The sequence below is a fragment of the Monocercomonoides exilis genome (assembly GCF_001643675.1).
Source record: "Monocercomonoides exilis strain PA203 chromosome Unknown scaffold3-2548433, whole genome shotgun sequence".
NCBI classification, from domain to species: domain Eukaryota; phylum Preaxostyla; order Oxymonadida; family Polymastigidae; genus Monocercomonoides; species Monocercomonoides exilis.
Genome location: NW_027150548.1, coordinates 2,215,665 through 2,332,500, shown reverse-complemented (window position 1 = coordinate 2,332,500; position 116,836 = coordinate 2,215,665). Strand labels below are relative to the sequence as shown.

At 35.7% G+C, this 116,836-nt stretch overlaps 20 protein-coding genes across 20 annotated transcripts in view; 10 read left to right on the top strand and 10 right to left on the bottom strand.

Moving 5' to 3' along the window:
* MONOS_9946 (uncharacterized protein) overlaps nucleotides 1-3,246 on the top strand; it is an 8,571-nt gene extending 5,325 nt beyond the window's left edge. The window contains exons 4-5 of the mRNA XM_067880490.1: nucleotides 1-1,656; nucleotides 2,139-3,246. The exon at nucleotides 1-1,656 is cut by the window's left edge and continues 3,170 nt beyond it. Coding sequence (XP_067735493.1) covers nucleotides 1-1,656; nucleotides 2,139-2,760 — 2,278 coding nt within the window. The 3' untranslated portion in view covers nucleotides 2,761-3,246. The remainder of the gene's footprint in view (nucleotides 1,657-2,138) is intronic.
* A 169-nt stretch (nucleotides 3,247-3,415) lies between these two features.
* On the bottom strand, nucleotides 3,416-5,217 carry MONOS_9947 (Iron/manganese Superoxide dismutase; the record flags this gene model as incomplete). The annotated part of the gene is made up of 5 exons (XM_067880491.1): nucleotides 3,416-3,778; nucleotides 3,909-4,004; nucleotides 4,240-4,265; nucleotides 4,443-4,811; nucleotides 4,890-5,217. The coding sequence occupies 5 exons, from the start codon at nucleotides 5,215-5,217 to the stop codon at nucleotides 3,653-3,655; spliced, it is 945 nt and encodes a 314-aa protein (XP_067735492.1). The 3' UTR covers nucleotides 3,416-3,652.
* A 317-nt stretch (nucleotides 5,218-5,534) lies between these two features.
* MONOS_9948 (Protein disulfide-isomerase) lies at nucleotides 5,535-8,738 on the top strand (the record flags this gene model as incomplete). The annotated part of the gene is made up of 10 exons (XM_067880492.1): nucleotides 5,535-5,539; nucleotides 5,675-5,833; nucleotides 5,891-5,918; nucleotides 5,991-6,130; nucleotides 6,187-6,229; nucleotides 6,490-6,660; nucleotides 6,714-7,077; nucleotides 7,137-7,368; nucleotides 7,479-7,975; nucleotides 8,071-8,738. 10 exons carry the CDS (start codon nucleotides 5,535-5,537, stop codon nucleotides 8,736-8,738), a joined length of 2,307 nt encoding a protein of 768 aa, XP_067735491.1.
* Nucleotides 8,739-14,550: 5,812 nt separating this feature from the next.
* On the bottom strand, nucleotides 14,551-14,991 carry MONOS_9949 (uncharacterized protein; the record flags this gene model as incomplete). Its single annotated transcript, XM_067880493.1, has 1 exon — nucleotides 14,551-14,991. One exon carries the CDS (start codon nucleotides 14,989-14,991, stop codon nucleotides 14,551-14,553), a length of 441 nt encoding a protein of 146 aa, XP_067735490.1.
* A 3,521-nt stretch (nucleotides 14,992-18,512) lies between these two features.
* On the top strand, nucleotides 18,513-18,929 carry MONOS_16994 (uncharacterized protein; the record flags this gene model as incomplete). The annotated part of the gene is made up of 2 exons (XM_067869873.1): nucleotides 18,513-18,637; nucleotides 18,701-18,929. The coding sequence occupies 2 exons, from the start codon at nucleotides 18,513-18,515 to the stop codon at nucleotides 18,927-18,929; spliced, it is 354 nt and encodes a 117-aa protein (XP_067735489.1).
* A 5,915-nt stretch (nucleotides 18,930-24,844) lies between these two features.
* Nucleotides 24,845-25,316, top strand: MONOS_9950 (uncharacterized protein; the record flags this gene model as incomplete). Its single annotated transcript, XM_067880495.1, has 2 exons — nucleotides 24,845-24,952; nucleotides 25,080-25,316. 2 exons carry the CDS (start codon nucleotides 24,845-24,847, stop codon nucleotides 25,314-25,316), a joined length of 345 nt encoding a protein of 114 aa, XP_067735488.1.
* A 2,631-nt stretch (nucleotides 25,317-27,947) lies between these two features.
* Nucleotides 27,948-28,722, bottom strand: MONOS_9951 (uncharacterized protein; the record flags this gene model as incomplete). The annotated part of the gene is made up of 4 exons (XM_067880496.1): nucleotides 27,948-28,034; nucleotides 28,093-28,200; nucleotides 28,470-28,488; nucleotides 28,643-28,722. 4 exons carry the CDS (start codon nucleotides 28,720-28,722, stop codon nucleotides 27,948-27,950), a joined length of 294 nt encoding a protein of 97 aa, XP_067735487.1.
* Nucleotides 28,723-31,012: 2,290 nt separating this feature from the next.
* MONOS_9952 (uncharacterized protein) lies at nucleotides 31,013-31,337 on the bottom strand (the record flags this gene model as incomplete). Its single annotated transcript, XM_067880497.1, has 2 exons — nucleotides 31,013-31,281; nucleotides 31,334-31,337. The coding sequence occupies 2 exons, from the start codon at nucleotides 31,335-31,337 to the stop codon at nucleotides 31,013-31,015; spliced, it is 273 nt and encodes a 90-aa protein (XP_067735486.1).
* Nucleotides 31,338-38,109: 6,772 nt separating this feature from the next.
* MONOS_9953 (uncharacterized protein) lies at nucleotides 38,110-39,837 on the top strand (the record flags this gene model as incomplete). The annotated part of the gene is made up of 1 exon (XM_067880498.1): nucleotides 38,110-39,837. The coding sequence occupies one exon, from the start codon at nucleotides 38,110-38,112 to the stop codon at nucleotides 39,835-39,837; it is 1,728 nt and encodes a 575-aa protein (XP_067735485.1).
* Nucleotides 39,838-50,150: 10,313 nt separating this feature from the next.
* On the bottom strand, nucleotides 50,151-50,621 carry MONOS_7966 (uncharacterized protein; the record flags this gene model as incomplete). The annotated part of the gene is made up of 1 exon (XM_067878333.1): nucleotides 50,151-50,621. The coding sequence occupies one exon, from the start codon at nucleotides 50,619-50,621 to the stop codon at nucleotides 50,151-50,153; it is 471 nt and encodes a 156-aa protein (XP_067735484.1).
* A 3,805-nt stretch (nucleotides 50,622-54,426) lies between these two features.
* MONOS_7967 (uncharacterized protein) lies at nucleotides 54,427-54,891 on the top strand (the record flags this gene model as incomplete). Its single annotated transcript, XM_067878334.1, has 1 exon — nucleotides 54,427-54,891. One exon carries the CDS (start codon nucleotides 54,427-54,429, stop codon nucleotides 54,889-54,891), a length of 465 nt encoding a protein of 154 aa, XP_067735483.1.
* A 6,112-nt stretch (nucleotides 54,892-61,003) lies between these two features.
* MONOS_7968 (uncharacterized protein) lies at nucleotides 61,004-63,171 on the top strand. Its single transcript, XM_067878335.1, has 2 exons — nucleotides 61,004-62,676; nucleotides 62,730-63,171. The coding sequence occupies exon 1, from the start codon at nucleotides 61,052-61,054 to the stop codon at nucleotides 62,585-62,587; it is 1,536 nt and encodes a 511-aa protein (XP_067735482.1). The 5' UTR covers nucleotides 61,004-61,051; the 3' UTR covers nucleotides 62,588-62,676; nucleotides 62,730-63,171.
* A 12,114-nt stretch (nucleotides 63,172-75,285) lies between these two features.
* MONOS_7969 (uncharacterized protein) lies at nucleotides 75,286-77,937 on the bottom strand (the record flags this gene model as incomplete). Its single annotated transcript, XM_067878336.1, has 5 exons — nucleotides 75,286-75,735; nucleotides 75,946-76,406; nucleotides 76,466-76,601; nucleotides 76,772-77,161; nucleotides 77,838-77,937. 5 exons carry the CDS (start codon nucleotides 77,935-77,937, stop codon nucleotides 75,347-75,349), a joined length of 1,476 nt encoding a protein of 491 aa, XP_067735481.1. The 3' UTR covers nucleotides 75,286-75,346.
* Nucleotides 77,938-82,905: 4,968 nt separating this feature from the next.
* Nucleotides 82,906-83,514, bottom strand: MONOS_7970 (uncharacterized protein; the record flags this gene model as incomplete). The annotated part of the gene is made up of 1 exon (XM_067878338.1): nucleotides 82,906-83,514. The coding sequence occupies one exon, from the start codon at nucleotides 83,512-83,514 to the stop codon at nucleotides 82,906-82,908; it is 609 nt and encodes a 202-aa protein (XP_067735480.1).
* A 3,831-nt stretch (nucleotides 83,515-87,345) lies between these two features.
* Nucleotides 87,346-87,693, bottom strand: MONOS_7971 (uncharacterized protein; the record flags this gene model as incomplete). The annotated part of the gene is made up of 1 exon (XM_067878339.1): nucleotides 87,346-87,693. The coding sequence occupies one exon, from the start codon at nucleotides 87,691-87,693 to the stop codon at nucleotides 87,346-87,348; it is 348 nt and encodes a 115-aa protein (XP_067735479.1).
* A 2,034-nt stretch (nucleotides 87,694-89,727) lies between these two features.
* On the bottom strand, nucleotides 89,728-93,555 carry MONOS_7972 (putative RNA recognition motif-containing protein). Its single transcript, XM_067878340.1, has 10 exons — nucleotides 93,492-93,555; nucleotides 93,344-93,433; nucleotides 93,190-93,268; nucleotides 93,076-93,134; nucleotides 92,683-93,014; nucleotides 92,230-92,588; nucleotides 92,074-92,136; nucleotides 91,248-91,901; nucleotides 90,307-91,147; nucleotides 89,728-90,094 (listed from the first exon to the last, which is right to left on the bottom strand). Exons 1-10 carry the CDS (start codon nucleotides 93,507-93,509, stop codon nucleotides 89,932-89,934), a joined length of 2,658 nt encoding a protein of 885 aa, XP_067735478.1. The 5' UTR covers nucleotides 93,510-93,555; the 3' UTR covers nucleotides 89,728-89,931.
* Nucleotides 93,556-93,614: 59 nt separating this feature from the next.
* MONOS_7973 (putative deubiquitinase DESI2) lies at nucleotides 93,615-95,875 on the top strand. The gene is made up of 5 exons (XM_067878341.1): nucleotides 93,615-93,696; nucleotides 93,772-93,808; nucleotides 93,855-94,093; nucleotides 94,173-94,230; nucleotides 94,285-95,875. The coding sequence occupies exons 1-5, from the start codon at nucleotides 93,622-93,624 to the stop codon at nucleotides 95,349-95,351; spliced, it is 1,476 nt and encodes a 491-aa protein (XP_067735477.1). The 5' UTR covers nucleotides 93,615-93,621; the 3' UTR covers nucleotides 95,352-95,875.
* A 108-nt stretch (nucleotides 95,876-95,983) lies between these two features.
* MONOS_7974 (putative Kinesin motor domain) lies at nucleotides 95,984-98,875 on the top strand. The gene is made up of 4 exons (XM_067878342.1): nucleotides 95,984-96,037; nucleotides 96,115-96,779; nucleotides 97,058-98,386; nucleotides 98,523-98,875. Exons 1-4 carry the CDS (start codon nucleotides 96,034-96,036, stop codon nucleotides 98,703-98,705), a joined length of 2,181 nt encoding a protein of 726 aa, XP_067735476.1. The 5' UTR covers nucleotides 95,984-96,033; the 3' UTR covers nucleotides 98,706-98,875.
* Nucleotides 98,876-99,735: 860 nt separating this feature from the next.
* On the top strand, nucleotides 99,736-108,078 carry MONOS_7975 (putative Primary ciliary dyskinesia protein 1). Its single transcript, XM_067878343.1, has 12 exons — nucleotides 99,736-99,961; nucleotides 100,046-100,302; nucleotides 100,406-100,507; nucleotides 100,563-100,654; nucleotides 100,720-101,216; nucleotides 101,437-101,634; nucleotides 101,779-102,428; nucleotides 102,673-102,846; nucleotides 103,232-103,481; nucleotides 103,714-104,184; nucleotides 104,353-107,082; nucleotides 107,256-108,078. Exons 1-12 carry the CDS (start codon nucleotides 99,958-99,960, stop codon nucleotides 107,783-107,785), a joined length of 5,955 nt encoding a protein of 1,984 aa, XP_067735475.1. The 5' UTR covers nucleotides 99,736-99,957; the 3' UTR covers nucleotides 107,786-108,078.
* A 2,404-nt stretch (nucleotides 108,079-110,482) lies between these two features.
* Nucleotides 110,483-111,315, bottom strand: MONOS_7976 (uncharacterized protein; the record flags this gene model as incomplete). The annotated part of the gene is made up of 2 exons (XM_067878344.1): nucleotides 110,483-110,750; nucleotides 111,197-111,315. 2 exons carry the CDS (start codon nucleotides 111,313-111,315, stop codon nucleotides 110,483-110,485), a joined length of 387 nt encoding a protein of 128 aa, XP_067735474.1.
* Nucleotides 111,316-116,836: the final 5,521 nt, after the last annotated feature.

The window sequence follows — 116,836 nt, the reverse complement described above, 5'->3', positions numbered from 1 at the left end:
TTCCTCCTCCTCTTCTTCTTCAACAGAGTCTTTCTCTTCTTCTCCTTTTTCTTCTCGAATTATTAGTTCTTCTTCTTATTCCACTTCTTCTTCTTCCTCTTCCTCTTCTCACCCCTTCCATTCTTTATCTCCTTCTCCTTCTCTTCCTTTTTCTTCTTCTTCTTCTTCTTCTTCTCTTTCTTCTTCTTCTTCTCTTTCTGCCGAAGAAGAACTCGAACTTGCACACAACCCTTTCCATCGAGAAAGAATAAGACAGTCTCAACTATCTCTTAATCCTATCAATTCTTCTCTTTCTTCTTCTTCTTCTCTTTCTTCTTCTTCTCTTTCTCCTTCTTCTCTTTCTCCTTCTTCTCCTTCTTCTTTCTCCAATATGAAAGGAATAAGCATAAACTCATTTGTTCCTGCTCAAATTGTGAAGGTTGGAGAGAATGTGAGGATGAATAGAGAAAGAAGGCAGATGATGTGCTTGAGAGAGGAAGAAGGAGGAGAAGGAGAAGAAGGAGAAGAAGGAAGAGGAGAAGGAGAAGGAGATAGAGAAGGGCTAAGAGGAAGAAGAGGAGAAATAACAGGATTTTCAGATAGTGAGATGGATTATGCAGAAGAAGGGGATGCAATGAGAGGAGGGAACGAATATGAGGAGGAGGACGGAGAAATCGGAGAAATCGGAGAAATCGGAGAAAATGGATACAACATGAAGCAATTTGACAGGCATGTCAAACGACATATTCAGAACAGCTGGCAGTATGAAGAAGGAGAAGGAGAAGGTGTTGAAGGAGAAGGGGGTTATGAAGAAGAAATGAACGAGAATGAGAACGAGAACGAAATGAGAGGAGGAAGAGGAAGAGAAGGAGGAGGAAGAAGAAGATTTGGAAGGATGAGGGGAATGAATATGTACTTTGGAGGAGGAGGAGGGGGAGAAGGGGGAGAAGGAGAAGAAGTAGAGATGAATGAGATGGAAGCAGAAAAGCAGATGAGGATGCAGATGATGATGGATATGGATATGAATATGGGGATGGGGATGGGGATGGGAATGAGCATGGGAATGGCAATGGGAATGGAAGAAGATGAAGAAGGAAGAGGAGGAGGAGGAAGAGGAGGAGAAATGGAAGGAATGGGAGAAGAAGACGAAGAAGACGAAATGATGCAGGCGCCTTTCTTCCTCCCCATTGGTGAAACAACTTCTTCCTTCTTCGGCCCTTCTTCTTCTTCTTCCTCTTCCTCTTCCTCCTCTTCTTCTTCTATCGACTCTCTTTCTTCTCTCAGCTCTTTCTCTGCTTTCCAGGCATTATCCTCTCTGAATCGTATGCGTTTTGTTCAGAATGCGAAGGAGTACAATCACATGAGCAGATTAACATCTTCTTCTGCTTTGGATTCTCCTGTTCTATTCACTGCTGGGGAGATGGGTATTGGGATGAGCACTAACTTGAATCCTATTTCTTTTCCCTCTTCTCGTTCTTCTTCTTCTCATTCTTCTTCTTCTTCTTCTCGTTCTCCTTCTTTTAAATCATCATCATCATCTTCTTCTTCTTCTTCTCCATCTTCTTCTTCTTCTTCTTCTTCTTCTTCTTCTTCTCATTCTCATCTTTCTCATCGTCCAACTTTGTGTTTCTTCCACGCAAAGGGAAAATGCAAATATGGAGATTCTTGTTGGGACATGTATGCGAATATCACAAGATTGAGTGAAGAACAAATGAATTTATTTCTTTTCTTTTCTTTTCTTTTCTTTTCTTTTCTTTTCTTTTCTTTTCTTTTCTTTTCTTTTTTTTATTTATTTGTGTCTGTATACGCATGTGCATATGCATGTGTGAGTATTTGGATATTGAGATTCTATTTGATTTTGTTTGTTTTATGTGAAAATGTTTATTGTTTATTGTTTGTTTCTATTATTAAACATTTATTTATTTATTTATTCTGTCTATCTATTATTTATATTTCCTTTCTTTCTCTCTTCTCCCTTCTCTTTCCTTCTCTCTCTCTCTCTCTCTCTCTCTCTCTCTCTCTCTCTCTCTCTCTCTCTCTCTCTCTTTCTTTTCTTTCTTTCTTTCTTTCTTTCTTTCTTTCTCTCTTTCTCTTTCTCTTTCTCTCTCTCTCTCTCTTTCTTTCTTTTTTCTCTCTCCTCTCTCTCTCCCACCCCTCAGCCACGGCCAGCCCTGCCCCCACTGTGGTGCCAAAGTGATCCATCCCTCCATCCCCCTCTCCTCCACCGTCTCCTTCCACCGCCCCAACTGCCCTTATGTCCGCATGTCTTCGCCTCCACACAGGAATGCAGCCACAGACAAGCTTATTGATGACACATTTCTGTCTGGAGATGGGCTGAGAGGGAACAAGAAGCAGCCGCCTATCATTGGGATTAGCATTACAACGAAGAGTGAGGGGAAGATGAGGGAGGTGGGGAGAGAAGGAGGAGGAGGAGAAAGAGGGAAGAAGAAGAATACGAGGCATGGGAGTGGGCAGAAAGGAGATGAAGTACAGATGGGGAAGGGGGAGAAGGGGGAAAAAGGGGAAAAAGGGGAAAGAGGAGAGAAAATTAGCTCAGCTGCTTTAAGCTCAGCTTCAAATTCTTCTTCTTCTTCAATTTCTGCTTCTTCTAATGAACATTCTATTTCATCATCATCATCTTCTTCTTCTCAAAGGAAAGAGAAAGAAAAAGAAAAAGAAAAAGAAAAAGAAAAAGAAAAAGAGCATCAATCAAATGCAGCTAATTCTGATAGAAAAACTCCTTCGAAGAAAGCAAAAGTGAAGTCAAAGAAGAACAAATAAGATGGAGGAAAAAAAAAAAAATAGAATGAAAACGGAATAAAATGAACAAAAATGAACAAAAATGAAATGAAATAGAGCAAAAACAGAACAAAACATCACAATTTTATACCAACAGGAAAAGAAGCAGTGAAATTGAGAAGGCAGAAGAAAAACAGTATGTTTCATCCTTTGTGAATGAGAAAGAGAAAATTTTCTCATTCAAAACAAGCATTTGCATATGCTTGTGCGTTTCTATTGAATTCTTTCGTTTTCTTTCAGTTTCTCTTTCTCTCTCTCTCATTCTCTTTTTCTCTCTCCTTCGCATTCACTTCAGAAGAGCCTTTCCATTTGAATAAAGAAAAAGAGAAATGAAAGGTTTGAGAAGCTGAAATGGAAAGAATATGAAAAGCTGTTTATTTTTTAAAATATCTTCATTTTTTTATTCACTTCATCTGATGAGACAGCTATGAAACGCATAAAAAAGGAATAATTCACTTCGAAAAGAAAGAAGATTTTGGTTATTTTTTTGTTTTAATGGGGAATAAAAATTGTAATTTATGAAAATAAGAAATAAGATTGGAATTTTCTTTTGGATAGAAAATTTGATAATCACTCAATGGATCCTTTTTGTTTCAAGACAAATTCCTTATCAGTTGCATTTAAAAAAAAAAAATAATTTTTGCTTTTTGTTTTGATGATTTTTGTCAAAAAGAAGAATGAATAACATAAGATGTTTTGAATGGAATTGACAGTGAAAGAAACACATCGCAGAAATCTTTGCGATAAAAAGACAAAGATAGAGTATATTCATATTTATTTAATGTTATCAAAAAATAAAATAATACAAAAGAGATATCGAGAAAGAGAAAGAGAGAAACAATTCAGAGAGAGAAAGAATAAAGCAATTATCTGATTAATGATTCTGTGTCTGTGGAAGAGAAGAAGGTGCAGATTGAGCAGGAGCTGAAGAAGAAGAGTAAATTCTGAGGAAACTCTGCCATGTCTCTTCAGAAACTGCCTCTTTCAGGCGATTGTCAATCTGAATGGGATGATATAAAATTGGATTGTGATGAAAAATAAATAGAAAGTGAATTGGTTTTTTAATAATAATATTTTTTTTAATTATATTTTTTCAAATAATAATAATAATAATAACAACAAAATCATACAGCCATCCAGTTAGCATCCTTTGGAATGTATGTTTGTATGTAATTGTGCTGCCCTCCATTCAAATCTTGATTGAGCAGCGATTGACTCACTTTGATCTGAGAAAGAAGAATTGGAAAGGGAAAATAGAGGATTTTGAGAGAGAATAGGAAGTGGAATGATATTAAGAAGAAGAAGAAGAAAAGAAAGAAAGATAATTATGGTGATGATGATGATGAAATTAAGAAGAATAAGATATTTGATAAAATGGTATGAAATGCACAGTTAATAACATTTAAACATTAGAAAAAATGAATTCATGAATATTTCAGAATGAAATAAAAGTGAACATACAACTAACAGAGGTGCATATGTGAAAACTGCCATTGCCAATCATTCAATTTGCGAAAAAATATCGTTTTTGAAAGAGAAATAGATAAATCGTCAGAAAAAAATGTGAAAAAATGGAAATGAACAACAAATTGGAAATAATCCAACACGTAAAGAATTTCAAAATATCATTGAATAATCTGAAAGCAATGAAAATGAATGCATACTTCGAGAAAATTCGTTCTTTGGAATGTATCCAATCACGATTTTTTCTTTTGCCTTGTCAAACACAGCCGCTACCCACCCATCCTCGTCGTCTCGCTTTTCTTCTGCTGCTTCTGCCATCGCCTTTGAAAAATCTCTTCCTGTTGGAAATTGCTTGGCCATCATGTATTGAGTGAATGGCTGAGGAGATGTGCCTGTTGCAGTGTTGGTAAAGAACAATTCATGAAGAATAATTGACGACCATGAATCTTCAATTCTTCCATATAAATCGTCTACGTTTTTTGATTTACCAGGAATCACGATATTCGAATTCGTGCCTTGCTCTGTTTCTTCAAGTTCTTTTCTGCTTGCATTATAACGAATTACAGAATCTTCAATTAAGATGAAAATAACGAAAGAATATGTTAATTTTTTGGATGAAAAAATTAAAATACGAAAATTAAACAAACTCTCATAAGAATTGAAAATTTTTTGCAATTCTAACAGTGGAAGTGATGTGAGCCGTTGGTTTGATAATTTTTGCATATATGAATCAAGTTGTGACGTATAAACCAGTGGAGCTTGAAGAACATAAAACGAATCATAAAATGGGACTTGTGCGCATAACGGAGATAGCCTTGGAATTCTTGATGATATGCAAGGCATTCTTTTTTGAGGGCACATCCTTTGAGAACAGAATGAAGGAAGAGAAAATGATGGACATGAACAGCCGAGACCTGTGAACCCAAGAGCGTTCACAGAGATTAAAGCAGCAACCAAAAAAGGATATATAAACATTGAAAACACAGGTTTACAACTGAAAAGGAAATGGGATAATTCTTTCAAGAAATCGTATCATATGTGGATTTACAGTCACGAACATGATTCTTCCTCCTCAAAATGTCCCAATAATTTGAATGTACATATTCATTTATTGTGAGAAATTGAAATTAAATCGAACAACAAATCCATTTGGATGAAAGCATTCATATTTTTATTTTTGATCGGGTTTTTCCATAAACTTTTTATCTCAAAGAACAAACACAAAAGGTGTAAATCTCACTTAACTCTGGTTTTTTGTGTGTGATTGTTTATTGAATTTTATGGACATATTTATGAAGTGAATCATTCAAGCTTGTGAAGATATTTAATTTACTTTATTCCGAAAACATTTGTTAATTAAATATCTTTGTGTATTACATATGAAGGCGCTTAATGCCAGATTGACGTTATTTAGTGCTATCGCTATAATCAGTTTTTTAATATTCATAAAAATCGGAATGGATCAAATGCCTGAATATGATGCAAATGGAAATCCTGTTGAATTTGAGCAAAAAACTGAAATGGTTGAGCGCATAACATCAGAAAATATTGATTCTTTTAAACAGAAGTCAAAAACACACTTTATATTATTGTTTGCTCCTTTTTTTTAAAATTATTTTTCGATTATAATTCGTGGAAATGTTCTTAGCTATATTTCAGGTTGTCGTCATTGTAAGGTTCGTTTACATGCTTTTATCAAGCATTTTCTAATATTTTTGTTTTAACCATTTATTTATAAAATTTTCAAGGCATTCTTTCCTATATATGAGCAATTTGCTATAAAATTTTCTGAAACGATGAATTCAATAACGTTTGGGCAAATTAATTGCGACTCAAACCCAAGGTTATGCTCTGCGTATAGAGTTAAATTATATCCCACGCTTTTACTGTTTGTTTCTTTTTCATTCAATTTTGATACAATTTTTCATCATTTTTTTCTTACAGTGAAATTGAAAATGAACGGAAAGAATATGACGGAAAGAGAACAGTTAACGATTTGATTGAATTCGCAACGCAAAACCTTATTCAACAAAAATGAATAATTTCGATGAGCATAGAAATTTTGATCATATGCCTTTCTTTTTTTATGTCACAAAATATCTCATCTATTGTTCAAGATGACGATAATTCAAAACAAATTTCGCAAGTGCTCAATGATGACAATGAATTATCTGAAGATTTAGAGGTTATTAGAATCGTGCATATTTGTTTAACATTTCAAAATTTTTTGAATATAAATTTTTACAGATCAATTCAAAAATATGTTTCACTTCGGAGAATGAAAAAAAAGAAGATCAAGAGCTTGACATCAGTATTGAAAGCGAAAGGAAATTATCCACTCCAACAAAAGAATCTTTCATAGATGGTAGCATATCAAATGAAATTAAAGTATTTGACAATTGCTCTGAAAGTAATCCGGTTTAAAATTGTTTTAACTGTTTCACATTTTAACTGTATATTCTATGATACAGAATGAAGTACCGATAGATCTACAACTTGGAGGAAAACCCTTGTTTTACACAACAAAAAAGCATTCCGATTCTTATCCTTCTCTTCCTCTGAAAGAAGACATAGAAAATGAAGAAACTAATGTTGATGAAAACGATTTCGATATAAACATTTCCCTTCGACCTTCTTCAGCTTCAGAAGTATTTCATAAATCGCTTGAATCGAAAAGAAACGAACAAAAAGATGTTGGAAAATCGATTTCAGATAAAAACAGTCCACCAGAACAGCCAATGGAAATACCAATAACACGTAAACATGAAAACTCAATATTTCAGGCCCGTAAAACTAAAGTTGCACCGAAAGTTAAGACATTTTCAAAGAGGCAATGTATAAGTTCATATTAATAATTTTAGCTCATTCTTATTTTGTTGAATGATAATTGCCAGCATTGTTCACTCGGAGTGACCTGGCATTAGAGCGATGTAAGATCTGCGGAAGAAGCTTTGCGACAGACAGATTGGAGATCCACCAGGCAATATGTGAACTTCATCCACCAAAAGAAGTGCAGAACAAAGAGAATGCTACAGATAAAGATAAGCAAAGAGACAAGGACGTTGAAAGGGCTAAAGACAAAGAAGGTGATCCCGCTCCAATTGCTACAGCTTATGATACAAAAAGGTACAATGCCATTTTTTATTCATGTTTATTTGTTTTTTTCAATTTTGAATTTATTTTTCACAAACTTTTTTTTTCTTTTTTTTTTGAATTGCTATTGATAACAATTTCAGAAGATCATCTCTAATTTCATCGCAGCTATCTGTTGCAAATGCATCGTATTCTCAAATTGCTCGGCGTTCTCAGATGCAAAGCAACAGCCCAAAGATGCGTCACTTTCCAGGAGCACATTCATCAGCCAATCACTTCACCAATCCACCGCAACATTCACAGTCATCCTCGCTTTCTGCCCCAAATCTGCAATTGCCATCATCTGCATCGCAGAGTGGACCTTCTTCTTCTTCTTCTTCTTCCACTTCCATAGCCACTTCTGCTTTTCTCTCCTCACCTTTGAACCATACACACAACTCTCAGTCTTCTGCCGCAGGAACGAAATTGCAGACACAGAAAAAGGAAAAGGCGTTTTCAGTAAAGCCAAACACTTCAGCAATATCTTCTTCAACTTCTTCAATGCAACTCAAGCACGATTCATCTCTTCATCGGAATACACAGCAAAACACGTTTCAGCCATCGCAGCGCAATCAAAAACAACAAAAAAATACAAAACAAAGTTTGTGGAATCTTTTTTCATCTTTTTGTTAACAGAAATATTTTATTATTATTATTATTGTGTATTTGATGTATTTTATTCAAATCTTTTTTAAGTAATCAAAGGACTTCCATTATTTGTTCAAAACTTTGGCCGGGAGATTTGCTTAGGAGAAGCTTTATACGACTCTCTCACAACGACAGTGGGCGATTTGGCATTTATTGTGGAAGAGCAGATGGGGAAGAGCATCAAAAGCGACAGTCTGCTGAAGAATGGCATCATTCCCATTCATCCTGCCCAGCACTCGTTCCTCTTGGCGGATGTGTTCCGCAAGGACGATGACAGAGCACTTGTGGAGCTGGACTCTGATTGGACTCCCGCAGCCAACACCTGCTCGCCAGCAATGCAGCTATCACCCTTTTTATCTTCCGCACCACTGATTGGAGTATCTGCTGCATCCAGAATTGAAATTCCTGAGGAAAGAAAGAATAGCATTTCAGACTCATTGCATTCCCTTTCAACTTCACAGGCTTTTGCACAAATGAATCCAGCACCACAAACTTGTTCTCAGAATGTTTTGGACACTTGCGCATCACTTCATAACGTTTTGGGCACGGAAAAATGTTCTGATGCTGCAGAGAAGGAAACATCTTCGTCGACTGTTTGGAAGAGTTCAGCTTCGTCTGAATTGCTTTTAGAGAAAAGCAAGACACGCAGGAATTCTGCTTTGGGAATTGAAGATTTAGATAATCGAACATCATCCATTTTAGATAACGAAACTTAAAATTTCTTCCAAATATTTTTTCCAGTTACTCATTTTGTTATGAACTTTATTGCCTAATTTTGAGCATTGATACGTTATCGTAAAAAAGATATATTTTGATGCAATGGCTGTGTATTTTTTGAAAAAAGAAATATTTTAATAATCAGATAATTTTGGTGTAAATCCTATCCTTTAAAAACAACGCTTAAAAAGAATATTTTGAAATGATGTTTTGAGATAGGGCTTGCTGATAAAATTAATACAATTTCTTAAGCATTATTCCCGTAACCAAGAAATGATATTAAAAATATTTTTTGCTAATAAATAATAATTATAATAATACTGTGAAGCTCGGTTATAATCACCTCAGTTGTGATTAAGACCGCAAATAATCACAATTTTTCGTGCATCAACAAATTTTGCATTTTTTTATATGTAATTTCATCGGTTATAATCACACAAAAATCGTGAATAATCACAATTTTGAAAATTTATAAGTATTTTTCTGTCTACAGATATCGCATAAAATACCGGACATCGCACAAAATACCGGACAAGATCGATTTCACGACAACTACAGGAGGAATAATTCCGACAATTTTCCTTAAAATATACCCCATCAATGCAAACTCATTTGATACACGAGACTTTCAAAATAACTTCCATGTTTATGCTCAGAAAAAATATATATCGAAATTTCGGAGAAATAGGATTTTGAGTTTCTCCGAGATTTTAATTATCATTTTTTTCTGAGCACAAATGAAGTTATTTTGAAAGTCTCGTGTATCAAATGAGTTTGCATTGATGGGGTATATTTTAAGGAAAAGTGTCAGAATTATTTTTCTTGCGGTTTTTGAGAAATCGATCTTGTCCGGTATTTTGTTCGATGTCCGGTATTTTATGCGATATCTGTATTTTGAAATTTTTGAAAAAATGAAAGTTGTTTTTTTCTGCTTTATAATGAACAAAAATTTTCATTAAAACATTATAATTTAAAAAATCGATTCAAATGTGTGGATTTAAATAAATATTGAAAAAATTTTATTTGTCTTCAGAAAAATTTTTTCAGAAAAACTTTTCAATGAAAAAGATGGTTCGGGTATAATCAAGTTCTGTTATAATCACAAAAAATTGTGCAAAATAGATTGTGATTACTATCGTTCAAAAACCCGGGAATTTTTCAAAAACACGGACATCTATCGTGTTGAAAGATCATTCATTCGTTCTTGACATTTTTCTTTCATACACGTTCAACAGTTAAATGATGTTGGAACTGTTGATAATTCATATGTTAATGAAAGAATTGTTCATTCTTTTAGAAAGAAACATGAGTTTTTCAAAAGTCATTTCATAAAACTTGTTTTATCAATATTTATTCTTACGAATAATTCACAACGAATGAAATCATTTGTTTCTATTTTAATTTGCTTTTCCCAACAAAATCCATTAATTGGAAAAATATTCCAATATTCGATAGCGTTTGATGAAATGAGGAAACAAATGGAATTCGAATAAAAGAATCAAACCTTTTTATTTTCAAAAAAGATAAAACGCAATTTCTCTGGATTTATCGAATATCAAGCAACTAATTTCACGATGAAAAGCGTTGTTATAATAAGATCATGCTTCAAATAGTCTTCGCATTTTCATCATCACTTGCATCGTCATTGTACTCAATCCTCAAACTTATTTTTTTCTTAAATTTCTTTTCGCTTTTATTTCTATTTTCTTTTCTTGAAATATTCATCATTGCAATCTCATCCTTTTCTTCATTTCTCATCAGTTTCAAATATTCATTTCTAGTTCGTTTCTTTTTCTTCTTCATCAAAATTGACTCTTCACTGATTGCTGAAGTTTTTTTTCTTTCTTCATCTTTTCCATTCTTAATTGTTTTGCCTTTTTCAATATCAGTTTTCATGTTCTCAAAAGTTTTTTCTTCATATTTCTTTTTCTTTGGAAAAAATGATTCTATACAATTGTTCTTTGTTTTTTTCAACACATAATGATTTGTTTCTTTCTGGTTCACCTCATATTCTCACCAATACCGGAGCAGCTTTGACCAGCCATACACCTGTTTGTTTGAATGCAAGTTTAATATTTGAAGGAGTTGAAGATGCAGATATAGCTTCTGGGAGAATGTCAAAAACAGCGAAGCGAAATGCGGAAGAGGAACGATCAGATGAAGTTTTGAAGTTTTTGTTGTACGTTTTTTTTGAACCTAGCAAAAATCGAGTTATCGCACGGTTGAAGCAGATGAGTCAAATTTGGTGGAAATTTTTTGATGATGATGTTTTTTTTCTTGCAAACATTTCAACGGCTTCACTGAAGTGTGATGAATGATTATCCGTTAGAAATAACGACGATTTTTTTCCTCATTTTTCATTTTTTCTTCAATTTGAATTAGCCAGTTTTCGCACATTATTTTTTCGAATATTTTCGTTGTTATCCAGCCAGATGAAGCAAATATATTGTTGATATTGAATGAAGAAAGTGTGAGAAATTCTGAAGGTGTTTTTTTTGCTGGCCAAAGAAGTTATGAAGGTAAACAAGAGCCATCCGCACACACACAAAGGCATAAAGTTGTGTTTGAAGTTTTTTTTGGTAACGGGGTAGAATGGGGTTTCTGATTTTGCAAACAAACCACTTGTTTGCAAGAATTGTCTCCAAAATGGAGTGAAGTTTCGTTGAAATTAAATATTCCTGATTCACTAATATCTTTGTCATTTACAATCTGATAAAGTTCTTCGAACCCTTTTTGCATGGCACTTGATGATTGTGCAGATATTTTTGCTGAGTCCAAAGGTTTGGAAAGCGCTGATTTCAAAACACTGCTTCTTTGAATCGTGCAATATGATGCAGTATAACCTGGAATTTTTATCTCTTTTTCGTCATGCAATGATTGCTCAAGATGCTCCATAATCTTGAAATACTTCGAAAAATTAATTTCCTTGATAAATAATTACAAAAACCATTTTGTGCACGTCCTTCACACTAATTGTTTCTCATTTTGAAAGAAGAACAATAACTTGATTCTCAATTTTTTCTATTAAATCTTGTGTTATTATTGGTGATCTTCCGTTCGCTCCCGCAGGTCTTTTTTGCTTCTCTGCAGCTATTCCTCTGTACCATTAACCGTTAGAAATTGTGCCAGAATCGACAGCGACTTTCTTTGTAATCAAATGATCTTTTCGAAGTTCAAATATTTTTTGTGAAATTGATTTCAGTCGCCTTATTTCAGATGTGACTTATTCTTGTTTCTACTGAGTAAATGATAAATTTTTAGACACTGCAATTAATATGGTTTTGTTATTTGATAATGATTGAAAACATGCAAAAATTAATTTTGCATTTTTGTTTGTGAAAAAAGGAATGAAATAGTGTAGAATTCATTGAACAATTAAAGTTATTCACAGAATTGCTTGTTTTTTTTTTTTTTTTTTTTTCCTTATTGAGAAATGAGCATAGCATTAATGTGATTCTCTCAACAATGAAAATTGAATTTAAATGATAATGATTTATGTTTGGATCGAAAATAGATGTCGATACGTGAAGAAAATATTTATATAAATGAAAATGTTTTTGGAAGAGATAATCATTTTTCACTTTTTTCTTGAAATCCGGGTTTTTGAACGATGGTAATATTTTTTTAAAGGTATTTATCACGATATTAGAATTAAATTCATTATCTTATCTAAACATGAACTCATTCAAAAAAAATGTTAAGTTGCTTCAAACATAAATATATGCAAATGTACATTAAACAAAATACATCATATTCCATTTAAACTCTTCTCAAACATCTCCTCTCCCCAATCCCATCCATCTCTTCCATCCCTTCCCTCACACTCACTCAATCCATTCACCTCAACCACCTCTTCGTCTTCTTCCACTTCCACTTCCACTTTCACCAACACCAATACAATCCCCTCCTTCTCCCTTCACTCATCTCTTTCCATCCACTCATCCATCTTTATCCACACCCACAACCCCATCGATGGTGCCATTCTCCCAAACCTCAACAGCCCATCCACTTCTCTCTCTGCCTTCAACACATCTTTCCTTCACCAAACACGATCTTCATCAAATGCCCCTGTTGAACACATTGGAAATGAAACTCAAAGAGCGAAACCTGGAAGATTGACTTCATTTGATGAGAACAGCCATAAATTTGAGTGGTGCGAATGGAATGATTCAAACAGTGGGAATGAATATGGAGGTGCACTTTATGTTGTTTGTGTAAATGCAAATCTCGCAATCACCTTGTGCTCATTTTTCAACTGTTCGAGTGGTGATGTTGGAGGAGCGTTATACTGTTGTAATTTATCAATAATTAATATGACCAAATCCAATTTCTCAAATTGTCAGGCAAGACATGGAGGAGGTGTTTCCATGTGGTATCCTCAATCCAATTCTGTTTATTCATTCTCAGAAAACAAAGTTGAAAGTTGTTCAATAACAAATTGGTGTGGAACTGGTTGGTATTTTGCTCTAGATTATAATCAGTTAAATTTTCAATTTTTGTTTTCTAAATGTAAGTGTATCTCAAATTCTGGTGGAGATTCTGCTGGTTCTTTAACATTTTATAATCCTCCAGGAAACAAACCGAGTCAATTTTTGATCAATGAGTGCCAATTTATTAACAACGAATTGACTGCCTCCTCCACACGCGGAGGAGCTGGGCTGTGCTGCATGTACACCTTCACTTGGATGAATGAAATTAGATTCATCACATTCTGTTTCTTCGATGGCAATTCCGCAACAAATGGCAGAGGAAACGATGTGTTCTTCAGCGGAAGCAGCATCACCCAATCTCCATTTAATCAGTGCGGATCAACAACCCCAACACAAAGGGTGTGGAATAACAATACAGCTGACAATGCAGTGTATAATGGCTGGCTCCCTCTCATCGCCCAGAATAAAATCGTTGCCAGCAATGGAACCAATACAGATGCCTGTGGCAGACCCCAACAGACCCCATGTGCCACCATCGAGTATGCCCTCACTGGCTTCATTTCCCTCCTCCAAGACGCCTCTCTCACCCTCCTCACCTCAGCATTTGTCCCAACTCAAACACTCACATCCAGCGCTGCTGACACAAAAACAACAGGAAATGATGAATTTTTTCAGGTTCTCATATAAATTCTTTCATTTTCCATATCATAGAAAAATTCATAAGCTATCATAGCTTTTTCAATTGGAGTATATATCATCATTATTTTTTTCAGAAATCCATACCATCAACAAGACAAAAATATTTCTTCGTCATTACCTCATCTAATTTTTCTTCTCCATCAACTACAAATTAAGCTCATGAAAAAAGATTCATTGCTGTCGTATCTTCAAAATACATTTCTTCAAGCATATCAACAATCTCTTCAAAAATATCTGTTTCTTTTATCACTCCAATTTCTCCTTTTTTGAGCGCTGCAGACGCACTTATTTCATAGAATTATCCTTCGATTATTGATTTTCCTAAAACAACCGCTTTCTCTCTTTGTTTCATCTTCTGCGATTTGTTGAAGGAGCATGACGTTGTGAAATCTGCCGAAGGCCATTTTGGAACCCATCCATTTCATAAAAGGATTTCTCCAATTCTTTTTCTTTTTCACCTGTGTATCCTTCATTCACTGAAAGAAGGGGGAAAGCATCCTCCTTTTTTATTTCACGCTGCTAATAGACTATTCTTGTTTAATTAAGTATCTTTTCTATTTTTATTAACTTCAGCTGACATTATGCGTTGTAATAAGTAATTCTTTGTGTCTTTCCAAATAGCAACAATAGATGAGATCTGGCCCTGAATTTGATGGAAGTTGAACGAAATGCAAAAATAGTATCATTTTTGTTGCTTGTTGAAAAAGATGTTGAAGAAAAAAAGAAGGATCACAATTGTTGAAATGAAGATCGATGCCGTACAAATGTGTGCATGAATAAGGAAGAATGATGTTGAAGTTGAAGAAGGAGAAGGAGAAGAAGAGAAAGAAGCAAAATTTGAATGAATAAGATTTTGTGTGTTTTTGGCTATGCGGTTCATAACAGGCGTGCTTGTCGCTGAATAAGCAAGTGAATTGTGAGAAGGCGAATCTTGTGTTTGTAAATCGAGAAATGAGAAAGATGGTTGATTGAATGAAGGAGTATTATCAGAAGAAGATGGAGAAGAAGAAGAAGAAGAAGAAGAAGAAGAAGAAGAAGAAGAAGAAGAAGAAGAAGAAGAAGAAGAAGAAGAAGCAATATGTGACTGAATAAGATTTTGCATGTTTTTGGCTATATGGTTCATAACAGGCACGCTTGTCGCTGAATAAACAGGTGAATTGTGAGAAGGCGAATTTTGTGTTTGCAAACCGAAAAATGAGGAAGGTAATTGATCGAATGAAGAAGGATTATCGGAAGACGACGACGAAGAAGAAGACGAAGAAGAAGATGCAGTTGAGAAATGCGAAATCAGTTGAACAACATTTATGATGTTGAGAATAATTTGTATGAAATTGTTGATTGGCCAAAACGGATCGCTTGCTGTATAAATTTCAGATTTGTTTGAAAAACTCAATCACAATATTTGTGACGAACAGATTGGATAAATCAATCTTGCTGTATTTCTTCAAAATCAATTCACTTTCTTTTTGCAATTTCCCCTCCTTTCCCCTCAAAAACAGAAAATGTTGATTTTTCTCAATTTCCTTTCCTTTCCATTCCCCTCTTCCATTCAATCCCAAAAATCATCAAAAAATATCAATCCCTCCTTTTCTTCACCTTTCCCTGTCTCTTCCAAAAAACATTCTTCTCCTCTCATAAAAGTTACCCCCTCTTCCAATCGAATATTTCACAATTGCCCTCTTCTGTCCCGCTTTTGCCCTCTTTTCTTTCTCTTCAAAATCCATTTCTCCAATCAACAATAAGCCCTCTTTCATCATCTCCAACCACTTCTCTATATATTTTCTACATTTTCTTCTATAAATCTCTGCCTATTCCTTCCCCAACTTTTTGTCTCAGAATTTCTTTCATTCAAAAACCCCTCTCGAAATATTAACATTCCAAAAAACACTCAACTCCCACCCCCTGCCACAAAAAATATTCTTCCATCTCTTCTCTGCCCCATATCCCTCATGTGCCTGGTGTTGATGAAATAAACGAGATATAACACTTTGAATGGTTGAGAATATTATTAAAGGAGATGATCATGCCAAAAACAGAAAAAACCACCACTGAACATCCACCACAATGCGTACGGGCTGAGAAGACCCTCCAGTGAGATGTACGATGTATTTTGTGGAGACGCGTTCCGTGCTGCAATTTGACCATTCTGAGACTGAAATGGTGAGATTGATTTATTTTTGGAATGATGATGGCTGTGGAAATGAGTGTGCTTGGCAAAAAACAGTCGAAGCGCAGTTTGGTCTTTATTTATTTTTCTATATATGAATATTTATCTGTTGACTGTTTTTGTGTTGTTTTCAGGGCAGGAGGTGGAAAAGAATGAAAATGAATGAAAGCGGAATATCGCGTTGTGCAGGGTGACCATCGAGTTGGGAGAGCGAATTCATATGAAAAGTGTGCATGATGAAGGGATTGGGAAGGGAATTGGAGATGATATTTTCAGATGATAAATAAGATATTTTTCAATGATGAAAATGGAATTTGAGCAGAATACATGAATTTCACATTTTTCAGAAGGAAGGGAAATCAATGCATTTGATGGAAAAACAACTGACGGAAAGGACGATTAGCGAATCAGATGATGAAACACTTGAAAAAGGAAGGAATAATGAATTTTTATTGAAGGGAAACAGTTGCCAACGGAATAAAATATAGTTATTGACTTGAGCATTGGTTCTGAAGGTTTGCTGATATATTTTTTGAAGTGATTATTATTTTGTTTTAAGAATGTTGAAAGTATGAGGGATAAGGTGGCTTTGAATAAGGAAAGCAGGAAAGGAAAAATAAAGACAGACAGATGAAATGCGAGATAAATCGAAGATGCCTGGCATTAACCTTTGGCGAAGAATTATTTTTGAGGAAAGAAGATTTTTTGTGAAAGAAGGGGAAGCGAAAAAGGAAGAGACGGAATGAAAAAGGAATTGAGGTGTTCTTTGTATTTTTAGTTTGAGAGAGAGAAAGAGGATTGAGCTGAAAGTGAAAAAGGATTCAGATGTTTCTCCTCTGCAGAAGAAGAAGAAATCCAGAAGAAGAGAATTTCAATGAAATTCTACGTTGATATTTATTGACTCCAATCTTCTCAATTTTCAACAATTAATCGTCTCATTCAATCCATTCATCATTACCATCATCATCTTCTTCTTTAAACACATCAACAACATTTCACACAGCTTCTTCTTCATTATCATCATTCGCATCATCTGATCGAATTTCTTCATGATCTGTTTCATCGTCAGAGATCATGAACGAAATGAAGAAACGGAGAAATTTTGCAGATGAAGGAAATAATCAGAAATAAGAATAAGAAGGCGAAAGAAGAGGAGAAAGAGAAAGAGAAGGAAGAGCATGTTTTACTGGAGGATTTTGAAAGGAAATAGAATTGAGAAGATTGAAAATATTTTTGAATGAAAAGAAGAATTATAGGAAGAAGAGGAGAGAAGAAATAGCAACTTACACAAAGAAAAGTGAATGGATAAATAGAGGATAAATTTGAATGAAGAAATAGCAAATAGGGGTAAATGACTAAATACAGAAGAAATCAAAAGATTTGAATAAATGAGTCAAAGAAGGAATGAGAGAAGAGGAGAAAATACAGAGAAAAAAAATTAGAGAAGGAAACAAGAAATGCATTTCATTGGAGAATTTGGAAAGAAAAGCTAGAATCGGTCATTTTTTTTCAGCGTTTTCACTGTATCGTTGTTCCACGCTCTTTTCGATAGGGTTGTTGATCCACAATTCTCAAATGGAGATTGAATGATGGCATTGCCACTGAAGAACACATCGTTTCCTCTTCCGTTTTTGGCAGTGTTGCCATCGAAGAAACAGAAAGTGATGAATTTATTTCCACTCATCCAGGAATAAGTGACATCCAAATAGATGGCAGCGCCCCCATAAGAAGAAGAAGCAGTCAGATTGTTATTGATGAACTTACAATCATTTATTAAAAATTGGTTTGGTTTGTTAGCTGGTGGATCATTAAATGTGAGAGAGCCGGTTGAATCACCACCAGAATTTGAGATGCACTTGCATTTTGTGAACAGGAATTGAGCATTTGATGGCATATCATATACATGAAAATACCAACCAGTTCCGCACCAGTTTGTTATTGAACAGCTTTCCGCTCGGTTTTCTGAGAATGTCCAAACAGAATTTGATTGTGGATTCCATGAAGTGACTGCTCCTCCATGAGCAGCCGAACAACTTGTGAAATTGGACTGCATGATGGTTAACTTCAACGAACTATTACAAAACAATGCTCCGCCATCCCAATTGCATGAGCAATTGTTGAATGAACACGATATGATTGCAAGATTAGCATTTGCGCAATCCACATAAAGCGCTCCTCCTCGATCTGGCCCTCCAGTTGTGTTTTCCCATTCGCACCATTCAAAGCGATGACTGTTCTCATCAAATGAAGTCAGTCTTCCTGGTCTCTTTCTGTTGGTTTCATTTCCAATATGAACTACAGCAGCATTTGATGAAGAGCGTGTTTGGTGAAGGAAAGATGTGTTGAAGGCAGAGAGAGAAGTGGCAGGGCTGTTGAGGTTGGGGAGAATGGCACCATCGATGGGGTTGTGGGTGTGGAGGAAGATGGTTGAGTGGATGGAGAGGGATGAATGAAGAGAGAAGGAGGGGATTGAATTGATGTTGGTGGAGGTAGAAGTGGAAGAAGAGGAAGAAGTGGTTGAGAGGAAAGGATGGAGTGAGTGGGAGGGAAGGGATGGAAGAGATCGAGGGGATTGGGGAGAGGAGATGTTGGAGAAGAGGGTGTTTGAGAGATGGAGATTGAGGTGGATTTGGAGGTGGGGATGGGATTGGTGATGGTTATGGAGAGGGGAAGGGGAAGGGGAAGAGGAAATAGAAGGGGAAAGGGAAGGGGAAGAAAAAGAAGAGGATGAGGATGAGGATGAGAAAGATGAAGGAGATGGGGAAAGGGAAGGAGAAGGAGAAGGGGAAGGGGAAGAGAGGGAAGAAGGAGAAAAAAGGAAGGGCTGGACGAGGGAGATGAAGGAGGAGAAGGAGGAGTGGGAGATGGAGAAGGAGGCAGGGGTTGAGGAGTAGGAATGTGGGAGGAGATTGTTTGGGGTGGAGAAGAGGGGGAAGGAGAGGATGGCTGGTTGGTGGGTGGTGAGGGAGAAGTTTGTGAGGGCGAGGGAGGCATGGGCAGAGAGGAAGAGGGGGCAGTGGTGGTGGTGGTTGTTGTTGAGTGAAGGTGGGTGGATGGTGCAAGCGGAGGAGCAGATGGAGGCAGCGGAGTGGTGTTGGGCAGTGAGGAGTGGACAACCACTGAGAGGGATGATGTTGAGATGGGTCACACACAAGGAGGTGTTGATGAGGGCAAGGCTTGTCTGAGCACCACAGATGTGATTTCCCGATGCATGTTCCACCTTGTCTGGGCGAGCGCCTCTGATGATGCTGTTTGCGATGTCTTCTCCATGAACGAGATTTATGGTGAGGAATGCAGCGAGTATTTGCACCAATGTTTCCAAGCTTTTAGTTTTCTGATTCCTTTATAAACAGTCTGGTCAAAAGTGAATAAGAACATATTGTTGATTATCTGAATGAAATGAAATTCTGAATGGAGCTGAAAGAAGAGGAAATCTTGTGAATAATTGATGATTATCTGAAATTGTCTTCTTTTGTGTAAATGGACAACTATTTGTATTTATTGTTTGCTTTTGTTTCTTTCATATTCACACAACATTTTATTTTCGATGTTAAATAGATTTTTTTGAGTCAAAGGGTTTTCGGATAAAATATTTTGTTTGATGAATTGTTTGATATTTTATTTTCACAAATAATACTCAAAGGCATTCTCCATTGACTTGAGAAATGTTAAAAATAAATGCACTGGGGAACAATTATGTGAAGAATAATCACTCTCAAGGTTATCATTCATTTCAATCAACTTTCCAATTTCTGATTAAATGATCGATCATGGAAGATATATGAGTGCAACCAATCAAAATGAACTGAATTATTATTTTTCTTTTTGTCATTCAAAAATCAAAATAAAATTATCTGACATAAGAAAAACACAACTTTTTTTATTGAAACCAATTTTTAACAAATTGTCCAAAAATGAGAAAAATCAGACATTTTGTTTTTATGACTACCATTCTATCAATTATTAACAAATAATAATTATTTCTTTTTTTGAAACATCTCTTTTTTCCACTTTTCCAATTTTCAATATCATATTTAACGATTGGAAAACCTCTAATTCATTCAAATGAAAAAGCTAATATGTTTCGAAAAACATTGAATATTCAAGAAATGGGAGATTTCTTTTGATAAAAATACACATTTTGTTTTTTGTGTTATTTATAGACTTGTTTCAAATTCAGAAATGTTTCAATTCACAATTTATTGTTCAACGAAAAAATCATTGTTAGAATAAAAAGATGAAAATTGTGAACAATTAATTCCATCAGAAAATGTATCATTTTGTTAATCACCCACTCATTCTCAATTAAAAAAATTTAATAAAGATTCTTCGTTTGAAAGCGATTGATGACAAATAGAATCGATCAAAAACTGTTCAAAGTGAAACATTGATTTTCTTTTGTTTTTCGAGTTTATTTATCATGAACATTTCAATCAAAAAAAGTTATTTTCTCAGATTATGCAAAATTATCCATTTTATCATAATTGTTCACAATCGCATTGAGTTGTGTATTTCTTTTTGTGATAATATCCGATTGTGATTATATTCGATGGTGTTTCACAAAGAAAAAAATGGAAAGATGAATATATTTATAATTAGAATAAGTGCTCGATTTTCAATTGTCAGAACAAATATGATTGAAAAGAAATATCATTTTGACTATTTTCCCCACATTTTTGAGAGACATGCATTTTGAAAGTTTTGATCATAAAATCGATTGTTCAAAGAAAATTCTCACATTCAACTTATTTGATTCGATTGAGAATATCTGATCATGCTATTCAATTCCACGAGAAGAAGATGAAAAATGCACACAATGTTTGTTCCAAGAAAAATAAAATAATGTAAGATAATGATTTCATCACACAAGGGAATAACATGCAATCACTGAATCAATATTGTTTCAAGAATAAAAATAGAAAAATGGTGTTGAGGATATTTTTTTGAACGAACTCATCCTTCAATGTGCAACAAGATCTTTTCCACAAAAAAATGAAAAATTTAACCTATTATATTTTGTCTTGTTGTTGTTTCTCTCAATGAGTCAGAAAAGCATTTGTTGTGATGAAGTGCAATAAAATGTTTTATTTTTTTTATTATTTTGAAAATCCTGGGTAATTATTGTTGAAATGAAATTTTTTTGTGTTGTTCATTATTTCAAAGTTTCAAGTTGTTGATTGATGAATTTTCATCGAAATGTTTCAAGCTTTGAAATTGTTCATCTTTCAAACATCTTTTATCAATGTGGACAATGAAGAATGTTTGTTTCATCAACAATACCTTTTTAACGAAAGTCAAACTTTTCAGATTATTGTTCAATTCGAAATATTTCACAGAAGAAATTTGATATCAAAAATAATCACACATATCAGGAATAAATAACATTTGGTAAAACAAAACATTTCACTAAACTGTTTTTGATTCAATTTTGTTTCATTTTGATACATCCGTTGTGGTGTTATTATTGATTATAGAAAAATGGAATACTATTTCAAATTGAAAATTGAAGAGTTTTCACCTTTCTTCGAGATTGCTTTTTTTTCCAATTTCATTGCATTCGCCAAAACAAAAGAGAAACAGCAAATTTGGATAATTTGAAAAAAAAAATGATCATATTTAACTTCTCGTTTTCACTGAACTTGGCTTTTTATTTGTTTAAAAATGAAATATTGATTATTTGTTTATAAAATCAATTTTTCATTTTCTGGTTGCAAAACAGTACCGATAATTATGTTATCTGAAGAACAAAACAAAAGAAGAACATTCTTTAATCAAACTGAAAATTTTCGATTGTACAAATGACAATTCAGAAAACAAAACAGAAAATTGTTTGACAACAAAATTGGAAAAAATTAATGATTTTTCGATTCTTTGTTGGAATAAAAAGGATATCAATTCTTAAAAGATTTGACAAAAAGAGAAACAAAAAGAAATTCATATTTGGAATCATAGAAATTTCATTGAATGCTGTTTGTGATAAAATAATTAATAATCTTAACATTATATGCAAATAAATGCTAAAATTATTTATTTTGAGAAATTTTCATATTTTGAAGCAAATTTCTGAAAATTTCAATTGCAAAATTCATTCTCTTTCTTTCCATTCACTCCTCTCTCTTTCTTCCCTTCCCTCAATAGCCCATCCACTTCTCTCTCTGCCTTCAATGCATCTTTCCTCCACCAAACACGCTCTTCACCAAATGCTGCTGTCGTGCACGTGGGAAATGAATCTCAAAGAAAATCACCTGGAAGATTGACTGATTTTGATGAGAACAGCCACAAATTTGAATGGTGCGAATGGAATAATTCAAAAAGCGAAAGTGATTGGGGTGGAGCACTTTCTGTTGTTTGCACAAATGCAAATCTCACAATCACTTCTTGTTCATTCAACGATTGTTCCTGTAATGGAAATGGTGGAGCTTTGTATTGTGTATATTTGTTGAAAATTGATATTTCAAAATCCAATTTTACAAACAGCTCTGCGTCAGGTGGAGGAGCAACTTGCATAGCTTATCCACAATCCAGTTCTGTATGGACATTCTCAGAAAACAGAGTAGAAAGGTGCTCAATAACAGGCGGTATTGGAACTGGATGGTATTTTGGTCTCGACAACATGCCATCAGATGCAAAATTCTTGTTCAAAAATTGCACCTGTATTGCAAATACTGGTGGTGATGCAGCTGGAGCAGTCACGTTTCATTGGCTTCCACCAGAAAAACCAAAACAATGCTTGCTCCAAGAGTGCCAGTTCATCAACAACAAAGTCGAAAATCCAACCACATATGGTGGAGCTGCGTTGTGTTGCACAAGAACATATGATTGGATGAATAATGTTAAATTCATCACATTCTGCTTTTTCGATGGAAACACAGCAACAAATGGCAGAGGAAACGATGTGTTCTTCAATGGAAGCAGTATCACCCAATCCCCATTCGAGAATTGTGGATCAACAACCCTATCGAAAAGAGTGTGGAATAATGGACAAGCTGATAACGCTGTGTATAATGGCTGGCTCCCACTCATTGCCCAGAATAAAATCGTTGCCAGCAATGGAACTGATGCTGATGCCTGTGGCAGACCCCAACAGACCCCATGTGCCACCATCGAGTATGCCCTCACTGGCTTCATTTCCCTCCTCCACGACGCCTCTCTCACCCTCCTTTCCTCAACATTTGTTCCTCTTCAAACACTGACTTTCAATGCAGTTGATACAAAAATCATTGATAACAATGAACTTTATCTTATTTCTTTATAATTTCTTCCATTTTCTTATTTTCACCATTTTCCATATCATAGAAAAATTCATAAGCTTTCATTGTCTTTTCACCAGAAGTTTAATTTTTTCAAAATCCTAAATATCATCTCATATAAAAGTATTTCTTTGTCATTTTCCATTTGATTTGGCTTCTTCATCAAGTGAAAATTTATCTCATGAAAAAGAGAATAATCTATTTCTTCTCTTCAATAGAGTCTCTTCGATCATATTCGAAGGTTTTTCAATAATTATATTTTCATCAGCTTTCTCGTTCCAACTTGTTAGTATCCAATTGGAGCAAGAATCTCATATAATTACCCTTCAAATAACCCTTTTCTTCAAAATTGTTTTTCTTCCTCATTTCATTTTTTGCAATTCGCTGTTGCTTCGTAGCTGTGTAATCTGCCGAAGGCTATTTAGGAATCCATCCGTTCCAAATAAAAATTGCTTCAGCGATATTTCTTTTTTATCTGTGCCTCTTTCAGCTTCCAAATGAAAAAGCCAGAATTGATTCGTTGTTGAAAACGTGCAGACTTTTCTTTGCTTTGTGGAGAATCGCCTCCGTCGAAATATAATTTCAGCTGATATTTTGAGAGAGAATAAATTGTTTTCTGTACTTCAGAAAAGATATTAAAAGATAAGGCATGGTGCTGCATTTGACAGGAGTTGAATGAATTTGAATAAACATTATTTTTGTTGCTCGTTGAAGAAGACGTAGAGGAAGAAGTCCATTTGAATGAAATGAATGAATTCGCCCAAATTGCCATTTTTTCAAATAAAAAGAATTGTGAATGTAAAGAAAGCTCTTTTATCGATTGACTGCAGAGACAAAGAAAAGTGAATGAAGCTATTTTTCGTTCAATTTTGCAGAGCTGTATATTGGAACGTATAAACACAATAGAAGGTCGATGTTCCGATCCAATGCAAAGTTAGTGAATATGGCATTGAAGATGTTGGAGATAATGGTAAAGATTGCACAGTTTGTGGGAAAGGACAAATCGCAGAAGAAGTTGAAGAATTTGAAGAAGATGAGAAGAGATGATTGAGAGATGAACAATCAGTCAAATAATTTTTCAGAAGAAGATGATGAAAAGGGTTCATGTGATGTTGTCAGTTGGCAAAAATATAACATTTGATAAGTTGATTTCAGAAGGAATATAAAACCCCAATCACAAATAAAATTGGGCAATTCGCATTAATTTGTCAATGAAGATTGATATCTTCAGTTCATTTGCAAACTTTGAGTGGTTTCATTGCTTTCTCTTCAAAAACATAAAAATAATGATGTTTGTCTGTTGTTTCTAAAAATACAAAAGACATAAATATCTGTTGAAGATAGAAGTTAAGATGAATACGAAGATGAAGAAGCAGCAGAAGAAAAAAAAGAAGGTAATGAAGGAAAAGGAGGAGGAGAAGAAGAAGAGGAAGAGGAAGAAGAAGAAGAAGGATTTTCTTCATTGGAAATATGAGAAGAAGGAGATGTGGTAGCAAAAGAAAGAGGAGAAGAAGACAACGAAAACGAAGAAGACGAAGAATATAAAAGAGTCGAAGAAGATGAAGAAGAAAGAGGAGGAGAAGAATGCAAAGGAGAAAGAATGTTGTGCGTTGAATGTGTCTCTGAAGAAACAGAAGCTTTTGGATTGCATTTCTCCGAATGAGAACGTTCTCATTGGCTTATTTTGGAATTCATGGGAAGATGATGATGGGCTGAAGGAACTAAAAGGCAGGGAAAAGAGGAAGTTGAAAAAGATGAAAAAGAAGAAAAAGACAATGGTCATGAAAACAAAAGGAAGAAGAAGAAGAAGTGATTAATGGAGTTGAAGAAGTTGAAGAAGTTGAAGGAGTTGAAGAAGACGAAGAAGACGAAGAAGACGAAGAAGACGAAGAAGACGAAGAAGACGAAGAAGACGAAGAAGACGAAGAAGACGAAGAAGACGAAGAAGACGAAGAAGACGAAGAAGACGAAGAAGACGAAGAAGACGAAGAAGACGAAGAAGACGAAGAAGACGAAGAAGAAGCTGTATGATGTGATGAAAATGAATGAACTGATGAGTTGATTGAAGGTTGAGATTTGCGGAAATGAATATAAATAAAAACAAAGATTTTCGATGAAATCATTTTCTCTTCTTTCATTTTTGTTTGTTCTTCTGATAAATAAAATCCTCCAATTCAACCATCTTCCTCCACACTCACAACCCCATCGATGGTGCCATCCTCCCCAACCTCAACAAGCCATCCACCTCTCTCTCTGCCTTCAACTCTTCTTTTCTCCACCAAACTCGATCTTCATCAAATGATCCTGTTGTTCATGTCGGATCAGAAACTCACAGAAAATCACCTGGAAGATTGACTTCGTTTGATGTGAACAGTCATCGCTTCGAATGGTGTGAGTGGAATAATTCAAATGGACAAAATGATTATGGAGGAGCACTTAATGTTGTTTGTGCCAATGCAAATCTCTCAATAATTTCTTGTTCATTCAGCAAATGTTCGATCACAGGCGATACTGGTGGTGGAGCAATACACACTTACTGTTTGCAGAACGTGAATATCGCGATATCCAATTTTTCAAACTGTTCAGCTCCTCATGGAGGTGCAATTGATATTGATGGCAGACAATCATCTTCCGTTTATTCATTCTCAGAAAACAAAGTCGAAAATTGTTCAATAACAAACTGGTGCGGAACTGGATGGTATTTTTATATTGGTGATTTTTCTTCAAACGGTCAATTCATGTTCACCAAATGCAAGTGCATCTCAAATTCTGGTAAAGATTCAACCGGCTCACTCACATTTCGTTGGCCTCCACAAAACAAACCAAATCAATTTTCAATCGTTGAGTGTCAGTTTATAAATAATAAACTGACTGCCTCTGTCAATTATGGAGGTGCTGCCATTTTCTTCTATTCAACTTATTCTTGGATGAATGGAATAAAATTCATCACTTTCTGTTTCTTCGATGGAAATATAGCTGCAAATGGAAGAGGAAATGATGTATTTTTCAGTGGTAATTCCATAACACAATCTCCGTTTGAAAATTGTGGCTCAACAACCCAAGCAAAAAGAGTGTGGAATAACAATACAGCTGATAGCAATGTGTACAACAGCTGGCTTCCAATCATCAACCAGAACAAAATCGTTTCCAACAGTGGAAGTGATGTCGATGCCTGTGGCAAAACACAGCAACGCCCATGTGCCACAGTGGAGTATGCTCTCGGGTGCATTGCTCCCTTCAGCGATGCCTCCCTCTCTCTTCTCGTCTCCATTTTCACTCCCACAAACACTCTCACATTTCGTGCTCCAATTACAAAAATCACTGGAAAAGATAAACATTTTCTGATTTCTTTATTATTCATTCCATTTTCATCATTTTTAATATTAAACTTTTCTCGATCGTTTCATCTTCAAATATTAATCGTTTTCCATTTCACTTCATGTTCATGAGATTTCATCGTATTTTCTACTGAAGTATATATCATCACTTTTCTTTCATTGAGCCCAAAATCAGCCCAAACGAAAACATTTCTTCAAAATTTCTTCATCTAATTTTTCTTCTTCATCAAATGCAAATTCTGCTTGTTGCTTTTACGAATCATCTCTTTCATCTCTTCAAAAAGATATCTTTCGATAATATCAGCAAGCTCTTCCAAACTTTCAATTTCTTTTATTATTCCCATTTCTCCTTTTGTGTTCGCTGCAGACGCACTTATTTCATAGAATTATCCTTCGATTATTGATTTTCCTAAAACAACCGCTTTCTCTCTTTGTTTCATCTTCGATTGCTTGATGAAGGCGCATGTTATAGCGCAATCTCTCGAAGATCATCCATATAATCATTAATTCCAAATATTGTCTTTTGCCTTGTTCTTTCTGTTTTCGGTGAATTCTTTCAATCTGAAAACGAAAAGGCCAGAATAGATTTTCTTTCCGATTGAATGCCTTCTGATCGGCTTTTCTCGGCTAAAAATAGAATCGTTTCCGTTGCCATATAATTTCAGCTTTTGTGTTTCCAAATTGATATCGATGATGAGGCCTGGAGCTGAATTCGAGGATTGTTTATTGAAACAAAAATAATATCTCAATTTTTATTGCTCGTTGAAAAAGACGTTGAAGAAGAAGAAGAAGAAACGAAACGAAACGAATTTGAACAAATGGCTTTTCATCACGAGAATCTTGAATGAAAAATGAAATGAAGAATCATTTGACGATTGATCTGCTGAGTAGAAGGAAACGAAATGAAGCAATTTTTGATTCTGTTTTGTGGTGCAGCTCGTCGAGCTGTATAAATAAACTTGATATGAGATCGTCCGATACAAAGTGAGAGAAAGCATCAGAGAAGAAGAAGACGAAGAAGAAATAAACGAAGAAGGCGAAGAAGAAGACGAAAAAGACATTAACGAAGAAGTCGAGGAAAAAGAAGACGAAGGAGGAGGAAGTGGTGGTGGAGGAGAAGGAGGAGAATGTATAGGAGAAGGAGTGTTGTGTGCAGAATATGTCTGTCGGAGAAATAGAAGCTTTCAGATTGCATTTCTCCGAATGTGAATGTTCTCATTGGCTTATTTTGGAATTCGTGTGAAGAAGATGAAGAAGAGGAAGAGGAAAAGATGACATAAAAGTTGAAAAATGTGAATATATGTGGTGAAATAGAAATGTGCAATCAATCGAATGATATTTCTGAAGAAGAAGATGAAAAGGGTTCATGTGATGTTGTCATTGAGATAAAATATTGAATTTGATAAATGAACTTCATATTGGAAAAAAAACATGATCACAAAAAATTCAACAAGCAGATTGATGCATACCAATTGAATTGGATGTCCAATGTTCATTGACTGTTCTTGAGTGGTCGCCTCCTCTTTCCCCTCAGAAACTGAAAATGTTGATTTCTTCAAATTCCTCTTCTTCATCTTCTTACAATCACACCCATCAGAGTTCAATCATTCTCTCCCTTCTCTCATCCTCTCATCATATTTTCTCTTCCAATCCACATCCTTTCCCACATCTCCTACTTCTTTTGAATCTTCTCTCCCAAAACCCAGCCCATTCACACTCACATTCCCCATCTCTCTGCACTTCATCAATCTCTTCATCAATTTCTCCAAAACTCATCCATTCGCAAGTCCCCTCAAATTGTGCTGCTTCTGATTGCACATGATAATTCCTGTTTCTTCCTTCAAACATCACTCGTTGTCTGTCTCCTATTCAAAATAAATACATTTCAAAAAAAAAAATAAAAAATTGAAAAAAAAAAAATAAGACACACTTGAACGCTGTGTGAAAATGACTCAAGCCAAGCAAACTCATTTCAACTTCTTTTTGAGTCTCCTCCCTTTCCTTCTTTCTCCAACACACCTTTCAGCAGGCAAGCCACACAAATCAACTCCAATTCCACTGAAAGGCCTCCACCCAGAATTACGTTCTATTGCAAACATTCCCCCAGAAGTCTTTCATCCTTTTCTTATTCGTTCTTCTTCTTTTCATCAAAAATCTTTTTCTTGCATCTTTTCCTCAATGAAGAACGAAAATAAAAAGTCATCATCCTTCAAGGCCTTTGGCTCTTCAAAGCATCTCCCGATACTCCAACGCCAAAATCCCAACCTCAATCCTAATCCCTTTTCATCCGCCATTTTCTCCATTTTCCTTTCAACAACCCACTCCACAAATAGCGCCAGTCTCTTCAAATCTCACGTCTTCCATTATTCCATCCATTTTCTTCGCTTTCCCCTTTTTGCACAGCATTCCTCAAATTGTTCAATCGCCCAAGCCCCTTTCAAAAGTCAATAAATAATTTCTTTTTTCTAAAATAATAAAAAAAGAACAGATAAAATCGCTTGAATAGTGATTCAGTCATGCCCTGTGCACACCATAAAACATTTGCTGCTGGTCCTGTGCATTCGAAAAAATCAAGGTGAAGCAACATATTGATTCCATTTCTGAATGTTGGAGGAACATCTGCTTCAAAAGAGTCACAAATATCGATTAAAATACCTGAAGATGCACAATCATTAACTTATTCCTCTGCATCATTTTCATTCTTTTGCCTCAAGACAGGCAAGACGAAGGGCAGCAAAACATTCATTTATTGTTTGGTTTATTAATAAGGGTGTCCAACCTATAATAATATAAGTGAAGATTTTTGATTGATGATTTGCTGCGGCCAGAGCATGTTTGAGCTGCTTAGTCCAACGGCTACAGATGTGCCAATGCAAGTTATGGCACCGCAGAAGAACAGGGATTTTGTTAACAGATGGAGGAGTGAGTGGCTGTTTTCCAATATTGTTTGCGAAAAGTGAATTAGTGGGTAAAATTGTATGAGATTTGAACTTGGCAGTATATTGCAAAACATATGGTGCAACATCGGCTGTGATATTTTTAATGAAAAATAACTCAAGCAAGTTGCAGAAAAAGCTACTACAATTTCAGAAAGATCGAATTGAACAGCTTGTTCATTTCGAGGGAAATGCGTTGCACTTGGCATATCTTTTGCTCAGGACTTGCTTTATATGGTTTTTGGGAGGAAGATTTTCTTTGTGGAAAAGGAAAGGGAATTTGGGGATTGAACAATGGAGGAAGCGAGTTGAACGAAGCACTCAGCAGGCCTTAACAACAAACGCATTGCCATTTACGCGAAACACGTTGGAAAACTATCAACAAAGATATGGCGTTGAATAAGTCTTTGAAAAGGAGTTCATTACTTTATCATTTGGAGAATATTAATTTTCACCTGTCTTCATTATCGGTTTCATAAAGGATTTTCTGCTTTCGATGATGTTCTTCATCAGCCATTTATTGTTCAGCAGTCTGTTTTTTTATGTGGCAAGAGGCAATTTTGGAGAGCAAGAAAGACTGCTTGGCTGATAATAACCAATCCATTGGAGAAGGGAAAATATTTCGAGGCCAAAAAAATGGTTTGATTTTTTTATTTCATTCATTTTTCTTTAAAGGTGTTCTTTGAATGAATACAGATTGGTCATGAACAGGAATGCCATAGAAAGAAAAGCCTTCTTTTCATTTCGCGAAAGAACCATAAGTTTTGGGATTATCCCTGTTTGGATTGCATTCAATGATGATATTCGTGACTTTTGCCATCCGTTTTGTATGAGGCAAAGCCTGACAATGCTTAACATGAGTTTGCAAGAAAGAGAAAAGCAGTTTGTTTGGCTTATTTTGAGAGTGTTTGGCAGAAGCGACTCTTTTGTCAGAGCACATGAGCTGACTGGGCATTCACATTCAGAACACATTCAGTTTTTTCTATCGCCCAACGTGACTTGGAAAAGCTGACATCTTCTATTTTTCTTCACCTTCTTCTTCACCTTCGCTATCATTCTCAACAGTCTCACTTCAATAAAAGATGCTCATTGCCAGAATCGACACATCAATCACATAATCATAAAATTCGTCATTTTCTTCTTATTTCGTTTGAAATTTTTGCAATTGAAGTCAACTTCATCAATCGACAACGCCTTCTTCGATTTTGAATTCTTCTCTGCCAATATCCTCATCATCCATGAAGTTCATTTGAATTGTTGACATCATTGGACAAGCATAATTTTCTTTTTCTGAGGGAAAAACAGTTCAACCACACAAAGTCAGTCAACGATTTGTGGACTTCCTTCTTTATCTGTTTGCATCTCTTTCCCTTTCACATATTTTGTGATGAAGATTGTATATTTCATCTGAAATCAACTCATCGAATGATTTGTTTTTATCAATCGACATTCCTCAAGTAATCATCAACATCTTTATTAAAAGGATTAAATTCGTTTCACAATTCTCAATTGCTCCACCTTCTTCTTCTTCTTCTTCTTCTTCTTCACCTTCTTCTTCTTCACCTTCTCCTTCTTCTTTTTCTTCTTCTTCACCTTCTTCTTCTTCACCTTCTTTTTCTTCACCTTCTTTTTCTTCTTCACCTTCTTCTTCTTCACCTTCTTCACCTTCATCATCATCATCATCTTCTTCTTCTTCTTCACCTTCTTCATCATCTTCTTCTTCTTCAAATTTTTTTTTACACTTTTTACTGGATCAGAGAACCGAACTTCAAACGCATTTATTCCATTCAATTCAACAGCTCCGCAAAATTGAACGGAAAATTGCTTCATTTCCTTTCCTTTGTCTCTTCAGTCAATCAATAAAGGAGCTTTCTTTGCATTTTTCAATCACGATTCTCGTGATGAAAAAAGGCAATTTGGAAAAATTCATTTATTTCATTCAAATCAACTTCTTCTTCGATTTCTTTGATGATCAACAAAAATAATGTTTATTCGAATTCATTCAACTCCCCTCGAATTCAGGGCCAGACCTCATCTTTTAATATCTTTTCTGAAGCACAAAATGTATATTTATTCTCTCTCAAAATATCAGCTAATGTTATTTTACAAAGGAAATTGCACAATGTTTAACCAAGAAAAGCTGATCATCAGGCATTCAACAGAAAACGGAGATTGAATCTGACTTTTTTGATTTTGAAGATCAAGCATCTGAAATGAAAAGGAATGGGCATTGAAGCAATTCATTTATGAAATGGATGTGTTCCTAAATAGCCTTCTGCAGATTACACATCTACGAAACTGGAGCAAATTGTTGAAAATGAAAAGGAAAGGAAAATTTAGAAGAGCATGTTGATATGCCTGAAGAAATCCTATTTGAAGAGATGAAAGCGATGAATCTTTTTTCTTGAGCTCAATTCATATTTGATGAAAAGGAGAAATTTGATGAAGAAATTTCGAAGAAATATTTTTGTCTGAGCGGAGATTAAAGATAGATTGAAAAAAATAAACTTCTGGTGAAAAGAAGATGATAGGTGTAGGATATTTCTCTGAAATGAAAAAATGCTCAAAATTAATAAATGGAAGAATTTATATGAGAATCTGATAAAGTTCATTGTTATCAATGATTTTTGTGTCAACTGCGCTGAAAGTGAGTGTTTGAAGAGGAACAAATGTTGAGGTGAGGAGGGTGAGAGAGGCGTCGTGGAGGAGGGAAATGAAGCCAGTGAGGGCATACTCGATGGTGGCACATGGGGTCTGTTGGGGTCTGCCACAGGCATCAGCATCAGTTCCATTGCTGGCAACGATTTTGTTCTGGGCAACGAGGGGGAGCCAGCCATTGAAAGTTTCATTGTCTGCTGTATTGTTGTTCCAGACTCTTTGTGTTGGAGTTGTTGAACCACAATTCTCAAATGGAGATTGAGTGATGCTGCTTCCACTGAAGAACACATCATTTCCCCTGCCATTTTTGGCAGTGTTGCCATCGAAAAAGCAGAATGTGATGAATTTTATACTATTCATCCAGGAATAAGTTGCTGTGCAACACAGCGCAGCTCCTCCGCGTGTAGATGATGCACTTGTCAATTTGTTGTTTATGAACTGGCACTCAACGATTGAAAATTGACTTGGTTTATTTTGTGGAGGATTATTGAATGTTAAAGAACCAGCTGAATTTCCACCGGAATTTGAAATGCACTTGCATTTGGAAAACAGGAATTGAGCATCTGAGGGCATGTAATAGAGGGAAAAGTACCAACCAGTTCCACACCAACTTGTTATTGAACAACTTTCCACTTTGTTTTCTGAGAATGTCCAAACAGAAGATGATTGTGGATTATCTAATCTCGCAGCTCCTCCATGTCTCGCCTGGCAATTTGTGAAATTCGATTTTGTGATGCTGATTTGTAATAAATATTGACAGAATATTGCTCCTCCTTCACCATTGCTTGATGTACATTTATTGAATGAGCAAGAAGTGATAGCGAGATTTGCGTTTGCGCAAACAACAGAAAGTGCTCCACCCCAATCACTTTCGCTTTTTGAATTATTCCATTCACACCATTCAAAGAGATAGCTATTCAAATCAGTAAAGGGCAATCGACTTAATTCCTTTTTTTGAGTTTCGGATCCGTTATATCTTACAACATCATTAGAGGAAGAACGTGTTTGGTGGAGAAAAGAAGCATTGAATGCAGAGAGAGAAGTGAATGGGTTGTTGAGGTTGGGGAGGATGACTCCATCGATGGGATTGTGGGTGTGGAGGAAGAGGGATGAGTGGATAGAGAGGGATGAGTTGGAGGATTCTTCTTGTCAGAAGAACGCGGAAACAAAGTTGAAAAACAAGAAATAACGATTTCAGCGAAACTCTCTGTTCAATTTGTTATCATTCATTTTCGCAAATCTCGACCATCAATCAGCTTGTACTATTCATTCATCATCCTCGTCTTCGTCTTCGTCGTCTTCGTCTTCGTCGTCTTCGTCGTCTTCGTCTTCGTCGTCTTCGTCTTCTTCTTGCAAAACTCCAACAACATGTCGCACAACAGTTTCCTCAAAATCCACTTCATCCATTTTGAATTCTCCATCAATTGTGTCAGCATTAGAAATAAAGAGAAAAAAGAAATGGAAACAAGCAAATACATTGATGAAGGAGAAAATTTCAAATGAAAATTGGAAGAGGATAGGAAAAGAAATTCTTGATTTAGGGTGCATGCTAAATGGAAATGAGATTGAGAGGATTGAAGATATTTTTTGAATGAAAGGAAGAAGAAGATTGAATTCAAAGTTTGAGTTGGAAGTTGGATTTGAGAAGAAGAATAATTGAATAAACAGAGGAAAGTGTTCGAGAAGCGAAACAACAAGCAGGGACAAGTGACTAAATGCAGGAAAAATCAAAAGTTTTGAAAAAAAAGATAGAAAATTTGAAGCATGATGAAGGAAGAAAATAAAGAAAGCAAAAATGCTTGGAAAAATGGAGAAAGCGGGAAAAGCATTTAATTGGAAGAATTATGAGAGAAAAGATGAGGAAGCCAGCTGTTTTATTCAGAGTTATCAGCTGTATTTTTATTCCACACTCATAGTGTTGGAGTTGTTGAACCGCATTGCTGGAATGGAGATTGGGTGATGCTGCTTCCACTGAAAAACACATCATTCCCTCTGCCATTAGTTGCAGTGTTGCCATCGAAGAAACAGAATGCGATGAATTTGAACCCGCTCATCCAATTTGATGTTTTTGTGCAGCACAGCGCAGCACCACCATAGGAAGTTGAAGTTGATGTCAATTTATTGTTTAAGAACTGACAATCATTAATTAAAAATTGATTTGGCTTATTGGTTGGAGGAGAATTGAATGTGAGAGAACCAGCAGAATCACCACCAGAATTTGAAATGCACTTGCATTTGGTGAGCAGGAATTGACTTGCTGAGGTCATGTTATAGATCCAGAAATACCAACCAGTTCCATAAATGCCCGTTATTTTACACCCTTCAACTCTATTATCTGAGAATGAATAAACAGAAGATGATTTTTGACCATCAATACAAATTGCGCCTCCATGTAATGCCGAACAGTTTGAAAAATTGGATTTAGCGATGTTCACATTCTGTAAACTGTAACTGTATAACGCTCCACCGTGATTTGTATTTGAACAATTATTGAATGAACAAGAAGTGATTGTGAGATTTGCATTTGTGCAAACCACATAAAGTGCACCACCAGATGAAGAACCACCATTTGAATTATTCCATTCGCACCACTCAAAGATATAGCTATTCAAAGCAGTGAAGGACAATCTGCTTAATTTCTCTTGTTGAGATTCAGATCCGTTATATTTCACAGGATCATTTGGTAAAGATCGAGTTTGATGGAGGAAAGAGACATTGAAGGCAGAGAGAGAAGTGGATGGGCTATTGAGGGAAGGGAAGAAAGAGAGAGGAGTGAATGGAAAGAAAGAGAATGAATTTTGCCATTGAATTAAATCGAGAATTTGCTTCAAAATATGAAAAGTGTTCAAGATGAATATTTTCAGCATTTATTTGCATATAGTGTTGAGATTTTCAATTATTTTATCACAAACAATTTTCGATGAAATTTCTATGATTCCAAATATGAATTTCTTTTTGTTTCTCTTTTTGAAGAATTTTTTCAGAATTGATATCCTTTCTATTCTAACAAAGAATTGAAAAATCATAATTTTATTTTTAACCCACTCATCAAAATACCTTTTGTATTGTTTTCTGAATGATCTTTTGGTAAATCGAAAATACATATTTTATTGAGAATGTTCTTCTTTTGTTTTGTTCTTCAGATGCCTTAATAATAATTACTATTTTGCAACCAGAAAATGAAAAATTGATTTTTAAAAACAATTTTTTATTTTTGATTTAAAAACGAATCAATAGTCAAGTTCGACAATAACTTGATATTCAAAATTATTTCCTTTAAAAAAATCATTGTTGTTGACTGAAAATATGTAAATTTGAATGAAAATTTTTGGGATTGGAGAACTTCACTGATTTTGATAATTTCTTCGTTTATTCACTTTTCGATTCTGTATCATTGGATCCATTTTTCAGAAAAACCAAGAACAAAGGATTCTCAAAAATAATGGATTCTCAATTTTCTGTTGAAACAATCAAGTGATGCTTTTGTTGAAATGTGAGTTTATTCAAAGATATTTCCACCTCGTTATTCTTTTCAACTGAATAAAAAAATGAAAAATAATTATAAACATTTCAGTCATCATTTCATGAATATTCAATTAATATTTATCATCACCTTTTGTGAACCATCTTTTCATCGAAAATGATCACAGGTTCAAATATCCGTTATCACAATAATTGTTCTTGTTAGAAGCTTTTTGATGAAAAAATTTTTTGTGTGTTCTTCAAATGATCCATTGTGAAGGCCAAAGTCTTTTTCACATTTTGAATGAGAAATGTGATATTCTCCGCTATCAAGTTTGTTTGTTGTTGACAACAATAGTTCAATATTGGGTGATTATCTTTGAAATCATTACAATCAACAATTTTTCAGTGTTATCCTTCAGTTGTTTTTCACATATAGATTCTGGAAATGTGAATGTTTGAAGTGACAAATTTTAAACAAAAAGTTGAAAAAATTAACAAAGAATGGCATTCCACTTCAATATTATTGCTTTTCTTTTTTTTTAAGAAAAGAAAGAAGAAAATTTCATTTTATTTTTCTTTTGGAAAATTGAAAGAGATGATATTTGTGATATCAACAAAAAATAAAGTTTTCCCTCTCAATGGAAAGGACTCATGTCAATGAAACTATGAATAATAGGAAAAAATATCTATTTTTTTATTATTTTCAAACAAATAAAACCAGACACATTTTTGAAATATTTGCTAAGCTTTTCCATTTCCTTTCTTTTCATGCAATACCAAAAAAACAAAATCATTCATTTCATTTGATTTTCTTTTTTTTGTTTGCTAGTACTTTATGGCTAATTTTTTTTTTGAAAACTTCCTTTTGTTTAATTATCAAATAAAATAAAAATATCATTTTTTAATCAAATTTTTGTTCCAACTAATAAAACTTCACCAAAATGGAAACAGAACCGAAGCAATGTAATTATTTCCTTTTAAGAAAAGAAATGTGAGTGGGAACAGAAATTTGTTGAAAAATTGATTTTTGTTTTTTTGAAATTTAAACAAAAAAAAAGTTTTAATGAAAAATTGACAATATAATCTTTTTTTCATTAAAAAATGCATCATCCTTGATTGGTCAATGCAAATACAGTATCAAATAACGATAAATATTACAGATGAAGTGTTCTTTTGAATTTCAAAGATAATTTTTCAAAATTATAAACAGTGGAAATATTCACGCCAAATGTTAATAATGAAATGATTTTTCATAATTAATCAAAAAAGCCATCCCTAAATTCACTTTCACCCTCATATTCTTCTTAAGTTATTTATTCACAAATAAGTGGGGATAAAAAAAGTTAATAAACACTAATTTCTGCTGAGTTTAAGCCAGATAACAAATATTTATAATTATTGGAATATTTTTCGATTTCTTGTTGAATTTTGTGTTTTCAGTTTTCTCAGAAATAAATATCTTTTGAAAATGTGATCTTTTCGTTTTTTTAATGAAAACGCGAAAATGAAACAAAATGAAATTTTAATTATTGATTCAAAAATTCATTTCTATAATTTTTTAATTTTCATTTTCATTGCAGATAACACAAGGCAATTTCTTTTCATCAAAAAGAATAATTTGAAGGAAAAATGAAACAATTTGAGCAATTTCATTTTCTTTAACACAAACATACACAAAAGAATTTTTAAAATTTCTCTTTTCACTCTTCCTATACTCTCTTTTCAATCATCTCCTCGTCCGAATCCCATCCATTTCAACAATCTCTTCCCTCTCACTCACTTACCTCATCCGTTTCTGCCTCCTCAACAACCTCAACCACTTCTTCTTCCACAAACTCCAATACCAATACTATCCCCTCCTTCTCCCTTCACTCATCCCTCTCCATCCACTCATCCCTCTTCAAACACACTCACAACTCCATCGATGGAGTCATCCTCCCCAACCTCAACAACCCATCCACTTCTCTCTCTGCCTTCAATGCCTCTTTTCTTCACCAAACACGCTCTTCGACAAATGCTGCTGTCGTGCACGTGGGAAATGAATCTCAAAGAAAATCACTTGGAAGATTGTTTGATTTTGATGAGAACAGCCACAAATTTGAATGGTGCGAATGGGAAAATTCAAGCAGTGGAAGCAGTCGTGGAGGTGCACTTCATGTCAACTGCACGAATGCAAATCTCACAATCACTTTTTGTTCATTCGACAATTGCTCATCTGATGATCATAGTGGAGCATTATACTGTGTATATTTGTTGAAAATTGACATTTCAAAATCAAACTTCACGGGTTGCTCAGCTGCTCATGGAGGAGCTGCTCATGTCGGCTGGCCACAATCCAGTTCTGTTTGGACATTTTCAGAAAATAGAGTGGTAAGTTGTTCAATAACAAGTTGGTGTGGAACTGGCTGGTACTTCTTGCTTAATGACATGCCATCAAATGGTCAATTCCTGTTTTCAAACTGCAAATGCATCGCAAATTCTGGCGGTGATTCTGCTGGCTCTTTAACATTTCGTTATCCTCCAAGTAACAAACCTAGTCAATTTTTGATCAATGATTGTCAATTTATTAACAACGAATTGACTGCCTCTACTAATTATGGAGGCGCTGCCATTTACTGTTATGCAACATATAACTGGATGAATGGAGGAAAATTCATCACTTTCTGTTTCTTTGATGGCAACACCGCAACAAATGGCAGAGGAAACGATGTGTTTTTCAGTGGTAATTCCATTACTCAATCTCCATTCGAGAATTGTGGTTCAACAACTCCAACAAAAAGAGTGTATAATAATGGACAAGCTGAAAACGCTGAATACAACAGCTGGCTTCCAATCATCAACCAGAACAAAATCGTAGCAAATGGTGGAAGTGATGTCGATGCTTGTGGCAAAACACAGCAACGCCCATGTGCCACAGTGGAGTATGCTCTCGGATGCGTTGCTCCCTTCAGCGATGCCTCCCTCTCCCTTCTCGTCTCCACTTTCACTCCCACAAAGACTCTCACATTTCGTGCTCCAAATACAAAAATCACTGGAAACGGAACAGATGCCACCACCATCGCCTCCAGTGGCATTCCCCAACCACCAATCTCATATTCTCAGTCATCACAGTCATCATCATCAAATTCATCATTTTCATCATTTTCATCTGCATCTTCTTCACCAGATCCATCTGCCTCGTCTGCCCTCTTCCAACAGACCCAGGGCTCCCTCACAGTCTCTGCCCTCGCCATCTCCCACAACTCCTCAAATCAAATCACCCCCATCCTCTTCCACCTCTCCGATAACTCCCCGTCCCTCAACCTCAACACAACCACCATCACCGGAACAACCTCCATAACAATAAAAACACCCCTCTTCTTCCTCACTGCTGGCTCCATCGCCCTCAACCACACAGCAATCACCAGTCTCGCCCTCAACAGTCAAAGCATCTTCCACCTCACCTCCCTCACCGCTCCCCTCACCCTCAACTCCTCCAACATCACCCACATCACCTCCACTGCCACCCCCACCAGCTGTGTTCTCTCCTCTGCCACCTCCCCTGCCCTCTCCCTCTCCCTCGCCAACTGCACCATCACCAGTATCAACTCAGAACAGTTCAGCCAACAGACAGCCACCAATGGCGGGTGCATCTCATTCGCCTCATCTTCCACTGCCAACTCCTTTTCAGTGAGTGACACAGCCTTCTCCACCTGCTCTGTGAGCGAGGATACAAGTTCTGGAGGAAGAGGCGGCGCTCTCATGATCGAGTACAACGATGATTCAGAAGTGTCATCCACAACCTTTTCCATCACCAATATCGTGTTTTCAGCCAACAAGGCCAGTGTCGGAAGAGATGTGTATTTTGTGTGTGAATCATTTGTCGCTTCTGTGAAGGAACCCTTGTTCGCCTTCATGACAAGCATCGCTCAGAAAGACAACTCGGTTGCTGGACATGACAGAACAGAAGCACTTGGTGATTGGAATGTCGATTTGTTTATATTTCTCAACGGGCATTCAGCTTATGATGAACATATGGAAAACATACTTGGCATCAAAGCAATGTATTGTTGGACATCAAAGATGCCCTACAAGAGGACACAAAACGCGATGGGTTTTTTGAAGAAGGTGCAGATCATAAGGCAGAAATCATTTCATCAGCTGGCTTGTCGGTGAATTTATGTGCAAATGAAGGCAAAGTCGAAGAAAGTTGGGGAGATGGCACACAAAATTGAAGAAAACATCTCACATGTGCATTTGATGAAATCAACATTGCTTGTCGGGCATTTATTCTCTTCTTTCATTGAATTTTCTGTTAAATATGCCTTTTCAAATAAATAAGTTTCCCTCATCGTTTCATCTTCTGAGACTTTTTGAAGGCATGTGGCCTTGCGAAATCTCTCGAAAACCATCCTTGCAACTGTTTGTTCAAAGAAATCTTTTCCAATCTTGTTCCTTCTTCTTCCTGTAATTCTTTCAATCTCAAAATAAATTATGCAGAGGCAACCTTCATGGATTGTGTGCCCGATGATCGGCTATTCTTGATTTGACATTGAACCATTTCATTTGTAAAATAATTTTTAAAGATATTCCGTAAAACAACAAATATGCCTTTTATCTTTCTGAGAAAGAATGAAAGATGATGCTCGGCCCTGGATTTAACGGGAGTTGAATGAAATAGAAATAGGAATATTTTTAATTCGTTCATCGAAGAAGGCGTTGAAGAAGAAAAGGAGGGTCACAATTGTTGAAATGAAGATAGATGCTGTTTCAATGTTCGAATCAATGAGGAAGAATGAAGTCAAAGAAGAAGAAGGAGATGAAAGAGATGAAGAAGAGGAAGAATGAAGTCAAAGAAGAAGAAAGTGAAGAAGAAGCAAAATTTGACTGAAGAAGATTTTGTGTGTTTTTGGTTAGCGATTCATAACAGGCGTGCTTGTCGATGAATAAACAGGTGAATTGTGAGTAGGCGAATTTTGTGTTTGCAAATAGAGAAATGAGGAAAATGGTCGATTGAATGAAGGAGTATTATCAGAAGAAGATGGAGAAGAAGATGATGATTCCACGATGACCACGAAGATGAAGTTCAAGTCGAAAAAATGTGAATATATGTGGTAATAGGGAAATGCGCAATCAGTCAATTGACATTCCTAAAGAAGACGTTGAGATTAATTTGGGTGAAGTCGTTGATTGGGCCAAATATCGAATTCAATAAGTTGATTTGACAAAGAGCAAACAATCGTTATCGAAATATTTGTTGAAGGCCGAAGAAAATTAATTGATGAAAGATGACATCCTCAGTTCGTTTCTGCCTTTTTGAAATTGTTCTGCACTTCACTGAGAAACAAAAAATGAAAATATTTCTTAATTTCCTTTCCTTTCCATTCCCCTCTTCCATTCATCTCACAAAATTCTCTGAAAAATATCAATCCCCTCCTTTTCTTCATCTTTCCCATTTTCTTCCATAAAATCTTCTCCTCTCATAAAAAAATACCCCTCTTCCATTTGAGCATTTCTCATTTTCCTTCTTCTTTCCCGCCTTTGCCCTCTTTTCTTTCTCTTCAAAATCCATTTCTCCCATCAACAATCAGTCCTCTTTCATCATCCCCAGTCACTTCTCTATATGTTTTCTACATTTTCTTCTATAAATCTCCATCTGCTCTTCCCCACCTTTTTGTCTCCAAATTTCTTCCATTCAAAAGCCCCTCTTGAAATATTAACATTCAAAAAAACACCCAACTCCCACCCTCTCCCACAAATAATCCTCTTCCATCTCTTCTCTGCCCCATATCCCTCATGTGCCTGGTGTTGATGAGATAAACATCAAATACTTTTTTGGGTGGTTGAGAATATTATTAAAGGAGAGGATCATGAGAAAAACAAAAAAAACACATCCTGACAGGCAACACAATGTGTACGGGCTGAGAAGACCCTCCAGTGAGATACACGATGTATTTTGTAGAGATGCATTCAGTGCTGCATTTTGATCACACTGAGACTGAAATGAAGAGATTGCTTTTTGAATGATGATGGCTGTCGAGATATGCATTCTGGCAAAATACAGTCGAAGAGCGGTTTGGTATTTATTTATTTTTCTTTATATGAATATTTATCTGTTGAATGTTTTTGTGTTTCTTTCAGGGCAGGAGGCGGAAATGAATGAAAATGAATGAAAGCGGGATATTTCGTTGTGCAGGGTGACCATCGAGTTGAGCCAGCAAATTCATATGGAAAGTTGCCAGGATGAAGGGATTGGGAAGGGAATTGGAGATGATATTTTCAGACGAAAAACAGGATATTTTTCAATGATGAGGGTGGAATTTGAGCAGAATACATGAATTTCACATTTTTCAGAAGAGCAAGAAATCGATGCATTTGATGGAGAAACAACTGACGGAAAGGATGGTAGGAGAATCAGATGATGAAATACTCGAAAACGGAAGGAATTATAAAATTGAATTGGAGGAAAACAGATACCAACTGAATAAAATATAGGCATTGGCTTAAAAATATGTTTAGAAGGTTTGATATTGTTATTTTTTTTGAAGTGATTATAATTTTGTTTTATTTTGGATGCTGAAAGAATGAGGAATTAGATGGCTTTGAAGGAAAAGAAGAAAAGCAGGAAAGGAAAAATAAAGACGGACAGATGAAATTCAAGATATTTCGAAGATGCCTGGCGTTGGGCTTTGACAAATAATTATTTTTGAGGAAAGAAGATTTTTTGTGAAATAAGGGAAGTGAAAGAAGAAGGCATGGAATGAAAAAGGAATTGCTCAATCTTTCCTATTTTTTGTTGGAGAGAGAGAAAGAGATTGAGCTGAAAGTGAAAAAGGATTCAGATGTTTCTCCTCTGCAGAAGAAAAAGAAACAGAAGAAGAGAATTTCAATGAATTTCTACGTTGATATTTATTGACTCCCATCTTCTCAATTGTCAACAATTAATCGTCTCATTCAATCCATTCATCATCATTACAATCTTCTTCTTCTTCTTCTTCTTCAAATATATCAACAACATATAACACAACAATTTCCTCAACATATACTTCATCTATTTTGAATTTCTTCATGATTTGATATCTGCATCAGAGATTAAGAGAGAAATGAAAAGGAAACAAGGAAATATATTAATGAAGGAAAAAATAACAAATAAAAATAAGAAAAAGAAAGAGAAAGAAATTCTTGATCTCGGATTCATGCTTGATGGAAAAGAGAATGAGAGGATTGAAGATATTTTTGGGTTTAAGAGAGAAGATGTTTCGAAGAGGAGATTCGAGTTGAATGTTGAATTTGGGAAGAAAAGAATTTGGATAAACGGAGGGTAATTTTGAGAAGCGAAATAGCAAACAGGGGCAAATGACAAGATTCAGAAAAAAGACTATCAAATTTGAGAGAAAAGAAAGAATGCAAGGAGAGGAGAAAATAGAGAAAGCAAAAATACTTGGAAGAGAGAAGGAAGTGGAAAAGCCTTTTCATTGGAAAAATTAGAGAAGGAAAGATAAGCTACGGTCAGCCATTATATTCAGCATTATCAGCTGTTCCTTGATTCCACACTCTTTTTGATGCTGTTGTTGAGCCACAATTCTCAAATGGAGATTGGATGATGCTGCTGCCATTGAAGAACACATCATTCCCTCTTCCATTTGCAGCTGTGTTTCCATCGAAGAAGCAGAATGTGATGAATCTAATTTCATTCATCCAATCATATGTCCTGGTGCAATGAATGCCAGCGCCACCATAAATCGATGAAGCATTCAGTTTATTATTTAAGAACTGGCACTCTTGGAGCAAGCACTGTTTTGGCTTTTCAGGTGGAAGCCAATTGAATGAGATTGCACCAGTCGCATCACCGCCAGTATTTGCAGCGCAAACACAATTTTTGAATAGGAATTGACTGTCTGATGTCATGTTATCGAGAACGATTTCCCAGCCTATGCTCCGCCAGTCTGTAATCGAGCATCTTTCGACTCTGTTTTGTTGAATTGTCCAAACAGAACTGGGCTGGTTCCAGCCAACATAAGCAGCTCCGGCATGTGCAGCTGAGCAACTTGTGAAATTGGATTTTGCGATGTTGACGTTTAATAAATATTTGCAAAATAACGCTCCGCCATATTCATTTGTTGAACAATTGCTGAATGAACAAGAAGTGATTGTGAGATTTGCATTGCTGCAGTTGACATAAAGTGCACCTCCACGACTGCTTCCACTGCTTGAATTTTCCCATTCGCACCACTCAAATTTATGGCTGTTCTCATCAAATGAAGTCAATCTTCCAGGTTTCGCTCTTTGAGTTTCATTTCCAATGTGTTCAACAGGGGCATTTGATGAAGATCGTGTTTGGTGAAGGAAAGATGTGTTGAAGGCAGAGAGAGAAGTAGATGTGCTGTTGAGGTTGGGGAGGATGGCGCCATCAATTGGGTTTTTGGTGAGCAAAAGAATAAATCAATAGAAATAGAATAGAATTATATTTGTAAAGTGTGCATTCACGATGATGATTATGAAACGGATGATAGATTGATCATTATTGGAATCTAAATTTTATAATTGCTTTTTTTCTGGGTTTTCTTTGGAATATTATTTTTGAACGAGTGAGCGATGCAGCAGGAGAAGAAGAAAAAGATTTTCATTAGAGCATGAATTATTTTGTTGAAAGAATGAGTGTTGTTTGAAATTGGTATAACGCGTTGACTGAGATTATGATATTTGTTGTGAGCATTTTCATTCTGTTTGCCTTCTGAACGATTGTGCTTTCTGTGGTAAAGTCGAAAAAGATTGATAAAAAATATCTGTTCTTTGTTTTTCTTTTTCTTTGTATTTGTTGCACAATAAAATAATTTGAAATGAGAATTTTTGTGCATGAAATGGTGAGCTTGTGGTTTGCCATTGTCGAATTTTGAAAGTGTTGTTAATTGTTGTTGTTGTCGAAACGGAGTTATTTGTTTGTTCAGATTTTTTCAAAAATGTTATTTTTCTTGGAGCGTGAATAATTGTGGATATCTTTGTGAATATTCAATCCTCACAACAATTATTGATATTTGTTTTCCATTAATAATAATTCATATGTTGTTTCACAAAAAACACATCAAAAATTCTTGCAAAGTGATTGATTTACATGAAAAAATTTTTTTGAAAAAATGATTATTGGCAAACCCATTTTGCCATTGGTGATTGTGATTTCACTTCTTCTTCAATATTCATATTAAAGACAGTAAAATACTTCTTTACATTGAAAAATATTTTCCAACAACAAAAACACCACAACAAACTGAAATATTGATTGTTTATGAATTCGTTTATTGAATGCGCTTTTTTTCAAATAACTATTTATTTTTTCTCATTTTTGAATTCTATTTTGTCTGTCAAACATTTCGGTTTGAAAATTCATTTTGAATATTTGAAAATGAACCCTTGAAGTTGATAACTTCTTTTCAATAGACCATTTCCTTTCTTTCGTCTCAAACATTGGCTTTTTTTGCAATTACTATACAGTCTAAACCGGATATAATCACTTCGAATATAATTATATTCGTATATTGTCACATTTTTCGATGCACAGACATTTTTGGCCTATTTTTCATTCATTTTCCATCGCATGTAATCACTGGGCTGAAAATATATAATCACAATTTTTATTATTGTGGGTGATTTTTTCATTGAAAAATCGATTTTTTGATCAATAATTTAAATTTTTCACTTTTTCAAAAATGTGCTCAAATACGTCTAAATTATGTGTATTTATGATCAAAAATGTTCAAGCAAGTGAAAAAAGTGTATTTGTGCAGAATTTCCAAAAATAAAAAAATCGACCCAAAATTAATTATTTATGAAATTAATTTATATTTTTTCTATGTAAAGCATCATCGTGTATAATCACAATCGGATATAGCCACAAAAAGTCGTGCAAAAACCGATGTGATTATATCCTGTTTAGACTGTATATCGGACATTTTATTATGGATTGATAAATAAATGAAACAAAAATTTGCAATAATCCACATCCCCCAAGAAATATGTTATTTCAAAAATAACATCAAAAATTATTGAAATTAGAAAATTTATGATTCAAATTGGAATAATTATCTTTATCATCCGTTTATTATTCATAATTTATAAAAGAAATTATTCAAATTTGATAAACTAATCTTTCAAAATCATATGGATGATTATTTTTGAAATCATAACTTTTTTCGTAGTCTGAGTTTTTAATGTGTATTCGTTATTAGCTAAATATTAATCATTCAAATATTGAAGGGTGTTTTATTGCTTGAAAATTAGATGTCTTATTTAAAAGAAAAACAGTGATGTATTTGTTTAACTTTGTTATTATTCGTTGTTCATTTCCAACAAATAAATAAGAATTTTTTCGATCCTACAATTTTAACAGAAGATATATGATTTCAAAAATAATCATCCATATGATTTTGAAAGATTAGTTTATCAAATTTGAATAATTTCTTTTATAAATTATGAATAATAAACGGATGATAAAGATAATTATTCCAATTTGAATCATAAATTTTCTAATTTCAATAATTTTTGATGTTATTTTTGAAATAACATATTTCTTGGGGGATGTGGATTATTGCAAATTTTTGTTTCATTTATTTATCAATCCATAATAAAATGTCCGATATACAGTCTAAACAGGATATAATCACATCGGTTTTTGCACGACTTTTTGTGGCTATATCCGATTGTGATTATACACGATGATGCTTTACATAGAAAAAATATAAATTAATTTCATAAATAATTAATTTTGGGTCGATTTTTTTATTTTTGGAAATTCTGCACAAATACACTTTTTTCACTTGCTTGAACATTTTTGATCATAAATACACATAATTTAGACGTATTTGAGCACATTTTTGAAAAAGTGAAAAATTTAAATTATTGATCAAAAAATCGATTTTTCAATGAAAAAATCACCCACAATAATAAAAATTGTGATTATATATTTTCAGCCCAGTGATTACATGCGATGGAAAATGAATGAAAAATAGGCCAAAAATGTCTGTGCATCGAAAAATGTGACAATATACGAATATAATTATATTCGAAGTGATTATATCCGGTTTAGACTGTATAGTAATTGCAAAAAAAGCCAATGTTTGAGACGAAAGAAAGGAAATGGTCTATTGAAAAGAAGTTATCAACTTCAAGGGTTCATTTTCAAATATTCAAAATGAATTTTCAAACCGAAATGTTTGACAGACAAAATAGAATTCAAAAATGAGAAAAAATAAATAGTTATTTGAAAAAAAGCGCATTCAATAAACGAATTCATAAACAATCAATATTTCAGTTTGTTGTGGTGTTTTTTGTTGTTGGAAAATATTTTTCAATGTAAAGAAGTATTTTACTGTCTTTAATATGAATATTGAAGAAGAAGTGAAATCACAATCACCAATGGCAAAATGGGTTTGCCAATAATCATTTTTTTCAAAAAAAATTTTTTTCATGTAAATCAATCACTTTGCAAGAATTTTTTGATGTGTTTTTTTGTGAAACAACATATGAATTATTATTAATGGAAAACAAATATCAATAATTGTTGTGAGGATTGAATATTCACAAAGATATCCACAATTATTCACGCTCCAAGAAAAATAACATTTTTGAAAAAATCTGAACAAACAAATAACTCCGTTTCGACAACAACAACAATTAACAACACTTTCAAAATTCGACAATGGCAAACCACAAGCTCACCATTTCATGCACAAAAATTCTCATTTCAAATTATTTTATTGTGCAACAAATACAAAGAAAAAGAAAAACAAAGAACAGATATTTTTTTATCAATCTTTTTTCGACTTTACCACAGAAAGCACAATCGTTCAGAAGGCAAACAGAATGAAAATGCTCACAACAAATATCATAATCTCAGTCAACGCGTTATACCAATTTCAAACAACACTCATTCTTTCAACAAAATAATTCATGCTCTAATGAAAATCTTTTTCTTCTTCTCCTGCTGCATCGCTCACTCGTTCAAAAATAATATTCCAAAGAAAACCCAGAAAAAAAGCAATTATAAAATTTAGATTCCAATAATGATCAATCTATCATCCGTTTCATAATCATCATCGTGAATGCACACTTTACAAATATAATTCTATTCTATTTCTATTGATTTATTCTTTTGCTCACCAAAAACCCAATTGATGGCGCCATCCTCCCCAACCTCAACAGCACATCTACTTCTCTCTCTGCCTTCAACACATCTTTCCTTCACCAAACACGATCTTCATCAAATGCCCCTGTTGAACACATTGGAAATGAAACTCAAAGAGCGAAACCTGGAAGATTGACTTCATTTGATGAGAACAGCCATAAATTTGAGTGGTGCGAATGGGAAAATTCAAATAGTGGGAATGATAATGGAGGTGCACTTCATGTTGAGTGCACAAATGCCAATCTCGAAATCACTTCTTGTTCGTTTTTCAATTGCAATTGTCCAGGAAGTGATAGTGGTGGAGGGGCATTATACTGTCATTACTTGTTGAAAATAAATATGGCAAAATCAAATTTCACGGGATGCTCGGCTGGCCATGGAGGAGCAAATTGCATCAGGTATCCTCAAACGAATTCTGTTTGGACGTTCTCAGAAAATAGAGTGGAAAGTTGTAAGATAACATACTGGTGTGGAACTGGTTGGTATTTCTGGCTCAATAATATGACTTCGACTTGCCAATTCCTGTTTTCTAAATGCAAGTGCATTTCAAACTCAGGTGGTGATGCTGCTGGCTCTCTAACATTTAATTGGCCTCCACAAAACAAACCGAGTCAATTTTTGGTAAATGACTGCCAATTTGTAAATAATGAATTGACATCAACTTCATCAACACGAGGAGGCGCTGCCATCTATTTGGATGCAACCTTCACTTGGATGAATGAAATAAAATTCATCACATTTTGTTTCTTCGATGGCAACACTGCCACAAATGGAAGAGGAAACGATGTGTTTTTCAATGGCAGCAGCATCATCCAATCTCCATTCCAGCAATGTGGCTCAACAACAGCATCAAAAAGAGTGTGGAATCAAGGAACAGCTGATAATGCTGAATATAATGGCTGACCGTAGCTTATCTTTCCTTCTCTAATTTTTCCAATGAAATGTCTTTCTAACTTCCGTCTCTTATTTTTGCTTTCTCTATTTTCTCCTCTCCTTGCATTCTTTCTTTTCTCTCAAATTTGATAGTTTATTTCCTGAATCTCGTCATTTGCCCCTGTTTGTTTTACCGCTTCTCAAAATTACCATCCGTTTATCCAAATACTTTCCTTCCAAATTCAACATTCAACTCGAATCTCCTCTTCGAAACATCTTCTCTCTTTAACACAAAAATCTCTTCAACCCTCTCAATCTCTTTTCCATTTATCAATTATCCAAAAAACAGGATCTTATTTTTTCTTTCTCTTTCTCATCTTTTTCATCTTCTTTCATTCTTCTTCCTCTCTTTCTTATTTCCGAATATTTCCTTCAGTTGCAAAAGTTCATCTTTTTCTTCATTTCGTTCATGATCTCTGATGCAGATATCAAATGTGAAGAAATTCAAAATAGATGAAGCGGAAGAATAATTTGAAGAATAATTTGAAGAAGAATTTGAAGAAGAATTTGAAGAAGAATTTGAAGAAGAATTTGAAGAAGGTGATGATAATGAATTAATTGATGAGTTGATTGAAGCTGAGAATGATGAAGATAAATAAATAAACAAATACCGAGATATTTGATTTTCCAATTTTTTCTGGTTTTTCAACTTTGTTTCCGCATTCATCTGACAAACAAAACCCTTCAACTCATCTCTCTCCATCCACTCAACCATCTTCAAACACACTCACAACCCTATCGATGGTGCCATCATCCCCAACTTCAATAGCCCATTCACTTCACTATCTGCCTTCAACGCTTCTTTCCTCCATCAAACTCGATCTTCAGCCAATGTTGCTGTGGTTCATGTTGGAACTAAAACTGAAAGAAAAACGCCTGGAAGGTTGTATGATTTTGATGAGAACAGCCATAAATTTGAATGGTGCGAATGGAATGATTCAAATGGTGGAAGTTCCTGGGGAGGTGCACTTTATGTCAACTGCACAAACGCAAATCTCACAATCACTTCGTGCTCATTTTTCAATTGTTCCACAAATGGAACAAATGGTGGAGCGTTATACAGCATATATTTATCAAATGTGAATATTGCTAAATCCAATTTCACAAACTGTTCAGCACAAAATGGAGGAGCAATTTGCATTGATGGTCGGCAATCATCTTCCGTTTATTCATTTTCAGACAACAGAGTTGAAAATTGTTCAATAACTAGCATTTATGGAACTGGATGGTATTTTTTTATTGGTGATTTTTCATCAAACGGTCAATTCCTGTTCACCAAATGCGAGTGCATTTCAAACTCTGGTGGAGATGCTGCTGGTTCTTTAACATTTAATTGGCCTCCAAGCAACAAACCGAGTCAATTTTTGGTTAATGATTGTCAGTTTAATAACAACAAATTGACATCAAATTCAACTTCATGGGGAGGTGCTGCAATGTTTTTCAGAGACACATATTCCTGGATGAGTGGAGTAAAATTCATCACATTCTGCTTCTTCGAAGGAAATACAGCAACAAATGGCAGAGGGAATGATGTGTTTTTCAATGGCAGCAGCATTACCCAATCTCCATTCCAGCAATGCGGATCAACAACCCCAGCAAAAAGAGTGTGGAATAATGGACAAGCTGATAATGATGTGTACAATGGCTGGCTTCCAATCATCAACCAGAACAAAATCGTTGCAAATGGTGGAACTGATGTCGATGCCTGTGGCAAAACACAGCAAAGCCCATGTGCCACAGTGGAGTATGCTCTCGGGTGCGTTGCTCCCTTCAGCGATGCCTCCCTCTCCCTTCTCACCTCAATATTTGTTTCAACTCTAACACTCACCTTCAGTGTGGCTGACACCATAATCACTGGAAATGATGAAATTTGTCTGATTTCTTTATTGTTCCTTCTATTTTCATCATATAAAACAGTTAATATTCTATCATTATTTCTTTTAATTTTTGAATATTTTCCGTATCATTGCCAAATTCATGAGCTTTCATCCCATTTTCAAATGGCATATATGCTACTATTTGCTTAGAAAAAGAATAACATCAACGCAGAAAAAATATATCCTCATAAGTTTCTCTAATTTTGTTTCTTCAATTTCGAGTCAGCCCTCAGTGCGAAGGTATTATCTTTTTCCTTTCTTCAAAAAGAGTATTTCTTCGACGATATCTTGTAGTTTCACATAAATTATAATTTCTTCAATTTTTCCATTCCAATTTGTCTGCATGCTATTCATGCCCCCCTTTCGTAAATCCTCATTTGAATGCACTTCTCCTTCAAATTCAGTTCATCTTCTCTTTTTATTTTTCGCGACTCGTTGAATGCACATGATGTTGCAAAATCTCTCGAAAGACACTGTCAAATCACTCGTTCTGAACAGCTTCTCCTCCTCCTTCTTCTTTTTCTTCTGCATACCCTTCAACCTCCAAATGAAAAAGAAAGAATCGATCTCTCTCTGTGTTTTTTGTTGTGCGCCTGCTGATCGGCTTTTCTTGGCTAAAAATAGCATCACTTCCATTCCTGCACAGACTCGACCACTGGTTGCGACAGATTGAAAATAAGTGTTGTGCTCCTGAATAGTCACAGGAGATAAGGCCCGTCATTGAATCTGATGGATTTTGATGGGAAGAAAATAACAATATTTTTGATATCCATGGAAGTGAGTGAGGAGGACGAAGATGAAAGGCATCACAAACAACAGAGATGTGATTTGAAAGGTGGAATCCTTGCGATGATGTTGCAGAAGTTTGATAAAAATGAGGAGGAAAAGGAAGCAGAAAACGAAGGAATGGGGCAAGTGGAATAACCCTCGCCATCACTTTTATTAGCATGTGATTGTCGCACGAAGCTTAAGTTGTGCAAACACCTTTCAACGTCAATGTAGTTTGAGACAAAAAGCGTTGATAAATATCAATGCTTCGGAAGCGAGCAGGGGAGAGCAACACAAGATTGAGCTTTTTCTGGAAAAGAAAAGTGGAAAGCAACGAGACAAAACAAAAAAGCCTGTGAAGATGAAAAGAATAGCATGCAACAACAAGCAGCAAGCATTTGACACACTTTGGAGCACACTCAGTTGATCTGAAGAAGATCAAGAAAAGGACGATAACAGCAATGAACCACCTGTTTGATACTGCAGCATTTTTCTTTTCAATAAAATCCAAACTGACATTTTTTTTTCCTTTCCTTTTCTTGTTTGTTTTTGATCACTTTGGTGCTGTTTTTCGTTTGCTTGAAATATCTCTTCTGCTCATTTCTCTTTTTTTGTTGCCACCACACTCGCGTTCATTTCGCTTTATCGTGTTTTGCTTCGCTGTTTCCTACTCATTTAGAATCAATCTCAAGTCTTCCACTTTTCGGCAGTTTTCTTCATCTTTTTCATTTTTCTTTCTCATTTGCATCACAAAGTTGGCAAATATTTTCATTTTCTTCTTTGCTTTCCTCTTGTGATGCCCTGTCATTCGTCTCTTTTGGCAAATCTTCCTTTTTTCATTTCCATGTCTATTTGCTGCAATGAATCATTTCTCTGTTGGGATACTCTACCATGCTTTGTAACTCGTGGCTGTCTTGAAGGCGGATTTTTTACCCCTTCAAACTTGCTTCCTGTTCCGTTGTTTCGCTCTGCAAAAATAAGTCCTTTTGTTTTTGTCAGGCAACTGCGTTTGTAAGCCCTGTTGCTTTATTGGACTTGCAGCTGAGGCAAACAAGTCGAAGAACAAATGAACGAAATAAGCAGTCGATTCAGCAGATATTGCTGTTTGCTGTCTTTGTTTGGTACAGGCAAACACAAAACATTCCCTTGTCTTGCTCATCGTTTGTAATCAAATTCGTCGCCTTTTCAACCACTTGTTTTGTCATTCGCAAATGGGAGTTCCCTTCCTTCATTTTTTCTTGTTCGTACTCCTTTTGTTATTGTTGCCTCCTTTATTTTTCTTTGCAGTTATCCATTTGCCTTTATTCCTTTTCAATGGTCGTGCTAGACTCGCTTGAGTGTTTGAGCTTTTCATTTTGCTCAGACAATTCTTTAATTTCTTCTTTTCCACATTTCCCTGTTCTTCTTTTTCTCTTTCTCTTTGCTCAATCTAGCTTGAAAATATATGATGACCAAAACGAAGCATATCCATCGGTTTATTACACAAACATAACTTCAGCATTATCGAAAAAAGTATTATTTTCGTATGTTCAAATGGATATTTTTCGTCCCCCTCTTTAATTTCGTATTCTCCAATATTCTGAACAATTACCATTCATAAAGACTTTCCATATTCAAATCTTTCTTCTGGGCCCATTGGAATGCGAACCTTAGCAACAATTGTAGAGTATCATTGTCCTTCGTCTATTGCTGTACAGGTGCAGCGCTTTGCGCTGACGCACCATTCATTCTGCAGAAAAATTGTTTCCATTCATGAACAACAAAGCATGAAAAATAACTCACAAACACAAATGAAAATATTTCATCCAGCTTTTAAACGAACTGCTTCCGCACAATAACCCAAGCAAGCCCAATTCAAAACAGCTTCAAGAAATAAAGTTCAAAAGCATTTTGATGATCATAATCCATTTTTTCCATGACGACTGTTCGATTGATTCCGAAAACAATATTTGCTTTTCATTTGTTGCAAATAATTATTAACAAATCTTGTGACGAATAGCTCCCATGCTTTGCTCGATAATGATGAATTTATAACCATAATCAAATACGAAACACTATATTGAATTTTTATGCGAGTTTTGAGTCGTTTTACGCTCATAATATGCTTTTCTCTGTTTGTCTAGAAATGTAAAATTTGCGCCAATATATTTTCGTGAAGGTTAATTGCGCTGAACCTTGGAACGAATCGGGCATTGTGCAGAATGATTTAAATCAGCTGGCTGATGATTCAAACCAGACTGCAGCATTAAATTGAGATGGAATTGGAAGAACAAAATTGTGTTGCGTGAGGCAAGTGCTCGGAAGCAGTGTGCAAAAGGAAAACTTTTTAGAAATTAAGATGGGCAAGTTTTGTCCGAAACGAGCTGTCTCTGAACGAAAATATGTATTACCATCAAGCCAGTTCCTTTTGCAAGAGCATAAATCATTACATGCGGGGAAGACGCCCTGTTTTTGTGGCATGAGTTTCAATTTGTTTGAGCGGTTAATTTGATAGTTTTTGTGTGAGAACGCAGATCCGGATGCTGATTTGTCGCAACAAGGAGATCATTGCATTTTACAACTGCATTACTCGTGCAATGAATGAATTCTATGAGAACATTTTCACTTTTGGGCTTGAAAAGAAATTTTTCTGCTTGAAATTCTTCTGTCTCATTGAATGTGCTGTCTTTGTCTTCTTTCCTCTGCCATGGCATCACTGATGCTGTTTGTATCGTCGGCAAGGGGATTGGCTTTGGGGATATATAGTTCCACTTTTTTTCCCGATACGAGTGCAAAGCAAAGCGTGGCCATCCTCGAATTGGGTTTGGGTTTGCGTTCTTGTGGAGAATTAATTTGTGCACTCGGCAGTGAGTAGCCGTGTATGACGATGCAATGAATAGTTCGATTACTGCTATAAAATCATTATTGAAAAAACTTCCCCTTAAGGATTGATTCGTTTTTGTGACTGGTGAGCAAGCAGCGCGCAAAGGAAATGTTTGAAAGAGTTGTTCTGGATCGCATTAACCTCAGATGGGCGAGCCCTTGGGGCATGCGGATTGGAGAAGCATAAGGGCGATGCATTTGGATGATGGAATCACTGCAAAGGCACAAGTGGAGGATGCCATTAGACCTGCTGCAAAAGAGTTCGAAATTGAGGGCTGTGCCTGCAATGTTGGATCAGGGAGATTCTGTCATTGGAACCGGCGGGGTGCAACTACAGCAGTTGCTGAGAGCGCTTCGTTGGAAGGGAGTGTTGTGGCGATAAAAGCGACCGCAATAGAGCGGGTGCTTGGAGCTGCAGATGCTGTTGGAGCACAAGTGCCAGCAGCAAGGCGATTGCCGCAGGGTAATTTCAGTTCGAATGTGAATGCTCTGCTTTTGTTAGGGCACGGCAGGGGATGTGCTGGGAAGGCAAGTCTGGCAGCAGGAGAATCGCTTGCTCCGCATGCAGGGCGATTCAGCACGAATTTGCGAGGGCTGTTATTTTGCTGTTGAAGAAGAAAATATGAGGAAAAGAGTGGCAGCATGGATTGAGAGGCCAAACAAACAAACAAGCAAACAAAATGGGGAAGGAGGGGCAGATGAGCGAGAAAAGCAACTTTTTGGAGTGTGCGATGCGAAGAAGCGGAGAAATGCAACAATTTCTTTTCTTTTCTTTTTTTATTTTTGGATGGCGATCAGCGAATGTTTGAGGCTGGATGGGACGTTTCAGGCAGGAAGGCCGATTTCGTTTGGGCGATTTTGCTTGTCATTGGAGAAGCGATGCATTTTGAGTGCAATCTGGAGAGAGTTTGGTTTTGTTCTGTGCTATGTTTTCTGGAGCTTGCTTTGCTGCTTTTGGTCAGCCGGCCTCGATTGAGTGAGATTTGCTGATTGTGGCAGAGACAGGCTTTGGTGAAGGCATCGAGAATCTTCTTGCTGAAGGGGAAATGCCTCAAAAAATGGGGAAGACGCTGCTGCTGAGATGAAGCGATGGGCTTCCTGGGAGAAGCGCCTGAAGCAGCGGGATATGCGAATTAATTGCAGAATTCATACGAGTTTTGGATTGGGGGCGAGTCTGCGGCGCAGGAGCTGCAGGAGATGATGGAACAAGCATTTTTTGAGGAGCGCCTGCTCGGAATTGGAATGCGAAGCGATTGATATTATTTTCATGCGAACATTTGAATTGTCTGAATGTGATTGGAGCAGCAGATTGGCTGGGTGCAGTTTTTTTTTTTGTGGGAGAGGAGCAGGCTGTTTCTGAACGCTGGGAATGAGGAAGACAATCTGTCTGTGGCTGGGTGAATGTGTTGACAGACTCAGGAGAAGAGAGGAGAGGAGAGGAGGGACAATTTGTTGTGCTGTTTGGTGTCTTGTTGCAGTCGACTGCTGGTTGTGGGATTTCAGATGATCCAACTGAAGCTGCTCGACATGCTGTTGCAGTCACACACACACACACAGAGCAGAATTGAATGTGATTGAATGAGAATGAATGAGTTTTGGCATATTCGACTTTTTCATATTTTCATCATCATCATCTTCTCCTTCTTCTTCTTCTCCTCCTTCTCCTTCTTCTCCTTTTTCATCAGCATTATCATCATCTTCATCATCTTCATCATCTTCATCTTCTTCTTCTTTCCGTCAATTCCAAAATAAGCAAATGAGAACATTCTCATTCGGAGAAATGCGACCTGAAAGCTTTATCTCCGACAGATATATTCCGCACACAGCACTCCTTCTCCTGTTCATTCTTCTTCTCCTTCTCCTTCTTTTTCTTTTTCTTCGTCTTCTTCTTCGTCTTTATCATCTCATTCATCACCATCAACCTCAAAACAAGCAAAGCAATCTTCTTTAGCATCATATTCTTCACCTTATTCAACTTCTTCCTTTTCCTCTTCATCTTCGTATTCATCTTCATTTGATGCCTTTTGTATTTTCGGAGCCAGCATTCATACGCCATTGTTTTTTGTTTTTGAAGAGAAAGGAAATGAAACCACACAAAGTTTGCAAATGAACTGAGAATATCAGTTTTCATTGACTTATTAATGCGAATTGGCCAATTTTATTTGTTATTGGGGTTTTATATTCCTTCTGAAGTCAACTTATCAAATGTGACATTTAACCAACTGACAATATCATACGAGTCATTTTCATCATCTTATTCAGAAATATTATTTGACTGATTGTTCATCTCTCAATAACTTCTTCTTCTTTTTCTTCATCTTCTTCATCTTCTTCTACGTTTTATTCTTTCCCACCTGCTACGCCATCTTCACCATTATCTTATGCTTCTTCAATGCCGTTTTCACATTCAACTAGTTGGATCAGGCTATCGACCTTCTGATGCATTTAAGCTGTGCAATCAGCAGTACCACAAAACCGAAAGGAAAATAGCTTCATTCACTTTTCCTAAACTCGGCAGATCAATCGTCAAATGATTCTTCGTTTCATTTTTTTTAACAATTCCGATGAGAAAAAAAGCCATCTGTTCAACATCAGTCTTTTCATATTATCTTCTTCTTTGTCTTCTTCAACGCCTTCTTCGATGAACATCAAGAATTATGTTGATTTTTACGTTTCATTCAACTCTCATCGAACCCAGGGCCAGACCTCATCTATCGTTGCGATTTGGAAAGATACAAAGAAATATTTATTCAATTAATGAATATCAGCAGAAATTATATTTCGACGGAAGTGATTCTGCACAAAGCAAAGAAAAATCTGCACGTTATCAACAACTGAACCAATTCTGGCATTTTTATTTGGAAGATGAAGCATTTGAAGTGAAAAGGTTAGAACGTTGAAGCAATTTTTGCTTGGAATGGATGGGTTCCAAAAAATAACCTTCGGAAGATTTTGCAGCTACGAAACTGGAGCAAATAGTTGAAAATGAGAAGAAAAGGAAAAGCTATTTTGAGAAAAAGACTTATTTGAAGGGAAATTTCAAAGAGGTTGTTGCGCTAATCGGACGCGAACAAGTTGAAATATGAAAGCTGATGAAAATATAATAATTGAAAAACCTTCGAATATGATTGAAGAAATGCATGTTGAAGAGAAGAAATAGATGATGTAAAGCAACAAGCGGAATTTGCCTTTGATGAAAAGGAGAAAATAGATGAAGAAATGACGAAGAAATATGTTTATTTGAGCTGACGTTAAGGATTTTGAAAAAATTAGTGATGATATATACGTCAGTTGAAAAAGCTATGAAAGCTCATGAATTTTTCTATGACATGGAAAATGGCGAAAATGAGAAAATGAAGGAAAGGAAAGAACGTAAGAAAAAGTTTATCATTTCCATTGATTTTTGTGTCAACCGCGCTGAAAGTGAGTGTTTGAGTTGGAACAAATGTTGAGGTGAGGAGGGTGAGAGAGGCGTCTTGGAGGAGGGAAATGAAGCCAGTGAGGGCATACTCGATGGTGGCACATGGGGTCTGTTGGGGTCTGCCACAGGCATCGACATCAGTTCCATTGCTGGCAACGATTTTGTTCTGGTCGATGATTGGAAGCCATCCATTGTACACACTGCTATCTGCAGTTCCTGCATTCCACACTCTTTTTGTTGGAGTTGTTGAACCGCATTGCTGGAAAGGAGATTGAGTGATGCTGCTTCCATTGAAGAATACATCATTCCCTCTGCCATTAGTTGCAGTGTTGCTATCGAAGAAGCAGAATGTGATGAATTTAACTCCACTCATCCAAGGATATGGAGGATAAAAACACATCGCTGCACCTCCGCGTGTAGAAGATGCATTTGTCAATTTGTTATTTCTAAACTGACAATCATTGATTGAAAATTGATTTGGTTTGTTAACTGGACTGTGATGAAATGTTAAAGAACCAGTGGAATCTCCACCAGTATTTGCGATGCACTTGCATTTGATGAACAAGAATTGGCCGTTTGAAGAAAAATCACCAATATAAAAATACCATCCAGTTCCATAAATGCTAGTTATTGAACAATTTTCGACTTTGTTATCAGAAAATGAATAAATGGAAGATGATTGTCTGCCATCAATATCAATTGCACCTCCATGAGGAGCAGAACAGTTTGAAAAATTTGATTTTGCAATATTCTCATTTTGCAAACAGTAACTGTATAACGCTCCACCACCAGTATCGCCTGTGATCGAACATTTGTTGAATGAACAAGAAGTGATTGTGAGGTTGGCATTTACACAAAAGACTTTAAGTGCTCCTCCATGATCGTTTCCTCCATTTGAATCTTTCCATTCACACCACTCAAAACAATGGCTATTCTCATCAAAAGTGGCCAATCTTCCAGGTGATTTTCTTTCAGTTTCAGTTCCAATATGAACGATAGGTGCATTTGATGAAGATCGAGTTTGATGAAGGAAAGAGGTGTTGAAGGCAGAGAGAGAAGTGGAGGGGCTGTTGAGGGAATGGAAGAAAGAGAGTTGAGTGGATGACAATAGAGATGTGAAGAAAGAATGTTAAAATCAAAAAATAACAATTATTTATTTAAAATTCATTAAATTATTAAAAATAAATAATTTTAACATTAATTTGCATATAGTGTTGAGATTTTCAATTATTTTTTCACAAACAATTTTCAATATAATTTATATGATGGCAAATATGAATTTCTTTTTGTTTCTCTTTTTCTCAAATCTTTTTAGAATTGAAATTCTTTTTATTCCAACAAAGAATCGAAAAATCATTGTTTTATACTTCTCCCAATCATCAAAATACCTTCAGTTTTATTTTCTGAATAATCATTTGTTCATTGAAAATTTTATATTAGATAAGAGAATGGTTATTTTTTGTTATATCACTTCAGACACTTATTATCAGTATTATTTGATGAAAAGAAACAAAAATAAAATAAAAATTAAAATTAAAATAAAAATAAAAATTAAATAAAAATTATTTTCTACAGAAATAAATGAAATTAGCAGTTCATTTGAAATTGAAATGCAATATCTATCATAACATGAAATTTTATTGGATTATTCTTCTTTTGGAAACTATTTGTTCAGTTTATTGTTTCTTTCGTTTCATAAGCTTGATAAAAATATGGGGAAAATAAATTTGAATTTTTCAAAATTTTTTAAATATCAAACTTTCAGAAAATTTCATGAATCAATAATTCAACAATTACATCATGTTTTAAATATGTGAAATTTGAAAACGGGTGTCAAATCAATGCAGTTTTCTGACAATTATTGAACACTGAATATTATCAGGATATATCAGAATAAAAAACTATTTTGATAATTTCTTTGTAAATTTATCAACTTTTGTGCTTGTTTAATTCTTGAAAATACAAAGATAAAATGAACAAAAATATAGTTATAAAAATAAATTTTCATACTTTTGATTCAACAAATGGGGGAAAATACGGACTTTGGAGCTTTTTATGCACAAAGCAAGCAAAAAATGTTTTTCTTATAACATTTTTGCACTTTGCCAGATTTAAAAATTTATTTGATTTTCATTTCCGTAAACAGGCATTGTTGAAATCATAACTTCAAATTTTCCAGCATTTCACGAATTTCAAAAAATGGACACATTTTTATTGTGTTTTTTTGAACTCAAAAAGTCAATGAAAAGTGCATAATTTTTCAATGAAAATACCTAAAACAGAATATGTCAAAATTTTTTTTAAAAGTTCATTTTGTTTAATTATCATAGAAAATAAAAATATCATATTTTAATCTAATTTCTGTTCACACTCACCAAATTTTGCTGATATAAAAACAAAATCAAGACATTGTTTTTATATCTAATTTCAGGAAATTTCATAATTGTGAACTGAAATTTGATTGAAATTTGAAATTTTTATTTTATTTGAAAATTTAACAAAATGAACTTTTCAAAAAAATTGAGACATATATAGCCCCAAATTTTGATTCTATTCTTGTTAATTGATTTCGAAATATAGCAAAATTTCGTACGACCTATTTCATAAAATCTTTCAAACGAAATTGTTTATTTGATCGAAATAGAATGCAAATCGATTTTGAAAATTATTTTTAACTTTTTTTGAAATCGTCATTCAAAAAAAAAAAATAATTCTTCGAAATAAGTTGCAATATATATAACCTGATGGATTTTTGCTTCGTTCAGAATAACATCAAATTTTTATGGGAAAATGAATTTCTTTCATTTATGAAGAAACAAAAAATCGAAATTATGAAAAAATAATGAGAAATATTTTCACTTGAAAAATCTTCATTTTTCAAAAATTGAAAGCACAGTTTTTTGATGAGATAAAAATTCAGGGAATTTGAAGGAAGAAGGATAAGTTATTTATTCGTATCACAAAAAAATATTATCTCTTTAGAAAAAGAAATGTATTTTTTCGAATTTCAATATATATTAATGCCAGTGAACAAAATCAGTCTTATAAATGGAGCGATAATTTCACAAATAATCACCTATTTGCGGAAAACAAAAAATAAGATTTAACTCATTTTATGATAGAAATTTTTTAACCACTTAACTTAATTATTTTCTAATTTTTTTTTGACAGAAAGATGTGCAACTGATAGAAGAGACAAATATAATTTCTTGTTTTAATTTTTACCAGAAATGCAAAAATGAATCATTTATTTATAAAAATAAAGAACAATTTTTAACAATTTTTTAAATCAAATTTACCATTATAATAAATTAGTGTAAGATAATTGTGGAGTTTTGATCATTTTTTTGAATGTGGCTTTTGAAATTGTGTTTAGTTGTTGAATTTATCCTAAGTGATGACGATACGGTAACGTATTATGTGCACTACAAAAAGGGTGTGAATAGCGAAGATTGCGGAACAAAAGAAAAGCCATGTCTTGAGTTGCAGTATTTGATAAAGAAAACCAGCAATGATTTGAAGCGTAACATATCTTTAGAGCCATTCACTTATTATATTGATAAAATGGACATTCTTAAAGGTGAGGTAACTGTCTTCAATTCAAAAGAAACTGATCAAAACTGCTGTTTGGAGAATGACAAAGGTGAGTATTTTTTCAAAGTTGAAAACGCAAAACTTTCGTTGGAATATATAAACATTACATTAATATGGAAAATTGATAGCTTTCCCATTGCCTTTATTTTGAAAAATTCATCAGTTTCACTTAAATGTCCAATATTTTATGCAAATTACCTTGAACCAGGGGAAAAAATGAGCGAAGCTCATCAGGTCATAACTGCAGATACTTCAAACGTTACCATTCGAAACGTTCATTTCACAGATCTTTCAAATTACGACAAAAAACATTTGAAAGATACAGAAGTTTGTAATTGGAATCATGCCTGTTTCGAGCTAAATAACTGTACAACGGAAATACATGATTCGGACATATCAAGCACTTTGGGGGCTTTGTTCATGAATCAAGGCACACTTAAACTGAGTAACGTAGAGTTTTCTTCGTCAATAGTTGAAAGTGTGTATAATTCAAGAAGACCTCTGACGTGCATTGGAGATGGCCTCGTCAATGCAAGTGGTACTTATGAAAAATTTGGAAGCGACGAAAAGGGAAATTTCTTTGACCTGAGAAAATGCCGCGCGGCTGGAACGTCGCTCACGGAAGATCGCGAACCGTTTTTCACTCCGGTTATCAAATCCGTTTCGAGTGCGGAATTTGTTAGCGGAGACATTTACTCACTGACGATATTTGTTTTGCATTATCTGCCATGCGAGCTGATGTTCTGTGCAAACGGGACGGACAACGAGCTCCGGAAGCTTGCCATCACGCCTGTCAATTCGAGTTATGTTCGAGTTGAAATACATGAAAACGACTTCCCAGCGAGGTTCAATGCCACTTTTGAGTATCCTGCTACGAGCAAAGCATACAAGCAGTCCCGCCCGTTTGTCGTCGACATGGACGATCTGCTCTTCCGAAAACGCTCGTCAGACAACAGGCACAGGCTGACACCTGGCGGCATCATTGCCATTGTCGTTGTGGTTGTGCTGCTTGCGCTGTCCGTTGTGACTGTCGTTACTGTCATCTGCATCGTCACCCGCCGCAGGAAGAGGAACAGCGCGTTTGTCGGGGCGAGCCTGGCTCCGATGATGGGTCAGCCGGCGGTGGGTGGGGGATACGACAAGAATGCGTATGCCTATCAGGGCTATGCCGCAACAGCTGCTGCACAGCCTGCCCTTTATCAGCCGAGCAAAATGCAGACGAACCAGATGGCAAGTTCAGAGGCGGAGATTAAACTGCCGGAGAGTGTGGAGTTGGGGAAGTCGGTGTACTAGTCGAAGAGAGGGGAGAGGAATGAAATTGTAATTTGTGATATTTTTAATGAAAATGATGTGTGGGACATATCATTTTCGGAGTTTTATAGGTATTGTTGTTTTGATTTTATATATAAATTTTTTAAATGTAATTTAATGTTAGTTGTCAACAATACTTTTTTCTGTTTAGTGTTGCATTTATAACGCAGTTTGAAAGATATCACATTCACGTGTTGAGTTTATTGGAAAATCGAGCAGATTTTTATTTTATTTTATTTTTTTATATTCCATCCAACTTTTTAATTTTTATTTTTTGAATTATATCATTGAAGGGTTTTCTTCATTTCGGAGGATTTTGCTTATGACTGCAGATATTTTAGTCAATACCTCGTCCTAATTTCTAATGTTTCATCATTTTAATGATCATTGTTTAATGAATATGTTGTGATTTTATAATAAAAATACAAAGAGAACTGAATAGAAACATTTGGGAATAATAATGCTTTTAAATTCTTTGCGTTTTCATGAAAACTTTTTTATTGAAAATAAGAAAAGAATTTCATTTCATTAATGAAATATGAATAAAAATTTTCTGATCTAATAAACTGGCTTTGATAGGTTAAGTGGGTTAAACACAAATAAAGTTGGCTAATTATTAATGGAGTTTTTGAATACAAATCAAACCAGAAATCCATCCTGAAAAATTGCAGGAAGTGTATTTTCAGTTTTTTCTTCGTTCAAAATTTCTTATTGGCATAGAGAGTTATTTTTTTTTTTAAAAAAATATCATTTTTTACAACGGTTTTTCTCTTTTGCTTTTAAATGGAATTGCAACAAAACATCATCAAATTGAGCTTTAAAGACAAAAATCAAAAACTGAATTTGTGAGTTGAATGATTGTTTCGCAAATATTTTTGTGTCTATTTTGAAGAAGACACATAAGATACGTTTATAATTTGGTTAAATAACACCACAAAGGGAAATTGAAAAGCTCTGATAAATTTCATTGTCTAACACAAAAATAACTGCAAAAGTGCACTTTATGAAGCGCGGAAGATTATTATCTTGCATTCCTTTTCTTCTTCTTCTATATCCTTTTCTCCATCCTTTTTGCAACTTTCTCTCACTCTCCCAATGCTCTCACAACCCCATCGATGGTGCCATTCTCCCCAACCTCAACAGCCCTTCCACTTCCATCTCTGCCTTCAACACCTCTTTCCTTCGCCAAACACGCTCTTCATCAAATGATCCTGTGAAATATATTGGATCTGAATCTCAACAAGAGAAATTAAGCAGATTGTCCTTCACTGCTTTGAACAGCTATATCTTTGAGTGGTGTGAATGGAATGATTCAAATGGACAAAATGATTATGGTGGTGCTCTTAAAGTCAACTGCACAAATGCCAACCTCACCATCACTTCTTGTTCATTCAACAAATGTTCGATCACAGGCGATTATGCTGGTGGAGCATTATACAGTATATATTTGTCAAATGTGAACATCGTTAAGTCCAATTTTTCAAACTGTTCTGCTACTCGCGGAGGTGCAATTTGTATTGATGGTCAAAAATCATCTTCTGTGTATTCATTCTCAGATAATAGAGTTGAAGGTTGTAAAATAAATGGTACTGTTGGAACTGGCTGGTATTTTCATGTGTATAATATGACCTCAGCAAGCCAATTCTTGTTTTCCAAATGCAAGTGCATCTCAAACTCTGGAGGAGATTCTGCTGGTTCTCTCACATTTCATTACCCTCCAGGAAACAAACCAAGTATATTTTTAATTAATGATTGTCAGTTTATAAACAATAAATTGACAAGCACTTCAACTTCCTATGGTGGTGCTGGTATTCATTGCACCAGAACATATGATTGGATGAGCGGGTTCAAATTCATCACATTCTGTTTCTTCGATGGCAGTTCCGCCACAATTGGAAGAGGAAACGATGTGTTCTTTAATGGTAATTCCATAGCTCAATCTCCATTTGAGAATTGTGGTTCAACAACTCTAACACAAAGAGTGTGGAATCAAGGAACAGCTGACTTCACCGATAAAAACTACAGGTTTAGGCTTTTCTTTCCAAATTCTCCAATGAAATGCTTTTCCTGCTTCCATCTCTCATTTTTGCTTTCTTTATCATCTCCTCTCGTCTCTTTCCTTCTTTTCTCTCTCTTTTCATAACTTTTGATTTCTCTTGTAATTCATCGATTTGCCTTCTTTGTTGTTCTGCTTTTCAATTTTTTCTCTTCTAAAGCATCTTCCTTTTCTTATCCAAATACATTTCTTTGTGTAAGTTGCTATTTCTTCTCTCCTCTTCCCTATCATTCTTTAATTCATTCAAAAAATATCTTCCATCTTCTCAATTCCATTTTCTTTCTGAATCCCCTCTCAAAATAATCTCTTCACTCGCTTTCTCTTTCTCTTTCTCCTCTTCTTTCATTCTTCTTTTTCTCATTTTAATTTGTGAATATTTCCTTCAGCTGCAAATTTTCTTCTTCTTCTTCATTTCATTCACGATCTCTGATTTCAACGCAGAATTCGAAGAAATTCAATCAGATAATGAGGATGAAGATAATGAAGGAGATGCTGTGTGAAATGTTGTTGATGTGTTTGAAGAAGAGGAAGAAGAAGAAGATGGTAATGATGATGATGAATGGATTGAATAAGACGATTAATTGTTGAAAATTGAGAAGATGAGAGCCAATAAATATCAACGGAGAAATTCATTGAAATTCTCTTCTTCTGTTTCTTTTTCTTCTGGCAAATAAGATCCTCCAAATCCTTTTTCACTTTCAGCTCAATCCTCTTTCTCTCTCTCCAACAAAAAAAATATGAAATATTGAGCGATCCCTTTTTCATTCCATTTCTTTCAATTTTTCGCTTCCCTTCTTTCCTCAAAAATAATTCTTCGCCAAAGCCCAACGCCAGGCATCTTCGAAATATCTTGAATTTCATCTGTCCGTCTGTATTTTTCCTTTCCTGCTTTTCTTCTTTTCCTTCAAAGCCATCTAATTCCTCATTCTTTCAGCATCAAAAATAAAACAAAATTATAATCACTTCAAAAAAAATAACAATATCAAACCTTCTAAACATATTTTTAAGCCAATGCCTATATTTTATTCAGTTGGTATCTGTTTTCCTCCAATTCAATTTTATAATTCCTTCCGTTTTCGAGTATTTCATCATCTGATTCTCCTACCATCCTTTCCGTCAGTTGTTTCTCCATCAAATGCATCGATTTCTTGCTCTTCTGAAAAATGTGAAATTCATGTATTCTGCTCAAATTCCACCCTCATCATTGAAAAATATCCTGTTTTTCGTCTGAAAATATCATCTCCAATTCCCTTCCCAATCCCTTCATCCTGGCAACTTTCCATATGAATTTGCTGGCTCAACTCGATGGTCACCCTGCACAACGAAATATCCCGCTTTCATTCATTTTCATTCATTTCCGCCTCCTGCCCTGAAAGAAACACAAAAACATTCAACAGATAAATATTCATATAAAGAAAAATAAATAAATACCAAACCGCTCTTCGACTGTATTTTGCCAGAATGCATATCTCCACAGCCATCATCATTCAAAAAATAAATCAATCTCTTTATTTCAGTCTCAGAATGGTCAAAATGCAACACTGAATGCATCTCCACAAAATATATCGTATATCTCACTGAAGGGTCTTTTCAGCCCGTACACATTGCGTTGCCTGTCAGGATGTGTTTTTTTTGTTTTTCTCATGATCCTCTCCTTTAATAATATTCTCAACCACCCAAAGAAGTATATCACGTTTATTTCATCAACACCAGGCACATGAGGGATAAGGCGTATACAAGTGATGGAAGAGGATTATTTGTGAGAGAAGGTGGGGGTTGAGTATATTTTTGAGAATGTTAATGCTTCAAGAGGGGTTTTTGATTGATTGAAATTCTGAGACAAAGGGGTGGGGAAGAGCGGGTGGAGATTTGGAGAAGAAAATGGAGAAAACATATAGAGAAGTGACTGGGGATGATGAAAGAGGACTGATTGTTGATGGGAGAAATGGATTTTGAAGAGAAAGAAAAGAGGGCAAAGGCGGGAAAGAAGAAGGAAAATGAGAAATGCTCAAATGGAAGAGGGGTATTTTTTTATGAGAGGAGAAGATTTTATGGAAGAAAATGGGAAAGATGAAGAAAAGGAGGGGATTGATATTTTTCAGAGAATTTTGTGAGCTGAATGGAAGAGGGGAATGGAAAGGAAAGGAAATTAAGAAATATTTTCATTTTTTGTTTCTCAGTGAAGTGCAGAACAATTTCAAAAAGGCAGAAACGAACTGAGGATGTCATCTTTCATCAACCAATTTTCTTCGGCCTTCAACAAATATTTCGATAACGATTGTTTGCTCTTTGTCAAATCAACTTATTGAATTCGATATTTGGCCCAATCAACGACTTCACCCAAATTAATCTCAACGTCTTCTTTAGGAATGTCAATTGACTGATTGCGCATTTCCCTATTACCACATATATTCACATTTTTTCGACTTGAACTTCATCTTCGTGGTCATCGTGGAATCATCATCTTCTTCTCCATCTTCTTCTGATAATACTCCTTCATTCAATCAACCATCTTCCTCATTTCTCTATTTGCAAACACAAAATTCGCCTACTCACAATTCACCTGTTTATTCATCGACAAGCATGCCTGTTATGAATCGCTAACCAAAAACACACAAAATCTTCTTCATTCAAATTTTGCTTCTTCGTCTTCTTCGTCTTCTTTGACTTCAACTTCATCTTCGTTCTTCCTCAATAATTCGCACATTCACACAGCATCTATCTTCATTTCAACAATTGTGTTCATCCATTTATTCTTCAATGCCTTCTTCAATGAACAACAAAAATGATACTGTTTTTTTCATTTCATTTAACTTTAGTTAAATTCAGGGCCAGATCTCATCTATTGTTGCTATTTGGAAAGACACAAAGAATTACTTATTACAACGCATAATGTCAGCTGAAGTTAATAAAAATAGAAAAGATACTTAATTAAACAAGAATAGTCTATTAGCAGCGTGAAATAAAAAAGGAGGATGCTTTCCCCCTTCTTTCAGTGAATGAAGGATACACAGGTGAAAAAGAAAAAGAATTGGAGAAATCCTTTTATGAAATGGATGGGTTCCAAAATGGCCTTCGGCAGATTTCACAACGTCATGCTCCTTCAACAAATCGCAGAAGATGAAACAAAGAGAGAAAGCGGTTGTTTTAGGAAAATCAATAATCGAAGGATAATTCTATGAAATAAGTGCGTCTGCAGCGCTCAAAAAAGGAGAAATTGGAGTGATAAAAGAAACAGATATTTTTGAAGAGATTGTTGATATGCTTGAAGAAATGTATTTTGAAGATACGACAGCAATGAATCTTTTTTCATGAGCTTAATTTGTAGTTGATGGAGAAGAAAAATTAGATGAGGTAATGACGAAGAAATATTTTTGTCTTGTTGATGGTATGGATTTCTGAAAAAAATAATGATGATATATACTCCAATTGAAAAAGCTATGATAGCTTATGAATTTTTCTATGATATGGAAAATGGTGAAAATAAGAAAATGGAAGGAATAATATAGAAATCAGAAAAAAGTCATTATTTCCTGTTGTTTTTGTGTAAACCGCGCTGAAGGTGAGTGTTTGAGTTGGAACAAATATTGAGGAAAGGAGGGTGAGAGAGGCGTCTTGGAGGAGGGAAATGAAGCCAGTGAGGGCATACTCGATGGTGGCACATGGGGTTTGTTGGGGTCTGCCACAGGCATCAGCATCAGTTCCATTGCTGGCAACGATTTTGTTCTGGGCAATGAGGGGGAGCCAGCCATTGTACACAGCGTTATCATCTTGTCCATTATTATACACTCTTTTTGTTGGAGTTGTTGAACCACAATTCTCAAATGGGGATTGGGTGATGCTGCTTCCATTGAAAAACACATCATTTCCTCTGCCATTTGTAGCCGTATTGCCATCGAAGAAACAGAATGTGATGAATTTTATTCCATTCATCCAAGAGTAAGTTCCATCAAAGTATATTCCGGCTCCGCCATAAGTGGATGATGAAGTTAACTTATTATTGATGAACTGACACTCAACGATTGAAAACAGGTTGGGCTTGTTATTTGGAGGCCAGTGAAATGTGAGAGAGCCAGCAGCATCACCACCAGAATTTGAGATGCACTTGCATTTGGTGAATAGGAATTTACCGTTTTCTGGAAAAGCACCAATATAGAAATACCAACCAGTTCCACACCAATACGTTATCGAACAACTTTCAACTCTGTTTTCTGAGAACGTCCAAACAGAATTTGATTGAGGACCCCAAGAAGTTACTGCTCCACCATGAGCAGCTGAACAGCTGGTGAAGTTTGATTTTGCAGTGTTAATATTCAATAGTTGCCCACAGTATAACGCTCCTGCTTCCCCAGTAGTTGAACAATTGTGAAAAGAGCAAGATGTGACCGTGAGACTTGCATTTATGCAAGAAACAGAAAGTGCGCCACCATAACTTTCTCCACCAGTTGAATCATTCCATTCGCACCACTCAAATTTATGGCTGTTCTCATCAAAAGAAGTCAACCTTCCAGGTTTCACTCTTTGAGATTCAGTTCCAACATGTACAACAGGATCATTTGATGAAGAACGTATTTGTTTGAGGAAAGAGACATTGAAGGCAGAGAGAGAAGTGGATGGGCTGTTGAGTGAAGAGAAGAAAGAGAGAGGAGTGAATGGAGAGAAAGAGATTGAATTTTGCCATTGAAAAATATCGAGAATTTGCTTCAAAATATGAAATTTTATCAAAATGAATATTTTCAGCATTTATTTGTATATTGTATTGAGATTTTCAATTATTTTTTTTCAAAACTATTTTCAATTAAATGTCTTTATTGGAAAGTGTTCATAATTAATTATTTCTCTTTTTGTCAAATCTTTTTAGAATTGAAATTTTTCTATTCCAACAAATAATTAGAAAAATCATTTATTTTTTCCAACTTTATTGTCAAGCTGTCATCTGTTTTATTTTCTGAAAGATCATTTTTTCAATCGAAAACACCTATTTGATTAGAGAAAGTACTTCTTATGTTTTGTTCTTCAGATGCCTTAATAATAATTACTATTTTGCAACCAGGAAATGAAAAATTGACTTTTAAAAATGATTATTAATTTTTGATTTAAAAACGAATCAATAGTCAAGTTCGACAATAACTTGATACTCAAAAATATTTCCTTTAAAAAAATCATTGTTGTTGATTGAAAATATGTAAATTTGAATGAAAATTTTTGGGATTGAAGGACTTCACTGATTTCGATAATTTCTTCGTTTATTCACTTTTCAATTCTGTATTATTGGAATCATTTTTCAGAAAAGCCATGAACAAAGGATTCTCAAAAATGATGGATTCTCAATTTTCTGTCGAAACAATCCAGTGATGTTTTGATTGATATGTGAGTTTATTCAAAGATATTTTCACCAAATCATTCTTTTCAACTGAATAAAAAAATGGAAAATAATTATTAACATCCCAGTCATCATTTCATGAATATTCAACAAATATTTATCATCACCTTTTTTGAATCATCTTTTTCAATCGAATGTTATCACAGTGTCAAATATTCATTATCACTATTTTTGTTCTTGTGAGAAGCTTTTTGATGAAAAAAAATATTGTGTGTTCTTCTTCAAATGATCCATTGTGAAGACCAAAATCTTTTTCATATTCTGAACGAGAAAAGTGATATTCTCCATTATCAAGGTTGTCTGTCCTTGACAACAACAGTTCAATATTGGGTGATTATCTTTGAAATCATAACAATAATCAATTTTTCAGTGTTATCATTTAATTGTTTTTCAGACATTGATTCTGGAAATGCGAATGTTTGAAGTGACAAATATTTCAAACAAAGGTTGAAAAATAAACAAATAATGACATCCCACTGCAATATTGTCCTTTTTTTTATTTTGAAAGAAAAAAGTTGAAATTCTCTATTGAAATTTCTTTTGAAAAATTGAAAAAAAATGTTTGAGATATTAAATCAAATGAAGATGACACTCTCAATGGAAATGACTCATTTCATAAGAAACAATGAATAATAGAATATAAATCTTTTATTTTTTGATATGCATTTCAAACAATTAAAGTCTTATTCATTGTCGAAACAGTTGGAAGGTTTTTCCATTTCTTTTCTTTTTATGCAATACAGTCGAAACCAGATATAATCACATCGGTTTTTGCACAACTTTTTGTGACTATATCCGATTGTGATTATACACGATGATGCTTTACACAGAAGAAAATGAAAAATAATTTTTGAAATAATTTATTTTGGGTAAATTTTTCCATTTTTTTTAATCCTACACAACCACACATTTTTCAATCGAAATAACAATTTTTTATGTTTTATTATGTTATTTAGACTTATTTAAACATTATTTCGTGAAATCAAAAAAATGAGATTTTTGATCAAATAGTAAATTTTTCAATGAAAAATCCACCCATAATGAAACGAAATGTAATTATATATATTTAGCTCTGTGATTATATGCGATGAAAAATGAATGAAAAGCAAGCAAAAAATGTCGGCGCATCGAGAAATGTGACAATAAACGAATGTGATTATATTCGACGTGATTATATCCGGTTTTGACTGTACCAAAAAACAAAACAAAACATTCATTTAAATATTTTGTTTTGTTTGCAAGCACCATATAGCAAATTTTTTTTTGAAAACTTCCTTTTGTTTAATTATCAAATAAAATAAAAATCATATTTTTTAAATCAAATTTTTGTTCCAACTAATAAAACTTCACCAAAATGGAAACAGAACCTAAGAAATGTAATTATTTCCTTTTAAGAAAAGAAATGTGAGTGGGAACAGAAATTTGTTGAAAAATTGATTTTTGTTTTTTTTTTTGTAAAATTCAACAAAAAAAAGTTTTAATGAAAAATTGACAATATCATCTTTTTTTCATTAAAAAATACATCATCCTTGATTGGTCAATGCAAATACAGTATCAAATAACGATAAATATCGCAGATGAAGTGTTTCTATGAATTTCAAAGATTATTTTGCTAAATGATAAACAGTGGAAATATTCACACCAAAGTCGTGAATGAAAAGATTTTTCATAATTAATCAAAAAAGCCATCCCTAAATTCACTTTCACCATTATATTCTTCTTAAGTTATTTATTCACAAATAAGTGGGGGAAAAAATAATTTCATAATTCCGAGTATCCAGAGTTCAAGCCAGAAAACGAATATTTAATATGCGATTGGTTTATTTCGATTTCTTGTTGAATTTTGTGTTTTCAGTTTTCTCAGAAATAAAAATTTTCTGATAATTTGATATCATTGATTTTTGATGAAAACGCGAAAATGAAACAAAATGAAATTTTAATTATTGATTCAAAAATTCATTTCTATAATTTTTTAATTTTCATTTTCATTGCAGAAAACACAAGGCAATTTCTTTTCATCAAAAAGAATAATTTGAAGGAAAAATGAAACAATTTGAGCAATTTCATTTTTTTAAATATTGCAAACTGCAAAAGCTCTTTCAACAAAATCAATCCATTATAAAGCATCTTTTTCATTCTTTGATTTCCTTTTCGTTCCATCTCTCACTTCCATCACTTCTCTCATTCTCACTCAATTCATTCACATCAACTACTTCCTCTTCTCTCTCTTCCACTTCCACAAACATCAATGCAATCCCCTCTTTATCCATTCATTCATCCCTCTCCATCTACTCAACCATCTTCCTCCACACCCACAACCCCATCGATGGTGCCATCCTCACCAACCTTAACAGCCCATCCACCTCTCTCTCTGCTTTCAACACTTCCTTTCTCCACCAAACACGTTCTTCATCAAATGGACCTATTGTACATGTTGGAACTGAAACAGATAGAAAGAGACCAGGTAGACTGACTTCATTTAATGTTGAAAGTCATCGCTTTGAATGGTGCGAATGGAACGATTCAAATTGCGGAAGTGATCATGGAGGTGCTCTGAAAGTCAACTGTACAAATGCAAATCTCACAATTACATCTTGCACATTTCACAATTGCTCTTGTACAGGTAATGGCCACGGCGGAGCATTATATTGTAATCGTTCGTTGAAGACTGACATTTCAAAATCAAATTTCACAAGTTGCGCTGCGGCTAATGGAGGAGCAAATTGCATTGCTTATCCTCAATCAAATTCTGTTTATTCATTTTCAGAAAACAGAGTGGAAAGTTGTAAAATAACAAATTGGTGTGGAACTGGTTGGTATTTTGCTCTAGATTATAATCAGTTAAATTTTCAATTTTTGTTTTCCAAATGTAAGTGTATCTCAAATTCTGGTGGAGATTCTGCTGGTTCTTTAACATTTTATAATCCTCCAGGAAACAAACCGAGTCAATTTTTGATCAATGAGTGCCAATTTATTAACAATGAATTGACTGCCTCCTCCACACGCGGAGGAGCTGGGCTGTGCTGCATGTACACCTTCACTTGGATGAGTGGAATGAAATTCATCACATTCTGTTTCTTCGATGGAAACACAGCAACTAATGGCAGAGGAAACGATGTGTTTTTCAATGGCAGCAGCATCACCCAATCACCATTTGAGAATTGTGGTTCAACAACCCTATCGAAAAGAGTGTGGAATCAAGGAACTGCAGATAATGTTGAGTACAATGGCTGGCTTCCAATCATCGCCCAGAACAAAATCGTTGCCAGCAATGGAACTGATGCCGATGCCTGTGGCAGACCCCAACAGACCCCATGTGCCACCATCGAGTATGCTCTCAACGCCTTCATTTCCCTCCTCCACGATGCCTCTCTCACCCTCCTCACCTCAATATTTGTTCCAACTCAAACACTCACTTTCAGCGCAGCTGATGCAAAAATCACAGGAAATGATAAACTTTATCTGATTCTCATACAAATTCTTTCATTTTCTCATTTTTGACCATTTTCCATATCAGAGAAATATCCTACACCTATCATCTTCTTTTCACCAGAAGTTTATTTTTTTCAATCTATCTTTAATCTCCGCTCATATAAAACTATTTCTTCGTCATTTCTTCATCAAATTTTTCCTTTTCATCAAATATGAATTGAGCTCAAGAAAAAAGATTCATCGCTTTCATCTCTTCAAATAGGATTTCTTCAGGCATATCAACATGCTCTTCTAAATTTTCCTTTCCTTTTCATTTTCAACAATTTGCTCCAGTTTCGTATCTGTGTAATCTGCAGAAGGCTATTTTGGAACACATCCATTTCAAACAAAAATAGCTTGAATACTTTTTCTTTTCACTTCAGATGCTTGATCTTCAAAATCAAAAAAGTCAGATTCAATCTCTGTTTTCTGTTGAATGCCTGATGATCAGCTTTTCTTGGTTAAACATTGTGCAATTTCCTTTGTAAAATAACATTAGCTGTTATTCTGTGAAAGAATGAATAATCCTTTTGTCTTTCTGAGTAAGAATGAAAGATGAGGCTTGGCCCTGAATTTGACGGGAGTTGAATGAAATGGAAATGGCACTTCTTGATTTTCAACGAAGAAGGCGTTGAAGAAGAAGCTGATTTGAATGAAATGAATGAAGTTGCTCAAATCGCCTTTTTTTCATCACGAGAATTGTGAATGAAACATGAAATGATGGCGTATGTGGTGAATGGACGATGAGAAGAAGAAAAGTTAATGAAGCTATGTTATGTACAATTTAGCGTCTTTGCTGATTTGGATGAATGAATGCATCAGAAGGCCAATTGCCGATCGAGAAGGAAGTGAGATGAATATTGCAAAAACAATGCAGAAGTTGAAGAACACCAAAAAGGAAGAAAAAAAGGCGGAAACGAAGGAGAAAAAGGTTAAGATCACAACGAAGAAGAATGAAAATAAAAAAACGAAGAAGACGAAGAAAAAGACGAAGAAGAAGGTGAAGAAGAAGAAGAGAAGTAGGTGTAATATAGCCCAAAGGCAGAGGAAGATTGGATTGTTTGAGTGAATGAATCAGATGAGGATGCAGAAAGCAGTGAAGAAGAACATGAAACAGAAGAAGAAGAAGAAAGAAGAAGAAAAGAATGCATTGAAGATAATCTTGCTTGTTTTGATGTTGAAATTGGTGATGAATCAGACGAGGAAGAAGAAAGAAGGAAGAAGATGAAGATTTCAGAGAAATAGAACCCATCAAAGAAATACAAACACCATTCACGTTTCTGCTTCTCCCTTTCCTCTTTCACAGTCCAATCATCAATCATCAATCCAATTTTCTCCTTCTCCCTCCTCTTCTCTGAATATTCTTCTTCTCTCTGAATATACCTTCTTCTTCTTTTCCTTCTTCATATTTCTATTGTTCTTCTGCTATTTCTCTGCTCCTTTTTCTTTCTCATCTCCTTTTGATCCATTTTCTATTTCATTTATAAACTCTCCCAAAAAATCAACATTGCTCATCAAACAGCAAACATTTGCGTGTGGCTGAGTCAAACGAAGATAATCATCCGAATGGAGACATGAAACAGACTGTGATTGAAGATGACGTTGATGGAGGAGAAAGTGACGATATCCATAATGGTGATGAAAATGCTGAGGAAAATAAAAGCGAAGAAGATGAAGATGAAGATGAAGAGGAGGAAGAAACAGTGCATCTGAAGAGTGTGGAGGCGGAGAAGGCATTTGCACATATGAGCAACCAGAGCCTTCACAAGTGCTCCAAAAGGGAATCTTCGACAGCATTGACGTGTGGGAGACACTCTCAAATTGTGTGCTGCTAGATAGAAACAATTGCAATACAATCACAACTACTCGAATTCGAGATCATATATGAAGAGGAATATGAAGAAGAAGAAGAAGAAGAAGAAGAAGAAGATGATGATGATAGAGGAATTTGTTTGCATTCTTCTTGTTGAATCACAACAGAAGCACTGCTGCATGGATGCTCAAAATGAGGCTGACTCCCAACATTCAATGAATTTGAAGCGGATGATGGTGAAGGATGATGCTCATTCATCATCTTCCCTCTTTTCAAACAATTCCGAATGTCATTGAACCGACCAAGAAGACGATTATTTGCCGCTCCTCTCTTCCCTTCCCCGCCTTCTTCCCTCTGTTCTCCCAAAGGCGGTAGAAGAGGCAGCGTTTCTTCCTCACAAAATGACCCTGGAAATTTTTCAGGCTCGCCAAATGAGTCACATTATTTATCCCCAGTCATATTCTTTAACTGCTTTTGTATGTTCCTTTGGCTTTTGAGGATACGGGAATGCTTTATTGTGGGTGTCTTTCTCCAATCCCTTATTATCTGTTTCTTCTCTTTTTCTTCCAAATCAATCGAACTACCCTCTCTCCCTGATTCCTCATTCATCTCTAAACCACTTTTCGACATTTCCACCTGTTCCACATCTTTTCCCACTTCCTCTGCACTTCCATCTGAAGTCATGCCCAAAGATCCATCTGCTGCTTCTTCTTCTGCTGCTCTTCTGTTCTCCTGTTGAATGCCATTGGATGGAGAAGAACTGCACACTTCAGGTTTCATTGGATGCTGCTTGCTTACACCCACCTCAGTCTCTGCCTTCACAAACCTCAGCCCGCTCATCCCAAGCGCCTCCACAATCAAAGGCGCCATCGCTTCTTCCAGCTTCCCCTGGTTCTCTTTGATTCTCTCCACAAACTCTCTGTGAGCTGTCGGATACTCGCTTTTCTCCTCATTCCTATCACCTCCCTCTGCCTCTTCTCGCTCCTCCAGCACAGCCAGCGCAATCGCTGCTTGTGACAGAACCACATCCTCCATCCTCATCCCCGCTGCCGAAAGCCCCTTCTCCACAATCTCCCCACTTCACACACTGCAACCCCTCGCCCCATCACTTCGTCGTCCAGTTTCACCTCCACACACCTCGACTGCGGCGATCGCGACACCAGCCGCGCTATCGCCGACGGCAGCAGCGACGGGTCAAACAGATCGTAGATCGACGGGAACGCATTCACATCTGCCGCTGAAAAGATCCGCTTGCTCCCCGACTTCGTGCTAACTTACACTGCAAGCGAAGGAAGCGGGGCGACCAGCGAAACCGAAAGTATCGCTGAAAGCGCCACATCGTGTGCACACACAACACCCCCATACAGCACCGCCCGCCGAGCCACAACATATCCATGCAGCGTCTGTTGCTCCCTCAGAAACGACAATCCGTGACTATCATACACCACAGCCACCTCTCGATGTTGTCCATCGCTCCAGCCGACTTGTTTGACGCTGCTACAGCAAATTCATCCGAAGGGTCAATCGCAGTTGCTGAAGAAGAAAAAGAAGAAGATAGCTTATCGTCTTCTGCTGCCTTCTTCTCTTCGCTTCTCCGACTCCGGAATGGCGAAGTTGATCGGCGTGCTGCTCCCGTTGAAAAAGACGAAGGCGCTGAGCGAAGAGACGACTTCTGTGCAACCCCTGCCACAAGAAGCTTTTTGAAATAGGCTTTCGTGTCGTACAACAGCTCCAATGGATCCACAAACACCACATCCACATTCGGATCAGAAAGATCAACCAGCTGTGAAAGATCGCCGTTCTCGATCGATGGGAAAAGATAAAACAAGCTTTCTTAAAAAGTTGAGTTGAAATTAGAAGATGAAGAAGTTATGCTAATTATGAATGAATAATCGTTCTGGTCTAACATTAGACGAAAAAAAAAAGTGGAATATGTGAAAAGATCAATTCAGAAATGGAAAATGCTGCAGTTGCTGTCATCTGCTCATTCTGTTGAATAAAGGCAAAAATTCCACAGAAGCCATGCGGCTTCAGAAAGATTCCACAAAATGTTTTCCTCTCCATCCTCAAAAGAAGAAGTCTGTGAAGCTGCAATTCCAGATGAAAGAAATTTTCTTTGGCTTTATGTGAGTTTTCTTGCCTGCTTTCATTTTCCAATCTATGTTCTTCCAATTTTCATTTGTAATTTTTTCCCTTCAGCTGTATAATTTCTTCGTTTCTTCTTTTCTCTCCTTTTCTCTGATGTTGACGCAATTGATGGAGAATTCAAAACAGATGAAGTGGATGTTGAGGAAATTGTTGTGTTATATGTTGTTGATGATTTGAAGCAGATTTTGAAGGTGTTGAATGAACGTACAAAATGAGTTGATTGAAGATTGAGATTTGAGAAGATAAATGAAGACAAACAAAAATGAAGATGTTCGCAGAAATCGTTTAATTTCAGTTTTTTCAACGTTGAGTTCATCTGGCAAACAAAATCCTCCGACTCATTCCTCTCCATCCACTCAACCATTTTCCTCCACACTCACAACCCTATCGATGGTGCCATTCTCCCTTCCCTTAACAGCCCATCCACTTCTCTCTCTGCCTTCAACACCTCTTTCCTTCATCAAACTCGATCTTCATCAAATGCACCTATCGTTCATATTGGAACTGAAACTGAAAGAAAATCACCTGGAAGATTGGCCACTTTTGATGAGAATAGCCATTGTTTTGAGTGGTGTGAATGGAAAGATTCAAATGGAGGAAACGATCATGGAGGAGCACTTAAAGTCTTTTGTGTAAATGCCAACCTCACAATCACTTCCTGTTCATTCAGCAAATGTTCGATCACAGGCGATACTGGTGGTGGAGCGTTATACAGTTACTGTTTGCAAAATGAGAATATTGCAAAATCAAATTTTTCAAACTGTTCTGCTCCTCATGGAGGTGCAATTGATATTGATGGCAGACAATCATCTTCCATTTATTCATTTTCTGATAACAAAGTCGAAAATTGTTCAATAACAAGCATTTATGGAACTGGATGGTATTTCTATATTGGTGATTTTTCTTCAAACGGTCAATTCATGTTTTCCAAATGCAAGTGCATCTCAAATTCTGGTAAAGATTCAACCGGCTCACTCACATTTCGTTGGCCTCCACAAAACAAACCAAATCAATTTTTGGTTAATGATTGTCAGTTCATCGATAACAATCTGACTGCTTCTTCTTCTTATGGAGGCGCTGCTATTTATTATCATTCAACTTATTCCTGGATGAATGGAATGAAATTCATCACATTCTGCTTCTTCGATGGAAACACTGCAACCAATGGCAGAGGAAACGATGTGTTCTTCAGTGGCAATGCAATCACTCAATCCCCATTCGAGAATTGTGGATCAACAACCCCAGCTGAAAGAGTGTGGAACAGCAACACAGCTGAAAACGCTGAGAAAAAATGATCGATTCTAGCTTTTCTTTCCAAATTCTCCAATGAAATGCATTTCTTGTTTCCTTCTCTAATTTTTTTTCTCTGTATTTTCTCCTCTTCTCTCATTTCTTCTTTTCTCTCAAATTTGAAATTTTAGTTTTCTTCTGAATTTCATCATTTGCTCTTATTTGTTATTTCTTCATTCAAATTTATCCTCTATTTATCCAAATACATTTCTTTGTGAAAATTCCTGTTTTTTCTCTCCTCTTCTTCCTATTATTCTTTAATTCATTCAAAAAATATCTTCCATCTCAATTCCATTTCCTTTCTGAATCCCCTCTCAAAATAATCTCTTCACTCGCGTTCTCTTTCTCTTTCTCCTCTTTTTTCACCTTCTAACTCTCATTTCTGATTATTTCCTTCATCAATATATTTCCTTGTTTCCTTTTCATTTCATTCATGATCTCTGATGATGAAACAGATCATGAAGAAATCCAATCAGATGAAGTGAATGATGATAATGAAGAAGAAGCTGTGTGAAATGTTGATGTATTTGAAGAAGAAGAAGATGATGAATGGATTGAATGAGACGATTAATTGTTGACAATTGAGAAGATGGGAGTCAATAAATATCAACAGAGAAATTCATTGAAATTCTCTTCTTCTGTTTCTTTTTCTTCTGCAGAGGAGAAACATCTGAATCCTTTTTCACTTTCAGCTCAATCTCTTTCTCTCTCTCCAACAAAAAATATGAAATATTGAGCAATTCCTTTTTCATTCCATCTCTTCTTCTTTCGCTTCCCTTATTTCACAAAAAATCTTCTTTCCTCAAAAATAATTCTTCGCCAAAGGTTAATGCCAGACATCTTCGAAATATCTCGCATTTCATCTGTCTGTCTTTATTTTTCCTTCCTTGCTTTTCTTTTTCTTCTTCAAAGTCAGCAAATCCCTCATTCTTTCAGCATTCTTTAAACAAAATAATAATAAATTCAAAAAATATATCAACAAACCTTCAGAACCTATTTTTAAGCCAATGCCTATATTTTATCCCGTTGGCACCTGTTTTCTTTATCAATTTCATTATTCCTTTCGTTTTCGAATGTTTCATCATCTGATTCGCAAATCATCCTTTCCATCAGTTGTTTCTCCATCAAATGTAGCGATATCTTGCTCTTCTGAAAAATGTGAAATTTATGTATTCAACTCAAATTCCATCTTTCTCATTGAAAAATGTCCTGTTTTTCGTCTGAAAATATCATCTCCAATTTCCTTCCCAATCCCTTCACCCTGGGCACTTTCCATATGAATTTGCTGGCTCAACTCGATAGCCACCCTGCACAACGAGATATCCCGCTTTCGTTCATTTTCATTCTTTTTGACCTCCTGCCCTGAAAACAACACAAAAAACATCAAAAGGCTAATATTCATATAAATAAAATAAATAAAGAACAAACTGCTCTTTGACTGTATTTTGCCAAACAGCCTCATTTCCACAGCCATCATCATTCCAAAAATAAATCAATCTCTTCATTTCAGTCTCAGAATGGTCAAAATGCAACACTGAATGCATCTCCACAAAATATATCGTATATCTCACTGAAGGGTCTTCTCAACCTGTCCACATTGTGTTGCCTGTCAGGATGTGTTTTTTTCTGTTTTTGGCATGATCATCTCCTTTAATAATATTCTCAACGATACAAAAAAGTATTTGATGTTTATCTTGTCAATAACATGAACATGAGGGATATGGGGCAGAGAAGAGATGGAAGAGGATTATTTGTGGGAGAAGGTGGGAGTTGGGTATTTTTTGGAATGTTTATATTTCGAGAGGGGTTTATAAATGAAAGAAATTCTGAGACAAAGGGGTGGGGAAGGAGCAAGTGGAGATTTATAGAAGAAAAGGGAGAAAATATATAGAGAAGTGGTTGAGGATGATGAAGAAGGTGATTATTGTTGATTGGAGAAATGGATTTTGAAAAGAAAGAAAAGAGGGCAAAAGTGGAAAAGAAGAAGAATTTTCTGAAGCTTTCAAATGGAAGAGGGGTATTTTAATGAGAGGAGAAGATATTTTGGAAGAGATGGGGAAAGATGAAGAAAAGGAGGGGATTGATATTTTCTGAGGAGTTTGTGAGCTGAATGGAAGAAGGGAATGGAAATTGAGAAAAATCAACATTTTCAATTTTCGAGGGGAAAGGAGAGGAAATTACAAAAAGAAAGTCAATAAACTTTGAAGAAATACAGCAAGATTGATTTTCACAATCTGTTCGTCACATATTTAGTGATTGAATTTTTTCTGGCCAATCTGAAGTGAATGCATTAAATGAAACATTTCGGCCAATCAACGACTTCATGCAAATTATTCTCAACATCATAAATATCGTTCGACTGATTCCGCATTTCTCTATCACATCATTTCCATCTTTTTCTTCTTCTTCTTCTTCTGATAATTCTCCTTCATTCAATCAACCATCTTTCTCATTTCTCGGTTTGCAAACACAAGATTCGCCTTCTCACAATTCACCTGTTTATTCATCGACAAGCACGCCTGTTATGAATCGCATTGCAAAAAACACACAAAATCTTCTTCAGTCACATATTGCTTCTTCTTCTTCTTTAACTTCAACATCTTCTTCTTCTTCTTCTTCTTCTTCTTCTTCTTCTTCTTCTTCTTCTTCTTCTTCTTCTTCTTCTTCTTCTTCTTCTTCTTCTTCTTCTTCTCCTCCTCCTCCTCCTCCTCCTTTTCCTTCATTACCTTCTTTTTTTTCTTCTACTGCTTCTTTATCTTTGTATTCATCTTCGTATTCAACTTAACTTTTATCTTCATCAGATATTTATGTCTTTTGTATTTTCAGAGCCAACCGACAAACATCATTATTTTTATGTTTTTGAAGAGAAAGCAATGAAACCACTCAAAGTTTGCAAATGAACTGAAGATATCAATCTTCATTGACAAATAAATGCGAATTGGCCAATATTATTTGTTATTGGGGTTTTATATTCCTTCTGAAATCAACTTGTCAAATGTGACATTTCACCAACTGACAACATCATACAAGTCATTTTTTTCATCTTCTTCAGAAATGCTATATGACTGATTGTTCATCTCTCAATGATCTCATCTTCTTCATCTTCTTCAAATTCTATAATTTCTTCTGCGATTTGTCCTTTCCCACCAGCTATGCCATCTTCACCATTATCTTTAACTCCTTCAATGCCATAATAACTCACTTGAAGTTGAATCAGATCATCGACCTTCTGATGCATTTAAACTGTTCAATTGGAAGCGCAGACAAATTGAACTAACAATTATTTCATTCACTTTTCTTCCTCTCAACGACCGTTCACCAAATATGCTTTCATTTTATGTTTCATTCGCAATTCTCGTGATGAAAAAAGGCTTTTTGGACGAATTCATTCATTTCATTCAAATCAACTTCTTCAACTCCTTCTTCGATGAAAAACAAAAATAATGTTGAATTGTTCATTTCACTCAACTCCCCCCGAATTCAGCTCCAGGCCTCATCATCGATATCAATTTGGAAACTCAAAAGCTGAAGTTATATGTCAACGGAAACGATTCTATTTTTAGCCAAGAAAAGCTGTCAGAAGGCGTGCAATCAGCAAGAAAATCGATTCTGACTTTTTCGTTTTTTGATTGAAAGAATTCACAGAAAACAGAAGGAGCAGGGCAGAAGACGTTATTTAGAACGAACGATGATGTAAATGATCTTCGAGAGATTTCTCAATGCGATACACCTTCTGTGAGCCATTGAAGATGAAATAAAGAAGAAAATCAATTTAGAGGGAAAGGCTTATATGAAAAGAAATTGTATGAGATATTAGCGCTAATCGGATACAAGCATATTGAAATCGGAATGTTGAGGAAATAAATGTTTTAAAGAACTTTCTGATATGATCGAAGAGATGAATATTGAAGAGGAGAAATCGACGATTTCTTAAAGCAACGAGCTTTGTTTTCGTTTGATGAAGAAGCCAAATCAAATAGAAAATGAAAGAAATATGTTTTTATCTGAGCTTATGTTGTGCTTTTTGAAAAAATAATGATGATATATACTCCAATTGAAAAAGCTATGATAGCTATAGGAGTTTTCTATGATATGGAAAATGAAAGAATTTATATGAGAACCTGAAAAAATTCATCATTTCATTTGATTTTTGTATTTGGAGAACGGAATGTGAGAGTCTTTGTGGGAGTGAAAGTGGAGACGAGAAGAGAGAGGGAGGCATCGCTGAAGGGAGCAATGCATCCGAGAGCATACTCCACCGTGGCACATGGGCTTTGCTGTGTTTTGCCACAGGCATCGATATCGCTTCCACCATTTGAGACTATTTTGTTCTGGTTGATGATTGGAAGCCATCCATTGTACACACTGCTATCTGCAGTTCCTGCATTCCACACTCTTTTTGTTAAAGTTGTTGATCCACATTGCTGGAAAGGAGATTGAGTGATGCTGCTTCCACTGAAGAACACGTCATTTCCTCTGCCATTTGTGGCAGTGTTGCCATCGAAGAAACAGAATGTGATGAATTTTAGCCCGCTCATCCAGGAATAAGTGACATCCAAATAGATGGCAGCACCTCCATATGTCGAAGAAGCAGTTAATTTATTATTTATAAATTGGCAATCATCAACCAAAAACTGAGTTGGTTTGTTTTGTGGAGGATTATTGAATGTGAGAGAACCAGTAGAATCTCCACCAGAATTGGCAATGCACTTGCAGTTTGTGAACAAGAATTGAGCATTTGATGGCATATCATTGAGCCAGAAATACCAGCCAGTTCCACACCAATATGTTATTGAACAACTTTCCACTCTGTTTTCAGAGAATGCCCAAACGGAATTAGATTGAGGAGTCCATATTTCCACAGCTCCTCCATGTCTCGCCTGGCAATTTGTGAAATTCGATTTTGTGATGCTGATTTGTAATAAATATTGACAGAATATTGCTCCACCTTCTCCACTTCCTGTGGTTGTACATTTACTGAATGAGCAAGAAGTGATAGCGAGATTTGCGTTTGCGCAAACAACAGAAAGTGCTCCACCCCAATCACTTCCTCCATTTGAATCATTCCATTCGCACAACTCAAAGAGATAGCTATTCAATTCAGTAAAGGACAGTCGAGTTAAATTCTTTCTGTGAGTTTCATTTCCAATGTGCTCAACAGCAGCATTTGATAAAGATCGAGTTTGGTGGAGAAAAGAGGTGTTGAAGGCAGAGAGAGAGGTGGATGGGCTGTTGAGGTTGGGGAGAATGGAGCCATCGATGGGGTTGTGGGTGTGGAGGAAGATGGTTGAGTAGATGGAAAGGGATGAATGAATGGATAAAGAGGGGATAGTATTGGTATTGGAGTTTGTGGAAGAAGAAGTGGTTGAGGTTGTTGAGGAGGCGGAAACGGATGAGTTGAGTGAGTGAGAGGGAAGAGATGGTTGAAATGGATGGGATTCGGACGAGGAGATGATTGAAAAGAGAGTATAGGAAGAGTGAAAAGAGAAATTTTAAAAATTCTTTTGTGTATGTTTATGTAAAAAAAAAATGAAATTGCTTAAACTATTTCATTTTTCCTTTGAATTATTCTTTTTGATGAAAAAAAATTGCCTTGTGTTTTCTGCAATGAAAATGAAAATAAAAAAATTATAGAAATGAATTTTTGAATCAATAATTAAATTTTCATTTTGTTTCATTTTCACGTTTTCATCAAAAAAACGAAAAGATCGCGTTTTCAAAAGTTATTTATTTCTGAGAAAACTGAAAACACAAAATTCAACAAGAAATCGAAATATACCAATGTTATTAAATATTCGTTTTCTGGAAAGAACTCAGCAGAAAGTGGTGTTTATAAATCATTTCATTTTTTCATTTCATTCATTTGTGAAAGAACAACTTCATTTGAATACAACTAGTGAAAGAGAATTAAAGGATGACTTTATTATTTTATTCTGAAAAATCATTTCATTATTGACATTTGGCGTGAATATTTCCACTGTTTTTCATTTTGCAAAATAATCTTTGAAATACAAAAGAACACCTTATCTGTAATATTTATCGTTATTTGATTCTGTATTCGCATTGACCAATCAAGGATGATGTATTTTTTAATGAGAAAAAGATGATATTGTCAATTTTTCATTAAAACTTTTTTTTGTTTAATTTTGCAAAAAAAAAAAAAAAAAAAATCAATTTTTCAACAAATTTCTGTTCCCACTCACATTTCTTTTCTTAAAAGGAAATAATTACATTTCTTAGGTTCTGTTTCCATTTTGGTGAAGTTTTATTAGTTGGAACAAAAATTTGATTTAAAAAATATGATTTTTATTTTATTTGATAATTAAACAAAAGGAAGTTTTCAAAAAAAAAATTAGCCATAAAGTACTAGCAAACAAAAAAAAGAAAATCAAATGAAATGAATGATTTTGTTTTTTTGGTATTGCATGAAAAGAAAGGAAATGGAAAAGCTTAGCAAATATTTCAAAAATGTGTCTGGTTTTATTTGTTTGAAATTCAAAATAAAAAAATAAAAGTATTTATTTCTATTATCCATTGTTCCATATAAAATGAGTCCTTTCCATTGAGAGGATAAACTTCAGTTGATTTGATGTTATTAATATTATCTCTTTCAATTTTTCAAAATTATAAAAATTAATAATTTCAATTTTCATTTCTCAAAAAAGAAAAATAACAAAATTGAAGTGTATTTCCATTCTTTGTTCATTTTTCAACCTTTGTTTGAAATATTTGTCACTTCAAACATTCGCATTTCCAGAATCAATGTCTGAAAAACAATTAAATGATAACACTGAAAAATTGATTATTGTTATGATTTCAAAGATAATCACCCAATATTGAACTGTTGTTGTCAAGGACAGACAACCTTGATAATGGAGAATATCACTTTTCTCGTTCAGAATATGAAAAAGATTTTGGTCTTCACAATGGATCATTTGAAGAAGAACACACAATATTTTTTTTCATCAAAAAGCTTCTCACAAGAACAAAAATAGTGATAATGAATATTTGACACTGTGATAACATTCGATTGAAAAAGATGATTCAAAAAAGGTGATGATAAATATTTGTTGAATATTCATGAAATGATAAGTGGGATGTTAATAATTATTTTTCATTTTTTTATTCAGTTGAAAAGAATGATTTTGTGGAAACATCTTTGAATAGACTCACATATCAATCAAAACATCACTGGATTGTTTCGACAAAAGAATGAAACCCAAACATTTTTGAAAATCCATTGTTCATTGCTTTTCAAAAAAATAATTCAAATAATACAGAATTGAAACGAATAAACGAAGAAATTATCAAAATCAAAGAAGTTCTCCAATCCCAAAAATTACATTCAGAATTTCACATTTTTTATTTATTTATGGCATTTTTTAATAATTCCTTTTGAATGTCAAGTTATTGCAGAACAAAGCTTTTAATTCCTACCAAAATGAAAAAATTGATTATTGTTTTTAAAAATCAATTTTTCATTTTCTGGTTGCAAAATAATAATTATTATTTAGGCATTTGAAGAACAAAACAAAAGAAGTACATTCTCTAATCAAACCGAAAATTTTCGATTGAACAAAAAATAATTCAAAAAGCAATACAAAAGGTATTTTGATGATTGTGTGAAAAACAAAATAATGATTTTCCAATTTGTTGCAGAAATCAAAAGGATATCAATTCTAAAAAGATTTGATAAAAAGAGAAACAAAAAGAAATTCATATTTGCCATCATAGAAATTTCATCGAAAATTGTTTGTGATAAAATAATTGAAAATCTCAACACTATATGCAAATAAATGCTAAAATTATTCATCTTGAATAATTTAATGAATTTTAAATAAATAATTGTTATTTTTCGATTTTAACATTCATTTTCAATTCACATCTCAATTATCATCCACTCAACTCTCTTTCTTCCCTTCCCTCAACAGTCCATCCACCTCTCTCTCTGCTTTCAATGCCTCTTTCCTCCACCAAACACGATCTTTATCAAATGCTGCTGTGGTTCATGTTGGAACTGAAACTGAAACTGAAAGAAAATCACCTGGAAGATTGGCCACTTTTGATGAGAACAGCCATAAATTTGAGTGGTGCGAATGGAATAATTCAATAAGTGGATCAAGTCGTGGAGGTGCACTTTATATCGATTGTGCAAATGCAAATCTCACAGTCACTTCTTGTTCGTTCAACAATTGTTCAACAAATGAATATGGCGGAGCGTTATATTGTGATTATTTGTTAAAAGTTGATATCGCAAAATCCAATTTCACAAGCTGTTCAGCTGCTCATGCAGGAGCTGCTTATTTGTATTGCAATCAACCTAATTCTGTTTGGACATTCTCAGAAAACAAAGTTGAAAGTTGCTCAATAACAGGCAATTATGGAACTGGTTGGTATTTCGTGCTCGATAACATGCCATCTGATGCAAAATTCTTGTTCAAAAATTGTACCTGTATTGCAAATACTGGCGGTGATGCAGCTGGTGCAGTCACATTCAATTGGCATCCACCACAAAAACCAAAACAATGCTTGCTCCAAGAGTGCCAGTTCATAAACAACAAAGTCGAAAATCCAACTTCCTATGGTGGTGCTGCGTTGTGCTGCACAAGAACATATGATTGGATGAATGGAATAAAATTCATCACTTTCTGTTTCTTTGATGGCAACACTGCAACAAATGGCAGAGGAAATGATGTGTTTTTCAATGGAAGCAGTATCACCCAATCTCCATTTGAGAATTGTGGCTCAACAACCCCAACACAAAGAGTCTGGAATGCAGGAACAGCTGATAGCGATGTGTACAATGGCTGGCTCCCTCTCATTGCCCAGAATAAAATCGTTGCAAATGGTGGAAGTGATGTCGATGCCTGTGGCAGACCCCAACAGACCCCATGTGCCACCATCGAGTATGCCCTCACTGGCTTCATTTCCCTCCTCCACGACGCCTCTCTCACCCTCCTCACCTCAACATTTGTCCCAACTCAAACACTCACTTTCAGCTTGGTTCATACAAAAATCATTGATAACAATAACCTTTATCTTATTTCTTTATAATTTCTTCCATTTATTAATTTTGAGCATTTTTTCATATCAGAGAAATATCCTACACCTATCATCTTCTTTTCACCAGAAGTTTATTTTTTTTAATCTATCTTTAATCTCCGCTCATATAAAACCATTTCTTCGTCATTTCTTCCTCTATTTTCTCCTTTTCATCAAATATGAATTGAGCTCAAGAAAAAAGATTCATCGCTTTCATCTCTTCAAATAGGATTTCTTCAAGCATATCAGCATGCTCTTCTTGATTTTCCTTTTCTTTTCATTTTCAACAATTTGCTCCAGTTTCGTATCTGTGTAATCTGCAGAAGGCTATTTAGGAACACATCCATTTCATAAATAAATTGCTTCAATACCATTTCCTTTTCACTTCAGATGCTTGATCTTCAAAATCAAAAAAGTCAGATTCAATCTCTGTTTTCTGTTGAATGCCTGATGATCAGCTTTTCTTGGTTAAACATTGTACAATTTCCTTGGTAAAATAACATTAGCTGTTATTCTGTGAAAGAATGAATATTTGATTGTGCTTCTGAATTGAAACGAAAGATGAGGCTTGGCCCTGAATTTGACGGGAGTTGAATGAAATAAAAAATTCAACATTATTTTTGTTGCTTGTTGAAGAAGGCGTTGAAGAAGTTGATTTGAATGAAATAAATGAATTTTTCCAAATCGCCTTTTTTTCATCACGAGAATTGTGAATGAAAAATGCAAAGAAAGCTCCTTTATTGATTGACTGAAGAGACGAAGGAAAGGAAATGAAGCAATTTTCCGTTCAATTTTGCGGAGCTGTTGAATTGAATGGAATAAATGTGTTTGAAGTTCGGTTCTCTGATCCAGTAAAAAGTGTAAAAAAAAATGTGAAGATGAAGGTGAAGGTGAAGATGTTGAAGAAGAAGAGGAAATTGAAGATGTTAAAGAAGAAGAAGAAGACGAAGAAAATGATAAGAAAGAAGGTGTTGATGTTGAAGAAGATGATGTGAATTGATGAGATTATTCAAAGTCTTGAATTATGAAGTTAATGAAAACAAATGCAAAGATTATTGTTGAAACACATGTGAATCTGACTGCCTCGTTTTTTGTTTAATATTCTTCTGGCAAGCAGGAACCACTAAATCCTTCAAACATTTGACTTGCCACTTTTCCTCTTTCCAACAAAAAATAGGAAACAATTGGCAATCCTCATTTCTGTTTTCTCCTTTCCTCATTTTCCTCTTTCATTTCCTTTTCTTCAATAAAATCTTCTTTCAGCTTCAACATTGCTTCAATTGGAATGAACGTAAGGTGTTTTGCGATATCATGAGCACTCTCAATTTTCGTATTTCCACTTTTTCTCATCTGCATTTCTTTCTTTCTTCGATACACCCTTTCCTCCCTTTTCTTCTCCTTGCCGAAAGTGGATTTCTTCTTCTGAAAAATCATTTTGTGCATCTTCGTTCTGCTGCTCGTCGGCTTCACTCCTCGTTTTCATTTCTTCACCAGAAACAAATTTTTGGATTTTCATGTGATGAATAACAATCCATCCATCATTGTTCAAACAAAAATAAATGTTCAACACAATATGAATACATTTATTCTCATTCGTGAATGTGCATAAAAAGATCAAACGTCATCAGTGTGCAATGGATATGTGCTTCAGATATTCATCTTAATTTCTCCTTCCATCACCAACTTGTGATTAAAATCCTTTTGATTTCCGCTTGAAAGAGCATGTTTGCTCAATGTGCTCGCTTCCATAATGTGCAATTGCCTTGCTTGTTAAGTTTTGCAAATTATTTTGTTAATTAGTTCCATATTTTTATTTATTCACTCAGGATTTTCAATTTTGAAAAAAATAAAAATGAAAAGGAAAACATCGATTGAACATCATTTTGCATGGAATTTCATGAAAAAAGTGCATAAAAACATGAAGAAACGAAAAATGCTTGTTTTGGTTTAAAACGTGAATTGAAAAGATAATTTGTGCTTCCAGAAAGCAAATCAACCACGAAGCTTCATTCATTCTTCATCCATTCCTTTGAAGTGAACAAACACCAAATTCCTTTTCCTTTCCTTTCCTTTCCTTTCCTTTCCTTTCTTTCCCTTTCTCCTCTTTCACTCTCATCCATCGATCACTTCCTCTTCCTTCCTTTTGCTCCTTTCCCTCCCTTTTTGCCTTTCCCTCCTTTCGTGCCTGTCTCACCCGGATGCTGCCGCTTCCACTTTCTCGCTGCTCTTTTCTGTTCTCGTCGCTTCATCTTCCTCATTTCACTCGACATCACCTTCGACGAATGGCTGTTGATGAATCAGCAGCGATAGATAAAAAAAAAAATAAAATGATAAGAAATACAAGACAAAACATTCATTGAAAAATAAAAATAAATTTAAAGTTCAAAAAAATCATTTGAAAAAAAAAAAAAAAAATCAAAAACCAATATAACCCTCCAAATAACATTATCTCCTCCATCCATCTCCTCCTCTTTTCCTCGTCCTCTCTTCTCACACACCGTGCTTGTGCATTCCCTCCCCACTTCTTCACTCTCTCGTGCTTCGCCACTGCTGTCTTGTCTTCTATCGCAAACTGCACAGCCAGCCGAACAGCAGGCGGAGGATAGCAAGGAACTTCTGGAAACAGAGACCCCACTTTCTTCCTTATCATCTCATCCACTCTGCTTTCTTCTTCCTCCTCCTCTCCTTTTTGCGCATTCCCTTCCTCATTCTCTTTCCCTCCCCCTTTCTTCATTCCCCTTCTGTTCTTCATTTCTTCTTTCTCACGAATCGATTCTTCTCTCAGCTTCTCCAATTCTTGCCGCAAAAACTTCTCATCCTCTTCTTCCTCGTCTTCTTCTTCATCTTCATCCTCTTCGTCGTCGTCGTCGTCGTCGTCATCCTCATCATCATCCTCATCCTCTTCATCTTCATCTTCATCCTCCTCCTCCTCCTCATCTTCTTCTTCGTCTTCATATTCATCTTTTCCCATCTTCTTCTTCGATATTTTGCGCTTGGTGACTTTTTCATCGTCGCTGCTCATTTCACTATCTTCTTCTTCTTCTTCTTCTTCTTCTTCCTCCTCCTCCTCTTCTTCCTCTTCACTGTCATCATTTTCATCTTGCCTGCTCATCATCATCTCCCTCTTCTTCTCTTCCTCCTCCTTCCTCCTCTTCTCCTTCTCCTCTCTCAAATACATCTCCTTCTCCCTCTTCACCACCTCCTCTGTCTTGTCTCTGTATCGCTTCCTCTCTTTCTCCCACTCCTCTTTCGAAACAAGAACACTCAACGCTTCCGCATTGTTGTTCAGAACACGCAGACACAGCAGCGCATCGTCATGGGTGAGGAACTCCACAAAGGCTGTGAAAGAAAGAGAAAGAAGGAAAAGGAAAATAAAAATAATATTTCAAAAAACAAGACATTTTCATTGACACTTCCGAATAACACATGCAATTCACACCATATCCCTTCGGCTTTCCCAGCCTCGACTGCCTCTTCCGTTTGCTGCTCTCATATTTCCCTTTTTGTGCTGAAGCATCTTCTTTCTCTCTCACAATCACAACTTGCTTGATGTTCACTTTCGTCGAAGGCGGAGGAGGACAAGGTGGAATCACAGACAATGCTGAAGTTAGAGAAGAAGAAGAAGAAGAAGAAGAAGTAGAAGAAGAAGTAGAAGAAGAAGAAGATGATGAAGAAGAAGAAGAAGAAGATGATGATGATGATGAAGAAGTTTTATTTTCTTCATCATCATTCCCTTCATTCTCTTTCTTCATCTTCATTTCCCTTTTCATTTTCATTCTCTCTTCTTTTTCCTTCTGTTTCAGTGCTTTCCCATAGATCCTCTCCCACCTCTGCTTCTCTTTCTCCCATCTGCTCTGCCTCCCCCACAAAACTGCATTCACAACCAGCCTCTTCAGCAGCGTCGGCGACGAAACAAGAGAAGAAGATTTGTTTGTGTTCTTTTTGGAAGAGGAGGAAGAAGAGGAAGAGGAAGAGAGAGAAGAAGGATTGACTGTTCCACACATGTAGAATGGCAGGTTGTGGATGGAGAGGCGCGTGGAGGAGACATAAGTGGATGGATTGAGCAGCTTCTTCCGGTTCGACTCCGACAATCCTGTCGAATGTTGATAACATTAGGCGATAAAAATAATGTTAATTTTCAATGGAAAGCAAACGAATTTCAAAGGAAAACCAAAAAGAATATTGACAAAAAACATGAGAAAGATTAAAAAAAATCAATTTTGAAAAAATATATTCCTTAATTCGAATTGTTATTGAAGGCAAACTCCTCCTCAGATTCCAATCATAATCAGTCATTCCCTCAGCTGCAGGCGTTCCAGGGACAATTACTATGTCACATTATGAATGCAATTTTTGCGAATAAATAAAAAGAAATAAAAAGAAATAAAAAGAAATATCAACGCATTCTTTCGAACACACACCTCCTTCATTCAGCAGATACACATTTCTCGAGTCCTTGTTTTTTTCCCCAATTTTCTCTCTCTCTTTCCTCTCTGCCTGAATCTCTGCCAGCTTCTCCCTCGACACAGCTGCACATATCCACAACGGCCTTTTGTCCAACACAAACTGAGAAGAAGAAGAAGAAGAAGTTTGAGTCACTTGCACTTTCTCTTCATTTAATGCGTTTGCTCCACTGGCTGCCTGCTGTTGGAAATATGTGTTGAGACACTTCGAAGCATCGATCGCTGACAGAAACCGAACAAAGGCTGTTCCTGTTGGCTTTTCGGTAATCTTGTTTTTGACAAGAAGACATTTTTCAACTGGGCCAAAGGGAGAAAAACTGAATTATTATGAACATTTTTTTTAATAAAAAATTGAAATTTTAAATTAGATATTAATATTATTTTGTATTCTTCAAAATAATATCATCACACATTTTCTTCAATTGTTCTTCAGTTGCTTCAAATGCAAGATTTCTGATAAATAATGTTCGCCCATCATCATCGTCTTCTTCTGTTTGTTCTTTTTTCTCTTTCGTGTATTTTTTCCCCCTTTTCTTTGAGTTATATTTATCTTTTCTTTTACGAGTTGATCCTTCACCATCATCAGAACCATCTACCATTCTACGTTTGCGACCAACACGATCTACGATATGTTTTGGTGTAACTTTTGGAAGAGATGCTTTTTCTTCTTCGGTTAGAGGTTCACACATATCTGTTGCAATACGACGTGAAGAAACAAATTCACCATTCATTTCATTGTTTGCCTAATAATAGGGTAAACATTATTAAAATTCGAAAAAAAAAGTTATATGTATTTAATCATACATTCACAGCTTCTTTTCTTTCAGAAAATCGGATAAAGGCAAATCCACGACCTCTCTTCTCTGAAAAGTGGAAAATAAATTACTTCACAAAGTGCACAAATAGACATTTTAATACCTGTTTTATTTTGTGGAATTATGACCTCAAGAATTTTTCCAAATTTTTGAAATGGTTCAGATAAATTTTCTGAAGATATCTACAAAATTTCAGAATATTAATTTCAGATTTATTCATAAGAAATTAGATAATAACAATTTACAGCGCAACAAACATCGAATGGAAGGTTTCTGACAATAATTTTTGTATGGTCGTAAAAAGCTTTTGTATTTACATTTTCTGTGTTTTGAGGTTGTTGTGATGACTAAGAAATATGTATCATACAGTAATTGTAATTTTATATTGAAAAAAAGAGTTTAAACCTCCTGATCTTCAATCATAAATGAAATAACTTCAAGTTATAAAAAAAATGATGAAGATGTTCAGAAAAGGGTCAGATCAATTATTGTTTTGCTGATTTTTATTTGAGATAATTTCAACACAATCTGTGCAATGTTCTCCACACCCATATATATTAATATATATGATATTTTGTTAAAGGGGAAAAATTGGAACAATTCTTTATTGGTATTTTGAATGATTTCATATTGAACTGTTTTTAACGAATTGAATAAAATTTAAAAATATACATTTATTTTTCAGGGAATATATCACAGTGGAGTACAAATTAAAACGAAAGGTTTATAGATAATCATTTATTTGTTCATTTTATTATTTTCTTTAAGAATATGGATTTGGAGGTGGAGAATCAGGCACTGGCGTTTGGGAACAAGATCCAAGAGAAGAACTTGGAACATGCAAATTTAAGGAACAGCGTTTTATTGGTATTTGCAACAAAAGCGATGACGAAATCGAGAGAATACTGAAATTCATAAAAATCGAATATCCAGCAAAATCGTATCATTTGCTAACTCGAAATTGCAATCATTTCGCTGACGATTTATGCAAACGTCTCACAGGGAATGTGTGAATATATATTATTTTATAAAATTTTGATGCTTGAACTTTCAATGCTCAAATAAAAATTATTTTTATATAAAAAGGGTATTCCGTCTTGGCTAAACCGCCCTGCATCTATTGGTGGATTTTTTGCATCACATAGTCTGCTTTACGCTCTCTTTGTTTATGGGAAAAAAATTGTAAATTTTTATTTAGAAGGAGTAAGAGAAGAAGACATGGAATTCCCCACCTCACAATCAGCCCGGCGGATGCAAACATTCATCCCAACACCTTCTGCTGCTTCTCTCTCTTCTGTCTCTTCTTCTTCTGCTTCTACTTCCTCTCCTCTTTCGGGTGCACAGGCCAGTGCGAAGTCTGCACTGCAGGGAGCTCCTCTGCTCATTCATCCATCTACTCCATCGCCTTCCTCATCTCCTTCCTCTTCTCCTTCTCCTTATAGTAACAGCAGTTATAGCAGCAGCAATAGAAGCAGAGAAAATGAACTTCCTCCTCCTTATGTTTATTCATCATCATCATCATCATCATCTTCTTCTTCTTCTTCTAAACCTTCTTCTTCCTATTCTTCTTCTTCCTCTTTTTCTGCAAAACTTCCTGCTCCAATCACTTCTGTCTCTTCTTCTTCTTCTTCTTCTTCTTATGCCACTTCTCCTTCATCTCTGTCGTATCCCTCTCTTCCTCCAGTTTCTGGTTCTTCTTCTCCTTCTCCATCACATTCGAATACTCAACCAATAACTTCTTCTTTTTCTTCTTCTTCTCCTCCTCCTCCTTCTTCTCCTTCTTATTCTTATTCTTCATCTCCTTCATCATCATCTTCTCCTTCTCCTTCTTCACAATATACATCATCATCTTCTTTCTCTTTTCCATCGCCAATTCCAACAAATAGCTTTATTTCTTCTTCTTCTGCTTCACCTTCCTCTCGTTCTTCATATTCTTCCTCCTCCTCTTCTTCTCTTTCTTCTCAGAAACTTTCTCTTCCTCCTCCAATATATTCACCTTCTTCTTCTCCCTCTCCCTCCTCCTCCTCCTCTTCCTCTTCCTCTTCTCCTTCTTCCTCCTCTCCTTCAGTTCTTTCTTTACCTCCATTCAAACGCCCTCCTCAAAATTCTTCTTCTTCTTCTTCTCTTTCTCCTTCTTCTTCTTCTTCTTCTTCTTCTTCTTCTTCTTCTTCTTCTTCTTCTTCTTCTTCTCAAATTCTTTCTTTTCCTCCTCCTTGCAATATTTCTAGTCACATCACTCCTTTTTCAAACTATCCATCTATTTGAGAATGATGCTTAGATTGGAACAAGAGAAAAAAAATAAAAGAAAGAAATTATTAATTAATTAATTAATTAATTAATTTCTTTGTTTATTTCAACATTTTCTTTTTCTTTCTTTCTTTCTTTTATTCTTTCTTTCTTTCTTCTTTTCTTCTTTTCTTTTCTCTTTTTCTATCTTTCTACCATTATTTATTTATTTATTTATTTGATTTGATTTTCGAATATATTCTTTGAGATAAGAAAGTTGAAGATCAAAAAATGTTAAGCTTTTATCAAATTAATTCACAACGTATTTTTTAAGCAATATTTTTTTATTCGTTTTGTAGTAGATCAATTTGAAACTATTTTTTGTATTGTATTTTTCAATGGGATGTTATTTTTGAGGATTATTATGAATTGCAGGCCGTTTCTTTAATTAAGTGTTGATAAACTTTTTTTTTTTGAAAAGTTTACTAATTTTTTGTTTTTGAATTGAATTGATTTTTATTTTACGTCGTAAATGCAAACATGCTCTCGACATTTTCACTGAATATTATTTTTTAATTTTTTTATAACTGTTGGTTTTATGTTGAAGAATTTCGAACTCATATTGATAACTGCTAACTCATTGATCATGAAAAATAATAAGTAAGGGTTGTTTCATTTGAAAGAAAAAGTGAACTTCTGAAATAGCCGAAGCATCAACGTCATGGGTATAAAGCTCTACTAACTAATTACATTTTTTTAGTTTTATGTTTGTTGTCGTTTTATGGAATTGTTTTTATTTCAGCAGCAAATCCCAAAACTGGCAGATTATATGAATGGCTAAATGCAGCAAATTTGTCAAAATACTATTCTGCATTTGCTGACAAAGGAATCACAGAGGAGTCATTTTTGAAGTTAACTGTTCAAGACTACAATCAATTTGGTATTATCGCTGTTCAGGAGCGAAAGGCACTTTTTCATTTGATCCAAGTTTTGAAAACACAACAAACTTCAGCAAGTGCAATGCCCTCGCGTCGTGGTGGAATGATAGACGATAATGCTCCATCCAACGAACCTCCTGCACCAACATATTCACATCGTGATACTGCTGATCCATATATGCCTCATCGTGACGACGGCAGAGCACGTCCTGCTCCACAACCTTCAACTGCCACTCCAGTCACAGGATGCAGAATTCGTGTCGTTGTGAGAAAACGTCCAATGAACAAAAAAGAACTTTTGAAGAAAGAAGTTGATATTATTACTGTGGATTCAGACAGTACAGTTTCTGTTCATGAACCTAAAATTAAGGTTGATTTAACAAAATATATTGACAGACACGTATTTCGGTTCGACCAAGTTTTTGATGAAGATTCAACGAATGAGGAGATTTATCGTTGCACTGCTCAGCCACTTGTTGAAAAAGTTTTTCATGGAGGGAAAGCAACATGCTTTGCATACGGACAAACAGTTTGAATATTTTTTTAAATTCTTATACAGTCATTCAATTTTTGTTTACGTTTTTTCTATGTTTGCTTTTTAAATTCATTTCTCTCGTCATTCAACTTCCACTGAATTTCATTGTTACAAATAATCCAAACTTTCCCAACAAAAACATAAACAAAATGCATCAATTCATTCAAAATTGTAATTATTACCTTCATTTTCTTCTTCTCCGCCTTGGCTTTTCTGGAAAATCTTCATTTCCGTAATTTAACTTTTTTCTTCGCATTCAATTTATTTCACAGGGTTCAGGAAAAACATTCACAATGATGGGGGATGGGCTCAATGGTATGTATGGAATTGCAGGGCAAGACATCTTTTCAATGCTTTTGCAGCCACAATACAGCCATCTACACGCAACCGTAGCCTTCTATGAAATATACGGAACAAAGCTCTTTGACTTGCTTGCTGGCAGAAAAAAATTAACACCCTTAGAAGATGCTAAGCAGAATGTTGTGATACAAGGACTGAGGGAAGTGAATGCGACGACTGTGGAAGATCTGATGGGTGCAGTGGAAGCAGGGACACGAGCACGCTCCACAGGAACAACCTCAGCCAATGCAGACTCGTCGAGGTCACATGCCATTCTGCAGATAGCGATCAAACAGAAGCGGACGGGAGATTTGGTGGGCAAGTTCTCCTTCATCGACTTGGCTGGCTCAGAAAGAGGGGCAGACACGATGCATGCAGACAGACAGACACGGCTGGAAGGAGCAGAAATCAACAAGTCCCTTTTGGCATTGAAAGAGTGTATCAGAGCAATGGACCAGCAGCACGGCCACTTGCCATTCAGAGGGTCGAAGCTGACGATGGTGCTGAAGGACTCCTTTGTGGGCGATGCATCGACTGTGATGATTGCAAATATATCGCCAAACAGCGGGTCCTGTGAGAACACACTGAACACACTGCGATATGCCTTTCGGGTGAAAGAGCTGAAACATGCCGATGGTGCTGTACCTGCTGCCTCTTCTTCCACTGCTTATGATGGATACAGTGGTGATGGTGTGTCATCATCATCTTCTTCTTCTTCTGGTCTTGGTGGTGCAGGAAGAGAGCCAGCGCCTCGGAAAATTAGAGCGCCTGCACGCAAACCATCGCCGAAGCCGCGGCCTGCGTGGAGAGGAGTGTTGGATGACAGTATGGATGGAGAACAACAGACACAGCAGCAGAAGCAGATGGATGAGGCAGGGGGAAGAGGAGGAGGAATATCATCATCATCTTCTTCTTCTTCAGCAGCGATGGAGGACTTTGATGAGGAGAAGCTGGTGTCGCAGATACAGGCAGGAGGGGAGAGGAAGAGGAGGGGAGAGAAGGAGAGTGGGAGGATGGATGTGGAAGGAGGGGACAATGTTGGAGGGTGTGAATGTGAGGGAGGGGACATGGAGGATATAAGCACATTGCCAGAGAACATCATAATGGATGGCGAAATGGAAGAGGAAGGAGAAGAAGAAGATGCAGATGATGCTCTTGCTAGGACACATGAAGAGCTGGTTTCGGCTATTTTGCAGGAGGAGGAAGACCTCATCTCCGCACACAAACAAGAACTGGATGAAATGATGCAGTTTGTACAGACGGTTTGTTAATTATTATTAGTATTATTAGTCTTATTATACAACTTTATTTATGCTTTATCCATTTTTTGTTAATGAATAATAAATAATGAAATTTTCTTCTTTTTTTATTTCCTGCTTTGAAATACATTTTTTATAGGAAATGGCTCTGCTGAATGACGTTGAATCGCCTGGTTCTTCTATTGATGACTATGTTTCTCGATTGGATACAATCCTTGGAACCAAAATAAAAATCATCACAGAGCTGCGTGAAAGGCTACATAAATTTGATCAGCAGCTGAAAAAGGAGGAGACAATGAGTAAGTCATTTCAAAACAAATAATGAAACTGTTCTAAATTAATAATTTTTCATTTTAATTGTTTTTGTATAATTCACTTCATCAGCACCAATTTGGCTTCTTTATTTGACTTTTCTTCCACACTTATTTCCTATTTCTAGTCATTGCAACAATTAATTATTTTTTGTTATGAGAACACGAACAAAACAATTGACTGTTTTTATTTATTTATAATTGAAAGGAATATTATGGGAAGAAATCAATAAAAAAAAAAGCTGTCTCGAATTTCAATTATTTTGTTGCGAGATTATGGAGTCCAACTCCTTGGCGCATGCTGTTGTTGTTCCTCCTTTTTCAAAAAAGATTCGGAGAAAACATCTAGTTCAAGATGAATTTGTCAAAAAAGTCTCACAACATCTCGGAAAGATATTTGCAGCAGCATTATACAAAAGATTATTGCCTGATGGTGAAGTGGATTATTCTGTTGCAACACTTCGTTTATATTCCAATGATTCTATTTCAGATACATCTCAAAGCTTGTCTCTTCAAATTTGTCACTTTTTAATGTTTGTCAGAGAATATGCAAACTTTGATTCATTGGAATTGTGTTGCGCAGTATCTCTTCTACATAATTTGCTTGATTCTGATAATTTAGCGCCGGGAATTGTGACATTCAAAACCGTTGGTACTCTTGTTGCAATGTCTCTCTTGGTTTCACTAAAACTTGAGAGAGATCAACCTCTTACAAATAAATGGTGGAGCACTGTTGTTGGTGTTCCACTTTCAGACATCAATAGTTCAGAACTTCTTTTCCTAGAAAGCATTAAGTTTTCATGTTATTTTGATGTTAGCAAAGAATTTGATAATTTCCAAAAAATCTGCGAAGCAAAGGAGCAATAAATTCGAGTTTTTTTTGACATTTTGATTATGTTTAGCAAATTTGTTTTAGTTTTATTGTGTTATTGATGTTTTTTAGATGAATTTATTATCATTTATTTTTTTCAACTTTTATTGGAATACTTTTACAGAATGAAAACATTCTCTCAGAATGACCAGACAATGTTAACCCTTTTTCGTGAATAAAAGTGTTTTGTGAAAATTTCAAGTTTCTTTTCTTCGAACTTGAAATTATGTAATTTTTTATGTCTGGTTATTGTTTGAGATTGAGTGCGAGATATTTTTATTGATGTTACAAATTTTTTGAGGAAACTTTTTCTATGAATAATAAGTTTTTTTGTAAATGTTTCGAGAATTATTTTATCACATTTATGTGTTATTATAACAGATAGTTTAAAGATGGGTTAAATTTTTCTTTTTTTTTAAATAAATAAAAAATTTATTTAAAATGATATAATGGTTTTATTCCGTTTGGTGATTTTTAAAGAGTATTTCATGGCCCAAATAAATTCTTACTCTGCAATTCACTCAAACGTTCTCAATCCATTAGATCTTTATGATTACTCACGGCAATCTGAAAGCGATGCACTTCTCGTTCAGCCGAAAACTCTTCATTTCAAAATTGATCGCTTGAATGAGGCTATGACCTTAAAATTTGTTGTATCAAACAAAAGTCAAAGCAATATTCGCTTTGATATTTTGCAACCAGAAACGAGATTTTTTTCAATAAAATATACAAAAAAGGTTTTAACTATTTTATCAAATATTTGCATTTTTCTTTATTTTCGAATCTAACTCTTTGTTTCGCGATATTTGATGAACCCTTCAATTTACATTTGGAAAAAAGGAGTATTTGCCTCCTGAGCTTGGGGTAACTGTGACTGTTTCATTTTTACCAACAGAATTTCGATATTTTATGGATCAAATTAAGATAAGAACACCTGTGGATGTTTGCATTGCAAGTTTTCTGTAACTATTTTATTTATGTTTTTAATTGTCAATAGGCATTTCACGTACCAATACATGCATATCCAGTATTTACTGGACAGTTACTTCCACGCATAATCGATTTTGGCATCTGTCCACTGGGGGAAAAGTATGTTTTTCACCATATTCTTTTTTGGTTCGACGGTATTTGCGATATTTATAAAAAAAATTTAGGCTTTTCAAATCATACCGCCTTGTAAATGAGCTGCCAGTTTCTTTTGATTATTCCATCACTTCAGTCAGACCGCATGCAGACATCGATATTTCTCCGACCGAAGGAACAATCCCAGGCGAAGGGTATGTGGAGATCAAAGTGAAGTACTTGCCGACCAGCTCGTCGACCGCGTCCGCGCAGTTCAGCCTGGACATGAGCCAGTTTGGCTTTGAGCCGCATTCGTTTGAAGTGCACGGCTCAGCAGAAGTTGGGCTTTTAAGAGAAGCTCTGCTAGCGAAGGACAGCATGAGCGAGGCGGCAGCCGATATGAGAGAGCAGCGGCATATCCCGTTTGTGTTTGGGACGATGCGGGGAGGAAAAATGAGAGGGGCAGGTGAAGGGAAGGGAGGTGACACATTCACGTCGATGGCGACAACACAGATGCAGATGACGATGAGCAGATCGTCAAAGACACCTGCGACTGCTATGAAGGTCAGGAGGCCGAACTTGAGCGGAGGTTTGGAGATGATTTGAATTTTTGTGATTGATGTAAAATGTGAATAATGTGTTAAATGCTTTGAGAGATGGAATTGAACTGTATTTTTCTTTTTCTTTCTTTTTTTTTATTTATATTTTGAAACATAATGCATTATTTCATTTATTTCTTCCTCTCTTCTATTACTTTCATTTATCTATTCCTCCTCCTCCTCTCATATCCTTCCTTCACCTCTTCTCAGTCACTTTATCCAACCCAACTCCATCCTCCTCCTCTCTTCAGCCAATCACCTCCCGCTCTTCCCAGCTCACCCCGATGTCTCCTTCCTCCACTGCCAGGCTCCTCTCCACCCCTCCCACTTCTCTCTTCTACGGCATTTCACCCACACACACCGCTCGCCTGCGCCCGCTTGCTCAAAGTGTCGATGGAACATTACGTCGTATGCTTTTGAATAGATTTGGTTTTTTTTTTTTTGACAATGTTTTGATATTTATTTATTTTTTATTGATTTATTTATTTCCTTCTTTCTTCTTCTTCTTTGTTTATTTATCCATTTCAACATAACATTGACATTTCATTGAAGAAGAATCACAACGTCCATCATCAGCCTCAAGACAACAACTCCCAGCTCTTCGTCGTCCTTCTTCTCCTTCCTCCTCCTCCTCCTCTTCTTCTTCTTCTTCTTCTTCCACATTCACTCCAGGCCGTCCTGTTGGCCGAGACTTCCCTCTCTTCCAAGGCCAAACACAAACACAAACACAAAATTTGAGTCAAAATCAAACCCAATTCACTCCTCGCTTCACCAACCCGTTTGCTTCTGATGATTCAGATGAGATTGTGTGGGAGGCAACTGACAGACTGAAGAACAATAATACCAATTTCAATACATTTTCTGATATTTCTTCTTCTTCTTCTTCTTCTCAAATAAGAGCTTCATCTGCTGGCGGAGGCGGAAGAAGCAGAAGAATGGTGCTTCCACCTCTTTCTGCTGTGAGACAGGCGAAAGAGAGAGGGATGACAATGGGAAGTGTATCTGGAAGAGAAGGAAGAGGAGAAGGAGAAAGAGAAGGAGAAAGAAGAGAAAGAGAAGAAGGAAGTGAAATCAACAGAAATGGAGATGTGAGTGTGAGTGTGAGTGTGGATGAGAATGATCCAATTGTGCAGACGGCAACGATGCTGATGAATTCGAAGATGCAGAGAGCATTGGCTGCTCGGAACGTGGACAAGCTGAAGGTTGTGCTATTTCTGTTTAGTGAAGTCATGGAGTTGATGTTTATTCGTTATTATGCTTTTGTATTTTCGATTATTTCTTTTAATTATATCATTTTTTAATTATTATTTCATATTCTTATGATCATCTTTCTTTCTTTCTTTGTGTGTTTATAAATGAAACATCATCCATTTCATTCTTTCTCTTCCATTCCCTTCCTTTCACTTCCCTTCCCTTCCCTTCCCTTCTCTCATTCTTCCCTCTCAGGATTTTTCACCCGAAGCGATCGCCACACTGAGCAAGCAGCTTCATTCGAAGGATCCAATTGCAGATGCCGAGATGCTTTTGAGAGATTTGAAGTACAACGAGAGGGTGGAAGAGAAAGAAAGGACAAAAGGAAGATGGGAGTATACAATCGATGGGGTTAAGAGAGAAAGACAGGTTTGATAGAAAGGATGAATTAAGTATTTTATTTATTTATTTGTTTGTTTGTTTTATTGAGAGAGAGAAAGAGAAAGAGAAAGAAAAGAATTTTGTAATGTGATCGTTGTTTCATTACACTTTTTGAGTTCTTTTTTAAAGTGTTTTTATATTTTTGCATTTATTTTGAAACAATTTGCATTAAATGGTGAATTTCGTTCAATGATTATCTTCTCTTTCATTTCATGCATCTATCTTGACTTTAATACCATTTTCTTTTCATATCTCTACATCACTATCTTCTTCTTCTTCTTCTTCTTCTTCAAATTGTTCTTCTTTTCCTCATTCTTTATTTTCTCTCTCTCTCTCTCTCTCTCTCTCTCTCTCTCTCTCTCTCCTTCACCAGGGCTACACCTCCACTCTCCCCTCTGACTTCGACCACACCTCCACCACACGCTCCTTCTCTGCTTTCCCTCCGACTGCTGCCTCTGTCGTCTCTGCTGCCCTTTCTGGCGTGCCTGGCGCAGTTCTCTCGGAAGATGAGATTCGAATGCAGCAAGAAAAGAACGAGAAGGAGAGGATGAGAAGGAAGGAGAAGCTGCAGAAGTTCCACGACAGAACTACGGACGGTTATCAGGTCGATCTGGGGAAGTTGAGTTTGTTAGATGTTTTTTGGTTATTTGTTCATCGCTCTTTTTTTAAATATACGTTTCTATTTTTTCTTTAAAAAAAAAAATAACAATAATTTTTTCTTTTCCCCTTTGCTTCCTCTTCTTCATCTTCTTCCTCATTTCCTTTTCTTTTTCTTCATCTTCATCTTCATCATCATCTTCTTCTTCTTCACCTTCTTCTTCCTCCTCTTCTTCCTCTTCTCTTTCTCATTATCAGACACTTCACACGGTGTAGTAGATGTGCTGCTGCAGGAGAAAGGGAAGCTGCGAGTGAGAGATCTTCACAGTGCAATCGAAGAGAAGAACAAAAGAGCATCAGAAAGGAACAGAAGAATCGCTGAGTCGAAAGCAGAGGGAGAGTATGGGCTTGCCAGCACACAGAGGAATGGAGGGAGGAGAAGAGGAAGGACACTGAGGAAGTTTGGCTTGAGCACGAAAGAGAGGACACGAAGCTTTGACGACAGCAACACAGACTATTTTGAGAGCTTCAAGAAGGGAAACGAAGAGAAAGAGAATGAGGAAGGGGAAGAGGAGTTGGATAGCGAAGATGAAGAAGACATGGAGTTGAAGTGGAAGCTGCAGGGAATTGCGTGTGGAATGGACACACGAAGAGCCAAAGGGAAAGGAAGAAGCAGGTCGCTTTCTCCTTCGAGAAATGGAAATTCTGCTTCTTCGAAAGACCTAAGAGGTTTGGAGTTGGAAACCCAAAAAAAAAAAAAAAAAAAAAAAAAAAAAAAAAAAATTGACAATTTTTATTGTCTTTTTTGTTCTTTATTTTTTGAAATTTATATTTAATTCCCTTTTATTCATATATTTTTCTTTGGTTCATATTTATTCCCATTTCTTTTCATTGAAGATCGCTTTGAGACGCTTGTGTTTACGCAGCCTGAGAAAAGGCAGATCAGCGAGATGGCGTTCATATCAATTGTGAATGAGGAAAAACAGCGGCAAAAGCAGATGGATGTGACATTCACGGACGAGCCAGAGATTGGAAGAGAAATGATCACATCGAGTGAGATTCTTTATGCACTGCACGACAGACTGAGGAAGGAGAAGCGTAATGGCGTTGTGAACAGGATGCGGAACTGCAGAGCCACAGAAGTGGAGAGAGAGTGGAAAGGGATAGAGAAAGAGGAGGAAGAGAAGGAGAAGGCGAGGCTGCAGGAGGAAGAGGAGAAGAGGAAGCTCATTGCGAATGGAGCAAGTATTGAAGCATTTAAAGGCAAGAAGAATGCAGATGGAGTGGATGAAGAAGGGAATCCAATAAATCTGATGACGGAGAAGAGAAGAGAAGTGCTGAACAGAAAAGATGCAGGAGATATCAGTGAAATACCAACTGTGCCTGTGGAGATGCTGAGGAGGAACTGGGAGGCGCTGTTAAGGTCAGAGCTGATGCAAACAAAAGTGAAAGTGCCAGCACAAGCAAAGCACAATAATCAGCCAGATTATGAATCACAAGGAATGGATGGAAATAGAGTTAATGCAGAAGAGGCAGACAATAACACTTCATCAGCAACACAACAAAAATCAAAGTTTGCAGATTTTATCAACCCTTCAGAAATACCTGAGTTTGAGCTGACACAGTCGAGTGCGTGGCAGCTGCGGCAGAGTGCTTTGCGGCGGTTCAGAGGAGCAGCAAACACTGTGATTGTTCAAATGCGATGTGCAAAGAGGCTAGAGAAGATGTACAGGATGATCAGCGCTGCAGGGGGAGACAAGCAGAGTGTGCGGGGGTTCATTGAGAAGGATCATCAGAGGTGGATGAACGGGAAGAAGAGCGGGGAGGAGGGAAAAGAAGGGGAGAGAGGAGAAGGCAGGGGGAATGTGGAACAGCTGTCAGGAGGCATCGAGAACTTTGGGTGGGGGCTTTCGCTGGAGAACATTGTGCCGTTTTCATTCCCGAAAGTGGGCTCGTCTGTCTCGTCGAAAAAGGGGCAGTCGATTGGCGGGCTTGCTCTTCCGGTGACCACATCTACGCTTTCTGTTGTGTCGGGCTCGACAGCATCCACAGCCTCAGCATCCACATTCTCTGTGTTTGGTGCGAAGTTTCTCGGGGTGGAGGCAGGGCAGGTGTCGAAGCAGCAGATGCTGCCGCGGATAGCTCCATCACCTGGGGCGTTTGTGAACAGCGCAATTTCCGTGGATCTGCCAAACTCGCAGGGGCTGTCAGCTATCTTCACGCCAGCAGAGCAGATTACTCGACAAGTGGTGCGTACGAAGAAAGAGGAGACACGGGAGAAGGAGAAGGAGGAAAAAGAAAAAGCAAAGAAGGAAAAAATTGGAAAGGAAAAGGAAAATGACAAGGAGCAGATTTGCAGTATTGGAGCAGCTGTTTCAAAGATGGGGAATGAAATTCCATTTGCGCTGACGCTTCTTCCAGCGAATTGTCTTGAGGAATGCAGAAAGGGACAAGTGCTTCCATCGGATATTCCTCATGTTGCGCGTCCAGGGTCTCTTTTCACGAAATCATCAGTTCTGTGGGCAGGGACTCCATGTGGTGCAAGGGATGGGGCTGGCTGTGGGCCATCATCGACAGCGCTTTTAGTGCGGGGAGCAGATCATTTGATGTCGCATGGGAATGCAAGAGAGAATAGGAGCATTTGGGATGCGATTGGCAACTATGCTGCTCCACTTGGAGGATCGATTCAGAATTTGAGTCGGTTTGGTCAGTCGGGTTTCGGAATGGGAATGCTTTCGACAAGAATGTGGGGAGGAGTGATGATGATGAGTGGGCAGCTAGCGGGAATTGGTTGGATGGAGGAAAGGGGAGAAGGAAGAAGGGAGGCAAGAGAGAGAGAAAGAGAGAAGATTGTGGAGGTGGTTTTGGGGAGAGGGAGAGAAGAGAGACGAAGGGAGTTGTTGAAGGCCGGTATGATGGGGAAGAATGAAGCAGACGGAAGTGTTTGGGGAAGGAGAGGGAAGGGAAGAAGAAGAGGAGATAGGATGGGCGGAGGATTGAATGGCTCATGGGAATTTGGACCACAAATGTCTGGATCATTATCTGGGCAAGGAGGAGCATCAATGAAGAATGGAACTTGGGCAGGAGGAGGAGGAAGGACAGAGGGGAAAGGAAAGACAAGGAAAGATGGGATAAGAGGGTTTCTTGTGGGTGAAGGGAAAGAAAGGATGAAAGAGTTGGAACAGCTTCCATCTGCATCTATTGTTGAGCTGCACACATCCGCTGTGCATGATAAGTGCTGGACAAGGGTGATGCAGTGTATGCGACTGATGCCATCGATGTGTTCGGTGTTCTCTGCGATGGGATCATCAGCACTGACACAAACGAGCGGAAGCTATTTTAGTGGGAAGGTTGGTGTGCAAGAAGGAAGAGGTGGAGGCAGTGGAGGTAGAGGTAGAGATGGATGGGACAAGAAGCAGGGAGAGATGGGTGTGGGGCTTCTGGCAGCACCTCTGAGCGGGATTGATGGAGCAGACATGGGGAATGTTGAGGAAGTGAAAGATGCGAACATTGTGCTGGCAGCAGCAGACGCGGGAGTGGATGACGTGACACCGGATGTGCCTGACTTGGCGGCTGTTCACAGAAAATGGACGATTGTGCCTGAGAGTGACGAAGAATTGAAAAGAGGTTTGCAATTTTATTTTTTCTTTTTGTGAATAAATGGTTTATTCGAAAAATTGTTTGTTAAATATATCAAATGAATATTTCAATTTGGCAATAATTGATTTTTGTTTGATATAAATTATTTATTTATTCAATTCATTCACTGTTGTTGGGTGTGTATCATTTGGCTGTTCCAGATGTCCATTTCACACAGTGTCTGTCCAACGAGCATCTCATTGCCCGTCGGCTGCACTTCTTCCGCTCCAACCCTTCAACTCGAAAAGCTTCTCAGGTGTCGTCTTCCCGCACTCCTTGTGAGTCAGCGGCTGCATCGTTCCTTCTGGACGCCTTTCCCGAACACTCCACACAGCACAGCAGCCAGCAGACTTGTCTGTCGTCTTCGTGGTCTTCACTTCTCTGCACTGGAGAGCCGCCGAGAACAGTCGTGTTTGACCCGCGAAGTCCTGCAAGCATTGCCAAGTCGCGCACCATGGCGGAGCAAGAACAGAGCAGCTTTCGTACATCTTCGACTTCTGCTGCTTCTGAGGAATCTGGCACAGCTCAACCTCACACGATTCTTGCGATGTCGCCAGCCGATTTCTATACGCCTTGTGCAGTTATCCCGAAATGGACAGCGCTAAATGCGAAGGCGCTTTCTGAGCAGAGCAGGCGAAAGAGGATATATGCCTCGTTTGCAGATGCTGTTGAAAATGCTGCTATATCTTGAGTTTTCTTTAATTTTTGTGTTCGAATTGTTCAAATTGTTCTTTAAATTTTACAATCAAATATTTTGTTTAAAAAAATTTTAAAAATGAAAATTCAAACTTTCCTCATTTCTTTTTGGATGGCTAGCGCATGTTGAAATATGGATGCATTTTATAAATACAAAAAAATAGACGTACGTCATGAGCGCAGTCAAAGAAATTCATTAATCTATTTTTTTGTTGAAGTTTTTTTTTAAATTGAATCCCTTATTTTCAAAAATCAAACAAAATAATAAAAGACTTTCCAATAAACAAATGTTCAAAAGAATTAAAATGTTTGAGAAATTATGTGAAAAACACTTTTAAAAAAAATGAATATATAAATAAATCAATATAAAAGTTCATTATTTATAATTGGTGACAGAATACAAATAATTCTGTATGTTGAAAATACATATTCCAAAAATAATTCTTTTCATTTTGAATTATCTTTTTGAAAGAGAGAACATTGCAACCCTAATTTTTCTATAATTTTGTGAAAGTTGTTATAATTTAGCTTTTCTTAAGATGTTATAATCGTGTTCAACTAATTTTTCTTGATATTTGTTATTTGAGAAAATGAAATAAAAATTCAAATTTTCATTAACAAAATATTTTTTGTTTGTATATTGATTTAGGGCAAAATATTGTGCTACAGGCTTTTTTATTGAAGGGTTATACACTTTTCATTGACTTTTTGAGAACAAAAAACACAATAAAAATGATTCCATTTTTTGACATTCGTGAATCTTGAAAAACTTAATGTTATGATTCCAACAATGCCTGCTTTCGGATATGAAAATCAAATTTATTTTGAAATCAAAGAAAAGGAAATAAAGTTATGAGCGAAACAATTAATTTGTGCTTTTTGCAAAAAAAAGCTTGAAAGATAGTATTTTCTCTCATTTGGTTAAAACATTTGTTTTTTAAACAGTTGAAATGAATTTATCATTTGAATTCAAAATCACTTCCCAAAGACAAACAAACTTTGAAAAATCAACATCCCGGAAAAAAGTTATGATTTCAAAAATAATCTCTCATATGCTGGAATAAACGAACTTTCTTGCTTTTTTTGCACAAGACATTGAAAAATTGCTTCACTCATAACTTTATTTCCATTTCTCAGATTTCAAAATAAATTTCATTTTCACATTTGAAAATAAACATCATTGATATAATAACATTATGTTTAGCTGCCTTAAACGTATTTCAAAGAATAAACCTATTTATTTCAAAAAATTTTGATCACAAAAAAATCATCTGAGATGCGTAATTTTTCAATGAAAATGCATGAAGTCAAATATTTTGTCCCATATGAAAATAATCCGATTTCCTTTATGATGATTTTTTTTTAAAAAATAAAAAATTTTCTTGTTCAATGACAAATAGTATTAACAGAGGTTCAATTTCTCATCCTTTTTTCAAATATTGACTGAATGAAAATTTTCATCACTTTCTGACACTCAGCCAAAAACCAATTCATTTCAAAGTGATTTTTCTGAAAAAAATACTGGGTTTGAATAATTTTGAAAGATAAGTTCAACAAATTTATTTATTAAAAGGTAAAAAAACAGTTATCGAATTATTAATATGAAGAACAATTATTGAAGTGAAAATACTCACATCGAAAAAAGTTATGATTTCAAAAATAATCTCCAATAATCTCCAATTATCTCATTTATTTCAGAATTTCATTTGGGATGAAAAAGTGAATGTTTATTGAAAGAAATATTGTTCTCAGGTTTGTTTTTTAAAAAATTGAAGAAGAAACTTAAAATTTTCATCAATTTCACGAGTATTATCAATGCATGAAATCAAACTCCGTTTCTGACATTCAACCAAAACAAAACTGATTTTCTCAGAAAATTTATTCATAAAAGAAATTCTAATAAGATTTTTTGAGAAAATCACTTTTGAATAATAATATGTGTGATAATAGACTCAACTGTTTCGAAAGCTCCTCAGATATTTGAAGCACCACAAATGCATTTCGTTGTTCGTTTATTCATAATTCATTATAAATGTTATTTTTTTCTCACACACTTGTTTTCCTTTTTTTTGGTATTCATTAATAACAAAGTTGAATTTTGTATTTCACAGATTAATTATCAAATTTGTGTATTTTAGAAAAAGAAAAAAAAATGTTTCGGTGGATTATTGTTTTTTTGATTAAAATATATATATTTTTTAAAATCACCAACTGTTGTTTGTCAGTCATTGGTTGTAATTCGAAACATTGTGTATTTATTTGAGATGCTAATATTTTTTTCAGATTTCCCCATTTCCAATAACATACATTTCAACCATTTCTCAAGTTAATAGAGGAGATTGTTGGGGCATTATCTGCAAAATCGAAATTAAATCTTTCATGAAAATAAATCATCAAGTTATTCATCAATGTCAATTCTTCAGCTGAAAAATAATTGTTTCAAAAAAAAAAAATCTATTTAATTTCCGAATAAAAAATTGAGCGCACACGAGAGAAACGAATGCAAACAAGACATATATTGATATCCACATGCACAAAAGCAGATATTTCAGATTATAATCAACGATTCATAAGATTTCCTCTTCGATTTTCCCTTCACATTGCATTTCTCCCCTCTCCACCAATTAAGGTTTCATTCATATTCATTCCAATCAAATTGCATCACAGTTTGAAAATGATTAGGATCACATTATTAGCTCAGATACTCGTCGCATTCCTCACCATAAATCTCATTCATGAAGAGAACATCGCAAACAGCATCATCAGAGGCGCTCGCCCACACAAGGTGGAACATGCATCGGGAAATCACATCTGTGGTGCTCAGACAAGCCTCGCCCTCATCAACACCTCCTTGTGTGTGACCCATCTCAACATCATCCCCCTCGCTGGTTGCCCACTCCTCACTGCCCAACACCACTCTGCTGCATCCATCTGCTCCTCCACTTGCACCATCCACCCGCCTTCACTCAACAACAACCACCACCACCAACAATGCCCCCTCTTCCTCTCTGCCCATGCCTCCATCGCCCTCACAAACTTCTCCCTCGCCACCCACCAACCTGCCATCTTCTCCTTCCCCCTCTTCTCCACCCCAAACAATCTCCTCCATAATGCCCACTCCCCAATCCCTGCCTCCTTCTCCATCTCTCACTCCTCTTTCTCCTCCTTCATCTCCCTCATCCAGCCCTTCCTTTTTTCTCCTTCTTCCCTCTCTTCCCCTTCTCCATCTCCTTCTCCATCTCTTTCCCCTTCTCCTTCATCTTTCTCATCCTCATCTCCATCCTCTTCTTTTTCTTTCTCTTCCCCTTCCCTTTCCCCTTCCATTTCCTCTTCCCCTTCCCCTTTCCATATCTATCACCAATCCCATCCCCACCTCCAAATCCATCTCAATCTCCATCTCTCAAACACCCTCTTCTCCAACATCTCCTCTCCCCAATCCCCTCGATCTCTTCCATCCCTTCCCTCCCACTCACTCCATCCTTTCCTCTCAACCACTTCTTCCTCTTCTTCCACAGCCACCAACATCAACTTCAATACAATCCCCTCTTTCTCCCTTCACTCATCTCTCTCCATCCACTCAACCATCTTCCTCCACACTCACAACCCCATCGATGGCGCCATCCTCCCCAACCTCAACAACCCATTCACTTCTCTCTCTGCATTCAATGCTTCTTTTCTCCACCAAACACGTTCTTCCTCTAATGATGTTGTAAGATATAACGGATCCGAAACTCAAAAAAAGGAATTAAGTCGTTTGCCATTTACTGATTTGAACAGCTATCAATTTGAATGGTGCGAATGGAATGATTCAAAAGGTGGAAGTGCCTGGGGTGGTGCACTTTATGTTAACTGCACAAATGCAAATCTCACAATAGTTTCTTGTTCATTCAACAAATGTACATCAAGCAATGGTGAAGGAGGAGCAATATTCTGTCAATATTTATTACAAATCAGCATCACAAAATCGAATTTCACAAGTTGTTCAGCAGTTCATGGAGGTGCTGTTGTAATATATACTCCACAGTCAAATTCCGTTTATTCATTCTCAGAAAACAAAGTGGAAAATTGCTCAATCACAAACTGGTGTGGAACTGGTTGGTATTTTAACATGGGAAGTACACCAACAAGTGCTCAATTCTTGTTCATCAAATGCAAGTGCATCTCAAATTCTGGTAACGATTCTGCTGGCTCCTTAACATTTCGTTATCCTCCAAGTAACAAACCTAGTCAATTTTTGATTGATGAATGTCAGTTCATAAACAACAAATTGATATCAACTTCAACTAATTATGGAGGCGCTGCCATTTTCTTCTATTCAACTTATTCCTGGATGAATGGAATAAAATTCATCACATTTTGCTTCTTCGATGGCAACACTGCCAAAAATGGCAGAGGAAACGATGTGTTTTTCAATGGCAGTAGCATCATCCAATCCCCATTCAATCAATGTGGATCAACAACAGAATCAAAAAGAGTGTGGAATCAAGGAACTGCTGATGATGTTGAGTTCAACAGATGGCTTCCTCTCATAACAACATTCAAAATCGTGTCAAATAATGGAGCAAACACCGATCTCTGCGGAATCACACAACTCAGTCCATGCAAAACAATAGAATTCGCTCTTGTTCGCATGACAGATCCCCAAGACGCCTCTCTCACCCTCCTCACCTCAGCATTTGTTCCCACTCAAACACTTTCTTTCAGCGCGGTTGATACAAAAAATCACTGAAAACAATAACCTTTATCTTATTTCTTTATTCTTTATTCCATTTTCTCATTTTTGACCATTTTCCATATCATAGAAATATCCATCAGCTTTCATCTTCTTTTCAACACGAGAACATATCGTCACTTTTCTTTCGAGAAGTCTAACATCGGATCGCATAAAACACATTTCTTTGAAATTTCCTCATCTAATTTCTCCTTTTCATCAAATGCAAATTCTGCTGTTGCTTTTAGGAATCTTCCGTTTTCCTTTCTTTAAATAGCATTTCTTCAATCACATCTGGCAATTTTCTTCAGATTAAACTTTCCTTAACTTTCTCATTCCATCTAAATTGTATCCAATTGGAGCAAGAATCTCATGCAATTTGTCTTCAAATATGCTTTTTCTTCAATATTGTTTTTCTTCCTCATTGTTTCATTTCCAACAATTCGCTGTGGTTGAGTTTGCAAAATCAATCGAAGGTTAATTTCGGAACTCGTTCATTCCAAATATCACTTTTGCCATGTTCTTTATAATTTCTGTGAATTCTTTCAACTTCCAAATGAAAAAGGGAAAAATCAACCTCACTTTTTTTTTTATTTTGCGCTGCTAATAGCCTATTCTCCTCTAAAAGTTACTTCCATTTCGTTGTATCATAATTTCTGCTGACATTCATTATTTGAATAAATATTTCTTTCGTATTTCTGAGTAAGAATGAAAGATGACACTTGGCCCTGAATTTGACAGGAGCTGAATGAAATGGAAATGACAATTTTTTGTTGTTCACTGAAGAAGGCGTTGAAGAAGAAAAGAAGGATCACAAATTTTGAAATGAAGATAGATGCTGTGTGAATGTGCGAACGTATGAGGAAGAACGAGGTCAAAGAAGAAGAAGAAGAAATTGAAGTTAAAGAAGAAGAAGCAATATGTGACTGAAGTAGATTTTGTGTGTTTTTGGCCATGCGGTTCATAACAGGCATGCTTGTCGCTGAATAAGCAAGTGAATTGTGAGAAGGCGAATTTTGTGTTTGCAAATTGAAAAATGAGGAAGATGGTTAATTGAATGAAGGGGGATTATCAGAAGAAGAAGATGATGAAAAAGAAGGAAATGATGTGGAAGAAGAAGATGCAGTTGAGAAATGCGGAATCAGTCGAACGATATTTATGATGTTGAGAATAATTTGTATGAAGTTGTTGATTGGCCAAAATGTCTCATTTGATGTATAAATTTCAGATTGGTTAGAAAAACTCAATCACAATATTTGTGACGAACAGACTGTGGAAATCACTCAAGTTGCATATTTCCAAAGTCAATTCACTTTCTTTTTGCGATTTCCCCTCCTTTCCCCTCAAAAATAGAGAATGTTGATTTTTCTCAATTTCCTTTCCTTTCCATTCCCTTCTTCCATTCAGCTCACGAAATCATCAGAAAATATCAATCCCCTCCTTTTCTTCATCTTTCCCTGTCTCTTCCATAAAATCATTTCCTTTCATAAAAAATACCCCTCTTTCATTTGAACACTTCAGAATATTCATCTTCTTTCCCGCTTTTGCCCTCTTTTCCTTTTTTTCAAATTCCATATCTCCTTTCAACCATAAGCCCTCTTTCATCATCTCCAACCACTTCTCTACATATTTTCTACATTTTCTTCTATAAATCTCCATCTGCTCTTCTCCATCCCTTTGTCTCCAAATTTCTTTCATTCAAAAACCCCTATTGAAACATTAACATTCCATAAAATTCTCAACATCCACCCCCTGCCACAAAAATTAAACTTCCTTCTCTTCTCTGCTCCATATCCCTCCTATGCATAGTGTTGATGAAATAAACATCAAATACTTCTTTTAATGGTTGAGAATACTATTAAAGGAGATGATCATGCCAAAAACAGAAAAAACACCTCTGCACATCCACCACGATGTGTACGGGCTGAGAAGACCCTCCAGTGAGATACACGATGTATTTTGTGGAGATGCATTCCATGCTGCAATTTGACCATTCTGAGACTGAAATGAAGAGATTGATTTATTTTTTGAATGATGATTGTTGTGGAAATGAGTGTGTTTGGCAAAAAGCAGTCGAAGTTCAGTTTGGTCTTTATTTATTTTCTTTATATGAACATTTGCCTTTTGATGTTTTTTGTGTTGTTTTCAGGGCAGGAGGTGGAAAAGAATGAAAATGAATGAAAGCGGGATATCTCGTTGTGCAGGGTGGCTATGGAGTTGGGAGAGCGAATTCATATGGAAAGTGCCCAGGGTGAAGGGATTGGGAAGGGAATTGGAGATGATATTTTCAGACGAAAAACAATGATATTTTTCAATGATGAGGGTGGAATTGAGCAGAATGCATGAATTTCACATTTTTCAGAAGGAAGGGAAATCGATGCACTTGATGGATAAATGACTTATGGAAAGGATGGTTGGGGAATCAGATGATGAAACACTTGAAAACGAAAGGAATAATGAAATTGAATTGGAGGAAAACAGGTGCCAACGGGATAAAATATAGGCATTGGCTTAAAAATAGGTTCTGAAGGTTTGATATTGTTATTTTTTTGAAGTGATTATTATTTTTTTTTAAGAATGCTGAAAGAGCGAAGGATTAGGTGGCTTTGAAGAAGAAGAAGAAAAGCAGGAAAGGAAAAATACAGACAGACAGATGAAATGCGAGATATTATGAAGATGCCTGGCATTAACCTTTGGCGAAGAATTATGTTTGAGGAAAGATGATTTTTTGTGAAAGAAGGGGAAGCGAAAAATTGAATGAAATGGAATGAAAAAGAGATTGACCTATATTTCATATTTTTTGTTGGAAAGAGAGAAAGAATCAAATTGAAATTGCTATGAATTTCAAAGGATATTATTTGCCAGAAGAAGACAAAATCCTGAAGAAGAGAATTTCAATGAAATTCTACGTTGATGAAAATTGATACTCATCATCTCAATTTTCAACAATTAATAATCTCATTCAATCCATTCATCATCATCTTCTTCTTCAAATATATCAACAACATTTCACACAACTTCTTCTTCTTCTTCTTCATTCACTTCATCTGATCGAATTTCTTCACGTTCTGCGTTTGCATCAGAGATTAAGAGAGAAATGAAAAGGAAACAGAGAAATTATACAGCTGAAGGAAAACATAACAAAAAAAATATAAGAAAAAGAAAGAAAAGAAAATCTTGATCAAGGGCTCATGCAAGATGGAAATGAGATTGAGAAGATTGAAGATATTTTTGGAAGAAAGGAAGAAGATGAATGGATTTTAAATATGAGTTGGAAATAAAATTTGAGAAGAGAAGGAAGGTTGAACAGCACAAAAGAGATTATTTGGATAAGAAAAGGAAGATGCTTGAGAAGCGAAAAAAATTGAAAAGCAGAACAACAAAGAAGACAAATCGATGAATTACGGGAGAAATCAAAAGTTATGAAAAAAGAGAGAAAAGAAGGAATGAGAGGAGAGGCGATTATAAAGAAAGCAAAAATGAGAGTAAGTCAGCTATTGAAAGTCTGATAATCTGCAGTTTTATTAATTTGCATTCTTTTTGCTTGGGTTGTTGAACCACATTGCTGGAAAGGAGATTGGGTGATACTGCTGCCATTGAAAAACACATCATTTCCTCTGCCATTTGTTGCAGTATTTCCATCGAAGAAACAAAATGTGATGAATTTGAATCCGCTCATCCAAGTGAAGGTGTTTGTGCAACACAGTCCAGCTCCTCCGCGTGTGGAAGATGCACTTGTCAATTTGTTGTTTTTAAACTGGCAATCATTGATTGAAAATTGATTTGGTTTGTTATTTGGAGGGTCATAAAATGTTAACGATCCGGCTGAATTACCACCAGTATTGGCGATACACATGCAGCTTGAAAACAAGAATTTTGCATTATTTGGCATGTTATTGAGTCTGAAATACCAGCCAGTTCCACACCAATCAGTTATTTCACAAGTTTCCACTTTAATTTGCGAGAATGTCCAAACAGAATTGGATAGAGGATTAACTACACAATTCGCTCCTCCATGTAATGCAGAACAATTTGAAAAATTAGATTTTTCAAAATTAATTTTTGACAAACTGTGACAATACAATGCTCCTCCATGATCGCTTGTTGAACAATTGAAAAACGAACATGAAGTGATTGCGAGACTTGCATATGCACGTTCAACATGAAGTGCACCGCCTGCTGAAGATCCACTACTTGAATTTTCCCATATGCACCATTCAAAGCGATGACTGTTTTGATCGAATGAAGTCAATCTACCTGGTCTCTTTCTGTCGATTTCAGTTCCTTCATATACAACAGGAGCATTTGATGAAGAGCGTGTTTGGTGGAGAAAAG

Coding starts and splice junctions, on each gene's coding strand:
- MONOS_7973 (XM_067878341.1), top strand. CDS start 93,622: ATGTTCTCCACACCCATATATATTAATATATATGATATTTTGTTAAAG. Junction 93,697..93,771: donor ATTGGAACAATTCTTTATTG/GTATTTTGAATG, acceptor TTTATTTTTCAG/GGAATATATCACAGTGGAGT. Junction 94,231..94,284: donor TGGATTTTTTGCATCACATA/GTCTGCTTTACG, acceptor ATTTTTATTTAG/AAGGAGTAAGAGAAGAAGAC.
- MONOS_7974 (XM_067878342.1), top strand. Junction 96,780..97,057: donor GCTTTGCATACGGACAAACA/GTTTGAATATTT, acceptor TTTATTTCACAG/GGTTCAGGAAAAACATTCAC. Junction 98,387..98,522: donor TGATGCAGTTTGTACAGACG/GTTTGTTAATTA, acceptor CATTTTTTATAG/GAAATGGCTCTGCTGAATGA.
- MONOS_7972 (XM_067878340.1), bottom strand. Junction 91,902..92,073: donor TGATTGGAATCTGAGGAGGA/GTTTGCCTTCAA, acceptor AACATTCGACAG/GATTGTCGGAGTCGAACCGG. Junction 91,148..91,247: donor GGGAAAGCCGAAGGGATATG/GTGTGAATTGCA, acceptor TTTCTTTCACAG/CCTTTGTGGAGTTCCTCACC.
- MONOS_7968 (XM_067878335.1), top strand. CDS start 61,052: ATGTGGCTTTTGAAATTGTGTTTAGTTGTTGAATTTATCCTAAGTGAT.
- MONOS_7975 (XM_067878343.1), top strand. Junction 100,655..100,719: donor ATCTGTCCACTGGGGGAAAA/GTATGTTTTTCA, acceptor AAAAAAATTTAG/GCTTTTCAAATCATACCGCC. Junction 101,217..101,436: donor GAGGCCGAACTTGAGCGGAG/GTTTGGAGATGA, acceptor ACCTCTTCTCAG/TCACTTTATCCAACCCAACT.